At 40.0% G+C, this 142477-nt stretch overlaps 10 protein-coding genes, 3 long non-coding RNA genes, 5 other non-coding genes and 2 pseudogenes across 25 annotated transcripts; 13 read left to right on the top strand and 7 right to left on the bottom strand.

Annotated features, from left to right (window-relative positions):
- The first annotated feature begins 1767 nt into the window (after positions 1-1767).
- Positions 1768-7181, top strand: LOC121805221 (protein STRUBBELIG-RECEPTOR FAMILY 3-like). Of its 2 annotated transcripts, none has more exons than XM_042205016.1 (17): positions 1768-1934; positions 2360-2556; positions 3135-3273; positions 3347-3418; positions 3510-3572; positions 3674-3745; positions 3845-3916; positions 4005-4076; positions 4145-4210; positions 4292-4357; positions 4501-4922; positions 5004-5443; positions 5520-5791; positions 5872-6010; positions 6230-6366; positions 6452-6608; positions 6768-7181. In XM_042205016.1, the coding sequence occupies exons 2-17, from the start codon at positions 2445-2447 to the stop codon at positions 6885-6887; spliced, it is 2421 nt and encodes an 806-aa protein (XP_042060950.1). In that variant the 5' UTR covers positions 1768-1934; positions 2360-2444; the 3' UTR covers positions 6888-7181. The 2 variants fall into 2 exon arrangements, with proteins under 2 accessions (XP_042060950.1, XP_042060951.1); XM_042205017.1 differs by having other exon boundaries at positions 1768-2028.
- Positions 7182-11876: 4695 nt separating this feature from the next.
- On the top strand, positions 11877-14536 carry LOC121803722 (annotated as a pseudogene).
- A 2201-nt stretch (positions 14537-16737) lies between these two features.
- LOC121803139 (proteasome subunit beta type-5-B-like) lies at positions 16738-20106 on the top strand. The gene is made up of 8 exons (XM_042202840.1): positions 16738-16860; positions 17115-17242; positions 17339-17468; positions 18011-18117; positions 19039-19173; positions 19245-19348; positions 19622-19722; positions 19809-20106. The coding sequence occupies exons 2-8, from the start codon at positions 17126-17128 to the stop codon at positions 19934-19936; spliced, it is 822 nt and encodes a 273-aa protein (XP_042058774.1). The 5' UTR covers positions 16738-16860; positions 17115-17125; the 3' UTR covers positions 19937-20106.
- Positions 20107-38273: 18167 nt separating this feature from the next.
- Positions 38274-38346, bottom strand: TRNAA-UGC. Its single transcript has one exon. It is a non-coding gene; the product is annotated as a tRNA-Ala (tRNA).
- A 369-nt stretch (positions 38347-38715) lies between these two features.
- On the bottom strand, positions 38716-41279 carry LOC121805999. Of its 4 annotated transcripts, none has more exons than XR_006051565.1 (7): positions 40999-41279; positions 40742-40860; positions 40526-40629; positions 39568-39648; positions 39361-39460; positions 39123-39201; positions 38716-39032 (listed from the first exon to the last, which is right to left on the bottom strand). It is a non-coding gene; the product is annotated as an uncharacterized LOC121805999 (long non-coding RNA). The 4 variants fall into 4 exon arrangements; XR_006051566.1 differs by having other exon boundaries at positions 40742-40820; XR_006051564.1 differs by having other exon boundaries at positions 40742-40778; positions 40999-41278.
- A 20183-nt stretch (positions 41280-61462) lies between these two features.
- On the top strand, positions 61463-64942 carry LOC121805041 (H/ACA ribonucleoprotein complex non-core subunit NAF1-like). 4 transcript variants are annotated; one of them, XM_042204787.1, is made up of 4 exons: positions 61463-61549; positions 62000-62889; positions 63468-63545; positions 63634-64942. In XM_042204787.1, the coding sequence occupies exons 2-4, from the start codon at positions 62143-62145 to the stop codon at positions 64798-64800; spliced, it is 1992 nt and encodes a 663-aa protein (XP_042060721.1). In that variant the 5' UTR covers positions 61463-61549; positions 62000-62142; the 3' UTR covers positions 64801-64942. The 4 variants fall into 4 exon arrangements, with proteins under 4 accessions (XP_042060721.1, XP_042060723.1, XP_042060720.1 ...); XM_042204789.1 differs by lacking the exon at positions 61463-61549 and adding an exon at positions 61568-61703; XM_042204786.1 differs by lacking the exon at positions 61463-61549 and adding an exon at positions 61596-61741.
- Positions 64943-68328: 3386 nt separating this feature from the next.
- On the top strand, positions 68329-69598 carry LOC121803201 (syntaxin-125-like). The gene has a single exon (XM_042202899.1). The coding sequence runs from the start codon at positions 68482-68484 to the stop codon at positions 69385-69387; it is 906 nt and encodes a 301-aa protein (XP_042058833.1). The 5' UTR covers positions 68329-68481; the 3' UTR covers positions 69388-69598.
- Positions 69599-78033: 8435 nt separating this feature from the next.
- LOC121805114 (protein LAZ1-like) lies at positions 78034-82440 on the bottom strand. The gene is made up of 8 exons (XM_042204902.1): positions 82105-82440; positions 81976-82032; positions 80731-80839; positions 80377-80564; positions 80183-80271; positions 79448-79709; positions 78998-79249; positions 78034-78770 (listed from the first exon to the last, which is right to left on the bottom strand). The coding sequence occupies exons 1-8, from the start codon at positions 82273-82275 to the stop codon at positions 78429-78431; spliced, it is 1470 nt and encodes a 489-aa protein (XP_042060836.1). The 5' UTR covers positions 82276-82440; the 3' UTR covers positions 78034-78428.
- Positions 82441-86227: 3787 nt separating this feature from the next.
- On the top strand, positions 86228-86373 carry LOC121806064. The gene has a single exon (XR_006051601.1). It is a non-coding gene; the product is annotated as a small nucleolar RNA snoR134 (small nucleolar RNA).
- Positions 86374-86585: 212 nt separating this feature from the next.
- LOC121806057 lies at positions 86586-86675 on the top strand. Its single transcript, XR_006051595.1, has one exon. It is a non-coding gene; the product is annotated as a small nucleolar RNA U36a (small nucleolar RNA).
- A 25-nt stretch (positions 86676-86700) lies between these two features.
- LOC121806032 lies at positions 86701-86791 on the top strand. Its single transcript, XR_006051572.1, has one exon. It is a non-coding gene; the product is annotated as a small nucleolar RNA Z223 (small nucleolar RNA).
- A 422-nt stretch (positions 86792-87213) lies between these two features.
- Positions 87214-87322, top strand: LOC121806051. Its single transcript, XR_006051589.1, has one exon. It is a non-coding gene; the product is annotated as a small nucleolar RNA snoR97 (small nucleolar RNA).
- Positions 87323-90597: 3275 nt separating this feature from the next.
- LOC121803721 lies at positions 90598-91914 on the bottom strand. Its single transcript, XM_042203347.1, has one exon. It carries the CDS (start codon positions 91912-91914, stop codon positions 90598-90600), a length of 1317 nt encoding a protein of 438 aa, XP_042059281.1.
- Positions 91915-95243: 3329 nt separating this feature from the next.
- LOC121805972 (protein THYLAKOID FORMATION1, chloroplastic-like) lies at positions 95244-98065 on the top strand. Its single transcript, XM_042206030.1, has 5 exons — positions 95244-95510; positions 96387-96654; positions 96949-97165; positions 97531-97646; positions 97731-98065. The coding sequence occupies exons 1-5, from the start codon at positions 95327-95329 to the stop codon at positions 97795-97797; spliced, it is 852 nt and encodes a 283-aa protein (XP_042061964.1). The 5' UTR covers positions 95244-95326; the 3' UTR covers positions 97798-98065.
- Positions 98066-98175: 110 nt separating this feature from the next.
- Positions 98176-101224, bottom strand: LOC121805973 (diacylglycerol kinase 5-like). The gene is made up of 13 exons (XM_042206031.1): positions 101121-101224; positions 100567-100776; positions 100287-100409; positions 100046-100174; positions 99785-99870; positions 99593-99716; positions 99474-99522; positions 99322-99404; positions 99168-99235; positions 99008-99082; positions 98849-98936; positions 98653-98769; positions 98176-98518 (listed from the first exon to the last, which is right to left on the bottom strand). The coding sequence occupies exons 2-13, from the start codon at positions 100774-100776 to the stop codon at positions 98183-98185; spliced, it is 1488 nt and encodes a 495-aa protein (XP_042061965.1). The 5' UTR covers positions 101121-101224; the 3' UTR covers positions 98176-98182.
- LOC121805974 lies at positions 98328-99797 on the top strand. The gene is made up of 2 exons (XR_006051562.1): positions 98328-98467; positions 98576-99797. It is a non-coding gene; the product is annotated as an uncharacterized LOC121805974 (long non-coding RNA).
- A 1411-nt stretch (positions 101225-102635) lies between the features above and the next one.
- Positions 102636-105520, top strand: LOC121803720 (annotated as a pseudogene).
- Positions 105521-107082: 1562 nt separating this feature from the next.
- Positions 107083-107813, bottom strand: LOC121804444. The gene is made up of 3 exons (XR_006051143.1): positions 107770-107813; positions 107603-107672; positions 107083-107138 (listed from the first exon to the last, which is right to left on the bottom strand). It is a non-coding gene; the product is annotated as an uncharacterized LOC121804444 (long non-coding RNA).
- A 16656-nt stretch (positions 107814-124469) lies between these two features.
- LOC121802934 (anthocyanidin 3-O-glucoside 6''-O-acyltransferase-like) lies at positions 124470-132207 on the bottom strand. The gene is made up of 2 exons (XM_042202630.1): positions 131063-132207; positions 124470-124958 (listed from the first exon to the last, which is right to left on the bottom strand). The coding sequence occupies exons 1-2, from the start codon at positions 132132-132134 to the stop codon at positions 124666-124668; spliced, it is 1365 nt and encodes a 454-aa protein (XP_042058564.1). The 5' UTR covers positions 132135-132207; the 3' UTR covers positions 124470-124665.
- Positions 132208-135462: 3255 nt separating this feature from the next.
- LOC121803719 lies at positions 135463-141947 on the top strand. The gene is made up of 4 exons (XM_042203346.1): positions 135463-136272; positions 136361-136725; positions 141660-141816; positions 141900-141947. Exons 1-4 carry the CDS (start codon positions 135463-135465, stop codon positions 141945-141947), a joined length of 1380 nt encoding a protein of 459 aa, XP_042059280.1.
- Positions 141948-142477: the final 530 nt, after the last annotated feature.

Here is a 142477-nt window from a genome sequence, read left to right as displayed (position 1 = left end):
GTTTACGAGTTAAATAGGTTGGAGTTGTGAATATTGTCATTTATTAGGTGCGGCCCGGGCCGCAACCTGCAAGGTTACAACAATTGGGGCCTGGGCCGCAATTGTAGAGGAATGATGACGTGGAGGGGACTTGGGGCCGGAAATGAGGACGGGTTAATGATGCCCTTATGCCAATTATACAACTAATACAAACTTTATTAAAATTAAACATTTACAATCAGCAATTCAGGGTCAGTAATGTCAAATTAATATGATTATGGGCCGCCAAAATTGAACTCACAATTTATTTTGAAAAATTGAAATCATATTCATAGAGAAGGAATAATAAAACAAATTATAGTAGTACGAAATTTCGTCCAATAAAGCAACAATAAAAGGAATATTTTAATATAAAAAACCTGCACACACGGAAACTCACTACATATGGGTGTTAGCGTAGGCTATAGGCAGGATAACTATTTCTCGTCTGAAATCCCCTTTTACCCCTAATTATTACAATGGCGGCTATTTTATACTCATTTTTCTCCACAATTTCAACCACGCGCCGTATCACCGCGTGAGCTCCACTATCCTCTCAATTAGCCGCTAAGAGCATCCGCAATGGCGCCTAGCCGAGCCCCGGCGCTAGGCGGTGCACTCGGCGAACCATTGCAACCGCTTAGCGGTTTTCTGAAAAAAAATCGTCTAGCGCTAGGTGATATACGGGCGCTCGGCGATGCGTTGGGCGATCCGCTCGGCTCCATTGCAGGGTCCGGATCAACGAGCTCATCGTCCAGCAGATTTTTTAATTTTTTTTATTTAATATTTTTTTATGAAACTTATTTTTGGTTGTTTCTCTTTTATAGAGACATCCACTTTTGATGTGGGACATACTCATTCTTGGTTGTTTCTCTTTTATAGAGACATCCTTGAATGTTTTATGTTCCACTTTTGATATGAGACAAACTCATTCTTGGTTGTTTCTCTTTTATAGAGACATCCTTGAATGTTTTATGTTCCACTTTCGATGTGGGACAAACTCATTCCACTTTCGATGTGGGACAAACTCATTCTTGGTTGTTTCTCTTTTATAAAGACATCCTTGAATGTTTTATTTTCCACTTTTGATGTGGGACAAACTCATTCTTGGTTGTTTCTCTTTTATAGAGACATCCTTGAATGTTTTATGTTCCACTTTCGATGTGGGACAAACTCATTCCACTTTCGATGTGGGACAAACTCATTCTTGGTTGTTTCTCTTTTATAAAGACATCCTTGAATGTTTTATTTTCCACTTTCGATGTGCGACAAAATCATTATTGGTTGTTTCTCTTGTATAAAGACATCCTTGAATGTTTTATATTCCACTTTCGATGTGAGACAAACTCATTAATGAGGATGTTGTAATGTTATTTTAATTTTAATGAATTGTGTTTTTTTAATTGATGTACTTTTTAAATTTTAATATTATTATTGAATTTTCTCTATATCGTAAATTTAATTCCGTATTTTGTGTGATTGTCAATTATTATTTATTTTATATAATTAGAAGTGATGTGGCTAGCCTATTGCCAGGCTATTTGCTTGTCCTGATGATGTGGCAGGAGGAGTTTATGGCTGGGCTATGGCGGCTTGAAAACCACTGTAGAGGCTCTAATGCATCAAACAATCATGTCAACTGTCAGTGTAATAACACACGTACTTCATGCGCTTCAAAGCGCGCGTGGTGGTAGATGTGCATAATTATATGTGTCTCACGACTTCACTGACTGACCTCCAGCCCTCGCTCTCTCTCTCTCCTCATCTTGCAGCTGGTTCTTCTTCTGCTACTCCACTTTATTTTTCTAGAGAGAGAGAAAAAAAGTGAGGAGATTTGATGCGTTTCTATCTCTCCATCTCTCTCACTTTTTATGCATTTTTAGCTCTTTTCTCCCACATTTCCAGCAATTGTAAAGGTCCGGCCTTTCTTTCTCTCTTCATTTGCTCACGCCCAATTCGTCCCATTTCTTTTTGGTGACGAACGAGCTTTGCAGAATTCTTGAATTAGTGGTACTTGAGTTTTCCTTAATGCCCACATGCAGTAAAAAAAAATTAAAACATTTTTCAGTCATAGAAATGATTTTTTTTTCATTGGGAGTTAATTCGGTCATCATATTCGCATGGTTCCAGCTGATGTTTTGGTATCAGCTTAAGCATAATCAATTAATCACATCTCTCTCACTTTTCTAGAATGCTGTGGAAAATGCTTGCTCTTTTTTGAGAGATTTCGTTTTTTTGGACGTTTTCTGTTTGATTTCATGGGCTTTTGGTGGTGGTTTGTGCGAGCTGCATTTTTTTTGCTCTGATTCTTTTTTGAATTGGGTTTTGGTTGTCGTTGCAGATTCGGAGGTGTTTTATGTATTGGCTATGCAGAGTAATAATCTTGAGGAAGAGTAGATTGAAGAAGAGGGTGGTTTTTTGGATCAATGGTTGGGAAAAACAGATCTGTTGTGAGTTGTTTCAGTTTGGAGATCGTGGTGGGATTTGCTCTCGTTTTCGCGATCTGGACTTCTCAGGGGTACACCAATCCTAGTGATGGTGAGTCGGAAAATCAATGTTTTTCTGCGTTTATGGAATGCTTTTGTTTGTGTGAGAATGTTGGATTGGGGGAATTGATTGTTGTGTTTACCTTTTTTTGATGACTAAAGATTTGATTACATTTGGTTTTAATGAGAGATGCTGCTCGAAAGTGTTGCAATTCTAGTAAATTTGGTTTTGGCTGTGGGAAGCTTTTATTGGAAACTTAGATTTGAAGTGTTTAATCACCTTTTTTTGTAACTGAAAGATTCAATTGCAGTTGGTTTTAATGAGAGATGCTTTCTTGAAAGTGCATTTTCTTGAGGTTGGATAAATGAGCTGGTGTTCTCTTGTCACTAGAGTTGCAGTTTTTTGTCTCATTTTACTGTGAGTGGGAGATGTTTAATGTTTTGTAATCTACTTTAACAGTTTTGCCTTGAGGTTGGATGAATAAGCTGCTATTGTCTTATCTTTGCTAGTTTTTTTTTATGGTATGAAGTGTTGTTTCTTCCATCTCTTGATTGCTAAGGCTGCGTTGTTTTCTTCTCGTTTTAGTGTGAGTTGGAGATGATTAATGTGCTTGTGATATACTGTTACAGTTGCTGCTATCAATGGCTTCTACGTTGCATTGGGATCACCCCCTCTCCCAGGATGGGTTGCTAGTGGCGGAGACCCTTGCGGTGGTGGCTTACAGTGGCAAGGTGTCACCTGTGACGACACATCCTCCATAAGCTCAATGTATGGACATTTTCTTGAAATTTAATGGTTGCGTTGTTTTCGTTGAACTAAATACGTATACCATCTTTTGTAGAACACTGACCGGGGCTGGCTTGAGCGGAGAGTTGGGGGATACCCTTGGAGGATTTACATCTCTAAAATCTATGTAAGTTTATCACTCAAAAACTATCAAATGTAGAATCTATACCTCGGTCTCTCTCGACTTTTGGAATAACACTGGCTTTATGTTATGGCAGAACACTGAGCAACAACCTTATTGGTGGTAGCATTCCTGAATTACCCCCTACACTGGTTACGATGTATGAATTAGTCGAACTTAATTTACAATAACGTGTCTTGTGTGGTTTATTCAAGGAGCATATTTAACCGAGACATGATGCTCTCTCTTTGCCTTTGGCAGTTTTCTTTCAGATAATAAACTAACAGGAAGCATACCGAGTTCTTTGTCGTCCCTGAGTCAATTGTCAGCTATGTACGCATTTCTCTCCAGTCTCCAGTACCTTGTTTTGTAAATTGACTCTTGATTCATAAATAAGCTTTTTAGTGCTTGATTATTCGCTATCTATTTCAGGTCCCTTAATAACAACCAACTAAGCGGAGAAATCCCCGATGCATTTGCAGGCCTTTCAGTTTTGGTTAATTTGTATGGATCCTATTGCCATGATTTTGTGCCGATGTTATAGTAGTATCATGATGTTGATAGCTCATGCTAACATTTGTCGTTTGTGCAGAGACATGTCCTCTAACAGTTTGAGCGGGGAGCTGCCGCCTTCAATGAGTAATTTGTCACTTCTGACTACTCTGTAAGTTGCCTCAGTTGAATGCCTGTCTTTTTTATTTCAAGTGAAAGAAGCTGACATTGCATTGACAGTCATTTGCAGCAAAATCAGCTCACCGGAACTCTTGATGTTTTGCAGGATCTTCCCCTTAGAGATTTGTACTATCCTCAATCTTGTCATTTTTACTAGTTTGTGTTTTTAATCAATTTCACCTTCTGATTTCTCTCTCTCACTCTCAGAAATGTACAAAACAATTCTTTTTCTGGACCTATACCTCCAAAGCTGTTGAACTTACCCACTTTCAGGTAGGTTTAAATTTTCTAGTTTTGTTTCAGTCTTATCTCTATTACTCACGAGTGTTTCTTTCGAGCTTTATTGATGCATATGACTATGCTTTGGTATAGTTTGATTGATACATAAGCTTGCGAATTTTCTTTTTGACATGCAGGGGTGATGGGAATCCATTCAATACAAGTACCGCCCCGTTGTCTCCTCCTCCGACAACCTCAGGGACACCATCGCCGTCGTCACTTCCATTTTTCCCCGGCCCAGATGCTGACCAGAAGCCGCCTCCCTCATCTGGGCGACGACCAACGAAGCAGGCTGATGGCCCGTCTTCGAGAGATTTAAACTCGGGAGGCTCCAAAAAGTCTTCGAGCACAAAGCGAATCGTATGGCTATCCATTGCAGCCGTGCTCTCATTCATAATATTGCTATTAGCAGTCCTGCTTCTCATGCCGAGGTGCATCAGGGAAAGACGAGAAACGTACCGATCACGGAAGAGGCACGAAATAGCTCCGTACTCGGGCGCCCGGGAGAATCCGAGAGACAGTGGTCCGTTGATCCTACCGAGCCACGACGTGGAGAAAGGTGGGGTCTTTCGCACTCTTTTCTGATCTCCCGAATTGCCTTTTTTGTGATGACAAATGACAGTTTTTTAATTATAAACAGCTCCCCCGGTCGCTCCATTGATTGCTCCTGTGAGGAAAAAGGAGGAAAATCAGCCGCAACGAGCAGTCAGTGCGATACCCAAACCACGAGCTGAAAAAGAGGTGAATAAGAAACCAATGAGTAGCGAACCACCGGCAAGGAATCCTTATGATATAGACTTGAGCAGATTCGACATTGACATGATTCCTCCACCGCCACCGCCACCACCACCACCACCACCTCCGCCTCCTGCACCTCCCTCAGAGAAAGTTATTGTTAATCCAAATACAGCACCTCAAGCAAACGAAATCAGGCCTTCGACTGGGCTGTTTCCCACAACATCTGTCAGGGTTTATTCAATAGCAGTTCTTCAGCAGTACACAAGTAGCTTTTCACAAGAAAATCTTATCGGGAGCGGAACGCTGGGAAATGTTTACAGGGCAGAACTACCCGATGGAAGGGTATGATTTCGGATAACTCATTTATACATTCTTGTCCGTTACTCCGCTAATGCTTCGTGTGTTTGTGTTTCTGTAGTTGCTTGCAATAAAAAAACTGGACAAGAGAGTGGCGAACCAACTGAAGGATGAGCAATTTATTGAGCTGGTTAACAGTCTTGACAGGATCCGCCATGCTAATGTGGTCGAGCTCATGGGTTACTGCTCCGAGCACGGACAACGACTGCTCATTTACGAGTATTGTGCTAGTGGAACTCTGCATGACGCTTTGCACTCAGAAGACGAATTCAAGAGTAAACTCTCGTGGAACACTCGCATCAGGATGGCTCTCGGGGCTGCTCGAGCATTAGAGTATGTGATTTAAATGCAGATTTTGTTATTATTTTAAAGGATAAAATGTGAACTCGGAACTTTGTGACTTATGTTTGTAGGTATCTGCACGAGGTCTGTGAACCACCCATAATTCACAGAAATTTCAAGTCTGCTAATGTACTCCTGGATGACGAACTTGCTGTCCTCGTCTCTGATTGTGGTTTGGCTCCGTTGATTCTATCCGGAGCTGTAAGTCAGGTAATAACAACTCGTGGTGTTTGATTGCCTTACCAAGTGAATTTTCCTTTGTTTCCCTTCTCCATCTTTTGACAAATGATGACGTGGCCGGACTAATTTGTCAACTGCCAATTATGCTTGTCCAATCTTGTTTTGCTTTCCTTGTAGGATCGGATTCCTTTATCGTCTTAAAATTCAGTTTACCTTGCTTACTAATGACCTTTTCTCTTTACTGTTCAGTTGTCGGGACAGCTTCTCACTACCTACGGCTATGGTGCCCCTGAGTTTGAATCGGGTACATACACTACAAAGAGTGACGTATACAGCTTTGGAGTGGTGATGCTAGAACTCTTGACCGGAAGAATGTCGTATGACAGGTAAATTATTGGGGAATGAAGTTGATTTTTGGTGTTGTGTCGGTGTCTGGTCTTGTTGCTTTCTTATTCTCAGAATAATGTTCAGGTCACGTGCTCGAGGAGAACAATTTCTTGTTAGATGGGCGATTCCTCAGCTTCATGACATTGATGCCTTGTCGAATATGGTTGATCCTGCTCTGGCCGGTAGTTATCCTGTGAAGTCAATTTCGCACTTTGCCGACATAATTTCCCGTTGTGTTCTGGTGAGTTTGTGTTTTTCTCGTCGACGTGTTTAGCCATTTTATTTAGAATTTATGCCGTTATTGCAGCATCTCCTATAACTATAAGTCTTGTTGTTCTATCGATAACATGTCTCTTACTAATCTATGTCGCGTCCATAACACGTTTCTTCCGGTCTGCAGGTGGAGCCGGAGTTCCGGCCACCAATGTCAGAAGTTGTGCAAGACATAATGCAGCTGATTCGGAGGGAATCGCCACAGAGATCAGAAGACAACTATCTTAAAACACAAGCCTCTGTCTAGGGAACAAGGATCGTGGATCAATCATCGGATAATGGCTTGAAGGTGGAAATGTACAATGAACTCCTTAAAACACAGCCGGTCTTCGCCTCTTGCATCGGCCGAGAAGACGTGCCCTTTTGAGTCCCAAGTGTCGCTTGTCCTCTGCAATCTTGACTGAAATTGGTCGAGAAATGCTAACCCTAATTTATTATTGGATTGTGACTGGTGGTCATTGTTAGTGTTGAAATTTGTATAATTCTTTTGTTTTGGAGGAGTTTCTGATTGTATTGTGCAAAGTTACATAATATTTTTTTATCTTGCGGTTGGCTCTGTTTCTAGCAAAATTTTATGGTTATATATATGTGATGTCTTAATCAATTTAATTTTTGAATGTCTTGGAAAAGTTTCCAGATATTTTGTAGAACCCTTGTTTGGAGGTTGTTTCCAATTCGTCTCTTGTTTCCATTTGATGGGGTATTATGTGAAAAGACAAAAATGCCCCCTCACAAAAATTTGTTTATTCAAAATGTAGTCGATTATTTTCGATGAAAAGGACCCTCATTCAATTTTTCTTTCTTATTTTGAAAAGAACCACATTTTATCTGCATTTCTCTCCATATTCTATCTCTACTCCCATTCTCTCTAAAAGACAGAACAAAGAGCTACGAGTTATGATTTTGTGTTCTACATTTAAAATTAGTTTTACATTGAACTCAGTATTATTTTTCCTATTGAGTATTATCATTTTGTATCGAACTATAAGTTTTTTACATTGAGCAGCATCATTGTTACTTGTACTCAATAATCTATATCATTCTTACTTGTATTAACATTAGTGTGTATTGAAGTTCTTATCATTTTCAATATTGAGCAATATTGATTCTTACTTTGTAGTATCATTTTGTATAGAATTCAGTATCATTTTCTCCATTGATCAATATTATTCTTACTTGCATTCAATATCATTTTGTATCAAACTTTATCATTTTCTTTATTGAGTAATATCATTCTGTATCGAATTAACTCGGTATCATTATGTTAAGAAACATAATATTATTATCACACCAAAAAAATATCATTGTTACTCTAGCAGTATCATTTTTTTACCTTTTGATATGATACCGTGCGATTAGGATTTCGTTAGAATCGACAAAAAATATATTTGATTTGATATATATTTTGTAAAAAATAATTTAAATTAAAAAAGTTGCACGAAATTTAAAAGGGGAGAGAAATTGAATTTGAGAGAACTATTGGGTATTTATATTCAAATGTCAAAACTGTACTAGAATACATTAGCATTAGGTCATTATAGCACAACAATAAACCTTATTATAACACAAGTTTACAGAGACACTTACATATTAACGTTTTAGTGCAACTTCTCTTCGTGTGAACATATGCAATTATGATTTCGTTACGTCCTTATAAAATTACATTTGATTTCATATATGTAGGAAAAAAGATGATGAATTGTGAGGGTGGTTTCCTAAGTAAGAAATGGAGTATGTAGGAGACGTGTTTTGTGAATGACCTTATGCTTTGGACAAGCCTTCGACAGGTATTTTAAGTTACATAAAATTATTAATTCATGAATCATAAGGTGCTAGGGTAAAACTCCTTGAATTCTTTCATGCTGTAAGAATAGAATTAAGATACTCAATAAACAGAAATAGTAACAGGAATTCACTAAACCAAAGATCTGAAAAATAGAAAAGAAAAGAAACAGTTTCTAATACTACTAATTCACTACACTTATTTTTCACTAAACAACTGTCGCATGTAAAGCGCGCGACTCAGCAAAAGAGCAAAAAATTCCTCTCTCGACGCTATCTCCATGCAACATTTTTTTTTACTTATTAAAATCAATTCTTTTTTGCACGCAATTTTCATAGCAATTGATTAGAATTTAGATAGCTCTGAATTTGGAAATCGGAATCGTCATTTTTATGTGCATTCTTCAGATCTGCGTGCATTCGTGAAATATTGGATTTACTATATAGAGCTTGAGAGCATCCGCAACGGTGGTGGGGAAGAAGGCCGCCGTCCGTGCCAGCGGCGAGGACGAGGCTCGCCGCCGCTGCGCTCGCGCCGCGCGATGCATCGAGCAGCGCCGTGCCAGCGAGCAGTCGCCGTGGCGGCACACGATTGGGCAACGGCATAGCCGTTGCCTTTGAATAATTTTTTTAAAAAAATTCGTTAATTAATTTTAAATAATGATAAAAAAATAAAAAAAAATTATTTTCCAAATCCCAAAAATATGGCCGTTTTTTTTGCCCGTTTTTCTGAATTTTTTGATTTTTTTTTCCCCCAAAATCATCTATAAATACACACATTCATCATCCATTTATCACATCAAATCATCTCTCATTCATCTCTCATTCATAATTCTCATTCATAATTCTCATACAAACTATCAACACATTCATCCCTCACTCAAAACCTCAAATGGATTTCACCCATATTATGGCGGAAGCGGAGCGCGAAGAACAAGAATACTACGAACAACATCGTGCCGCTTACGAAGCATATGTCGCGGCGAATACCCCCGCTCCTCCTCCTCAATGAACTAGATCAAATCGCCATCGTGACCGGGAGGGAGCCCACGAAAGGCTCGTTGCCGACTACTTTGCCGACCAGCCGCGGTTTCCGGCAGATTACTTCAGGCGCCGTTTTCGCATGTCAAAGCGCTTGTTCGTGCGAATTGTCAACACATTGTCCGCACGTGTTGAATTTTTCCAAACAGGTCCAGATGTAGCCGGCCGGCAAAGTATCACGCCGTTGCAGAAGTGTACGTGTGTCATCCGACAACTCGCTACTGGACAAACGGCCAACATCTTCGACGAGTATTTGCATATCGGTGAGTCCACTGGAATCCTTTGTCTAAAGAATTTTTGCGAGGGCGTTCGTTCAGCTTTCGGGGATGAATTCCTTCGGGCACCCAGCATCGATGATTGCCAACGGTTGCTTCGTCTTCACGAATCAGTCCATGGCTTTCCCGGAATGCTTGGCAGCATTGACTCCATGCATTGGAGGTGGAAGAATTGCCCGAATGCTTGGAGGGGGCAACACTTAAGCGGTCACAAAGGCGGCGGCCCAACACTTATCCTTGAGGCGGTCGCCGACTACCGCCTATGGACTTGACATGCAAATTTCGGCGTTGCCGGAGCCAACAACGACTTGAACGTGCTTTATTCTTCACCACTCTTCAATGATGTGATGAATGATGTAGCACCGGCGATCGACTTCACCATCAACGGAAATACATACCACATGGGTTACTATCTTGCCGATGGTATCTACTCAAGGTGGTCGACGTTCGTGAAGACGCTCCACAACCCGCACGACCCGAGACGGGTTCTTTTTGCGCAGCGTCAAGAGGGAAAGACGTCGAAAGAGCCTTCGGGGTCCTTCAAGCCCGATTTAACATTGTGAAGGCCCCGGCTCGGCTGTGGTACGTGAATAATATCGCCTACATCATGTTCACGTGTATTATCTTACACAACATGATTATAGCCGACGAAGGGCCGAGGGCGGCTAGCTTCTACGACGAGGATGAAGCCGGAAGCTCAACAGCGAGGTCTCCCCCACGCCGAGGTGAGCATACGACGGTTGGCCAGAGGATCGAGACAAGGCACACAATGCGCGATACCCGAACCCACATTCAGTTACAAGAAGACCTAATCAACCACATGTGGATAAAATTCGGCAACGAGTAGTGGTTTTTTTAATTTTTAGTATTTTAATTATGTAATTTTTTATTTTTAGGCTTTTAATTATGTCGTTTTTATTTTATTTGTCATTTGTAGTTTTATTTAGGTTTTTTTAATGAACTTTATTATTATGGAAATGTTATTGTTTAATTGAATTTTAAATTAATTGTGCTCGTCCTTGCAGAAGAGTACAGTTGTGGGTATTGTGCTCTTGCCAGAGAGCAGACAGAAAAAGTGGAGCCGGGCACACAAGCCGCTGGCAAGAGCACGGTTGTGGATGCTCTGAGAGGTGGAATGGCTGATGGAGAAGTGAATCATTTCGCAGTATAATTCGCATTTGTTTCAATGTTGTTGATTTCATTTTTCATGCATTGGGTGTTATTTGCCACAATTTATGGAATTTGATTTTGACTACCGTGAAATGAGATTGGGATCATACACAGTATCGGTCACTGTTTGCCGCTTATAATTAGAGATCTGCTTTTAACATGCTGCAATTCCATCGATTTTCTATTGCATTCTTTTTTGGGGATTTTGATGAGCACGTGAGTCGAAAACATTGTGGTGAGAAGAAAAGTCAATCTTCCAATCACTAAGTTTTCGAGAAACTACTTAGGATTCTTCTCTCTCTCTGGGGGGTAAATCCTCAACAATAATTTGCACACATTATATTCATAGTTCAAATTCAATATCTTAGAAGTTGATTTGTTAAGTAGAACTTTTATCAGACCAACTAGCTTGATTTTGAGAAAGTATGAGATCTAGACCAGTTTTCACCTTGTGTGAGATGACTCTGTGAAATGTTTCTTAGGAATAAGTAATGTTGAACCTTTTTTCGTATTAGTTCAGGATAATTTGTTGACTCCAAGAACCTCATCCATTACTGAATGCTAGGGAGATTGCTACCAATCTGAAATTGCACTGACAACAACTTTGTTGAGAATTTTGTTATTTCTTCACTCTACTCTTTCATTATTGCTTATGTCTTGGAAATTGGAATGATAGTAGGTAAAGCACATTTCAAAGGAAACATGTTTTGGTCGTAGAGTTTGCTTGTTAAGGAACAACGTGCAGTTTCTCAATTCCGTTTATCTTAGTTGCATTGTTGCCTACTTGCGTTTCCATGTATTGCTGAAGTTGCATGATTGAAAGAAACATTTCCTTGTTTCACATTGGATTATCGGTTATTGGAATAATGCATGTAAAACCTTTATGTGGCTTTCTTTAGCTAATGCAAAATTATATTTCTGAAATTATCAGAACTCATCGGCAAACTCAAAGATGTCTCCTCTTCCTCATGAACCTGCTGACTACGATCGTGGGGCTACAGTTGATATTCCTCTTGATGGTTCCATGGTATACCAATGCATTTCAAATCTGTTAATTTCTTTTAGAATTTATGAGGAGGTGTTAATGGAGGCTTTCTTTTCCATGCTCTAAACCTCCAAATGATTTAAGAAAGAGAGAACAGGAGCTTCAAGCCTGAGAAGCTGAACTGAAGAAGAAGGAACAGGTGATCTCTACTAGTGTTATTTTTGCCTCTTCTTTTAGCTCAAGTCGATATTGCGAATGCCCATAGTTTTTAGTTCTTGTTAAATTATTTTTCAGGTACTTCTCTGTGACATCCACAACACTTTGGTTTTGCAGAGGGTGAAACTGATTCTTAACTTCTTATGCTTTTTGGTATTTTGAGATATCTTGACCTGCCTAATATCACCTTGTTCACTATTTATGTCTTGCATACGTATAACAATGCCAATCTGCACTATGCTTGTCCGTTTTGGTTGCTTAGATTTACATTTTCTGCTCAATCTCAGTAATTGTATCCTTGTCATAGTAACCGATTCGCTATGTGTTGTGCTGTGTAGGAGCTGAAAAGAAGGGAAGATACCTTTGCACAAGGTGATTTTGTTGTCTTCGTGCAATCTACTTGTCATATCATTATTCCATAATGCAAAAACTGATTGTATCTTATTCATATTTTTCAGCTGGAATTGTCATTGAGGATATAAATTGGCCGCCAATTTTCCCCATAATTCACCATGACATCAGAAATGAAATCCCAGTCCATCTACAAAAGTTGCAATATGTTGCATTCACGACATTTTTGGGTATGACAAAATTTAGCTCCCTTAAAGATTTATTGTCCGTGGCTCAATAATCTGTTACTCTGTGTGGGTGGTTCTATATATTAGTAGTTATTTTTATAATGGCTTGATACACTACAAGTGTGTTGCAGGTATTATAATATGTCTTTTGTGGAATGTTTTAGCCACCACCTTAGCTTGGGCCAATGGGGAAGGTTGGTGGTGGACATAGTATTTTTACAGCCTTCTTGAGTTTGATGGTCTTTAAAATAAGTTATCAGGTTTCTGATGTTTCACGCATGTAGGTCCAACCATTTGGTTTCTTGCTATCATATATTTCATATTCGGTGTCCCAGGCTCCTATGTGTTATGGTATCGTCCTCTTTATCGTGCAATGAGGTACCCAAAAAAGCTCTCTTGTAGTCCTATCCTCTTTTCCATTAATTTATGCTTTTTGTATCTGTCACTTGGTTCAAGTCTTTATCATGAATATCTTTCTGATATTGTAGTAATGTACATCCTAACACTATTGTACTATTAGTATGTGAAGTATTAAACTTGGGCCTATTTTTTCTCAATCTAGTTGATTGAGAAATGCATATTTGTTGGTATCATAGGCATAGCTAATGTAGTCTAGATGCAATACCATTTATCATCTTATTAGCCTTACTTTATTTGCTGAACAAACAAATACTACGTGAAAACGTGTGTTATTATCTGCATATCACACATTCTTCTTTGTGCATTCCTTCGGGTACTTTTGCTGATTTAGCATTAGTAAACAGACTTTGTATTTTCCAGGACAGAGAGTGCTCATTCAGTGAGCTTATTATTTCTTCCATCCAATCATGTTCAAAGTTTAAGGTATTCAATAAATTTGTCTAAATCGTTCTGTTTGTGCAGTTCCATATTGGCTTCTGCGCGCATAGCTCCTCCAATAATTTTCAGAGGGAAATCCTAGACGTATGTTTCTCTTCAGCGAATATGTTCCTTCTTAAATTGCCATTAGATTTACTTTGAGCCACTAATAACGGCACTAGAAAATTAAAAGTGTGCACAAGGAAAGAACAGGAATCTTGTCGGTGTACTTTTTATGAAGAAACGTGATAATGATAAGATTTGATGATTTCCTTGACATTTTTGTTGCATTGTGGACTAATGTTAGCCCAATTTGTTTTTTTGGCAGTGGAATCTTGCCTGCAATTGACATTTTAACTTGGAATGCTCTGGTTGGGGTAAGACGACTTTACAGATTTTTGAGTTTTCTTGGACAGGCCATGATACCAATTGTTATCAATGGCTACATATATGAAGTTTGACTATATGGAGTATATGCATTATAAATAAGTGGTAAAAATAACTTCTGGTATATATTAGAAGCACATGTTACCTCAAGAGTAAACTACGATTACTATGACGAAAGTGTTGCTTTTGCTATAAAATGCTGTCTGCAAATCAAGGAAGATGTTAATTTTAGCATATTTTCTTCAGATATATTACCTCATTGGATTTGCATTCTTCTGCATCGAGACATTGATCAGCGTATGGGTGATTCAGGTCAGAAACTTGCTGACAAGTTTCGTTTTCAATCTATCGATCCTTGGCTGTCTGAGAACTGTGTTTACCCATGTCGAAATCATGTGCAGCAAGTTTACATGTACTTCAGAGGAACTGGCAAAACTGCAGAAATGAGGAAGGAGGCTATGATGGCGGCATTATAACATGAAAAAAATAGAGATTTGAATTCTTTGATTCATTGGCTGTTTCTATTATTACAGCTTTAGCTTTGCAATTGATAAGCAAAAGTTTACTCGTTCTTCCATTTGATTCCATTATCTGTTACCAAATGACTATAATAAACAGATTTGGCTACGTGTGGAGAGGAATGCATTCCCTTTGCCCTTTTGGCATCTTCTGTTCTTGTCATGCAGTATCATTTATTATCTTTGATTCTTTGTCAATGTTTTTTCACTTTATATTGGAGAGGTAGAATTAGAAAATCTTCGAATTGTAATTGGGTCGAACTTGCTAACGAAGAGAAAATCATGAGCATCAAAAAGTACTCTATTTTTATGTCCCACCTAATTTTCGCATTTATTATCATTTTTTCATTTTAGTTATATATTTCAATTGAATTGATTAGTTTAAAACAATTAAAAGTTACATAATTGGTTATAAACAAAATTACAAAATTGTAATAGAATTATAAAAACCATGGGGACCGAAGCATGCCAAATTTCTTCAATTAGATCATGTTGGAATCGATCATATTGTTTTTTAGTGTGTTGATTCAAGACAAACCGCATGTTTGAAAGTTGGTGGATTCATTTTAATTTACGGCATCATAAATTGCGGAAGGGATCACCTCATACATTTGCACACTACTAAATATTTGACAAGTGTATCCCATTTTATGATAAAAAAGTTATTACTAAAAATTATTTCCTTCACTTTCTTACTACCATATTTAATCAAAATAGTTTTGTTATTTCATGCACTTTTGCTTATTATATTTAATCAAATAAGTTACTTGTTAAAAATATTTAATAAGTCAAACTTTATTTACTTCAAAATATTTATATAAAAAGATTAAATTTTTATGTATTCCAAAAAATTTAAAAATTTATTTAGTACTATTTATTTTCTAATTTTATTGAGATTATATAATTTTTAATATCTGTAAAAGATGTCGATTTTATATAAAAATGTAATTAACTAGAATTTGACCAAATTTTATATTTTATATAGCTATTGTCGAAATACAAAATATAGTAGTCCATAAAAATAATTGTAAAATTTTAATTAATTAAAAAAAGTTTGACATAATTGGTTGATTCTAGTATAATGAGACCGGATTTTAAAAAATATAGTCACCTAATTATGTCAACTTTTTTAACTTGATAAAATTTTACAATTATTTTTAAAGAATATATATTTATATTAAGATAATAGCTATATAAAACATAAAATTTGGTCAAGCTTTAGTTTATTTTATATAAGAGAGACGTTCTTTTTATATAAATCTTTTTAAAAAGTAAATCATCATAATAAAAAAAATAAACAAAAGGAAATTTTGACATTTTTATATTTTTTAGAATACGTAAACATACACTCTTTTATATAAATATTTTTAAAAAAGTAAAATTTAACCTATAATATTATTTTAACAAGAGTTAACAAAATTATTTTGATTAAATATGGTAGCAAGAAAGTGAAGGAAATAATTTTTAGAAACAATATTTTTAAGCATTAAATAGGATCCACTTTTCAACTATTTAATGATGTATTATAAAATGTAGTATGTAAATTAGGGCTGGCAATTTTTGACACGACACGAACCGGCACGAAAATAATGGGTTTGGGTCAGAGCTTATTGGGTTCGTGTCCTTATCGGGTCGACCCGTTAATGACACGAAAATTTCGTGTCGTGTTCGTGTCGTGTTCGTGTCGGGTTCGTGTTATCCGTTAACAATACGTGTCTGTGTCGTGTTCGTGTCGTGTTCGTGTTATCCGTTAACAAATAATATTTTAATATTATTAATTCTTATTATTTTCATTTTTAATAGGTTTAACCGTTATCAGGTCGTGTTGTTATCGAGTCGTTATCGTGTCATCTCGTGTACGTGTTATTATCGTGTCGTGTTGACCAGAATTGGTTCGTGTCGTTAATGGGTTCGTGTCGTGTTCGTGTCTGAGGGTTTCGTGTCGTGTTCGTGTTCGTGTTTGAGGTTTTCTTAACGGGTCGTGTTCGTGTTTGTTGTTATCGTGTTCGTGTCGTTATCGTGTCGACACGATAACGACCCGACACGCACGATTTGCCACCCCTAAATTGTAAATGTATGAGGTAATCCCTTTCGAATAAACTATTAAAGAAATGTGATATTTATAGATGAAATAGAAAAAGAGTGAAAGGGAGTGGAGTTGGATTGTGCATCATCAGTTGCTCCAATTGGTTTATGTGTCTAAAAAAATTATGGTTTAAGTTGGAAAGTTGGGCCTAAACATGGGCCTCTAATTTACAATTGATTAATTAATGGCCCAATTCTTTTAATACATTCGTGTCTTGCACCACAAGAAATCTCCCAAGACGAAGAAGAAAAGCTCAATTTTCCTGAATTCGCAGCTGATTTCCTCATAACAATTTCTAGAATTATTTCTCTGCATCTGCAACTCAACTCTCCTTCGATAAATCAGGTAATTTGATGACTGAGCTGATGATATTGTTCCTTTAAACTGATTAATGTACCATTCATTGCGGTTAGGGTTTAACTTCATGTAGTATCGATCTGTTATATGTGGACATTTCCATTTCTGATCACGGATTATGTTTATTTTGTTCGACTAAATTGGAGAACTATGACGTGTTTACCTTGAAATGATTTGCTCTTGTGCAGTGTAGTTTTTTCCCTTTTGTGTAAAACTGGATTTGTTGATTATTTCTCTTTTAGTGAAGGGAACCATGATGAAGATCGATTTCAGTGGGCTTGATCCCTCCTTGCCGGTTAAGGGAAATGCGGAGGATTTGGAAGACGAGATTTTGGCTGTGCCATCGTTTAAACTTCCCGTCACTGTTGATGTAAGCTTCATTTTGTTATGTTTCCTTTTTTTGGTTAGTAATATCCTCTCGGAGTCTGCATAAATTAATTTTATTTTTTGTATTTGTTTTCTTTAGTTTGATGGATTTCAGAAAGCAGCAGTACAGATGGTGAAGCCGGCAAAGGGAACGACAACTCTGGCTTTTATATTCAAAGACGGTGTCATGGTTGCTGCTGATTCCCGTGCGAGCATGGGAGGATATATTTGTAAGGCCATGCTTATTATTTATTTGTAATATAGTATTAGGGCTTTTCACCATGATACCTGTGTTGAAGTAGGAGTTTATTTTTTGCATTTTGGATGCATAAAATCAGATTTCCTTCTTGATGTATGCTTATTGATTGCCAAAACTACTCTATTTGCTTGCATGTTAATTTCTCTCTCTGCTCATTCATGCTTTGTTAGTGTGTATTTTATATTGCATGTGTGTTTCTCAGGCATCAATTAGTAAATGGTTTTTGGTGTATAAGTAATGTTTAATACTTAGTCGAATCTCTTATGCTTTGAAAGGAAATGGGAGTATCCATGCTTCAGATTATATTCAACGACTGTCCCATAAATAATTGTTAAATATATTTTCTTTGTGGACTAATGTCAATTAGATTACTGAAATTTACCTGGGCAGAAGATATGGAACCCCTGCTTCATGAGTACTTACAACTCTTTTGGTTTCTTATTACTTTGTTTATTTTATCAGTGCTATATGAGCTATGGAATTGTCTATATAAGATTCTTCTGAACTTTGCAGCTTCACAATCTGTTAAGAAAATCATTGAAATCAATCCCTACATGCTTGGGACAATGGCTGGAGGAGCTGCTGACTGCCAGTTCTGGCACAGAAATCTCGGAATCAAGGTTAGTGTTGCATCTTTCCTTTGTATATGATGTATTATCCCTCTATGATTTTTCATTGAGAAGGAACACGGATTGTGTTGTTGATGTTTCATGGACTCGTCTCCTTTCAAAGACGAAATAAATTTGATATAACCTATGTGTAAAGCGAGGAAAGAATGGTGTAAAGTGAAAAGATACATAAATTTGGATGGTGTAATAACCTGTAATTTAGAGCTACACCTAATGACCTAATTTTATTACAAACATTGATAGTCACAATGAATCTATAAGATGAATGATGACAACTTGGTGACATTAGAAATATGGCGCATTCTCACTTTCTATTGTGACTAACTGTTTTATTGTTATTCTACACAATAAAATTTATTAAGTATGACTGTCATATGTTTTATTGACAGAATATTTTCCATTTTACGTTTGATTGATACATACAATAGTTCCATTTTATATTTGATTGATACATGCAATAGAGTATTCAAAGAATTATATGATCAAACAAGTTTTAGATTTATTCATTCTATCAAAATATATATTGATTGGTATGTATAAGCTTTATCTGTCAAAGCTATTACTTCAAAGTAAACACACTATCATACATAACAATGGAGCTCTACTTCCAAACTATGAGGTTAGTTTCCAGCTATATTACTTACCAGAAATTAACAACTCATTCTAAGAAATACAATGGTACTATTATTCAAAACTATTTGGCGGTTGAGAAATGAATTTGATATGTTATAAACTGCTTATCCTTTCAAAGACTGCTTCGTATCTGGCTTATCGATTCTATACGGCACTGACAGATGATTGCATGCTCATGTGTGTGTCAGTGTGTTTCTTCTATGGAGGAAAGCCCCTTATTTTTTCAGTAGTGTTTCCTAATAAATGCTTGAAAGTTAGTAATTCTCATTCATGTTTCAGTGCCGCTTACATGAACTGGCAAATAAGAGAAGAATCTCTGTTGCTGGAGCTTCAAAATTGTTGGCGAATATCTTGTATTCCTATCGAGGAATGGGTTTGTCTGTTGGAACTATGATAGCTGGATGGGATGAAAACGTAATATTGCATTTTCCCAATCTGTTTTGGCATTGTAGATAGTATCACCAAATACTTCTGCTTTTTGGTAGGGCCCTGGCCTCTATTATGTTGACAGTGAAGGTGGTCGGCTTAAAGGCACCAGATTTTCGGTTGGTTCTGGTTCTCCATATGCTTATGGTGTTTTGGACAGTGGGTGAGTTAGCATTCACATTCTCTTATTGACTTCTCATATTTACTTCCATTTTTCATTGTTACTGGGTGATGCCAAAGAAAACATCTTGTTGCAGCTGCTTGAAATTCATTGGATGTTGGTTACATAATATTTTGCGAACTTTTAGATGTTTCTTGGATGTATATGTGCTATCTTGACAAACTAAATTTCAAAAACTTTGAATTTGGAGGTCATGTCATCACTTAATGATTGCCCTTTAGTTTTAGCTAGATAACTTCCTGGCTCGTGATGCAGTTACTGCTTTGATTTGTCTGTTGAGGAGGCTGCAGAGCTGGCTAGAAGAGCAATCTATCATGCTACGTTCCGTGACGGAGCCAGTGGTGGTGTTGCCAGTGGTAAATTCCCTTCTGTGTGTCCTACCCCCTCTTGGCATTGTAATATTCATATCTCTTTCCTGTCGTAACTTGGATTTTGTTCTCAGTATACCATGTTGGCCCAAGTGGATGGAAAAAGCTCTCTGGTGATGATGTCGGGGAGATGCACTATTCATACTATCCCGTTGAGCCCACCACGGTGGAGCAGGAGATGGCTGATGTACCAATTGCATGAGGGAGAGACAGGAGGAGTTAGTATCTTTAGCTGGCATTCCTCATTTTCTTCTATAACTCCTGTGTTAACTTACAAAAATTCTCTGCATATGAAACTTAAATCTGTTTGTTATGCTTGTTGCGCTTAATTTTGGAAATTGATCATGTTATTCTTCATTTTTCGAATGACTATACCCTAGCCCTCTAGCTCTTCTATTCACTGAAAACTTGCTCTTTATTCCCTGAAATCTCCAATTCCAGACCTTTGAATTAGTGTAAACTCTGATTCATTTTTGTGTATCAAGAATTGAGAAGGGTGTTTGACGCGGGAGGAATAGGATCCCCTACCCTTGCTCTGTGCTATAAAACGCACACATTTGTTCTTCAAACGACATGCCATTACTTAGTGGAGTAGTACAATTTTATTTAATCCATTTACTTCACTTCTCTTGTTATATTAATAATACTATAAAAATGTAATTATTAAATGACTTAAAAATTAAGATGAATAACGAAACAGATACTGAAAATAAAATATACGTAATATTAATCATGATAAAATAATCCAATAGAAATGTTATACAGTGCTCTTTCCATCTCAGATAATTCGTCTCACTTTGACCGAACACGAGTTTTAAGAAATGTAATGAAAAGTGACTTGAAAAAGTTAGTGGAATGTGAGTCATACTTTTAAATATTAGTTTTATAATAAAATGGAGTATGAATGAGTTAGTGGAATATTAGATCTATTAACAAAAATGGTAAAAAGTGAAATGAGACAAATTATGTGGGACGGAGGGAGTAGCAATTAACGATGTAAAAATCAAATACTATGAATATAACCATAAAAAAACATACCCCTTCCAACCATTTCTCCACTTTAACTATTTATTACTTCATTCATCCCCAATTAGGAGTTACTCTTTGACCGGACACGAGTTTTAAGGAAGTGTTTGAATGTATGGTGTAATAAATGGAGTTAGGTAGTGGAATGTGGGACCTCTTTGACTTTTAGGGTATTTTTGATATTCAAATATAGTAAGTAGGAAGAGTGACTCTTAATCGGGGACGGACCGAAATGGAAAAGAGTGACTCTTAATCGGGGACGGAGGGAGTATTATATTAATAAAACGAGTGCACAAAAGTAACCGAGACTCATAATGGCGGACGGAGGGAGTATTAACATTATAAAATAATCCTACAAAAATATTTAATCATCAATGTTAAAATATCAAATACATATAACCAAAATAATGGCCGACAAAAAAGATTCAATAGCATTTTTTAGTAAATCAAAGAAATAAATATTAATATGCTTCTTATCATTATTTTGGTTATAGTTCATAATTGACTTTTATATTGTTAATTAACATTTCTATTGGACTATTTTGTCATGATTAATACTTAATACTAAATATATTACTCCATCCGTCCCATAGTAGATGTCACACTTGAGGATTGACACAAGATTTTAGAAGGTGTTGTTTTGTGTGTTAAGTGGAAAAAGAAAATAATATATTTATATTAATGTGAGAGATAACTTTTTTCAAAAAAGGAAATATGACATCTTTTGTGGGACAAATTAAAAAATAAAGTGTGACATCTACTATGGGACGGATGGAGTACTTAATATAACATGAAAAGTGAAGTAAATGGATTAAATGAAATTATAGTACTCCACTAAGTAATTGCATGTCGTTTGAGGAATAAATGTGTGCGTTTTATAGCACAGCACCTTGTGCTGTGTTTTCCCCCACACTAGGGGATCCTCCCCCGTGTTTGACTGAGCTTGCAATCTCTTTAAAAACAACTTATAAGAGCATTAGCAATGGGGCGCCCTAAGGCGCGCCCTATGGCGCGCCACGTTAGCAGTTTTATCCTCCTACCTCCCCACCTGCAGTGGGGCGCCCTAAGGCGCGCCACATCATCATTTTATTGTTTTGTTTAATTAATTTAACTGTTTTCAAATAACAAGTAACGAGTAAATAAAAAACGGTCTAAATAACAAACGGCGAAGTTTTAATAAAAAAAAGTTACATCATTGAACTAATAAAAAAAAACTAAGTAGGACCAATTCCCAACTTCCGACGCAGCTCATCGAGTAACGCCCGGAGATATTCGGCTTCGTCGGGGAGGGTACACTTCTTGAGGGCCCTGTGCGTCTGCAACATCGTCCTTGCCATCGACGTTGTTGCTAACGACTCAAACGCGGTGGCCGTCTGGGTCGGGAGCTCTACCGGGACCGGAGCTTGGGTTGCAGCGTCGACGATGAGGTCGCGGTCGCCTTCCCCTTGGCCTTCGTAGCCTTGACGCCGGGAGGACGCCGGAAGGACACCGGTGTGCCGGAACTCCCTTCATCCACGTACGTCCGGTTGAGTCAACCGGGTGGTTGCCGCTGCCGCTGCTCGTGTAATCACCAGCTTCAGTGGTCTTCGTCCTCTTCGGCGCACCAGTGTGCAGAATTCCACCTTGGAACTTCTGCTTGTCCCTCAAGAGCGCCCATATGGCCTCGTGCTTGAAGTCGCCGTACATCGACCGGTACGACAACAGCGCTTTAGCGCGCACGTCGCCCGCGCTCTCGCCGCTCCCCTGTGACCGCGTGAACTTCTCGAACTCCGCCGCGTATAAGTTCACTTGCTTCTTGACTTGATCCCATTGCTTGCGGAGTTGCTCACGCTTGCGCTTGTACGCGGTCGACGGCTTCACCGAATTGTAGAGGTCCGCGATGCGTTCCCAGTACGCGATCTGTCACTGGTTGTTCGCGAATATCGGATCTTCCGATATATCTACCCAACACCGGGCCAAGGTGAGAGTTTCGTCGTCGTTGTAGTTCGTACGGCCGGGGGCGTACTCATCGCAATCACCGGGAGGCGGCAACTTCTGCGCACGCTGCCGGTTCCGCTTCTTTCTGGCTGGGGCGGAAGCGGTCGCGGCGGGTCGGGATCGGCCGCTGCGGTTGGGCGGTGCGGAGACGGCTCCATGTCAGACAAGCCATACGATTCCGTACTGAAATCGGGATCGTAATGGGCGTTGGTATCGAACGAACGATAATCGCCGGGTTCTGTACCCGGCCAATGCACCCCTGCGCTAAACGTAGGACTATTGGGGCTTGAATCCATTTCGTAGTAATTATGTAATTGTAAGTTTCGAAAATAAAATCGAGTGAAATGAAATGTTACAAATGAACGGTATTTATAAAAAAACGAAACCGCGTGCCATCGTCCGCGACCTTCACAATGGGGCGGACGATGGCCATCGTCCGCGCTATCCTCCGCGACCGAAGTATAGGGCGCGACTATCGTCCACGCCCTATGGCGCGCACCCGCAATGGGTGCGGACGATGGATGGCGCGGACGATGCGCGCCATTGGGCGTGCTATCGTCCGCCCATTGCGGATGCCCTAAGTTGTTTAGTCCCTTGAAATGTGTGCAAAATAAGCACCTAAATATCTTACTGTAGATAATAAAATAAGATCCAAGGGTTTATAAGTTTATTGAAAATAAGCTTCTCAACCCCTAGTTATTTATTCATAATCTTATATGTACAGTGTAACCAATTTATAAAATTAATTATACTTTGGTTTATATTATTGTAGACTTGTTTCATTCCAAATTAATCTTTCTTAGATTATCTCTAAATATGATATTTTTTAATCTCTCTCTGCAATTCTCTTCCAGTCTTCCTAGCTTATAAGTCTGATGATCCAAACGTTTTGACAAATTGCAAGTGTCTTGTATAAGCTCTGGACTCTTTGAATAAACGTAGCCAAACACCCATCAATCAATTGATTAAATGGCTAAGAGTCTTTACAATCCATTTCGTTAATCATCAGTTATCTTAACTGTTCAAATACTCGCAAGTATTTGCGTCACTTTTTACCTCATATCTTATTTTGAAAAATAGAGGGAACTGCAAATTAGGTCCATTGGAAATGGTGTTTGTATAAGGTCTCTAAATTTGAAAGAATATCATCACATGTTTTTAAAAAATAAAACATTAATCGCATTTCAGGGCTTCTCAATTTGCCTTAGAATCACTTTGATACTACATAGTTGACCTAAATGAATTTGTACTAATAGTAAATACTAGTATAATATTTAACGTTTATATGTACTAATTAATTTAGAATAATTATGCCTTTAAAAGGTTCAGAGGTAAAATGAGAAATTTTTTTCCTAAAATGTGATTATTGATTAATGATTTTCCAGAACTGTGTCGTAATATTCTTTCGTGTTCAGGGATGTAAAAGGTACAATTCTTATTTTTGAAGGACTTAATTTGAAGTTAACACTGAAAAATACTCCTACTATATCATTCACAACCCACCATCCATTTTACTACTTAACAATTCATAGATTTCACTTTTTTTCATTTTATCTACTATTATATTTTCTAACTAAATATATATACAATTTTATTTAAATACAAAGTTTATTCAATTCTAAATGTTTACATAATACGAAATTCATTAAAGTTCAAATTCATATCCAAATTAAATTTAGTTAAAATGAAAAAATAGGAAAAATTGGAATAAAACAAAAAATATATATATAAAATGGCCCTAACAGGGTTTGATTCACGTCAATTGGGATGTAGAACCGCAATATTTCACATCGAAGTAACAAATAATGTTGTAATGCAATATTCACTTCTAAAATGCACTCATTCGTCCATCATTAGGAGTCCCATTTAAATTTGGTATGAGTTTTACTTTAAGAAATGTAAATGAAAGTGGGTGAAAAAAGATAGTGGAATGTGAGATCCATTTTTATATATTAGTTTTATAATAGAATGTGAGTAAAATGAGTTAGTGGGAAATGGAGTCTACCTACCTTTATACTAAAAGTGAACCGAGACTCTTAATAGTGGATGGACTAAAATGGTAAACTGAGACTCCTAATGACGGACAGACTAATAATTGTAAACAAGATCTCCTAATGGCGAACGGAGGGAGTAAATGATTATAACCATAATCAATATCATCAACTACATATATAGACGTTGATTCTATAGCATAAACAAGTAGTAAGAGATAAACACACAATAAGCAGTATTGGAAAGGGAAACACTCAACTAGTCAAGATAGGGTTGGCATTGGCAATTGTGATGATATCTGATGGGGTGCGTACCAAACAAGCCCAACAGCAATGACGGCCCATCAGCCCAAAGCCCAAGGAAGAGTATGAGTTCGGCATTACCAAGGAGTTCGGCCTCAGCCTACAGCTCGGTAAAAGCCAACCAATCAAGCTCTGCTCTCAGGTCGGCATCAAGCTAGAGTTCGGCCTCAGCCTACTGCTCGGTAAAAGCCAACCAATCAAGCTCCGCTCTCAGGTCGGCATCAAGCTCTACTCTCAGATCGGCAACCAAAGCAGTTCGGTCTCAGCATTCGACCGAACAAGGAGTTATTGGACCCATACTGGATTTCCACAACTTCCAACACACCCACTACCACGTGGTGTCAACTCAGGCCACGATCGTAGGCCATGACCTATACTACATCCACGATCTTAGGCCATGACCTACACGACATCCACGACTTAGTGGTGATGCAAGCCACGATCTTAGTTCAATGTATAAATAGAACTTAGATCAGATAGAAAAAGGTTAAGCTCTCTAGAGATAAAATACCATATAGCAAGTCTGTGTTGTAAGCTGTAATCCCAGATCAAGCAATACAATCTTGCCCTCCCTTCTTCCCGTGGACGTAGATTTACTTCAGTAAATCGAACCACGTAAATTCTCTGTGTCGTAGTCTTTATTCTCTACCAGCATTTACTAACATCAGAAATTCGCGGATTCATCACTGGCGCCGTCTGTGGGAACCCGAGAACAAAATTTGTGATAAAGCGAATTTTTGATCCATTTTTTCCACCCAAAAAATGCATACCAGATCGCAGAGTACCCGCATTCCTGCCCGTGAGAACCAGGAGGAAGCCAATCCATCCCATAGGTCTGGAAAACAGCCTAGGGATAAATCCACCACCAGTTCTCATGGCGAAGGAACAAGCCGCTCCAAAAATCGTCCCACTGAGTCTTCCCAGCAGCCTGATTTGAATGAGGCTGTCAAGCTGTTCTTGGCTGAGAAGCAGGATGAGTTCTTAGCCTTCCTGCAAAAGAGCCAAGAGCCGAAGACGAAAACGGAGGATTCTCCTTCCTCATCCAGACATGAAAGTCACTACCGCAGTAGTGCCGTGTCTTCCAGGAAGAAGAATCCTCAACCCCGACATATTCCTGTTCCTCCTCGGTACCGGAATCACAGGAGAACTCAATCTCCTCCATACCGACGAGATATCGGATTCGCCGTGTACGGAGCACTGAAGACTCCGTTCTCGGACGACATCACCCGAACTCCCCTACCACAGAACTACCGAACTCCGTCGATGACTTACGACGGGCTCGTGGACCCTCACGATTTCTTGGGGCGCTATCAATATAACATGGCGAACCAGGGTCTCAACGAGGTCCACATGTGCAAGCTGTTTCCCGAGCTGCTCATCGGGAACGCGAGAAGGTGGTTCGATAGCCTCCCCCAGGGCAGCATCAGATCTTACCGAGATCTAATGGATGCCTTCCACAGGAGGTTCTTTCAGAAAGCGGAAGCCCGAATCACTTCGGCTCAGCTGCTTTCCATTCGTCAAGGTCGCGACGAAAAAATCAGCGACTTTATGACAAGATTCCACAAGGAATGCTTGCAAGTAGACGATCTCAACGATCTGCTTGTCATCTCGGCATTCCAAAATGGAATCCTGCCCGGAGCTCTCTACAGGAAGCTCGTTGAGTGCGGTCCGCAGACAGCTCAGGAAATGTGGGACATTGCGGACCAGTACTCCCGGGCCGATGAGGCAGACCGTCGCAAACGGTCGTTAGACAGCTCATCGTCCCGAGGAGACAGGAGGAAGCCCGATCATAGCGATCAGGGACATCCTCGCCGAACTCCTTTTGGCGATCAGGGACATCCTCGCCGAACTCCTTTTGAAAGGATTCAAAGGACTCCGGTGCAAGACAGATTGGGACCCCGTCTCAATCCCGAGAAGCCGCCCGCTCAGTTCGTACCGCTGAACAAGCCGAGAGCGGAAATTTTCGAACTGCACTCTGACCTGTTCGAAAAGCCAAAGCGGATGACGAAATCAGCCGCGCGCCGACCCCAGGATAACTACTGCTCCTACCATCAAGACCACGGTCACGATACCGAGGAGTGCAGAAACTTGGCTGCAGGTATCGATGTTCTTGTGAGGGCAGGGACATTGAAGAAATACCAAAGCAAGCAGTCAAAGAAGAATAAGAAGCAGAGAGGTGCGAACTGCGCTCCTCAGGATCCGAAAAGGCAGCCGGATCCCGAAGACGATGACGAGCCGCAATATGATGGAGTAATCCTGACTATTGACGCTCTCCCTGCCGGGAAGACCAAGTCGTCCCTGAAGTCAGAGCGCAGAGGCTCCAATCGAGAGGAGCCAACGCATAAAAGGCTGAAGCAGGACGAAGTGATTACGTTCTCGGATGCTGATCCCGTCCCGGCCATCTCTCCTCACCAAGACGCCATTGTCATCCAAGCCGGAGTGGCAAACAAACTGATCCACAGGGTGTTTGTGGATACAGGAGCGTCAGTCAGCATTCTTTTTAAAGAGTGCTTCGACAAACTAGAAGTGGACCCAGCTCGGCTCAGTCCGGCTCCGCTTCCCCTGAAGAGCTTCGCCCAGGAGGACACCCGCCCTGAAGGTATTATCAGCCTTCCGATCACGGTGGGGAAAGCGCCTACTAGCTCCAGTACGATGATTGAGTTTTTCGTGGTGAAAGCTCGGTCCCCGTACAACGTCATCCTGGGAAGAGACTGGCTCAACACAGTTCGGGCCATTTGCTCCACTTATCACCTCACCATCAAGATCCCTACTAAAGGAGGGATAGCGGTCATCCGAGGTGACCAAAAGAGAGCAAAGGAATGTCTGCAAATTGCGCTTAGAAGTGCCGAGCAGTCAGATCGGCACCACCAAGCATAGCAATCACAGCAGCCGGAGTCAGAGGCAATGACCGAAGTCATACCGGAGCCGAATTCGATGACAGTTCAGCTGTACGAAGACGATCCATCCAGAACGGTTAAGATCGGTTTCGCGGGAACGCCTCTACTTCGGGAAAAAACCATCCAGCTCCTCAAGGAGTATAAAGACGTCTTTGCATGGTCTCCGTTGGACATGACCGGAGTGCCCCCCGAGGTAATCACTCATCGGTTAAATATTGATCCTTCGGTCCGGCCGATAAAACAGAAGCAAAGACTCTTTGCGGCAGAACGAAGTCAAGTCATCCATGACGAAGTCCGTCAATTATTGAAGGCGGATGTGTTATTCGAAGTGAAGTATCCTTCGTGGGTGGCCAATCCTGTCATGATCAAGAAAAAGGAAGGAGGATGGCGGATGTGCATAGATTTCACCGATCTAAATAAGCACTGTCCCAAAGATTGCTATCCCCTTCCGAACATAGATAAAAAAGTAGAAGCTCTGATAGGCTTTGAAATTTTTTGTTTTCTTGATCTATACAAAGGATACCATCAGGTTTTAATGGATGAGATTGACGCTTCAAAAACGGCCTTCATTACTGATTTCGGCATTTTCGCTTATAAAAAGATGCCATTCGGTTTAAAGAATGCCGGAGCCACTTATCAAAGGATGGTAGACAAGCTTTTTCGGCACCTGATTGGAAAGGAGGTCGAAGTGTATGTTGACGATATAGTCGTCAAGAGCAAAAGCACCTCGGAGTACGAGCACAACCTCAAGTCCACTCTCAACGTGCTCAAGAAAGCCAACCTCAAACTTAATCCCCAAAAGTGTACCTTTTTGGTAGATTCGGGAAAGTTTCTGGGTTGTTGGGTTTCAAAGGACGGACTCAAGGCAAACCCCTCAAAAGTTCAAGTCGTTCATAACATGGCAATGCCGAAGTCCATACATGACGTGCAAAGGCTAACCGGATGTCTAGCCGCACTGAATCGATTCCTTTCCCAAGCAGCCGAAAAGCAACTGCCGTTCTTCAAGGTGTTGAAAAAGGCACCAAAGTTCGAGTGGGGAGCCGAGCAGAAAAAGGCCTTTGACGAGCTCAAAAGTTATCTAGCCGAGCTTCCTATTCTCTCTGCTCCAACCGAAGCCGAAGTAATATTCTTATACTTAGCGGCATCGGATCAAACCATCAGCGCGGTGCTTGTACGAGAAGAAGGCCTAAAGCAGCTTCCCATCTATTTTACAAGCCGAGCATTAAGAGGTCCAGAAACCAGGTATCAACCTCTGGAAAAGATTGCTCTAGCATTAGTAAATGCAGCAAGGAGACTGCGGCCATACTTCTATGCTCACAAGGTATGCGTCTTAACTGATCTGCCACTTCGGCAAGTGTTGACCAAACCAGAAGCATCAGGCAGAATCGCCAAGTGGGCTATAGAGTTGGGAGAGCACACAATTGAATATCTACCTCGGAAAGCCATCAAGGGACAAGCCTTGGCAGATTTTCTTGCAGAAGCAAAGTTCGATCAAGCAATTCCTGTTATTGCCGAACAGAAGAATTCTGCCAATGCCGAACTAGCACAGCCCTTGGAATCCGAAGTAGAGCCGCCGGACTGCTGGAGCGGATTCGTAGATGGAGCTTCAAACAAGATGGGAAGTGGAGCTGGTATTTTACTTGTCGCTCCCGACGGACACGAGGTAACCTACTCACTTCGTTTCCTATTCCCCACTACTAATAATGAAGCCGAGTACGAAGCCCTCCTGGCCGGACTCCAGTTAGCGCAAAGTCTGCTCGTCAAATCTCTCAAAGTCCATTGTGATTCACAAGTCATAGTAAATCACATGTTGGGTACAAGTGAAGCTCGTGACGAGAGAATGAAGAAGTATTTGGACAAAGCGCAAAGCATCAGCCGAAGTTTCTCCTATTTTCGGATAATCCGCATTCCCAGAGCGGAAAATAGCCGAGCAGATGCCTTAAGTAAGTTGGCCTCAGATCCGAGCTCATAAGCGGAAGAATTAATGCATCGAAGCATTGATGAAGCCGAGGTACATTCAGTATCCAGCTCGCCGAACTGGATGACGCCGATCTTGCAGTATCTGGATCAAGGACAATTGCCCGAGGATAAGAGAGAAGCTCGGAAGATCACGTGCCGAGCACTTCGGTACGAACTTCATGAAGGAGTCCTCTTTAGAAAGTCTTACCTCCAGCCGTTATTGCGGTGCGTAGGACCAGAAGAGACGGACTACATCCTCAGAGAAGTTCATGAAGGATCGTGCGGTAGCCACATCGGAGCCAGAGCTTTAGCTAAAAAAGTTCTGAGATGGGGATATTATTGGCCAACCATGGTACAAGAGGCAGTGCAGCTCGTCAAGAAGTGTACGAAGTGCCAAATTCATGCAAATGTCCCAAGGATGCCGCAGACCGATCTATACACTATGCAAAGCCCTTGGCCTTTCATGCAATGGGGCATAGACATAGTGGGACCACTTCCTCAAGCTCCTCGGCAAATGAAATTCCTTATCGTTGCCGTGGACTACTTCACGAAGTGGGTGGAGGCTGAACCATTAGCTACGATAACGAGCTCAAAGGCATTGGACTTCGTCTGGAAGAACATAGTGTGCCGATTTGGCATACCCCACATCCTCATCTCGGATAATGGGACTCAGTTCACCGACAAGACGTTCAAGAATTGGTGCCAAGAGCTGAACATTCAACAGCGGTTCACTTCGGTCTCCCATCCCCAAGCAAACGGACAAACGGAAGTAACGAACCGGATTCTGGTGAAAGGGTTAAAAGCTCGGTTAGAACAAGCCAAAGGACAATGGGTAGAAAATCTCCCTCAAGTCCTATGGTCCTACCGAACTACACCCAAAACCTCCAACGGTGAAACTCCGTATAGTCTGGTGTACGGCACTGAAGCCGTAATTCCAGTGGAGATCGGCGTACCCAGTCCCCGAACTCTAAATTTCTCCTCAGAAATGAATGACGACGGACTGAGAGCAGAACTAGATCTCGCCGAAGAAAGAAGAGAATTGGTGTGCATAAAAGCAGCCAAGTATAAGGAGCAAGTAGCCCGGTATTATAACCAAAGGGTGAAAAAGCTTCAATTTCAAGTGGGAGATCTCGTCTTGAGAAACAACGAAGTAAGCCGAGCAGAAAAGCTGGGCAAACTCGAACCCACATGGGAGGGTCCATATCGGGTGTCAGAAGTCCTCGGCAAAGGGTCTTATAAATTGACTCACATGTCAGGAGAACAAGTACCCCGAACATGGCACGTCTCCAACCTCAAGAAGTTCCACTTGTAAGAGACAAAAGTCCGGTCAGTCCGTCTCGTGTCTAGTTCGGTCATAGGGGTATATGTTTTTATTTGTTTGTTTCTTGCTTGTACCTTTTACTTGTCGTTTTTTAAAAAAAAGGGTTTAAAGTTTTTTTCCTTCGTCTTTTTCATTTTTTCTCTATGTGTTTTGTCTCTATGTGCTTGTCGTCTCTTACAAATGGTACCAAGGTATATCGTTCTTTAAAGACTGACCCCCTTTTTAGATCGATTATTAAAGACTATTGTGAGTCCAAGCTTCTAAGGAGGATATAAGACCACAATTCAGCTTAACAAGCAGTCCGTCTGAAACGAACTGCAATAAGCCAACGATTGTGAGTCCAAGCTTCCAAGGAGGATACAAGACCGCAATTCAGCTTAACAAGCACTTCGTCTGAAACGAACTGCAATAAGCCAACGATTGTGAGTCCAAGCTTCTCAGGAAGATACAAGACCACAATTCGGCTTAAGAAATAAGCACTTCGTCTGAAACGAACTGCAATAAGGGAAAGTCCGATCCACGCGATAAACCTCGCCGAATTAGGACGACCAAGCTCGGTCAAAGAAGTTTACCTCATAAGACCGGGGACGACCATGTCTAGTCAAAGAGGTTTACTGCATAAGACCACTTCGGTTAACTGGGAAAGTCCGATCCACGCGATAAAACTCGCCGAATTAGGACAAGGGAAAGTTCGATCCCGGCGACAAAAATCGCCAAATTAGAACACAAACCAAGTCCGGTCAAAGATGTTTATTTCATCAGACCAAAGACGAGTCCGGTCAAAGATGTTTATTTCATCAGACCAAAGACGAGTCCGGTCAAAGATGTTTATTTCATCAGACCAAGGACCAAGTCCGGTCAAAGAAGTTTACTTCATAAGACCAAGGACCAAGTCCGGTCAAAGAAGTTTACTTCATAAGACCGAGGACAAGTACGATGAAATTTTTTCGCTAAGCTGTAAATACAGTGTTAGAAGCGAAAACAAAATTTCATTTTTCAAATCTTGTTCGGCATACAACTCAGCTACCCTACAAAATGGCGTTACGCTATTACAAAGGACTACTCTACTGTCCAGGGTTGCTGAAGTTAAGCCACCTATCTGCAAAATCCTCTGGAAGCCGAGTTCGGTTGTTCCGAGCAGATGAAGAATAAGCAGGTCGACGAGATGCTATCCTCGACCCAACACCTCTTCCGCGAGCCCCAGAAGCTCTAACCCCTCGGCGATGAAGAGTCTCTGCAATAAGCATCTGCTGATCTTGCTCGCTCATAGTCACAACTCCTCGGCGAATTTCAGTCCGTCCCTGTCTTGACGATTCCGGTCGCTCCTGAGCCCGTTCTCGTCTTGACGTTTCCGGCTGTTCCGGAGTTCGTTGTTGACTTGGAGTAGGATTTTGAACAAGGGAACCAGAGGCTTGATCTGGAGTGCGAGCATCTGTTGGCGGGAAATGCCTAAGGAATCTCTCGATTGCGGGACGCCGGGAAAGAATGATGTCGTACCGAGAAGCCCAGCGCCGTAATGATTTCACAACTTGTTGGCAAGCCGAGCTCTCCAGCGCATTGTTCCTCCGGAGTACATGATATTCCTCCCACAGTTCGTCAACTCGACTCTGAACATCTGATATGGTCACTCCCCCGCGCACACGGATGTAATCCTCGTACGCAGTCCTCTCAGCAATGGTCGTATTCAGCTCGGCCTCCAGATCCTTCTTATCGGACTCTAAGTCCTTATTATCGGCCTCCAGCTTCACTAAACGAGCCAGAAGCTCGTCATTCTTCGTCTGATCGGCTATAGCTCTTTTCTCAGCTTCGTCTAAAGCCGAAGAGTACAGCCGTTTCCAGTGAAGTATCTCCATCTCCTTGAGTACAAAGCAGCTATATTAGTTCGGCAGATGTACCGAGCAGATAGTAAAATACAACAGGAATAAAGGCGGGTACGAAAAGCTATACGAAGACAAGTGTAGAGAATTTTTCATTCACAAGGAAAATTTTTTACACTAGGAGGGCTTCAAGGCCATTTTACAAGGAAGAAACTAGACTAAGAAAAGGGAGACGAAATCATACTCCGCCAGCTTCGTCTCCGGATCCTCGGTCTGGTTCAGCTTCTTTCTCCTGAGCTACCTCAGCCTCGGCCTCGCATCCTGCCGGCCTCGCCTCCGCCTCCTGATCGGCTTCCTTCTCCGGATGCCCGGCCCGCTCGACTTCGGCCTCCTCCTCCAGCGGCTCGGCCTCACCCTCTCCGTTGTAAGTCGAAGCGGGTGAAACGGGTCCCACGGAGGCAAAGATAGCCTCTAGGTTCTCGTCCCGATCAGCTCGACAACTCCGGACTCGGTCTGCAGAAAGCAGGACCGAGGATGAAGCGAGCTCCTCAAGGAGCGGCAGATTCTGAAGCCGAGCTGCTATCTCTCGGCTGTACAGAGGCAGCACGACGTCGGCCCCCTGCTCGCCCTTATCGGTAATTAGCCTTACCAGACTACCGACAAAGGCCGAGAACTGGCTGCTCAAAAAGAGTTTCTCCGTGTAAACACGGAGAGCCTCCCCCTGGGCAGCCACGGCGGCAGCCTCCTTCTGAGCCTCCCGGTGCTTCGTCTGCTCTTGCAGGATGATGAGCTGGTTTTTGGCTGACCGGGCTTCATCCTGAGCCGAGATCCTAGCAGCTCGGGCCCTCTCAAATTTGGCCTCAGCCTGTTCGGCCAGACTACGAGCAAGATGCATCTTCTTCTGCATCTCCTCGTAGTCGTGGGATGCTTTGGAGAGCTCCACGGAGACGAGCTTGGCTCTCTGAAGATGAACAAGGAAAAAACTCAACAGAATGGCCATCAAAAAATGTGGAAAAGAAGCCAAGTCAGAAAGCTTACCTCCACAAAATTCGTCGGCCATTGAAAAGGCTCAGGGACGTGTTCCGGGATGTCTGCAACCACCTCGGAGATGACCAGGTCTTCCCCCGGCACTCTTGGGGACTCATGAAATTTCCCCTTCCCTTTAGCCGAACACGACTCCGGCACTTTCGGATCCGAAGAAGAGGTTTTTTGCCTCTTCGGATTCTTCTCGGCTTCAGACGCCGAGCGAGGGGCTCTCTGCCTCTCCGGCTCCACGAGCTCGGAGGACTTTCGGATAGCCTTATTCAGCATGTACACTGCCAAAAAGCAAGAAAGCAAGGTTAGTTTTCTTCGTTAAAGCAGTAGAGCATAAAGATAAAGAGAAATCCTCACCCTCGGCCTCTTCGTCCGAAGACGAGATGTCGAACACGACGTCGCCCTTGACGAGCTCAGACTCCGTGTATTGTTTCCTAACTATGGGAATCTTGTTGAGCTCGCCATCGAGCTCGTCCAACGGTTCAGGCCGAGGATGACGGATAACGGACTTCGGCCCTCTCCAGGGAAAACTAGGAGCCGCGGTCCTATCATAGTAGAAGAAGCGGTTTTGCCACTTCGGCCACTTCGTTTTACAAAAGGCCCTAAAGGGCTGTACAGGGATCAAGTAAAACCAAGACCCCTTCCTCTTAAATTGAAAGAATTTAAGGATCGCCTTCAAAGACAAATCCCTTCCTAACCTACGGAGTTCGGCAGCGAAGGCCGACAAGTGCCTCCAAGAGTTCGGAGTCACCTGGCCTAAAGGAAGCTGAAAAAAATCTAGTAAATCTATAAAGGCAGAAGGGAGGGGGAAACGAAGCCCGCATTCTAAGCAGGCCTCGTACACGGTGGCGTAGCCCTCCGGCGGGGAGTCAGCCCTATGATCACCGTCAGGTACCACCGCCTTCCCCCCAGGAAAAAAGTATTTTTCGGGTAGGGATATCACAGTATCCTTACTCAAAATACTATGGAAATACTCTACGGTCTTCTCCCCGGACTCTTTCCGGCCAGAAGACCCCTTACCGCCTCTCCTAACGCTACCCGACTCCGAAGAAGAAGAAGAAGACATTTTTCTTACTTTTTGAAGGTGAAGAAAGTCTGAAGAAATTCTTGAAAGCGGAGAGAGAATTTTCGCAAAAAAGAGAGAGTGCAGAAGAAGCAGTCGCAAAAGTGCTTCAATGATGAAGAAAGGAGGTATTTATCAGATTCGGCGAAGATTTCAAAATCGTCGCACCGTTTCGAATCCCACCTTTTCAGGATTCAACGGCCGGATTTTACTGTCGCATTTAATGCAAGGCACGTCCCCTGACATCAGCCTCCCCCTTGCCTTTATCCAGAATGCCGAAGTGACTCACTTTGCCGAAGTGATTCACTTCGCCCTTCGGGGGGGGTAGTGATGGGGTGCGTACCAAACAAGCCCAACAGCAATGACGGCCCATCAGCCCAAAGCCCAAGGAAGAGTATGAGTTCGGCATTACCAAGGAGTTCGGCCTCAGCCTACAGCTCGGTAAAAGCCAACCAATCAAGCTCTGCTCTCAGGTCGGCATCAAGCTAGAGTTCGGCCTCAGCCTACTGCTCGGTAAAAGCCAACCAATCAAGCTCCGCTCTCAGGTCGGCATCAAGCTCTACTCTCAGATCGGCAACCAAAGCAGTTCGGTCTCAGCATTCGACCGAACAAGGAGTTATTGGACCCATACTGGATTTCCACAACTTCCAACACACCCACTACCACGTGGTGTCAACTCAGGCCACGATCGTAGGCCATGACCTACACTACATCCACGATCTTAGGCCATGACCTACACGACATCCACGACTTAGTGGTGATGCAAGCCACGATCTTAGTTCAATGTATAAATAGAACTTAGATCAGATAGAAAAAGGTTAAGCTCTCTAGAGATAAAATACCATATAGCAAGTCTGTGTTGTAAGCTGTAATCCCAGATCAAGCAATACAATCTTGCCCTCCCTTCTTCCCGTGGACGTAGATTTACTTCAGTAAATCGAACCACGTAAATTCTCTGTGTCGTAGTCTTTATTCTCTACCAGCATTTACTAACATCAGAAATTCGCGGATTCATCAATATCAATGTTGTGTATATTGTGTAGCAGAGCAAGAAGTTATTGCCATAGTGCATTAGCAACTGCGCTCACCAAATTACAACCAGTGTTACAACGGTTGCACTCGAGGTTGTGTCTGCTTTCACAACCGCCACGTCTTCGTCCTCGTCCTCGTCCTCGTCCTATTGCAACCTCAGCTGCTCCATTCATAAATGTACCAATGTTGGCATTTGGCAATGGTTTGTTTTTTTTATCCACGTTCTTTATTTTCTAGAAAAGTTTGTTATTTGAAGAAATTATTTAGTTAATTTGTGACATGCGTGTTTAATTATGTGTAATGACTGATTTGGCAACATTTAATTTGTAGATGAAAAAAAGTTGGAGAGTTGCTTGGATGACTGTTCGAAGGTTCAATGCAAGGCATAAGCATTGGTGCCCGAAACGATGACAGAGAGATGAATAATAAGCACAAAATGTGGATTCAATTGATGATTTTATTTGACAATAATATTGACTTCATTGTTAAATTTGCCATGTTGTTTCTATATGAATGAAAAAAAAATCCTAACCTTAGTCTGATACGAGCCTATCTCCTAAAATATTCTCATATCTTATTATTTAGTTAGTTGTTGATTTATCATATCTTTTCATATTTATTAGGATTATTTTCTTGTTCTGTATCCGACATTGTTCTTCAGTTCGATCATTCAAGAAATAAAATATTTTCTCTCACTCTTCTTATTTTCAACGTGCACAGACGCACAAACCCTAATTTTCGACGCCGGATTGATCGACGAGCAAAAGTTCCCGCGACGTTCGACGCGGAGTCTACCGTTGAGGAAATTCATTGAAGCTCACATATGGCGGTTGTTAATATGCTGCTGGCGGTGGCTGATGGTGGTTGTAATGTTGATATCCGGGCTGCTCACGTTCGTCCATCGCGTCCAACTTCCTGTTTATTCTGTTGCAGGCAGCCATTATCTGGTCACATAGATAAGATATATAGATTTCTTCGTTGGTATGACAAGCCATGAGTACGAAGATGAAAACACCAATTGTTAAGGGATAATTTCCCTTAACAAGATTCCAGCGTCGCGATCAAACCTAGAACAATACCGAATTGATATAAAAACGTAAAAATAAAATAGGATGATTGTATTTCTGATTGGTTGAGAATGGATACAAATACTCTAAATAAGACTAGCCTAATTTAATGAGCAAGAAAATTGAGATCCTAATAATATATGAAAAAGATATGCTAAATCAATACTAAACTAAATAAAAGATATGTGGGGATATTCCTAGTGATATACTCATATCATAGTCCCTCACCGAATCTAATTTTTCCACATTGACTCCTCATAAATTAACCAACTTTATTTTTCCACTCTTAGATAAACCAAGTTGATCAAACACTAAACTCAGATATATTTTCATTAAAACTAATACTCCATCCATCCACTAAAGATGACCCACTTTCCTTTTTTATTTGTCTCATCCAAGATGACTCATTACTAAATTTGTAAATCTCTTTATCTCTCTTTTATTCTCTCTCTTACTTTACTCTCTTCACTTAACACACAAAATAAAGTAGCATAAAATCCCGTGTCACCCAAGGAGAGGTCATCTTCCTTGCGACAGAGGGAGTAAAACTTTTTATGAAAATAAAATATATTTTTTCACAATTTATAATTACGTTTTCGTATATTTTTTATAACACCAATGTAAACAGTATATAACAAATAAAACTTTTATTTAAAGATTCTTTTCTCAATTTATAAATATATTTTCTTAATATTTTTCATAAAATAAAAAACATGGTCCTGTTTTCACTAAAAACCATATTTGAGTAAGTTTTATTTACATTCAATTAAAGAATATTTTACGAATAAAATATCAGAATTTTATCTTCAAGATATTTTATTTTCAAGTAAATATTTCTATTCTCTTACTAAATCATTAGTTGATTAAATAAAAAAAGGAATTTGTATTTAAATAAAATGGACTTGGTATAATATTGAGCATAAGTAATCAGAAAATGACTTTAATCCATTCTTACGTAGCTCAGAATTTTCTTAACGCTACAAAATTCTTAAATGAATTGGACAAAATAAAAAATGTGAAAAAATTGGATAAAATAATGAATGATAAAAAGTGGAGATGCGGGGGATCGAACCCCGTGCCTCTCGCATGCAAAGCGAGCGCTCTACCATTTGAGCTACATCCCCGTTTTGGTTAATCCATATATTTCTATCTCTACTATATACGAATTACAATATACTACAAGAAAAAGAACGGCTAGAGACGCTTTTTTACTCAATTAGAGACAATTTTTTTATGTTTCTAAATATATCACCGACGCTTTAAAAAGCGTCTTTACTAGTGTTGTGCCAAATAAAAATAAAGACGCAAATAGTGAGCGTCGGTGAATTGATTTGGGATGCTTTTAATAAGCGTCCCTAAATGCAAATTAGGGACACTATCAAAAAGCGTCCCTAAATGTTTAGAGACAATGAGACAATTACCAAACTCTTTAAATGAAGAACAGCACAATACAATTTCATTGGCTCTATAAATTGTAACATACACATTTCAAATACAAATAAAGCTACATAACAAAATCTATCATTAAGTCTGCAAGTATTCAACTTTACAAACCAACCAAATATATTCATACATCGAAAACACAGAGCCCTATAACCAAGACTCGACCTTTGCCTCATACAGATCGCAAACTAACACTAAATTAACTAACATTAGTGTTAACAGATAGTTACAAAAAAAAAAAAATCTTTCATAGCAACAAAACTAACTGGGTAACAACCACCTGAGGTGATGATAACCACCAGATGGTCATCCAAGATGCCAATTAACATTCTTCTGTATTAGTGTGTACTCTTGCTCGATACCATACCTATCAAAAGGAGAAAGAAAACATTAGAATGAGCATGCTATACAAAAATGTACTTTGCACCAACATAGAATTGAACTGCTGATATGTTACCATGGTTCTTCAGCAGCAACAGCTTCAGAGTTGTTGTCTTGTATCTGTTATTTGTAGGGATTGGTGCATCGCACATGACCTACAATAAAAAAGAAGTCTCATTGTGAAAAAACTATAAGTGCATAATGCAGAATTTCATACTGCATGTTCGTAAGTAATGGGAAAAATTGATCATGTTTAGAGTTACAAGCTTGGATTGAGAAACAAGAGTCACGTCTGAAAAAGGAAAACGACCCACCTCGTCTATAACAAATGTTCTTTATTACTTGATCCTCTTCATCTTGGTCAAGCTCCAATCTCTTGTTTCATGCACATTGTAGTTTGTTGGAGAAAAAAGCCTACAAGAATACAATTCAAGATGAAGTAACCCAACAAGTCCAACAAGCAGCAGAATTGCTTCTGTTTTTCATACAAAACGATCTGTTCTAAGTGAGTGAAGTAGCACCTTGCTAGGCAGGAAAATAAGATGCTTGCTTTTCCACACACTGTTAATGATATCTTTGTCAGTCTTTTCCTCGAGAGTTTTCTGTAGCACACGAGAGAGAAAAAAAGAAAGATTTTCTTTATATTAATCAAGTCAATAAATATAGAGGTAATAGAGTCTGCTAAGTTCTTAAAATTAAGCAATCATTCATTTTATTAAGCTTGGAGATTCCAAAATAAAGGTCTGCTAAGTTATAGGAACAAGTAAAGCAAGCATTCATTTTGTTAAGCTTGGAGATTCCAAAATAAAAAAAATATTTAAACCCCCTTATAGAATCCACATCAACTTAATCACCTCGAAAAAAAACCTTGTACTTTCCGTAGGAATCTAATGACAATTCGGTACTTACTTTCTTAATGGATATGATTTTTTAATAAGAAATCATTTTACAGAGCCAACATTATCGATTTTCGCATTCAACTCAAATCACTTCAACAAAGCTTGCTCATTACCAACAGTACACTCGATCAAGCTCATCATAGACGGAATTTAACAATTAACAAGCTCATCGACAAATTAACAAGAGGAAACGAAAACTGAACTATGTATAATTCCAATTCAGAATCAGATTTATCCTATTTTTTTCTTCAACACTCTCAAACTGAGCAAGAGTCATTGCTCATAGCTTCAAGATTTCGGAAACCCTAACAATCCCCTCCAAAAACGCTAAATACTAATTAGTCCAACAAATTTCAGTTCTACAACACTTTCGCTCAGCAAGTTTAACTACACATTGTCATCCTAAATCCTTCGAAATCAATTTATTAATTTATTTTTTAAGCATGATTTAATTAATTCATAAATTATATCACAATTTATCAAGATGTTAGCATCTCCATCAACTAACATTCTCAAATCAACATCTAATAAGAAAAAAACCAGACTACGCGCTAAATATACAGTTTGGAAGGGAACGAACCATGCTATCTTCGACCTCATCCGGCGCGGCGGAGCTCGAGCCAAACCGAGATCTTTGCATCGCTTTGTAGGCTTGAATTTTCCCCATTTTCGTGATAGTAAATTCTGTTAGAATAAAGAAAAGATTTTATTAGAATAGGAAAGAATAAATTAAGGATCAATTCCCTACATCAAGGGATTGACCGAATTATATTGTATAGAATAGTGATCTCCTTACCATGATTGGGGACCTTCCTTGTACATGTTCTGTATCCCTATTTAAAGGGAACGATTACAGTAGTGAGAATCATTCAAGCCTTCACCAAATATCTCTTCTTCTTAGTCATTTAACAAATTCTACAATTTTATCCAGTAATAATCGAGAAATTTTTTGAAGCGAGAGGCATGAAACAAGAGAATCTCAATAATTAAATTTATTCCATTGATTTATGGAGAATTATTGAAGATAGCAAATAGGGAGAGTTATAGAATTACCGGCGAATCATTCCACAAAACGAAATTCCATGAAATTTCTATCGATTTCTCGGCGAAGCCAAGCAGAGGGAAATCGAGTGGATTGCTACCGAGAAAATCAGAGATTCTCCGATGAGAGCGGCGGAGGGGAGCCGCCGTGAGAGGGGACGTTCTCCAATTGGGCAGCCGGAGCAGAAAATACGAAAATTGAGTGGATTACGGTAATTGGAGATAAGCTGAAGAATTATTAGAGATGCGGTTTTGTTTAGTGATGAATGTTTAGTACATTTATTTTTGGCCTTTCTACTTAGAGGCGCATATAATGCGTCCTTAATCAAAAGGTTTAGAGACACATTAATTTAATGTCCTTAATTAAAATGTTTAGAGACGCATTTATTTAATATGTCTCTAATTTAAGTACGCATTTTTTCGTCCCAAATTTTGACTCTCCAACTAATTGCGTCTTTAATTTAGTGTCCTTATAGAAAATTTTGTTGTAGTGTCAAAAATAGCCTGCAACACCTTCTATTACGTGTGTGGCAAAAGGCCCCTCCAACACAATCCACATAGCTGTAATTTTTTTATTTTTTTATATGATCAATGATAGGAATGTAGACTGACATACTTCATTCGTCCCATTACAGTTATACTGTATTATATTAACTCACTATATTAGGGAACTAGCTACAATTTTAAAAATGACTCATTGTAATCTATTTTTAAAATTAGAAATAAATTTGGACAAATGAAATCAAAATTTTATGTACTCCTATTAATATAAGAAACAAAAAGAGTACTTCTATATATTCAAATTTTATGTACTCCCTATCCTATCGTGGCCAATCCGACATTAAGAAATTTAATCAGTTTGAGGGAATCTAGAACGCAATAATTGAAAAGTACAATTACAAATTCATAATTTTTAAAAATAAAATAAAATCTAAGGTAATTTTTAAAAAATCTCAAATTTGGAATCATAAATTACATAACCCTTCCTGAAATTAGATTTTAGGGTGGCCGGTACTGGTAGGGCAGTTGAACACGAATTTATTACAAACAATATATTATCTATACATTAAATTCTGAATATATATAAAAATATAATATGAGAAACATAAATTAGGAAATAAATCATTAAGGTCTAGGGAAAGGTTCCATTACTCCCCCTTAAAAATAACAGCAAATCATTGTACCACAAAATAATGAAGAGATATAAAAGGGCCTAGACGTCGGCAAATGCATACATGCATGCAAATCGACAAAAGTCACAAAACCATATTAATTGCAAAACACTTGCATGATAAAATTAATTAATTCGATCGACTCGTCAAATTCATTTAAGTAGTATCTTTTATTTTGATAAAGATTCAAATCTACTATCATATTGTACGATAATGATGATATTGATCGGTACCGGTAGTGTATATATCCGTGGAGTTTGTTTAATTGGGATATCAATTCGGTCTTTATAGGTAGTTGCTACTCCACATATTTATTGTTATATACTTAGATACTTTTCGTTTTACTTCACAATAAAATAAATATACGAATATCTATTAACTAATCATACTGATCTTTAATTAGTCACAAACTCAAATAAATAAGAGTGAATTACATAGATTATCTAGAAAGCTTGAGATTTATATATTTGCAATTTCGCAAATTATGAAAAGTCTCTGAACTTGATGAATTTATATGTTAGGGGGTTTTATACTATTTTTTTTTTCATTTTTTGGGGCTAAAATGTCCCTCAACATATATAAGAAGGACATTTTCACATTCCAAATAAGTCACATATCAGGTATCCAAGGTTGAACAAATATAACCTAGTGCAAAATCGAATAAATCACATATTATACTTTTTGTGTGTGTACGCATTTGTATGATTTTTTATATTAATTTTGTTTGTAAATTTGCTATTTAATTTTTTTATTATATCTTTTACATTTAAATATTTAAGTAGTAGGAGTATAATTTTTCAATGATGTCAAAGGATATATATACACAATCATAGTACTATGTGTTGAATCTCGATATTTCTATCGTGATACATATATCTCTTCAAGAAGTTGTATTTTGATATCACTGTAATTCAATATCCTGGCTTGGCAGCTGAAAGAGGACAATGTTTTACACCCCCGCATAAAACAAATTTTAATAAATCAAACAAAATAAAATTTGTGACTCTAATTCACAACCATATTTATCCTAATTTGACGACAATTGTCTCAAAACAAATCTTAATTCGCAATCACAAACTTCTAAACTTGTGAGTGAATTTAGTTTTAGACTCTGTATTTGTCAATTAGACAATTAAGAGCAAACCAAAACATTAAGCTATATGTGACTATTTTTAAACATTTTTAAAAATATATTAAATCTAAAATATACTACCTCTGTTCCTGAAAAATATGAACTATTTCTTTTTTAGTCCGTCCATGAAAAATATGAACTTTCTAATTTTGGAAACTCATTTCTTTATAATGAGGTGAGACTAATTCTCTACTAACAATACTTTAAAGGGGTGTTATATTACTAACTTCATCTTAAATTGCTAACTACAACTAAGTGATAGGCATTGGATCATTAAATCAAGGTATAAGATCATTCATCCGCGAATATCAATCCGATGCACAAAATGTCAATTAGGGGTATTAATGTCAATTAAAAAAAGTTAGTTATAACCAACTTTTAAAAATCATCTCAAAACTTTAAATGATTATAACTATCTCAATTTATATATTTTTTTTACACAAAATATATCAAATTAAAGATAATTTTCTAAGGATTGTAACGAGATATCACATGCATATGTTACGATTTCAAAATTTGAAAAAAAAATTTAATTTTCGTATTTTTGTTGTAGCAGGATGTCAACGTACCTATGATAATAGGTCAATACAATACATATACAATGTCAATGCTAAATTGTGTTGACATATTCAATTAATCTTTTTGATATGTTTAATACACTATATTCACGTTTTGATCTACCATCCTAATATTAGTAGTTTTCTTATTTTTTTAAATTTAAATAATAATAAAACAAAATTAAACATGGCAATTTGTAAACCACTTGATCTCTACAAATCTTATGGTTTTAAATTAATTATAGTTAGCAATTAGGAGTGAGTTTCCAACTGATCACTCTCCTACTTTAAAGACTTTTTATTTCTATTTCTCTTTTATTTTTTTAATTATACAGTAAAATTCGCATCGAACTAAATGTTCATACTCTTTAGAGACGGATGGAATAGTAGATGAGTACGGTTTAGCGGCACCGAGTACTTGGAAATAGTACTTTTGATCAAGGGATTTATTTTTATTAATTCTATTCTTGGAAATAGGTTGCAGCACTATTATTAAAATGAATTGTAGTATGTTGATAATAATTAAATGGTCAAATATTTCTGAACATGTTAACTGTCCCAGACCTCATTAAATAATCCAACCAGATGTATGTGAAAAATATAATCAAATGAATACGTGTCCTCAAATTATATATACCCTCGCATATCAAATAAATACAGTATGTAATTGATTTTTTTAATGTTTTGCACTGATTTTTTAATCATTTTACAATTGTCTTAACCATTAGTTGTGCATTCACATAAATGAAACTTTGCAACATTATCCATTTCAAAACATATTAGATTCGAGTAATATTGCCTCTACACGTGAAATGAAAGATTAAAAACTTGGGTATAAAGATTAAAAAAAACACACATTCTTAAAAAAAATAATAATAATAAAATAACAAGAGTAATAAATTATCGTTTTGACTTTATATTGTTGGGAACTCGGACCAACCATACAGGCCAGTAAAATTAATAACACAGCAGAAATAAATAAATGATTAAAACACTAAATTAATAATAATAAAAAAAAGAATCAACGTACAACCATGATTGCTAGCTGCACACCCCATACACCTCCGTCGCCTATAAATACTCGTCAAATCCTTTTACTACTAAATTCATCACTCAAAACTAACAGTATTGAAACAAATTTAGCCCCAAATTAAAATACAATGGTTTGCTTCTGCTTCCTGGTTGATCAGACGAGAAAGGTGCGGCAGCAGAAGCCGGCGGCCGGAATATGCTCTCGGTGCGGCGGCGGAGCGAGCGTGGCGGACATGAAGACGGCTACCAGATTCTGCTACGTGCCCTTCTACTGGAAGACGTGGAGAGCTATCGTCTGTACCTTTTGCGGCTCCATTCTCAAGTCATATAGGTAATTTCGCCACCGCCACCGCCACCGCCGTGGAAGAGTTCTTTTTAATAATAACTACTCCATTTATTTTTGAAATGGCTAATGCCCGTGAAATCGTTTAGCTAGGCGGTTTAACGATTTTATTTTTATTTTGTATACTTAATTATGTAGATTTGGATGATGTACAATGTACTAACTTCATTGTTGGTTGTATAAAAATGGAAGAAATTTGTAATTATAAGTAGTACTCCTATTATTTATTTTATTTTATTTTATTTGCTGAACTGTTTTCCTCTGAATCGCCGATCAACTCGTTCGTCTAAATTTTATTTACAATGTTTGTCTCTCTACAATTTTGTTGTCTACTACATCCGATCTAAAAAAAGGAGTACATACCAACTAATACTAGTAGTTCCTACTAACCAATGTTCTAAGAATCATATGAGTAAGCAAACTAACTTACGAACCGAACCTATCAGTTCATTGTTTAATCGGTCGAACTGATATGGTGCATGCTAATCAGGTTGAAATACTATGGATTAGCATACATATAACTAAATATAAATATTAGTACTAAAATTTAATGAATGATAAAATGTACTTATCCATAAGTAAATAGGAGTACTACATATTATACACAAATGATAAAATTAATTACGTATATAATAACATAAGTTATAGTTTTGATATACATACATATATATCAAAAGATAGAGAGCGACATGGTAATCAAGATTCTCACCTAAACCAGTGTACATGCCGAAAGAGAAGTATATTTTGCAAGTAACCAAGGATTGAATTTTGGGGGTAGAAATATCTAGGTGTATACATTAAATGCAATGCCACGTGTACGGATATGGAAATTGGAAACTAATAATCAAGTATATATCTATGCTGGAAATTGATTAATAGTGGAGTTGGCAGAAACATAGATGCATGGCAACATATTTCCGCCATTGATATGTGATAGTTGGCTTGGCTTGGCTGCATTTAAACTCTCCTCAGTTGACTGCCAAAATTAAGTTATGGGTCGCCATTCATTTTGGGTTTCCTTATTTCGCCTTCGAATATTCGTTTTGCATTTATCAAAACATCAAATAATTTAATGGTGTATGTTATGTGTAGTGTGGGGGCCATCTATAATATATGTATATACTTCTAGAATCACGGGCAGACATAAACGTCAATGATTGTGTTTTTAAAATCACGGGCACACATAATTTTCTTTTAAAATGTGGAAAGAATACCTTTCGTAGTATCATTTTTATCATTCTTTCATATGGTTATTTATGATAAGAACTTTTGTATAACAATTGACACAACATATTGTAAATTTTTCACGTTTATAAGATTTATTCTTGAGTTATAGAAACTTGACGACGAGCTCTTAGTGCATCCAATTGTGTCAACCATTGACTAGAATAAAAACTCATGAAAACTTTTTTTGCGTGGTGTTTACCTATATCCTTTCAAATTTGACTTCCATTGGAGACTATTAGTTTGATTTTATTTTTATGCATATGTATTTAATTTTGAGTAGGTTAAAAAAAGATGGTATGAATTAAATCATACTCCCTCTCTCCTAGATGGCATACTTGAAGATTGATACGAGATTTTAGGAGATGTTGTTTGTGAGTTAGGTGGAGAGAAAAAATAATATATTTATATTAATGTGAGAGAGAGTTTTTTCTAAAAAAATGAAATGTGATATCTTTATGTGACAAATTAAAAAAGAAAATGTGACCTTTATTATGAGACGGAGGGAGTATCTGACACGTAGGAATCGTAGCACTTGAATATCTTGAAAGAACATTTGTTATACTATTACGTTTATAAATATGCACATATTTGTAAGAAAGAGAAAAGTCTAGTAATGGTGTGTAAATTAAGAGAGAAAAAAAATAAAATCAATGCAATCATCAAGAAATATGTCATCTATTCGTTACTAGAATGATCAATGTATCATAAAAGAAATAATTGGAGATAAAAAAAACTCACACGCCATTTATAGTTTCAGGGGCCATACGCAAAATAGTCATCAGAGACATTTTATATGTAATTTTTCCTTTTCATGATCCTTAAACTTAATTTTCCTACATAAAAAACTTAAAAGGTGCAAATCCCAATTTTGGGATTAATCATGAAATTCACCCATGTTTTTAATAGGTCCAAAAATCAATATCAAAATAGAGAGGAATAGTTAAATAATGCTAGGTCGGAATCTTGAAATCTAAATCGGGCCGAAACTAGGGCCACGCCCCACGATGGATGGAGCCCAGACTAGGAAAAAGAAAATAAAAAATAAAACAAAAATATGGAAAAGGCAACTCAATATTGGGGAAAATTGCACCATACATACAAAATGTTTCATTATTGTTTCAAATTGATACAAAAAGTTCCAAGTTAACATATATCATATAAAATGTTTTGTTATTGTTACAAACTAATACATTTTCCTTAATTGATTAAAACCATTAACTATTCTGTTTATATCTTCACTTTAAATTCTTTATTCATAAGAAATACTTTGAATCCCTTCTTTAAAGACAAACACAATCTTTTTCAACCAAACATAAATTCTCACACTAAAACATCACTCATTATCTTGATAATATTCTCACAACCTTAAACTTGTGACAAAATACACATCTTCTACTACAATTTATTGCTCCAATCACTGCAGCACCTCAACTTGGTTTTGACAGCAAGTACTATTGCTTCACTTGTTGCAAGCATCCCAAATACTTTATTCACTATTACTAGAGCTTAAACTCATGAACATGAGCATCAAACAACTGATTAAAGTGAAAAAAATTCAAACACAAAATCAGGATTTGCTTCATATGAAGCATTTACAGCGGACTAAACTAACCATCTAAAAATAAGCAAAATAGACAACTTATGTTCTCAATGAAGCTCCTCTGTAGTCCCTCCACCTCCATGTTTTTAGATGCATAAGCAATTAAAACAACCAAGATATGTTTTCTAAACTAAATCACAGACAATAACAACCAAAACTTATAAAGTAAATAGCAACTAAAAAGCAAACAAGAAGTAAAATTTAAGCAACTACACTTAGATTTTAAGCCTGCAAAAGTGGCCAATTCAAAATTAAGATGAAGATATTTGTCCAAAAACATATGCAAAAATAGTCAAGTGAAAGCTAAGATGAAGACAACTGTCATTGAGATCATTAAAAAAAGGAACAAAAGTAGGCAAGACATTCACATTAAAGAAAGAGGCAAGTATCCTCTCAATTCTCAACATTGGGAATCTGACTTGTTATGTTTTGAGGCTCTTGTGAAATGCTAGTCACCCTTCTTCTCACTGTTAGTTTGCTTCTTCGCATAAGAGTGCTTACACTTGCTTCTCTATGTTCTTCTCTAGCACTAATACGCTCGGATTTTGCACGATTTTAAGGTCATTATTTGGTCCGTTTTGAATGTCAAAGTTGCATTACATGTCCATTATTTGCATATTTTTATCTATTTTGGTATTTTGACATGTTTTGTGAGAAATGTGCATATTTGAGACAAAAAAGGGAGTCAAAATGTAAAGTGGGAAATCTGGAGATTCTGGGAGCGTCCAGCGACTGCTGCAAGATCGCTGGCGACCGCCGGCGCTCAACGACTGCCAAGTCTGTAGCGGTCCGCTTCGGGAAAACTGTGCATGGAATGAAGACACGTCCAGCGACCGCTGGACAACATGTGGCGACCGCTACAAATGGTCCAGAAAGTTACGGGATGATAGCCGACGACCGCTGAAACAAGTGCAGCGACCGCCGCCAAAGAGTCAGAAGTCTCGGACCAACCCACAGCGACTGCTGGCCAAGGTGCAGCGGCCCGCTGGGAAAAAGCGGCGAGCAGAATTTGTCCTACTTTCTCTCTAAGATTTACCATATTTTGCAACCATTTTCCTTATTTGAGGAGCTCAATTTTTCCCCTATATATAGCCCCTCAAGGTTCATCATTAGGATCCTCTTTTTGTAACATATTTTCCAGAGTTTAAAAGTTAGAGTACTTCATTGTGCAAGGAGTTGAAGAAGGATTCAATATCATCAAAGCGACAAGGATTCAACCTTTGGGTTTTATTTGCTTTAGATTGATGTTTTCATCGTCTTCCCTTCAATCTATGTTTTTAGGTTATTCTATCATGTGTAACTAAATTCATAGGATTCTAGGGATGTGTTAGTAACGACTTTGGTTATACAATTCCTTTTTCTATTTAATATCCGTTTGTTCTTACTTTGTTTCTTCCTTAAGTTGTTGGATAATGCTTCACGTTTGAGTGACACATTCTGTGATGAATTAATATAACTTGCTACATAATCATGAGAGGAGGTTGGCGAGTTAGGTCCACTTAATAGATACTACAATTAGCTTCCTTTAAAACGACACTGTTAATTGAGAGTGAGGACTTTTCAAGGGTCTTAGGAGCTTTTAGGAGTTACGAATTTAGGATTGACAACCCTAATGTTTGTAACCAACGTTTGCATTGCATGAGCATAAACTAGGTGACTCGTTCTATCAAAGTAAGAACTGTGCTACGGTATTGTAGTTGGAATTTGTATAACCATAACTGTGAACGCACACCCCTGGAACTCCCCTTATCTCTATAATTTTATCTCTGTGATCTATTTGCAATTAGTTGTTTATTGCTTTCAAATCGTTCTTTGTTTTCAAAAATTCAAAAATCTTTCGGTTTTCCAAATAGTAATTGAGTTTTAGTATATGGTAGCCAGTCTGTGATTGTTTTTCCAGTGATCGATTGTCACGCCCGCATTTCCTAAGGATAGGAAGTACGGTGGACCGCGACTAGGGAAGGAGTAAAGAAGCGGGGAAGAAAGGGGGAACGAGAATATTTGACCCGAAAACATTTAATAAAAGGAAATTCAATTCAAAACAAAGTACTGTGACGACATTCTTGAGTTAAAGTATTCAGAGTTTTAAATGAAAACATCGTGACGGTTTACAAGCAGCGGAAAAGACCAAAAGACAGATGATGCCGGGTATGACGACACGACACCATCCAAAAGATAAAAACACACTTTGGCTTTAACTGCTCAACATCCGTCCTCCCCATCGCCGCTCAACCTGCACATTAAGAAAACAACATGCAGGGCTGAGTACTTATTGCACTCAGTGGACACACGCCAAAAACATAGTTTGTCATGCCATAACAGTGTAACATTGGGGTTTTGAGTGTAATGAAAATAACCCAAGTACACAAAAATATATTTTCATAAATTCGACTGCGCAGTCATTTTCCGATATTGCCACCCTTATTCCCTCAATCATACACTATCTGATCCAACCATGACAAGGGGCGTGGCCACACCCCAGGTCAACTAGACCGGCCCACTTGCTCTCAGATGGCTCCCGGTCTCGTGTACACTAGCCTGAGGGTTCGCAGCCCAACAGACCCGAATTCGATTAAACATATGTGGTAAACCACTTCAGATAGGTTTCAAAACAAAACAATTGGCAAGACAAACAGTTCACCTCCATAAACATTTCCGGAACAAAGTCCGTATTTAAAGATAACCCACATAAAAGTAGGGTAGAAAAGCCCACCTCGATTGCTTAGCTTTTAAAACAGTTCCCTTCAACCACACTTTCCTCGAAAAAGATCACCCTTTTGAAAGATAAATAATATCATGATTAGAGTCAGAAGAGACGAGACTTTAAACGACAATGCATGAATCCTACGTGGACGACTTCAACATCTAGCACGTTACACGTACATACACTTAACAACATATTACAAAACAAACACACAAAGTCACACGTTCGAAACACACCCCGCATGCAAACGACGTACCCAAAACGCGCACACGACACACGAACACAGCACTCCAAGTCCTGGCATACCCTTACTGTGCAAACGGCTCACTTGGCTCGGAAAAAGGATCGGCGTCTCGACATGGCTCGGTGTCTCGGCCGCCTGGCTCGGCACCTCGGCCGACCGTCTCGGCCGCCTGGCTCGGCACCTCGGCCGCCTGGCTCGGCACCTCGGCCGACCGTCTCGGCCGCCTGGCTCGGCACCTCGGCCGCCTGTCTCGGCACAGCTCGGCACCTGACTCGGCACAGCTCGGCACCTGTCTCGGCACAGCTCGGCACCTGTCTCGGCACAGCTCGGCACCTGTCTCGGCACAGCTCGGCACCTGTCTCGGCACAGCTCGGCGCCTCGGCCGACCATCTCGGCCGTCCGGCTCGGCACCTCGGCCGACCGTCTCGGCCGCCTGCTCGGTACCTCGGCCGACCGTCTCGGCCGCATGCTCGGCACCTCGGCCGACCACCTCGGCCGTCCGGCTCGGCACCTCGACCGACCGTCTCGGCCGTCTGCTCGGCACCTCGGCCGACCATCTCGGCCGCATGCTCGGCACCTCGGCCGACCACCTCGGCCGTCTGCTCGGCACCTAGTTTACACCCCTTTTCCTCTGACCCCCGATTCTCAAACCCTATACGACAAACACACCACGCATTCTACATCCCAAAACACACCCAGACACCTGGGATCATCCCTTCCAGACTCTCCACAAATCTGCCCTAGGCTGAACCCAACACTCTCGGCCAACACACACGAAAACTCTCGAACCAAACACTGATTCCTCCGAGCCATCTCTTGGCCAAACACACCCACATTCATCACAAAAACATATCACTCAGAATCACGCCAATTGCACATGAAAACATCTCCCAAAAACATACAACTCGCGAAACTGCGCAGTTTACTTGCAAAAATCATAATAAATTCATACGACATCCAAAGAGGCTGAAATTTACACACCACACAAAAGACACATTAACCTTTACACAGTTCAAAATTTCGTACCCAACGGAGATCGTTTGCTTAGTTAAAAAGGGGTCGGAACCCACTGCCAGTTACTATCAAAAACATGCTCAACCATATCACATAGCCACAAACCCTATTCAGCATCTAAACCAACCAAAACGTCCTATATGCATGAGTTTTCGAATTAAACAAGGGTTAGGGGTTACCTTCCCCGGATGGTTCAAACGAAACGCAAAAGCTTTACTTCCTTTTCCGACTCCGATTCACGACGAAGGAGGGTATCACCTTGAGGAATCCAAGAAGGTGATAAGAGGGGGTGAAAGGAAGAAGATAAAAACCGAGAGGGAGAAGGAGGGAGACTTACCAGTGAGAGAGAGCAACTTTGCGAGAGAGAGAGGGAGAGATTGAGAGAGTGACCGAAAAGAGAAAAGAAAAGGAAAGGGGAAGAAAAGGATCGGTTATGTGAGGGTGGAGGAAGTTGAGAACATCATGGGGTGATGGGGAAGGGATTTCGAAAATGGGGAGGGAGAGAGAGGTTTAAATCGATTAATTAGAATTTTAAAACATAGCTGAATTAATAAAACCAAATTTTAATTTGTCTAGGTAGAAAATCCCACATCCACAACAATCAAATAAACACAAAATATTTTCCACACCATATTTTAAACACAAAAACATAGAAAAAATTTCATCCTTAATTAAAAGAATAAAATTCCACAAATTTTCGGGTATTACATCGATATCTGGTACTAACCTTTAGCTATACTATTCCTACTCTGTATACTTGCAGGTATTTATAGTGCTAATAAAAAGTGCATCAAACACCTCCATGAGAAATTTGCCTGCCACAAGTCCTTTTATTATGTCCTTGGCCTCCACACTTAGAACAATTCCCCTTTATTTGTCCTGTATTGGCCACACTTTTTGTTCCATCTCTAGCTACCTTGCATATCTGCTCATCTATTGTTTTTCTCCTACGCTTTTGCATTCTTCCTTTCTTACGATTCACTGGGGGTGGTTGCACCGGGAGATAACCTGAAGGTTCATAAGCATCTATATCTCTGAGAGGATTTATGACATATTCATATGCAGCCTTGAATCTATCTACGGTGTAATATCCATGCACAAATTCCTCTGGATTTCTCCTTTCTTGTAAAATACAAGGAATGGTGTGCTGACAAGGAATCCTAGAAAGCTGCCATTGGCGACAACTACATCTCCAAGCCTCCAGATCAACCACATATATCTTTTCACAGACAACAACACTATATTTTCTAGCACCGACTTCTGTTGCCCAACAATTAGAAGACAATCCTTTATACTTCTCAAGCTTCTTGACAATCTTGAGACAAATGGATACAATGTACCTTTCAGCCACCTCTCTTCTCATACACATTCTTTTAGCCACCTCTCTTCTCATACACATTCTTTTCATTAACTTTATTCTTATCTCTTCTTACCTGTTGCTTCTAAAATATAAACAAAAGTAACATATTTGTAAATATGCACATGTAAGAAAGAGAAAAGTCTAGTAATGGTGTGTAAATTAAGAGACAAAAAAAATAAAATCAATGCAATCATCAAGAAATATGTCATCTATTCGTTACTAGAATGATCAATGTATTGGTGGTTTCTGGGATTACAAAGATAACTACCGGGCGTAATACAACCCAAAAGAAAGGAAAGGAAGAACTGAACTTAAAAATACAACGTATAATCGAAACTACTAAACCAGTGTGATTAGCCGAGTCGAGGAGGCCTCTTCCCGCAAGACGAGATACGCCCCGGTAGTGCTCTTCGGTTTGGCGTGTCGTCCCCAAAGGTAAAACGGCTACGTCTCTATTGATGCAGCACCGCAATCAACAGAGCTCCGGCGAACTGGATGGAGGAGAGGGCAGAGCTTCGACAGAAAAAACTATGCAGGGAGAGGGAGAGAGCTTATGATGCAGAATGCTTTTTGAATTGTGTAGTGATGCATGGAATGGCTGGCCTATTTATAGGCTCAGTCCACTGCAGGGGGTCAACAGCCATGATGGCTGTCATCATGGCAATTCGTAACCGACGTCGGTTACAGACGTGTGGCAGGAGTGTGCCATCCGTGTGTGGAGCGTGTGGATTTCTCACGTGGCAACCGTGACTGTGCCTCGCTTGACGACGTGTCAAGCCACTTGGATTGCTGACTCGGCGGTGGTCCAAAAAGAATAGTTTGGGCCAAGCACCAAGCCCAAAGACCACCCAAAGACCAATTGCCAAGATCCAAGTCCAAGATCAAGATCGAGATCGAGATCGAGATCGGGATCGGGATCGGGCTCGGGATCGGGCTCGGGCCCGGGCCCGAGGCCCGAGGCCCGAGGCCCGCGGCCCGCGCCCGCGACCACGAGCACGAGCACGAGCACGAGCACGTGCACGGGCACGGGCACGGGCTCGGGCTCGGGCGGGCGGGCGGCGGCGGCGCGCGCGTGTGCGCGCGTGTGGGCTCTTTCACCCATCTTGGTCCACTATAATTATTAAGTAACATAAAGTCACTTAATTTATACACATTAAAGATGTGTTAATCCTCCAATGTGGGATAATTAACACTAGTTAATTATTCCCTAAGCTCCATCTCCAAGCTTTAATTAAAAGCTAATTATGCCCAACTTTAATCCACTATTTCTCACTCACCGGAAATCGGATTTGAGAAAGTGAATATACTACATTTACCTACGTAAAATGTAGATCGACGCTATGTCATTTAATTTCACAAAATTAAATGTCTCGTCACATTTATTATTTGGTCAAAATCCATTGACCGGGCATATTTAATCCATGATTTTTTACAATCCCCCACATGAGTGGAAATAGCCGAATGCATATGCATGCAGACACAAGCTCAACCCTCGCGAGGTATATAAGCATAAGGATAGGTAGTTGTTGACTTTGAACCCTCCATAGTCGACACCATCGGATACACAGGCGGCTTAGTAGCGCGATGCTTTGAACTAATCCCCCACGGCGTGCACCGAGACAATGGTGTTAACACTTAAACACCTCAACCTCATCCGTTCTCACGTTTTGTGTCCATTGCGGTCTTGGACACCACTTTGGATTCATAAGTGCGTTTTTTATGAAGCGACCACACTTCGCACTTACGTAGGTGATTCTTAGTCAAGTACCTTGCCATACTTGGTCTCTTTGAGAATTCCATCTCTTTGAGATCCTTAAGAACCATTAAAAGTCATAGACTTAGCCTTTACCACGAGGCAAGTTCTCCAACACTCTATTGCTCTCTAGGGAATAGATATAGTTTGAGTGTTTTTCCATGAACTCTCATAGCTTAGTTGTCCCTTTGAACCAAGTTCTTGGGATCTCCAGTCATCATGGTTGGGTTACCACTATGACAATTCTTTAGTTTGTGGATTTCAAACCCATTCCCTCTAGCAACTTATTCATTTGATCACGGTTTAACCCTTTGGTTAGCGGATCCGCTAGATTATCTATTGACTTCACATAGTCAATTGTAATCACCCCTGTTGTGATCAAATGTCTCACGGTGTTATGTCGTCGACGTATATGTCGAGACTTACCGTTATAGAAACCATTGTTTGCCCTTCCAATAGCCGCTTGGCTATCGCAGTGAATCAGCACTGGTGGCACTGGCTTAGACCAACATGGAATGTCTTCAAGGAAGTTCTTAAGCCACTCGGCTTCCTCACCAGCCTTATCCAAGGCAATGAACTCCGATTCCATTGTTGATCGGGCTATACAGGTCTGTTTTGTGGATTTCCACGATACAGCACCACCCCCAATAGTAAAGACATATCCACTTGTTGAAAGTGAGTCTCTATTATCGGATATCCAATTGGCATCACAGTACCCTTCAAGCACCGGGGGGTATCTCGAGAAGTGTAGCCCAAGATTTTGAGTGTGTTTTAAATATCTCAAAACCCTCACAAGAGCTCTCCAATGCTCTTTGCTTGGATTGCTCGTGTAACGACTTAACTTGTTCACGGCACAAGCAATGTCAGGTCGAGTGCAATTAGTCAAGTACATAATGCACCCGATGACCCGTGCATACTCTTCTTGTGCAACGGGCTCGCCTTTGTTTTTGCTCAAGTGAACGTCGAGTTCAATTGGAGTCTTAACCGGCGCGCCATCATAGGCTTTGAATTTATTCAATATCTTCTCAACATAATGTGATTGTGTTAAGATGATTCCATCATTCGTTCTTAAAATCTTCATTCCAAGAATTACATCGGCTAGACCCATGTCTTTCATGTCAAAGTTTCTCTTTAACATGGCCTTTGTATCGTTAATTACTTGAGTGTTGCTACCCAAGATTAACATATCATCAACGTAGAGACACACTATAACATGACCGTTATTAGTGCTCTTGATGTAGACACATTTGTCGCACTCGTTGATTTTAAACCCATTTGATAACATCACATTATCAAACTTCAAGTGCCATTGCAATGGCGCTTGTTTCAATCCATATAGGGATTTCACGAGCTTGCATACCTTTTTCTCTTGTCCAGGTACTACAAACCCTTCGGGTTGTTCCATGTAGATTTCGTCTTCTAGTTCACCATTCAGAAACGCGGTCTTTACATCCATTTGATGAATCTCGAGATTGTGCAATGCAGCAATAGCGAGAAGCACCCGGATAGATGTAATCCTTGTTACAGGTGAATAGGTATCGAAGAAGTCATGTCCTTCTTTTTGTTTAAAACCCTTTACTACTAATCGGGCTTTATACTTATCAACTGTTCCATCGGCCTTAAACTTTCTTTTAAGAACCCATTTGCATCCTAAAGGTTTAGCACCTTCGGGCAAATCAACCAACACCCATGTGTGGTTTAGCAAAATTGAATCAATTTCGCTTTGAACAGCTTCTCTCCAATGCAGCCCGTCTGGGCCAGCAAAGGCTACTTTTATCGATGTTGGTTCTTCATCCAACATGAAAGCAATGTAGTCAGGACCAAAAGTTTTTGGTGTTCTGACTCTATTACCACGTCTTAGTACTGTATCTTTTGGATCGGGCCTTGCACGCTTGCGCGATTCAGGTTCCGCATCTGTTGATTTAGAACTAGTGGCTTCTTCTTCCACTTGTTTAGAACTAGTGGCTTCTTCAATTCTTGTCTCAGAATTGGTTGATACTTTTTCCTTATCTTTGCAAGGAAAGGTATTTTCGAGAAATACAGCATTCCTCGACTCAATTGTTGTTCCTACTGTGATAGTCGATATTTCAGACTTGTGAACAACAAATCGATATGCACTACTGTTAAGTGCATATCCAATGAAGATGCAATCAACCGTCTTAGGTCCGATTGTAACTTCTTTGGGCGGAGGAACCATCACCTTTGCCAAACACCCCCACACTTTGAGGTATTTGTAGGATGGCTTCCTTCCCTTCCACAGCTCATAAGGAGTAACATCTTTTCCTTTGAGAGGGATTTTATTCAAGATATAGTTTGCTGTCAAAACAGCTTCCCCCCACATGTTATGTGGTAATCCTGAACTGAGTAGCAGTGCATTCATCATCTCTTTTAGAGTTCGATTCTTGCGTTCTGCAACACCATTGGATTGTGGTGAATATGGAGCAGTTGTTTGATGAATTATACCACTTGCGTTGCATAACTCCTCAAACGGGGCTACATATTCGCCTCCTCTATCGCTTCGAATCATTTTGATTTTACAACCAAGTTGATTCTCAACTTCGTTCTTATAATTTTTGAACGCCTCTATTGCTTCATCTTTGCTTCTTAAAAGATAAATGTAGCAATATCTTGTGCAATCATCTATGAAAGTGATAAAGTACTTTTTACCACCTCTAGTTTGCAACATCTTTAAATCACATACATCCGTGTGAATTAATTCAAGGGGTTTTGTGCTTCGTTCAACCGAGTGAAACGGCAACTTAGTCATTTTTGCTTCAAGACAAATTTCACATTTATCTTGGATATCCAATTCATTAGCCTTTAGTAAATCTAAATTTACTAATCTTTTAATGGCTTTTGAATTTACATGTCCCAATCTACAATGCCACAAATTTGAAGACTCAATCAAATAAGAGGAAGTAGATGCTTTATTCTTATTGGCCAATGGCTTCGCAACACTTCGAGTTGTTACACTAAGCTTGAAAAGCCCATCGGTTACATAACCTTTTCCGATGGATTTTCCAAACTTATACAAGACAAACCTATCGGACTCAAATACAAGTTTAAACCCTTTATTAACTAGTATTGATCCTGACACTAGGTTCTTGCGGATGTCCGGGACATGCAGCACATCCTTCAAAGTGATAGTTAGGCCAGACGTCATCATGAGAATCACGTTGCCAACGCCGAGGACTTCTGACGATGCTTGATTCCCCATGTTGATCTTCCTCCCTTCAACAGCAGTGTAGGAGGCAAACTTGCTCCTGTCGGAGCAAACATGAGCAGTAGCGCCGGTGTCGATGTACCAGCCTCCCTTGTTATCAACAAGGTTAACCTCTTCAGTGACCACTGCAATGAGGTCGTTCTCATCCCAGTCCTTGAACTCCTTCTCAACGACGTGGGCTGCCGGCTTCTTCTTCTTGCTGCGGCAGTCTTTGGCAAAGTGGCCCGGTTTGCCACATTTGTAGCAGTCGCCTTCAAACTTCTTTGAAGGCTGCTTTCCCTTCCCTTTGTCGTTTGGACGGTTTGGGCGAGGGCGTTTGTTGGAGGGACCGCCCCGCTCCAACAGGTTGGCTTTGGCTTCATTTGGGGTGAAGCCCTTAGCCTTTTGATCACTTTTGCGCACGTCGGCCTCAATGCGCAACTTCACGATCAAGTCTTCAAGGGTCATCTGCTTTCGCTTGTGCTTGAGATAACTCTTGAAGTCCTTCCAACTTGGAGGGAGCTTGTCAATGATCGTGCACCTTAGGAACTTATCGGGCAAGGTCATCCCTTCAGCCACTAAGGAGTGGATGATCATTTGGAGCTCTTGGACTTGCTCCATGATGGGTCGAGAGTCGACCATCTTGTAGTCCATAAACTTGGATGCTACAACCTGTTCAGTCCCTGCAGCATTGTCTATGCTATATTTCTTCTCTAGGCTTTCCCACATTTGTTTAGATGTGGTTACATTGGAGTATACATTATAGAGGCTATCATCTAATGCACTTAAAATAAAGTTTTTACATAGATAATCCCCTTTTCTCCAAGCTTCATAGTCCGCCATGACTTCGAGCCTAGTCTCTTGGTCGCTTGGCGCGGGCGGCTCGTTCTCCGTGAGGAAGTTGGCGACGCCCAATGTTGTCAAGTAGAACAACATCTTCTGGTACCACCGCTTGAAGTCAGATCCTCCAAACTTTGGTGGCTTCTCGGCAGGTGGCATCATTCTTGGTGCCAAAGGTGCCGCAGTTGGTCCTTGGAAGGAACCAATTCCGTTGCCCCCGAAGGAGCCAACAACTTGGTTGGGCATAGAGCCCCCACCATTCATGTTGGGCATAGAGCCCGCCATGGTCGTACCAGCCCCGAAGGGACTAGCACCCGCATGAGACCCGAAGGCCCCAGCATTCGTGTTGATCCCGAAAGATCCAACACTAGTATTGAGCCCGAAGGCACCAACACTCGATCCATTAAAGGATCCGAAGGAACCACTAAAAGTGGAACCAACCGAACCACCAAAGGTGGAACCAGTGGACGCCCCGAAGGGGTTGTCCCAAACCCAAGGGACGGTGGATGAAGCGGCTGGGAAGCCAGGAGTTGGCATCATCGAGGGAATCGATGAAGTGTTGACCGGTCCAGTGGTCGCCATGGTGGAGGGAATGGCGGCGGCGGTGGTGGCAGCGGCGGTGTTGGAGTCGGTAGACATCTCCAGCAAAGGTGTTTAATATTTCGAAAGTTTTAGTTCAGTTTAGAAGTCCAAATTCCTTCAAAGGCAAGTTATCTCGTCTTGCGATTGGTGGTTTCTGGGATTACAAAGATAACTACCGGGCGTAATACAACCCAAAAGAAAGGAAAGGAAGAACTGAACTTAAAAATACAACGTATAATCGAAACTACTAAACCAGTGTGATTAGCCGAGTCGAGGAGGCCTCTTCCCGCAAGACGAGATACGCCCCGGTAGTGCTCTTCGGTTTGGCGTGTCGTCCCCAAAGGTAAAACGGCTACGTCTCTATTGATGCAGCACCGCAATCAACAGAGCTCCGGCGAACTGGATGGAGGAGAGGGCAGAGCTTCGACAGAAAAAACTATGCAGGGAGAGGGAGAGAGCTTATGATGCAGAATGCTTTTTGAATTGTGTAGTGATGCATGGAATGGCTGGCCTATTTATAGGCTCAGTCCACTGCAGGGGGTCAACAGCCATGATGGCTGTCATCATGGCAATTCGTAACCGACGTCGGTTACAGACGTGTGGCAGGAGTGTGCCATCCGTGTGTGGAGCGTGTGGATTTCTCACGTGGCAACCGTGACTGTGCCTCGCTTGACGACGTGTCAAGCCACTTGGATTGCTGACTCGGCGGTGGTCCAAAAAGAATAGTTTGGGCCAAGCACCAAGCCCAAAGACCAAGATCCAAGTCCAAGTCCAAGTCCAAGTCCAAGATCGAGATCGAGATCGAGATCGGGATCGGGATCGGGCTCGGGTTCGGGCTCGGGCCCGGGCCCGAGGCCCGAGGCCCGAGGCCCGCGGCCCGCGCCCGCGCCCACGAGCACGAGCACGAGCACGAGCACGTGCACGGGCACGGGCTCGGGCTCGGGCGGGCGGGCGGCGGCGGCGCGCGCGTGTGCGCGCGTGTGGGCTCTTTCACCCATCTTGGTCCACTATAATTATTAAGTAACATAAAGTCACTTAATTTATACACATTAAAGATGTGTTAATCCTCCAATGTGGGATAATTAACACTAGTTAATTATTCCCTAAGCTCCATCTCCAAGCTTTAATTAAAAGCTAATTATGCCCAACTTTAATCCACTATTTCTCACTCACCGGAAATCGGATTTGAGAAAGTGAATATACTACATTTACCTACGTAAAATGTAGATCGACGCTATGTCATTTAATTTCACAAAATTAAATGTCTCGTCACATTTATTATTTGGTCAAAATCCATTGACCGGGCATATTTAATCCATGATTTTTTACATGTATCATAAAAGAAATAATCGGAGATAAAAAAAACTCACACACCATTTATAGTTTCAGGGGCATACTCAAAATAGTCATTAGAGACATTTTGTATGTAATTTTTCCTTTTCGTGATCCTTAAACTTAATTTTTCTATTTCAAAAACTTAAAAAGTGCAACTCCCAATTTTAGCATTAATCAATTTACTCATGTTTTTAATAGGTCCAAAAATCAATATCAAAATAGAGAGAGGAATAGTTAAATAATGTTAGGTCGGAATCATGAAATCTAAACCGGGCCGAAACAAGGGCCACGATGGATGGAGCCCAGACTAGGAAAAAGAAAATAAAAAATAAAACAAAAATATGGAAAAGGCAACTCTATATTGGTACAAATACCGTGCAATAAACCCTAGGGTTTAAGGAATATTAGGTAAATTATTGCTGCAGATCCTTCTGCTACAATTCTGTGATTTTGAAGCAAGTTCCAGGTGAATATCACCGTTTGATTGTGTGAAAATTCCTCCCAAAAATCGCAATTTGATTGAAATTAGCGCCTAGTCGAGCTTCAGATGGGGATATAGGGGTTTAGGGCTAATTTGAGCAATAAGTGGGAATTCGACGGGAGAATGAATGATTTTTGAGGTCTGAGGCGCGATTTGAAGAAAATTTCCGTTGTCCAAGTACTCAATTATGTTTATGTATACCTGTCTTTTGTTTTATGCGAAAAATTTATTCTTTGTATAGATTGAACTCGGCTGCCTCCTTCACAATTTTGTGCAGTAAAAAAACATTGGTCTTTGTACTGGGCTTCTGTTAATTACTTATAATTAACCTCGCTGATTTTCTGTTTTCAAATATCCCCATATGTGTATATAACCTTGAAATTATCCACCTCAACAACCCTAGATTCTACGGCTAACATGGTTGGTTTCTTGCAGACTCCCGCTGTTGAAGGACCGAACCCGGAAGAGGACGAACACCTCACCAAGAAACCAACTGAACTCTTTGTTCCAGAGCTTGACGATTTCCCCTCATCGTTTTCTGATTCGTTCCTTGACTTTCAGCACCCGGCGGCTGGTTCATGGAAGGCGCCGGTGTGAATATGCCTGATTTAGGGGAAGAAGTGGTCGATTTTGAATCCATTAGAGGTCAATTAGTTGATGGTAGGAAGGAATTTGACGTTTTGGGGAAAGCTTTGGAGGGTTCGACTGTAAAGGCAGAACCTTTGTGTGGTTTAGAGCTGGAAGATGGAGAAATTGAGGGTGATGTTGAGGAATGTGTTGAAAAGTGTAGTGACAGAAACTTGGGGGATTTAGGGTGTTTGGTTGAGGAGCAGCTTGGAAAAGTGAGCTTAGATGGTGCAGCAGAAAAAAATCTATGTGTTCTTCAAGTTGTTGCTTCATTGAACCATGAGAATAGTGGTGTTGAAGAAGCTGTCACAGAAGACAGCTCCAAGAGTGTGGAAGTAGGAATTGGTACTTGTGATGGTATGAAGAGTGATGGTGATGTGGTTGTACTTGGTGACAATAAGAATAAGGTTGATGAGAGTGTGGATGATGGAGATGGGAGTGAGAATGAGAGTGAAGATGAAGACGAGAGCTCGTCGGATTCATCATCTTCTTCGTCTTCCTCTAGTTCTAGTGAGGACGATGACGATGGAGAAAATACAGGCAAGAATGGAGAGGGTAGTGGTGATGAGGAGACTGAGATGGAAGATGGTGAGATTATGTTGTCTGATTTAGAAGAAATGGTTTCGTGGAGTGATGTTGAAGATGAGGATGGTGGTGGTGCCGGAGGTGGCCCGATCGAATCTAAGAATGAGCTCAAGGTTTGTGATTGTGTCTCTGTAAATTTGGTGGATTTCTGTATATCATGCATGAATTTCCATCTAATGTATGTGTCTTGTTTATTGCAATTTGGTGTTGTAATGCTGCTTACTTATGAAACATTGAAAATTTGAGTACGAGGGAATTGTTGAATGTATTTTATTTATCTTCAAGTTTTAGAAAATGTCAAAAAAATTGAGTTAGATTTGAACTAAGAAAAGGATCTTTTGGTAATTAAGGTATTGTCCGTGCCCTTTGATGCTTGATATCTGTGTTATGTGAAATACCTTCATTTCGTGCAACGAAAGTTGCCATGCCCTATGTTCGAGCAAAAATGAGGAGGAATTATATAGCTACAAAGCTCTAATGGAAGTCTAAGTTCTGCAAGGACCATTACCATGCAACCTGTTGTTTTGGAACCAACAATTCATTCAATATCTGTCATTTGTCAACAGATGATTGCTCACAGTTATCTTATGATGGATGCATTTTCATGGTTTCGCTTTCTGTAATCTGTAGTCAGATTTGCTCATAATGTGAAACACTTATGTTGTTCTACTCTTTCTTTCCTATTATGCAGGATCTCCCTCCTGTTCCTTGTGTTGATGTGACCTTGGAACCACATCATCAAACCATTCCAGTTGGAACAGTTTTGTCGGTAAAACTTCTTTGCTATGTTGCATTCATTGATAATGTTTTCTTGATTTGGTTTTCTTGGATTGAGTAGTATTATTAACATTGGACAGATGATTGGCGCCCAAGTGATTGTGGAAGGTGTCGAGAAACACAATCCTCTCAATGAAGGCTCAATTCTTTGGATTACTGATAGCAGATCACCGCTGGGGATTGTTGATGAAATTTTTGGGCCTGTGAAGAACCCTTACTACATTGTGAGATACGACTCTGAGGAGGAAGTCCCAACTGGTATCCAACAAGGCACCTTGATCTCGTTCGTTGCCGAGTTTGCAGATCATGTACTAAATAACAAGAATCTCTACCAGAAAGGGTATGATGCATCTAATGAGAACGACGAAGAGCTATCTGAGGATGCTGAATTCTCGGATGACGAGAAAGAGGCCGAGTTCAAGAGAATGATGAAGATGAAGAAAAGGGGAACAAATGATTCCAAGCCTGGAAACAAGAGGAAGGAGAAACGTCAGCAGAATAATCAGAAAGGGAACGGGAGCTGGAACAATAAACGTGATTCTACTGCACAAACTCATCCAGGTGGCGAAAACCAACATTTTGCTCGTGTTGGAACACCATTAAATCAAGACAGTCATCACCAGGGTTCATCAGGCTATGAGCAGGGTTTTGGTGATCAAGGTGCCATTTCTCCTCTGTTCCAGCAAAGCCCTCAAGCACCGGCCTTTCCTGCTCCGACTGGAAGTTGGAACAATGGGTTTCCGCAACATCAGCAACTAAATGCAAACCTTCTTGCTGGATTGCCGCCAAACGGGATGCTGTGGATGCAGCAAAACTTACCCTACCTGTTCCCGGCGGGTGCACCATTTCAACAGCAAATTGGTATGATCACCGGGATGCCACCAAACTTTAATCCAATGGTTGGACTACAAAATATTGGTAGGATGATTCCACATTGGTGTATGGATCAGAATGCATCGCAGTTTGGAATGCAGGGCCAGCAAGGGCCACCGCCGCCTCAGTTTGGAGTGCAGGGCCAGCAAGGTCCACCACCGCCTCAGTTTGGAGTGCAAGGCCAGCAAGGTCCACCACAGCCTCTGAATGGTGGCGGAGATCAAGCAGTCCAGTCTCAGGGATCCCAAGATAGTTTAGGTTTGCAGCCACCGCCTCCGTCCATGAGTTTCAATGGAAGGCGTGGTGGTGGAAGAAGACATCACAGGGGCCGAGGGCGTAATGGTGGTGGCAGGGGCAGGGGCAGGCATTCGTGAGAAATACTTTATTCCAATTATTCTGTCAAATTTTTGTTCTTCCCTTTGCGAACCTTTTATTTATTGTAGTTACATGTTGTATAATATGTAATCATGTTTCATGTTCACCTTTTTGGTTCATGTGAGCTTTACTCTCCACAAATTTTCAAGTTTTGCTCCAACTAATCCATGTTTTATTTACACCTTTTGCCATGCAGCATAAATTTTCACAAGAATTCAGATCATGAACTTAAGGAGATAATTTGTTTTTTCTTTTAGTTGGGATGAACAAGCCGTAAAATGGAACTGCAAGTATTTACTTAATTGTCTGATTGTCTCAATTATTAATTTATTCGATGAAAACTCTTGGACAAATATGGAAGTAGAAATAGTGTCTGAAAGATATATTTCTAGGCATTTATTAATTTATTAGTACAAAGTTTCGAGATTTAGAGACAAATTACTGATTAAGTTTCACACTTGGTTTATCATTGTGCTTCTTAGAATTTCATGTTGCATTGTCTAATTTGTTTCAATAGTACAAGTCATGAACGTGTTATATATTATTACCATGCCAAAAATATTTTTCCTTAGGCTAAGATTAATTTAAAATCATCATCATAAGCCACTGAGTAATGCATAATTTGTTACTAATTTAGTCCATTTTGAATCGCCATTTTCCTGAATCTATGGTCGTATGATAGCAGAATACTTCCGGCATTCTGAAAGGCCAAGCACAACAATTTTTTCGAAGATATTATCCCTCAATTTAAAAAACTAAAGAGAAAAAAGGTCGAAGACTATTGTAAATAAAGATAGAGACAAAAATCAAGAGTTTCAGAATGCATGAAAAAAATCCAAACTTCAATCATTTTTAGAGAAAATTTTGACATGATAACATAAACAAGTTAGATGTCTAAAGATCATAAATCTCGAACCTGGTTTCACTTATCCAATTTCACACCTAAATTTGGAGTTAAAAAGGCAGTTCCAAAGTAGAACCAAAACATACAAAAGAGTGACAAACTAGCAATGGTAAAACAAAACAAAGATGTAGTTGGAACAAGAAAGCGACTAGGGAAAGAGAGGACGTCCATTCTTCCACCAAGAAAAGTACAGCGTCGAGAAATCAATCAGCTGAATATTCTTAATGATCATTACAGAAATCAGGTGGAGATGAACTTTCTTCACACAAACAATAAGTTGAAGCACATAATATTAGAAGAAAAAAATAACAGCAACTTGAACCGCTGTCCCCTATTGTGCTGTTTCTTCTACTTTCTGCAGAGTACATGAAAATCAATGTAATTGCAGGCAAGTCAGGAAACAAAATCAAAAATAGGGGAGCAACATGGGTTATATCCGTATTTATTTATGACTACGTAGATGCAGACGCGCACGCACATACACACATATATATAACATTCTACATAAACATGCTTTGTTCCTATTAATTGCTGCAATATCTAAAAAATTTAGAAGAAGAAACATACCTCTCCTTTGTCCGTGCCTCCACTAAAAGCCTTGTAAGCTCCGTAGAAAAGGGTAAACCACCCGGTTAAAGAGGCAATCACAAACTACAAATCAAAAGGACATGTAATTATAAATAAATAGCAAACGTTTAAGAAGCGATCTGAGAAGGTTACAGACCCTGCTTGCAAGTACCAAAAACTAATACACTTAACATGAGCAGACAGAGGTCAGAGACTCAATGAAACTTACTAGTAAACACACTTCATGTTCATGAGACAAGATACTTGTGAATTGTGATCTTGACATAAAGTCATAAGGCAAAAACTTGACAAGTTATCTGTGTGAAACAATAACATGCATTTTGTGTGGACTAGTCTGCATGATAACTGTTCAACTCCATATTTTTGTGAAAGAATCTATAAACTGAGGGGGTTAGCCAGCAAGCTGACCGTTGGAATGAGCTGAGAGTTCATAAGAATTTGGAATCAGGACATAACCACATCATAATTACAGGATCTTGGCCCATTATAAAGAGCCAGCATATGCATTCATGCTTATCCCTCTAAATTAATCCAAACTAAAATTAAGAACTTCCTAGTACAAACCTTCAATAAATCCCAAAAATCAATTATTATCCAGATAAGGACTTATATCACTGTTCAGGAATGCCTCATGTGCGTTTACTAACTTATAGTCTGATTCTCTTATCTTTTACCCTTTTCATGATAGCCTATATTTTTATCATTGTTCAGGAAATGCTTAATTTTTATGAGTGTAAGGCACCAATGCACTCCTACTTTTCACACTTCTAGTGATGAAGAATATCACTTAGTCCAGATGAAGAAATTCAACATTGTTCAATATTCAGTGTCTATAAGTACATGGCAGATCTTTGCTCCTATTTCCTATGGATCTGTCTTACAAAGAGTATCAAGAAATTGAAGCTTCCACAATAAAAACATTCTATGACTATGTCTATGGATATCAATCGATTCGTAAAACACAAGAACAACTCCAGATAGCAACAAGTAACTACAAAACTTGCATCATAAAATTCAGACATTAGCAAGCAACACTACCTAATTACTGATCCTCCATAACTCTTCTATAACATTTTTATTTCAAGCAATCGAAACACAACCTAAGGTTTCCAATCTCCATATATGCATTCATTTTATCATACAATCATCCATCTTAAATCAAAAAGAAAAACCCAGAACCCTAATTACATAATTGGTTGACAATTTTTGGCAAAAAAAACGTGTACCGAGTTTTTATTTACTCACATGTTCTTCCTTCCACTTGGACGGACTCATCGGGTCTTCCCAAATATTAACCTTCGGTGGCCCATGGAGGTCTGAAATTCGAAAACATTGTCAAGTAGTAAAAAAAAACTAATTTACACCAAGCAGATTCAAAATCAAAATTAATCAATCAGATACACAACAATCACCAATCGAAATACTAACACTAACGAACAAATCAGCATAAAGATTTCAGATCAGTACCAGCTGTGCCAGCGAGGCCGCGGCGGGAAACCAGAGAAGCGGCTCGAGTGGATGGTGAGAGCCGAGCAAGAGTAGCAGCTCTCCGAGCCGTCATGGCGGCAATTGAGGTGGCCATTGCTTGTTACCACGTCTAGTTTTTGGGGAGATCGAAGGTTTTGACAACTGAGAATGTTGGAAGGAGACAGATTTGTGATGCGACTCAGTATGGAAAAGGGTTTCAGAAGGAACGACGTCGTACGCGCATAAAGTGTGATTTATTACACTTTTGTGAATTTATTACTATAGTAATTTTTACAACACCTAATAATGCTATGCTATTTTTATACTCCCCATTTGAAATGCAAGAATTTCACCACACCTAATGCTATTTTTATACTCCCCATTTGAAATGCAAGAAACCAAATGAAAAAAAGGAAAACAATCACATCCTTCTCCTACAATATAGACCTAAACATTAGGGTGTCCATTACTATCTCAACACCTCTAAAATAAGTCTTCCCTAATTTATTACTGAAATAGTAAAAAAATACAAATCCACCTTTTTATAATTTCCACATGAAATCTTGGCTTTTCTCTTCTTTTCTTCTCCCTCCAACCCTACCATGCGACTCTTTTCCGGAGAGAGCAAGAAAAGTTGTTGACCAGCCGCCCCTTTTAATCTAAACACACACATATCTCACTCTGCCGCCAACCGCAACAAGCACTCCAATAGGCGGCCAAGATGAACGATCTCTTCTCAAATTCTTTCAAAAATGCCCAGGGCAACGACCTCGAGGCGGGTGGCGACAGCCGCGTCGAGGGCGTTAACCTCGATACATTCTTTGACGATGTCGAGAATGTCAAGAAAGACATGGGCGATGTCGAGAAGCTCTACAAGCGGCTGCAGGAATCCAATGAGGAGAGCAAAACGGTCCACAATGCCAAGACCATGAAGGACTTGCGGGCCCGCATGGATGCTGACGTGGCGCAGGTTTTGAAGCGGGTCAAACTCATTAAAGGCAAGTTGGAGGCATTGGAAAAGTCCAATGCCACCAACAGGCGGGTCCCAGGTTGTGGCCCAGGGTCTTCAGCTGACAGGACGCGGACTTCAGTGGTCAGCGGACTAGGGAAAAAGCTGAAGACCATGATGGACGACTTTCAGGGCCTTCGGGCCCGCATGAATGAGGAGTACAAGGAGACCGTTGGGCGGCGGTACTTCACCGTCACTGGCCAAAAGGCCGATGAAGATCTCATCGAGAACCTAATCTCAAGCGGCGAGAGCGAGTCATTCATGCAAAAGGCGATCCAAGAGCAAGGGCGCGGCCAAATAATGGACGCGATTTCCGAGATTCAGGAGCGGCACGATGCTGTGAAGGAGATCGAGAAAAATCTCATCGAACTCCACCAGATCTTCCTCGACATGGCAGCGCTTGTGGAGGCACAAGGGCAGCAACTGAACGACATCGAGAGCCACGTGGCACACGCAAGCTCGTTTGTGCGGCGGGGGACGGAGCAGCTGCAGGACGCACGTGAGATCCAAAAGGAGTCAAGAAAGTGGTATTACTACGCCGTTTTGCTTGTTATAATCCTCATTATTTTTGTCACATTCCCGCTATGGTCTAATCTTGTGATGGCGAAATTGATATAGAAATTCATTGTGATTTTTGTGTGTAATTTAATTAATCGTGTAATATATATTCATATAGGTTATGGTTTTTCCTTTCTTTTCTTTGGTAGCTTCAAAATGATCGAATTTTGATAGCGTTCCGAGATAGGAAATATTTGTTGTTTAGCAAGTAATTGTTGGATTTGGATTTTGTAACTTTGGTTGAGAATGAACGAATCTACATTCTATTGCCGGATTCCGATATAATTTGTGTTCGATTTTGTAGCTTTCGAATTTTACTTTATTTGAGAATTTGTATACTCCTGTTTCTAATACAAAATACAAATTCTCTAATACAAAATTTGATTACTTTTACAAATTTAACTAAATCGACTAGCTAGTGTGTGTAACAAGATGTTACGCCAACATCCCTAGCTGTTGCTGCTCCTTCAACCTTAATTGCATCATGCTACCCCTCAAATGCCTCTCCTCCAACTGCAATCAAATTCAAAAATAAAGTCGAACAAACAATTACTACTAGCTAGTTTTAACTTAAATTAATTATGTCTAGAAATTTTTTAATTACCTCCAATGCAGAAATGAATTTGAAAAGCTCCAAACATTCTTCCAACAGTCGCTTCTCTTGTATAGCCATTAGCCACCCTTGCTAATTCAGCTACAACTCCCACCGTTTTCTCAACCTAAAACAATAAAAAGTTCTTTTCTAAACATAAATTCACATACACACTCAATTTAGTAGAAACTTAATTAATTACCGTCGGTTGAAAAGTAGCAACCGTCATGTTGATTTTTGTTGCAATATTTGATGCATGGCACATAGCAACTGAAGTCATTTGTGGTTCGACCTGCAAATTGTTCATAGTTTTAATCTCATGTTTCATAGTATCATGTTTTAATTTTTGGAATAAAAAATAAATATTACCTTTGCTCCATCAATGAGGGGTAATTTGCATACAACAGAATGCGAATGTTGTCTTTCCATATTTGCCCAAGCTTCCAATGTTGAGATTCTTTTATTTCATAAATAGAGCAATTCTATAATTTCAAAATAGGTCACATATATAAAGTTATATATTAACGGTTATAATGAAATTATAAACACTATATAATTTACCTGAGAGTGTATTATGTAATCCAATTTCATCTCCAACTTCTCTTTTTGCAGCTGAAATTTCTTTTGTATAATTAATTGATTGTTGAAGCTTGTAAAGGGCAATTTGAAGATGTCCGGACTTTTCCTACAAAAAATAAGCTCACAAATTAACAATCAAGGACCATATATCAACAATTAAATTACCAATAAACAGTATCATGAAATAAAATACGAAATTGAAATATTGGTATACCTCACATGCTTTGACATAATTTTCATTAGCAACCTCACTTCTTGCATTGCTAAACCTCCATTGAGCCAACCCACTATGCAGCAACCTCAATTGATGCACATTCTCACCGACGAACTTAGGGTATATGTGATTTGGAGATTGGTTTGATTCGAGGGGTAGTTTAGGGAATCAATGTTTTTTTACTGGTTTGAAGTTTACTGAGTCAATTAGAATTTAGAAATAAGAGTACTACTGAAAATGACACTTTTGTGATTAATTTATTCAAATTTGATTACCTGTATGTATATGTGGAGAGAAGAGTGTTGTTTTAGCTTAGCCGGCATATTTTAAGTGATCTAGAGACTCAAATGCTTGTTAGTGAGAGTAACCCCTTAAGATTCTCAAGATTTTACTTTGAATTACTTTCCCGTTTCAATCTCTTGATTCGAATTCATATTATAATTTCAAAATTAAAGAATAAATTATTTTTTTAAAAGGGGAAATACAATATTGTTATTCCATATTCAACACATACAATGTCAATTGTCTTGATCAAGGATGGAAAATTCGACTTCCAAATCATCACATACTGAAAATTGAGAAATAACAACTTAAGAGCATCCACAACCGTGCTCTTGCCAGCGGCACGGTTGTGGGTCCGGCCCCACTTTTTCTGCCTGCTCTCTGGCAAGAGCACAACACCCACAGCTGTGCTCTTCCGCAAGGATGAGCACAATTAATTTAAAATTCAATTAAACAAAAACATTTCAATAATACTCAAATTCATTAAAAAAACCTAAATAATATTACAAATGACAAATAAAATAAAAACGACATAATTAAAATCCTAAAAATTAAAAATTACATAATTAAAATACTAAAAATTAAAAAAACCACTAAGCGTTGCCGAATTTCGCCCACATGTGTTTGATTAGGTCTTCTTGTAGTTGATTGTGGATTCGGGTATCGCGCATTGTGTGCCTTGTCTCAATTCTCTGGCCAACCGTCGTATGCTCGCCTCGGCGTGGGGGAGACCTCGCTGTTGAGCTTCCGGCTTCGTCCTCGTCGTAGAAGCTAGCCGCCCTCGGCCCTTCATCGGCTATAATCATGTTGTGTAAGATAATACACGTGAACATGATGTCGGCGATATTATTCACGTACCATAGCCGAGCCGGGGACTTAACAATGTTGAATCGGGCTTGAAGGACCCCGAAAGCTCTTTCGACGTCTTTCCGTGCGGACTCTTGACGCTACGCAAAAAGAACCCGTCTCGGGTCGTGCGGGTTGTTGAACGTCTTCACGAAAGTCGACCACCGTGGGTAGATACCATCGGCGAGATAGTAACCCATGTGGTATCTATTTCCGTTGATGGTGAAGTCGATCGCCGGTGCTACACCATTAATCACATCATTGAAGAGTGGTGAAGAATATAGCACATTCAAGTCTTTGTTGGATCCAGCAACGCCGAAATATGCATGTCAAATCCATAGGCGGTAGTCGGCGACCTCCTCAAGGATAAGCGTTGGGCCGCCGCCTTTGTGACCGCTCAAGTGTTGCCCCCTCCAAGCAGTCGGGCAATTCTTCCACCTCCAATGCATGCAGTCAATGCTGCCAAGCATTCCGGGAAAGCCATGGAATGATTCGTGAAGACGAAGCAACCGTTGGCAATCATCGGTGGTGGGTGCCCGAAGGAATTCATCCCTGAAAGCTCAACGAACGCCCTCGCAAAAATTCTTTAGACAAAGGATTCCAGTGGACTCACCGATATGCAAATACTCGTCGAAGATGTCGGCCGTTTGCCCAGTAGCGAGTTGTCGGATGGCACACGTACACTTCTACAACGGCGTGATACTTTGCCGGCCGGCTGCATCTGGACCTGTTTGGAAGAATTCAACACGTGCGGACAATGTGTTGACAATTCGCATGAACAAGCGCTTTGACATGCGAAAACGACGCCTAAAGTAATCTGCCGGAAACTGCGGCTGGTCGGCAAAGTAGTCGGCAACGAGCCTTTCGTGGGCTCCCTCCCGGTCATGATGGATGTAGCAGCGATTTGATCTGGTTCGTTGAGGAGGAGGAGAAGTGGGGGTATTCGCCGCGACGTATGCTTCGTAAGCGGCACGATGTTGTTCGTAGTATTCTTGTTCTTCGCGCTCCGCCTCCGCCATAATATAGGTGAAATCCATTTAAGGTTTTGAGTGAGGGATGAATGTGTTGATAGTTTGTATGAGAATTATGAATGAGAGATGAATGAGAGATGATTTGATGTGATAAATGGATGATGAATGTATGTATTTATAGATGATTTGGGGGGAAAAAATAAAAAAAAATCAATAAAATTAAAAAAAAACGGGAAAAAACGGCCATATTTTTGGGATTTAGAAAATATTTTTTTTATTTTATTATCATTTCATATAATTAAAAATCGAATTTTAAAATAAAAAAAATAATTCAAAGGCAACGGCTATGTCGTTGCCCAATCGTAAGCCGCCACGTCGCCTGCTCGCTGGCACGGACGGACGCGGGGCCGCCGTCCACCGTTGTGGATGCTCTAAGAGCATCCACAACGGTGGCGTCCGTCGCTACGGCCGTCTGCGCCGCTGGCACGGACGCTACCCGCCGCCGCTGCTCGATGCATCGAGCAGCTGACGTGGCGCGCTGGGATTCGTCAACGGCATAGCCATTGTGTTTAATTTTTTTTTAATTAAAAAATCGGTTTTTAATTAAAAAAACCGATAAAAAATAAAAAAATTCACTTCCCAAAAAAAATATATCCGTTTATAACTGTTTTTTTTCACTTTTTTATTTATTTTTATTTTTTTACCCCAAAAATACACACTTTCATCTATAAATACCCCCAATTTCACTCCCAAAAAATCACATCAAACTACACAATTCTCATCTTCATTCTCTCATATCCATTTTCTTCTTCAATCTCTCATATCCATTTTCATCTTCATTCTCTCATACCCTACAACATCACTATGTCCGGCCAAGACGATAACCCTACGGGCTCCCATGGTTGGAACCCCGAATGGTTCGGTTCACAACTGTTTCCTAGTCCGGAAACGGACTATTCGGCCCCTCCTCTCACCCAAGATTCGGGCGTTCCGGGTGGCTACCGGCCATACCCTGTCGACGAGCAAGGTGCCTCCGATGGGCGATACGGGTGGACACCGGAGCCTAGGCCTCCCGTCCCTTCCCAAACTCCGACTCCTCCATCTCGCGTCGGTGTCCGCACACCGTACTCACCAGCGGAGATGGATAGATTGTTCAAGGCGTACTTGGAAATCTCCGAAGATGCGGTGGTTGGCACGAACCAATCCGTCGATCACTTTTGGTGGCGCGTCTCTCGGCGATACAATGCAAACCAGCCGCCGGGAACGATCGAGCGCAACGAGAGTATGGTGCGCAACTGCATCGGCCAAGCCAACGATGAAATTGGCAAGTTCAATGGCTATTTCCTCCAGGAGTCGCGGAATGCCGGGAGCGGCCGGAGCGAGGTCGACATCATCACTGCGGCGCTGAGCACCTACCAATCCATGAACGGTAAGTCGTTCAAGTACCTAAATGTTTGGCAGGAAACGAGGACCCACCCAAAGTATCTGGGAGGCGTAACATCCTCCTCTAGCGGCTCCTCCAAACGGTCACGGTCGGCATCCCTATCCGACGCCGGCGAAGAAGTGGCTAGCCAACTCGCCGAAGCTAACTTGGGTAGCCCCGACGCCGGACCAAGCGGTTCCCGACGCCGACCGCAAGGAAGGAAGAAGGCGGCGGCCGAACGCCGTCGCGCCGCGACTCCATCTGCCCCCACCCCCGAACCCGCACCCTATGTTCCACCTCCACCCCCGAACAACTCGTTGTGGGCCCTTTTGGCCCAACTCAATATGGCCGATAGGTCAACTATGACCCCCATGCAACTTCAAACGCACGAGGACATGATATTGGGTCTCAAAAAACAATTGGGGTTGGTGCCGTCGGATGCGTAGTCTTCCTCGGGTAATATTAGCCAATAATCATGTAATTTTAAATTTTTAGGAGTTTAATTATGTAATTTTTAATTTTTAGTTTTTTAATTATGTAATTTTTAATTTTTATGATTTTAATTATGTAATTTTTAATTTTTAGGATTTTAATTATGTCTTTTTTATTTTATTTGTAATTTGTAATATTTATTGTGGTTTTTTAATGAATTTTAGTATTATGAAAATGTTTTTGTGTAATTGAATTTTAAATTAATTGTGCTCGTCCTTGCGGAAGAGCACATCTGTGGGTGTTGTGCTCTTGCCAGAGAGCAGACAGAAAAAGTGGGGTCTGGCCCACAACCGTGGCGCTGGCAAGAGCACGGTTGTGGATGCTCTAATCATCTTATTACACAGTGGGTTGTTCGATTATCGTGTCAACGTGACAAAAACTAAGGAACAACATAAAATAAATTATACTAGTACTTTAATAATTTTTTTTCTCTCTTTTTTAAGAATTGATTTTGATTTACCATACATTAACTTTGCTCTGTTTTTTATTCAGCGCGTAATTTTGAAATCTTATTTTCAAATACAGATTTTACATTGTGTGGAAATTGGATTACTCTCCTAGTTTCACTTTTTGGTGAAGCTGAAATTGTCTTGAAAAATAATTGAATGTCTTGAAATACAAAAACAAATTTGTTAATTCCATAAAATAAAACTAGTAGTACTACCATTTTGTATAGGGAGCCTTGTATGCAACTAACTAATTAAATTGTCGAGTCATTTGTGAACAACATTTAAAAGCTATTTGCAAAAACCAAAATTGGAACAATGTTCGTTTATTTTAAATCAATCAACTATCTTCCAATTTATAAAAGCGTATCCACAGCATGAAAATAATCTTGAACACTAAATGTCTACATTAATATGACTATATTTACTACTAGCAATCACGCATATGCAAAAACAGTTTATTTAATCACTTATATTTTTACATATATTAAAAACTAAATAATAATTAGTATTAAAAAGTTATTATAAATTTAAATTAAAAGAATTGTAGAGAAATTTTAGAGCATCCGCATCGCTGTCTCGATGCGGGCTCGAGCTCGTCTCGGCGAGACGAGCCAGCATCGAGACAGCGATGCGACCCTTCCGTCCTGTCCCACGGCCCTTCGCGTTGAGGAAGCCGGCGAGCTCTGGCGCGAGGCGTGACGCCCAATCGCCGGCCCGCAAGTGAGCATCGTCATGCTGACGCAATAAATATTTAAAAAAAAAAAACGATTTTCCGATAAAAAAAATTAAAAATTAAAAATTAAAATTTTGAAACGGTAATATTACCGTTTGAAACGGTAATATTTTTTTATTATTCTATAAATACTCCCATTACCTCTTTCATTTTACACACAAATACACATCTCTCATCTTTTTTTCTTCACATCACTATCATATCATCTCTCTTTCTTCTTCAATTTCTGCAAAAATGTCTAGTGACGGGAACTCCGGCGATGAGGGCAGCTTCGACTTGAACGCGTTTGTCGATTGGGGGGCATGTACAATGTTTTGGGTGCTTCTGGTTCCGGTTCGTCGCCGGGCACCCAAGGCTCGTCGACGCCGACGTACCAAACACCATCTTTTTCAGTTGATGCATACTATCGTCCCTCCGTCCCGAGGTATGAGCAAACGCAGGGATTATCCCAAATTAGGGAGAATATTCTGGAGGAACACACTCCGGAAAACCTTCTGACCGGAGCTAGAAGAGGAGGAGACGGAGGAGGACGAGCCAGTAGAGGAGGAGGATAAGGCGGTGGAAGCTCCGCCAATTGCGGATTCGAAAACGAGGAGGAAGAGGAGGAGGACGAGGACCTAGGCCGTCATCCATACAGCTCTGTGGAGACGATGGCTCTGTTCGACGCTTGGATCAACACGTCGTACGATCCCATCGTCGGGAATCAACAAACCCGCACGTGTTTTTGGGATAAGGTCACCGACGTATACAACAAGCAAAAGTCGAAGGGGGCCCGCCGCCGCAACTTGAAGATGCTTCACAGTCGTTTTGAGAGCGAGCCGACAGAGATATCAAACTATTTTGTGGGATCTACAAGAATGAAGCGGAGAATTACCAAAGCCGAGCCAGTGCAGCCGACATTCTGGGAGCGGCTTTGCGATTCTTTAAAGCCGACACCAAAAAAGATTTCAAACATGCCGATGTTTGGTAGTCGGTCAAAGAGTTTGATAGGTGGGCTGGCGGTGTCCAGTCCAGCACGGGCTCGAGCTTGAAACGCACGAAGCACACGACGGGTGGCCAATACTCGTCTAGTGAGGGCGGGAAAGGCAACGCCTCACAAGAGGTTAAGTTCCCGACATCCGATGTAGAGGCTCCTCCGGTACACGACGTCGGCCACAAGGGAACAAGGCGGCGAAGGCGGCTAGAGCTCGCGTAGGGAAGGGCCGAGGCGAATCAAGACATGCGGGCTCCCAAGGGTCGCCGACCTCCCTAATGTCCATGTACTTCACCGCCACGATGACTGACACTTCCCGCATGACGCCTGACCAATATCAAGCCCATCTTGCCGGCATTGCGTATCTGGCAAGACAACTTGGTATTCCGCCTCTATCTAGCTGGGTGCACCGCCACCGCCTTCGGGGGATGATTCGCCGGCGGAGTAGTTTTTATAATTTAAGTGTGCAATTTTTAATTTCTAGTATTTTAAATTATGTCTTTTTATTTTATTTTTAAGATTTTAATTATGTTTTTATTTTTTATTTTTTTAGGATTTTAAATTATAATTTTCTTTTATTTAATGAAGTGTGTTTTTATTAATTGAATTAGTTGAAAAATAAAAATAAAAAATAAAATTGAATGAATAGTTAAGGGATGAGATGATTAAGAGATGGAGGGTTGCAAGTGTTGTCTCTTAGTTAAGAGATGGGGTAAAAAGTGCACTGGGCCCATGAATAGTGAAAGGATGAGACGGTATTGAGACAGTGGATGTGGATGGCCTTAGAGCGACAATTTCTAAGTAAGATAATAAAAGAAAATTTAAATATCTCAATTACACTCAAGGTGTTTGTTTGGTAGCCTAGATAAGACCAAAATATATGAGTTATATTGGTTATTTGGTGTTTGGAAGATAAAATAAGATTCATGTTAGGCCATTAAAGATTTCCATTTTGGCCAGCTGAGGCCCGGAGCAAATTAATTCAAAATGGTGAATTATTTATCTTAAAGCCCATCTTAATTAATTATCCTGTGCTAATTTAATATGCCTACTAAACATGCTAAGGCCTTAATTTTCCTGAGTACCTCATGAAACGCATCGACAAAACTAACAAACATTCGAGTTTCGAATGTATGAAAAACAACAGACACGTTAGTAAATCATATTGAGTTGATTATAATACACTGATGATATGATCAAATTTACAAGTAGAACACATAACTTCCTCATGGAAAATAGGATCATTTCGTCACCCATATGTAATTACTTATTCTACTTATTGTACAAAGAAATAAAAATTTTCATGACCAAACAATGGTTTCTTCTCTATGTAGAGTGTGGCATATAGAAGAGGTTTTTCATTTTTTCTTCTCTATACAATAATTTCAAACAGAGGAGAAAATCTACAGCCTTTTTGCAATAGCTCGAATTCCTTGCTCTGATCATCAAGCACCAGATACAGAACAGCATAGTCCCAGCCATCAGAATTACGTTACGGCGATACGTAGCTGGCTCAACGAAAATTCAGTCGGTCTTATCCTCATTCACTAATCTTTGACAAGCCAGCGGCGGCCGTGAGTCTTGTAACCACCAAACGCAGAGTCGATGCTGCTTTCGTTGCCACTCTCTGCGCTGGTGTACCCGGTGTTGTTTCGGTGCTTCTTCTTCCTTGAGCTACTACTGCTGTCACTGAAGCTCCCATTTAGGAGGGGATCGTCGATTCCACGGATCACTGGCTGTGCCAACGAGGAAATGCAACTGTCGTCCTTGGTTGTCCTTTCCTTCTTTATGTTCTCGGAGATCTTATGCCACTTTTGGTTGATTTTAGTGATTCCTTTCTCTACTGGCTCTACTGCTTGAGTGACTGTGAACTTCACATCATTCACAATCTGCAGAGCAAAGGGGAAGCCTATTTTAATACATCCAGCAGGCGAAAGTAACGACACCTTATCAAGCCCTATCATTGACACAGAACTTGGGAGGAAGCATAGGTTTGTGAATATACTATATTATATATGTAATCTCCAACAATCCAACTAGATATACACATTTATGAATAATTTCGATATTGGGCAGGCGCAGGAGTTGTGTATTAAATAAAGAGGGAAGAACTTACATATTCACCACCACCGATAAAGACATCCTTAACGCTCTCTCTGATGGTCATTCCACTCCTGGCTTCATAGTCGGGTTGAGGAAGGCGCAGCTTTGTGGGACGTTGGCTATCCCTAACCTCATCAGGGTCCAGCTGACAATCCACGGATGCATAATCTCCTAGGACTGCAACACTTCCAGAAAAGAGATCTCCCATTAACTCATAAGGCTTTGCCGGGAAAACATAAAGGTGAACCGCAGAAGCAAGACCCATCTGTCCTGGATGAATATGCAAACATTTATAACACAATATATTATCTGCACAGAACACGTCAAACTAGAACACAATAAGAAATTGACTATTGAGCCAATTGTGTATCTATCAAAATCTAGATATCTGTAAGCAATGGAAGCCCCATCAAGATTCTTTTTTGCTGTCAAAACAAATATTAAGTCAACTTAAAACAATTACCTCTATGCAGATGATGAAGTCCTGAACACTTGATTTAAATTGCAATGACTCAGCTATCGGACTTTTAAATAAGCCAACAGTGTAGAATAGAGCAATTGCCACACCTTGCCACCAAGTTAAGAACACAATTGACTTGAATGTCAAAAACTTGTACAGTGGTTTAATGTGTGCCAATTCAATTTTTGTGATGGCATAAAAATGAACCAAGCAATACAAAGCCCACGATTGACTGAAATTTAAAACCACGGCCATATAAGGGTACCTATAAAACAAAGAAGTATTAAGAGTAATTAGGTTTCTCATACATCCATTTAAGCCACTCAAATAGTAGTTAAAGTCTCATTTTGAAATAAATCTTACAGAAAAAAACTTCAAATGAATCGAGATTAAACAGAAGTAGCATATTGTGTAATGTGTATGCAGATTATGAATGGAATATTTTCATTAAATAGGACACAAAGGAGTACAAAGTCATTAAAACAAGTTGAATCACCCCACTAGCTTGTAAGTATAATTTCACTTCAAAGAGTGGTTCACCAAAAGGTAGCATAAGTTTTTTGCTCTAGTGACTAGCATATTCCAAGAAAAACATGATTGCCTATTATTGCTATGTTCCATTTATTTCAGCTTCCCACCTTCCTGTTTGAAATCCCTCCTACATGTCCTGAAGAGTTACAGCTAATCTGAAACAAGTTCCAAAATAGCTACTAAAAATATTCAAAGGATGTAACGCACCCACAGTTCCATTTGAAGTCGCCTTCACAGTACACATCAAAAGCTTCAAGAATCACTGCTGAAATAGCGGTAAATGCTTTTATTATCATCTGCCATGGAAGTATACCAAACTTGGTCAGGCATAGCGAGATTAATGAGTATGAATAGTTGGTGACAGAACATACTAAAGGATTTCACATGAGGATGGAACTTACATACTGAACAATTCCAATCCTCATAACCTGATAAACCCACTGATCAAGTTTCCAAGGCTTCAAGATATAATTCATTGGAAAAGGATGTTTTACGATTCCCCTTTCATGACCATGATCATCTAGTAGGGGTGCTTTCATACCTGCACGTCCTTCCCTTCTCATAAACTCAATTGCCCCCTCCTCTCCGCCTAATCCACCATGTGAAAATAGGATGAATTTGTTCCGACAAACTAGTTAGTTAGTCTAGTTTAGCAAAAAAAACTGATGACCAGGGGTGACGAAAAGGATAAAGTGTGCAATAACGGACTCTAACTAAAGAACTTCGATATTAAAAGGGTAAGCTTGATGATATACCTAAACAAGCAATTAGATACCTCCAAAAGCAATACATGGCAAAGGACTCGTAGCAATCACGTGCAATCCCAACATCAACACTAATTGCTGGGTGTACCATCGAGACAAACTGCAAACAGAGGACCATGCTTGAGAAAAAGTAAAATGAGGAATTTTTTTACTAAACTTTTCATAGGCAACGTTCATCATCACAAAATCATAGTAGTAAAGAATGAAGCCAAGCAGATTTCTAATGTAATGTGATTCAAGCTATCAGTCAGGAAGATGTACTACTTTACATAGAAGTAACCAATAAAATTAATTGATATCATCAGTCATTAATCTGTCTACATGACTGTATGAGAAGTGATCCCATGAGAAATGTTGTCTTAAGGAAAGCAAATTAACAGAATCAGCATCATTCACACAAAAAAAAAGTACGAAACAAAAAAACTAAGAACATAAATAAGAAGAATCAATATGGGAAGTAGTTGAGAGAGCACAAGTGAAGAAAGAAGCTACATAAAACCTTCAAGAGTTGGATATTATAAGCATTACACGACAACCAATATGGAATCTACTGAATATTTGAATTATATGCTAAAAACACACCCTCATCTGGCCATTAAATCCCACAGTTTTTAAGTTTACATATGGATTTTAAGAAGTTTACAGAGTAACTTGAGTGCTGAAAACAATAAAGTACCTGCGCTCCCATATCAGTTCCACTTACAGAGATGTGATAATAAATGGTCAATGAAACCATCAAATTATAGGACACTCTACAAGCTTCCCAAACACCAAAAACTTGACAAAGGCGCCTCATACACACACATTTTGAGTCAATGGTGAATAAATTCCCAATGCTACTATTGGCATAAATACCGATACACTATAGCTTGTTGCAACATAGTGCTTCGATATGAGAATCATCCACTAATCTCAGGTTATTCACCAGTCAGCACACAGTAATTATAATATGGATAGAAACTTCTCAAAAGCAAACGTTTGAAATTTTCACTCAATGTGAACAATGAATTAAGAAATAACACTGCTACACCATCTCAACTTTCACCATATAAGTTCTCTTAGCTCATCGTTTCAACTAAAAACAAACTCAATTAAATATAAACATATTCCACTATACTAAATTTCCACTCCCGTAACACAACCACCAACCAAAATCAACAAAACAACTCACGGTCATTCTCCTCAATCAGCTCAACCATACAGAAATAGACAAAAAAAAAACATCAAAAGGCTTACTGATTCAACAGCATAGCATGGCACCATTAGTATCACTCCTAGCAAAAACTTTTGCTCCTGCAATCATCAAATCGCCAACAAAATTAACAACTGAAAGATAGGAAAAACTCTTAATCTTCTGAAATGGACCTCCGGATTCTTGTAGGCGGAAAGATGCTCGAACATGAGGTAGATGGAGAGGGTGAGAGTGACGACGACAAATGTTCCGGCGATCAAAACTGCCCATATAGGCGTCGGATATTCGCCGGTGAGCCAAATTAGGAGATGATAATAACCAGAATTGACGGTTCTCAGCAGCATCAATTCGAACTCAGCTGACTCCGATTGGGAATTTGGTTGATTTCGATCAGTGGAATTCGAAACTCATGTAGATTCGGTTTCGTCTTCGTATCGCGGTAAGACTGGAGGATGGATGCGATGATTTGATTAGTGACTGAGCCAATACAGCGACATAATTATGAACATGTGCTAATTTTTTTATCAATATAAACAAAATTATGACCATATTTCATTATGTCAACGATATAAACGAATTGCAAAAAAACATTATCAATGTCCCACCTCAAGTAATCTAATAATTAAAATTTTGAAAATAAAGTAGTTGAGATGTCAATAATTAGATAATTAAAATTTCAAATCTACATAATTTAAATACAAAAATTTATAGAATCGAAATATTGAAAATCAACTGAATAGAATCTCAAATTTAAAATATCTATATAATGAAATAACAAAACTACAAATAAAAATTAAATAAATAGTGAGTGGTGAGGGATGGGGGGAACGCCGCTACGGGTGAGGGGATGGTTTTCGAGGATGGGTTGGATTCACAATTATTTAAAATCAAATTCTATAAATACACTTCCTTCCCCTAAATTCTTAATTCAAACATATTTATCTCTTACGAAATTTATCTCTTTGAAAAATATGAATCTGATGCCGGATGAAAACATTCTTCTCGACTAGGCCATGAGATTGATCGTAGATTAGCAAATGGAGTATACTTTTTTGGTGAGTCTCTTTTTACTGCTTTTTAACTGCTTGCCTCATTGTGTGCAAATTGCATAGACCAAATAAGTTGAGTGTCCACCTAAAGAGATATGGTACTTTGAAAAATATAATTTGTTTTTCTAGAAAACCAAAGAATCAAAATTAAAAAATTATATAGAAAAGATAAATGTATATAAATTATGCATGTACATAATATTCTTAAATTTTTAAATTTAAGTGAATTTAATTAAAAATTAGTTTTGTTATTTACTGTATCTAGTGGCGGACACAGTAAGGAGTGGTGAGGGCTTAAGCCCTTTCCAAATTTATTTTTTATGTTTTTCTTCTTCAAAATTTTTTTAAAAAAACCAAAACTTATCAATAGCCCTTCCTAAGATTATACCACAAAAAGAGTAAATTGTCGAACGTTAATGATAAGGAGGGGCTGGAAAAATTTGAAAATTGGATGTTGCAGAAGATAAAAATGGTTGTCGTAAGAGCATCCACAATGGCGGCGAGCGGACCGGCTAGCCGATCTCCGGCGCTCGCCGAACCATTGTAACCGGTGAGCGCCATTTCGGCAAAAAAATCGGCGAGCGCACGCCGATCCGCGAGCGTTGGGCGATGCGCTCGCCGGTCCGCTCGCCGCCATTGTGGGCTCCGGACCGGCGAGTGATTTTTTTTTTAATGTACGCCTGTATTATCATGCACAACATGATTGTCGAAGATGAAGGTGTACAACTGACTAGTTGGGCCAATGACGATAATGAAGTCGGTCCAAGCCACGGCATGGCCATCCCCAACGTACGAATTGGGGTCTCGCACGATGAAGCCGACCTCCTCCTAGCACATGCCGACAGACGCCAAACGGATGCTCATATTCGACTCCAAAAGGATTTAAATGAAGAGTTGTGGGCGCGGAGGACTGCACGACGTTAGTTTTTTTATTATGTAATTTTTTTAAATGTACTTTTTTTAATTTAAATAAAATTATTGGATTTTCCCGTATCTGTGTCGTCAATTTAATTCCGTATTTTGTATGATTGTCAATTATTCAGCTTATATAATTTTGAGCGATGTGGCTAGGCTATTGCTGGGCTATTTGCTTGTCCTGATGATGTGACAGACAGATTTTTAGTGCTAATGATATGGCAGAAGGAGTTTGTGGCTGGGCTATGACTGAGCTATTGCTGGGCGAAAGTCATTGTGGATGCTCTGACTCTCCTAAAGAAGACAACTAAGAAGTTAAAGTAAGATAATAATAATAATAATAATAATAATAATAATAATAATATTATAAATAGTTGCATGCTCATAAATACTCTCTATTTAGTTTCTTTAAAATACTATTCCACTTTAAAATGTGACATGACACTTTAAGTAATTATACAATGGAGTGGATCCCCGGCTGTGCTCACACAAAAATAATTTTTAATAATAATAAAAAATTATTTTTTTATTCCCCTGTCTGTGCACAGCACTGCAGGGGATCCAAATCCATTATACAATACTCGGTATATTTTAAATTTATACTCCTTGTAGTAATTTTTGTTAACGTGCCAATATTTTTGTTAGAAATTACAACTAGTATTTTAATTTAGATAGTTTAAGAAATTGGAAATGTGCTTAAAAAACCATTTCTTCATTTTAACATACAATTTTTTGACGGTTCACTTTAATTGTATGTTTTCTTTTTTCAATTCTATTATTAAAAAATTAATTTTTAACGATTCTTTATATTTATTTTGTTATAAAAATTCACAATAAAAATTAGAGCTTGTTGTTTAAATTTATACTCCATCATCCCGTTCTAGTTGATTCATTATTAAAATGGTAACGTCGTTATCTCTATTTTATTTTTTCTCTACTCAATTTATGTAGAAAAATTATACTTCCTTCGTCCGCGAATAGGAGTCCCGTTTTTCCATTTTAGTCCGTCCGCGAATAGGAGTCCTGTTTTTCCCTTTTAGTCCGTTCGCGAATAGGAGTCTCGGTTCACTTTTTCCATAAATATTATTAGGGTTCCACCTTCCACTAACTCATTCCACTCACATTTCATTTAAAACTAATATATACTATATAAGTGAGACCTCCATTCCACTAACTTTTTTCCACTCACTTTTCTTAACATTTCTTAAAACTCGTGACGCCAAGAAATGTGACTCTTAATGGCGGACGGAGGGAGTATAAGATTAGTGATTTATTAAAATTGATTTTCGCCTATTTGATTTTTATCTTGTAGGTTCAATGAAGCTATTATTTAAACAAAATACTCACTCTATTCGTGAAATAATATCATACTTTGTCATTTTGATACGTCCGCAACTTAAAGTCTGATTCACTTTTTTTAGATAAGTGAACCCGTCACTTTACTAAATCATTACATTCATTTTTCATTATAAACTCTATACATAAAAGTAAGACAAATACTCCACTTACTTTATCCATTCATGAGACGAGACTTTAAATATGAATGAATAAAGTTTACTATGGAGCCCCTGCTACAAAAAGTTTCTGCGTCCACCACTGACTGTATCATATGTAGCAATAATAAATAAGTGATGTAGAACTTTTATGTTGAATCGTGACATGATTTCAAGCTTGATTTGAATTAATTATACAATATTCAGTAAGAAAAATATTTTTTTTGCTTAAATATGCAAATATTTACGTAAAAATTAAAAAAAATTTAAACTATTGCAAAATGATTAGTATGAAATTTATTTTAAATCAATTAATATTTATAAAATGATTTTGAATGTAAAAAATTTAAAAAGTCCGATTAAGTAAGTACAATATCACTACCCAAAATTATAATTGTGCTATATTAAAAAGAGACACTTCCTGTATTTATTAGTGTGAGGCATGTCCATTCATCTGATTTGAGGACATGGTCACGAAGATAGCATTAGCAAGAATGGACAAACAGTTGTGGATTCGTCGCTGCAATGTCTTTACAAATGTCATTAAAAAATCTGAAATCACACGTAATGAAAATATTTTCATAATACTATTTATTTGTAAATTGGTTCATAATTGGAGTATTGGGAAAATAGTTTACATCTCAAAATTCCTAATTCCACAAATTGTCCGGCCCTCTGAAATTTAGCCTCTACGGCCCACCCAATTGTGATTAGGGTTTCTCTATAAAACCATGGTCATCTCTACCCTTCCTCACCCAGATATCAATTTCAGAAATCCTCATGTACTTTCCTTCGTTCTTCATCTATTTGCTCGATTTCGAAAAAATCCTTTGCATTTTTCGCATGTAGCAACCCGGGCTCCTCTGAGATTCTCTAATGAAGAAACATGTCCCAAAGCTCGTGCCAGAACGATGCCGTTTAGTGTTGCAGATATGCCGCTGTACCTTCTTCACGGCTTATTTGTGTCAAAACAACGGCAACATTCTCATTATTTCATTTATTTTTTCAATTCCGATTGCCTCACCACACCTTTAGCTTGTTTTCCGATTTTCATTGAAAAATAGAGCTAGTCATAGGGGCAAAGATTCAGCGGCTTTCACGTGGGGGTTTACACTTTCCATTGTTGTACCTCTAAAAATGTCCGCTAAATTTTTTTAAAAAACCCAAATTTTAATTTTTTTTAAACAATTAGGGTTTTGGCTATGATTAAACAATTATCCGCGCTTCTGAGGTTTCCAATCGATGAAGTAGATTGATAATAATGGTTGAATTTCTTAATATGAGCCAAAATTTCTCATTTTTAGTGTTTAGTTTATGGTCGTGATGATTATTTATCAGCTTAACGCCAGTTCTGCTTCAGAAAATTCATGATCGATAGAGCTGTATAATTATCTGAATCTCGCCGTCTTACCATTTTATTTGTCATTTATCATAATTCGGTCTATTTTCACAATTCTTAGGTTTTTAATCAATGATGAAACTTCCATTTTTGAGGTGTAGTGATATTGAGACCCTGTAAAGGGAGAACCCCTTGATATTGCTACATCTTTCCATGAAAGTATGGAAATATCTGAGAATTTTCTAATATTCTTTTTAGATTAAATTTATTGCCTGTGATGATTGTTGGATAGTATATGAGGTTTAGTGAAGCCGAGTCCTGCTTATGCAGGGGAACCTCTCAGCGGATCTACGTTGCTATTGATTATAATTAACATGCTGAGGCTATTATTTTTTTTGCTAAAAATTGAATCTTTATGGATTTTTGAGTTGTTTTGATATTGAGCTTTAGTGTTTTACACTTCTGCTATACCTTTGCCATGTTTTTGAAACCTTTTTGGCTGAGGGTCTAAAAACTCATACATCAAATGTGTTGTTTATCAGCTTCTTCTTTTGATTTTTCTACGAGACTGGAGTTAAATCACAGCACAACAATCTTTTAATAATTCCTCTATTTTTCAATGTTAATTCTACTATGTTTAAGGAAATCATAATTTTTTCTCACTTGTTATCCCTGTACCTGTTTTGTATAGGATTGACGTGTTTGTTTTGTTGCACAGGCTTGTGGATATCTGCTGTGTGAAGTTAGTGGTTTGTTGAAGCTACTATTTTGAAGTTGTTCGAATTGTTGTAGATGGGATGATGTTGTAATTTTCCATTTTATGAATTTGTAAAATGAAAACATTGTTAATGAGAATCGTCGAGCTGTTTATTACACTCCTACTCCTAGAATTCCTGATTCCGCACCTTTATGTTTTCCTAATTTATATTTGCGGTGAAAGAGAATTTGTATTGCGAGAGTCACTCCTAGACAAATATGTTGTTTAATTCAAGTGGATTTGTTGAGAGTCGCAGCACAAGTAAATTAGTCACGAGCTCAATTCAGAGCCAGTTTTATTTCATAATCAAACTTCACTTCACCCTGTCCCTGTATATTGCTTGTAGTACTACCCCGTAATGTGTTTAATTTTCCACCAGCAACATTTCCTCTTTAGTAAGATAGGGGTTTATAAAGTTGTTAAAAGTTAATACTATGGACTGTGGTCGGCGTCCGGGCTAACATCGTTATTTAATTAACCTCATTTTATTGTTTGATTGCCATTTTTGTCCATTAGAGCATCCGCAGCGGTGAGCAGGGTGCTGTCCGTTCGTCCGTGCTAGCGGCACGGCATCGCTGTCCGTTGCTGCCCTCTTGCCGCTTGCGCGGCGCTGCTCGATGCATCGAGTACGTCCGTGCCAGTGAGCAGCTGACGTGGTGCGTTCTGATTGGCCAACGACATTTCGGTTGGAAATTCATTTTTTTAAATCGAAAATAATACCAAAAATAAAAAAAAATATTTTCAGAATCCCAAAAATCTTGCCGTTTTTTTACCCTTTTTCTGGAATTTTTTTAATTTTTTCATATTTTTATTATCCCCAAAATCATATATAAATACACATTCATCATCCATTTTTCACATCAAATCATCTCTCATTCATATTTTTTCATACAACTTATATCTACATCTTTCTCTCTCACTCAAACCCTCAAATGAATTTCACCCATCTCATTGCGGAAGCGGAGCGCGAAGAACAAGAATACTATGAACAACATCATGCCACATATGAAGCCTATGTCGTGGCGAATACCCCCACCCCTCCTCAACCAACTAGATCAACTCGACGATACATCCATCGTGACCGGAAGGGAGCCAACGAAAGGTTCGTTGCCGACTATTTTTCCGACCAGCCGCGGTTTCCGGAAGATTACTTTCGGCGCCGTTTTCGCATGTCAAAACTCTTGTTTATGCGTATTGTCAACACATTGTCCGCCCGTGTTGAATAATTTCAAACAATTAAAGACGCAGCCGGTCGGCAAAGTCTCTCGGCGTTGCAGAAGTGTACGTGTGCCATCCGACAACTTGATACTGGGCAAACGGCTGACCTCTTTGACGAGTATTTGCATGTCGGTGAGTCCACTGGAATCCTTTGCCTTAATAATTTTTGCGAAGGCGTTCGTTCAGCTTTCGGGGATGAATTCATTCGGGCACCCACCACCGACGATGATTGCCAATGGTTGGTTCGTCTTCAAGAAACAGTCCATGTTTTTCCCGGTATGCTCGACAACATTGACTGCATGCATTGGAGGTGGAAGAATTGTCCGACAGCTTGGAGGGAGCAACACTTAAGCGGCCACAAAGGCGGCGGCCCAACACTTATCCTTGAAGCGGTCGCCGACTACCGCCTATGGATTTGACATGCATATTTCGGTGTTGCCGGATACAACAACGACTTGAACGTGCTCTATTCTTCACCACTCTTCAATGATGTGTTGAATGGTGTAACACCGGCGACCGACTACACCGTCAACGGAAATAAATACCACATGGGTTACTATCTCGCCGATGGTATCTACCCAAGGTGATCGACTTTCGTGAAGACGCCCAGCAACCCGCAAGACCCGAGACGGGTTCTTTTTGTGCAGCGTCAAGAGTCCGCTCGTAAAGACGTCGAAAGAGCTTTTGGGGTCCTTCAAGTCCGATTAACATTGTGAAGGCCCCGTCTCGGCTGTGGTACGTGAAAAATATCGCCGACATCATGTACACATGTATTATCTTGCACAACATGATTATAGCCGACGAAGGACCGAGGGCGGCTAGCTTTTACGACGAGGATGAAGCCGGAAGCTCAACCGCGAGGTCTCCCCCACGCCGAGGTGTGCATACGACGGAGGGTGAGAGGATCGAAACAAGGCACACAATGCGTGATACCCGAACCCACGTTGAGCTACAAGAAGACCTAATCAAACACATTTGGGCGAAATTCGGCCAAGAGTAGTGGGTTTTTTTAATTTTATGAATTTATTTATGTAATTTTTAATTTGTAGGATTTAAATTATGTAATTTTTAAGACTTTAATTATGAAAATTTTAATTTTTAGGATTTTAATTATGTAATTTTAATTTTTTTTTGTAATTTGCAATATTATTCCGATTATTTTTAATGCATTTTAATATTGTGGAAATATTTTTATTTAAATTGAATGATAGAATGGCGGGATCCTTGAGCTTGTTTTTGCAGAAGATCTCGGATGTGAGTGTTGTGCTCTTGCCTAAGAGCAGAAAGTAAAAGTGGGTCCGAGTTCACATCCGTGCTCGTTGGCAAGGGCACAGACGTGGATGCTCTTAGTACTCCTGTTATTGGAAATATTCTTTATTCAACAATTTTGGATTTCTGAGCAATTATAAGTAGTTCACAAATATGCAATTTTACATACCACAAACTACAGTTCACAAAGTTCATATCAAAATTCTCAATTTTTATACAACTACAGTATGTTTTATGCTCTAAAGTCTTGAATACCGCCTTCAGTATAACAATTTCGAAAAACAAAGGTTGAGAATTGAAAGGTGCGTCTGCATGACTTGAATAATTTCGTGTAATTGGTTTGATTTTCGAATAAACTTTCCACTAGAATGGTTGTTTACGAAGGACATATTTTGTCTAATTTTTTTTTAAAAAAAGTATATGCTTTCATTCAAATTTAACAACATTTTAATCTCAATACTCAAATGATAGAAAAGCCGTCATTAATACACACATGACGTGCACTGACGAAGCCACATACAAGACCATGCACCACTCTAGTCAAGAAAAAGGCACAAGTATGCTTTACTCCTTATTCTCTATTTACCATAACAAGGCAAAAAACACAATCCAACCAAAACTCAACACTAATCATCTTCTTCTTCTTCCTCCTCTTCACAATAACTAAGAGCTTGACACACACCATCATCACTAGCAAAATATGACTTCCTCCCAACAAGCTCCGCCACCTTCTTTGCAGGCCCCGAGCCACGTGGACTCTCGTTGCAACGGGCAATCCTCAGCCTCGGAAGCAAGCAAGGCCCCACCACAGCACCCTCTGGTGACTTCTCTCCCTCCACACTGCTGCTGTGAACTACAATCTCACTCGGAATCTCCCACCTCTTCTTCACCCGCCCCTCGCCCTCATTAGCCCTCGTCTTCCCAATGGATAAAGACCGTTTCTTCTCAACCCTTTTCCCTGCATCACCATCATTCTCCGGCAGAGATCTCTTCCTCACCGCTGAAGCCTGAGACGCACCCTGATTATACCTACTCGCCACCACCCTCCCCGGCCTGATCGCCTTCTTGTTTGGGGCGGATTTCTCGCCATCTCTAAACAGCTTCTTTGGCTGAACCGAGCTCAAAACAGCCTCTTCTTTCTTTACAGTCTTTCTTGATCCAATGGTGGTCATAGCTTGCCTTGATTTTGCAGCAACTCTCCTCGATTTCGGGCTCAAACTGCAGCTCTTCACCTTCTCCTCATCAATCCCCTGCAACTTCAACATGCAAGATTGCCTCCTACTCTGCAGAGGGGTGTTGTTGATCATCATCTGCCTCGACTTCGCCGCCCCAAAAATCTCCGAAGGCCCCAAACTCATCCCTCTACGCCCTGCGGAGAGGATTTCTGCTGGACCTAAACTAATCCCTCTTCTGTTAGGCTTTGTTCTTGCGTTTAAATTCGAAATCTCATCATTCTTGACACTCTGTTTATGCTCCATGAACTTTGCCGCGATGACTCTCCCTTTCTTCTCCACAGCACTAACACTCGCCTTCTCCACCTTCAAAACCTCCAATCTTGAATTCAATCGCGCGATTTGTGTTTCGATTTCTTCAATCTCCTCGTCGATCTTGAAGACTCGATTTTTCTCGAAACCTCTGATTTTCGATTTTTGAACCGATTCGACAGCGTTGAGCTGCTTGAACGGCGTCGTTGTGGCCGATTGGGGAAAAGGGGAAGCAGAGGGAATTTGATTATGATTCTCCGAAGCTAAACCCTGATTTTCTTTACCCGAAACAGAATCGAAAGACGATTTAGGATTTCCAAAAATCGATTCCAGAGAGCCCCAAGACTGCTTGCTCGCCGCCAACTCTTCGGAAATCTCACAGTTGTCGAAGGTAGCGTTGTTCCATATCTGTACATCTTCGGAAGAATCCATGGCGTCTGGGAGCTGCGCAACGCTCATTTCGCTGTCTTTCTCAAATAGGCTTCTAATTGATCAGAGATGAAATTGGGATGAGAATCTTGAGTTTTGGGGGGTTTTTTTATCTCTTGAGAGGAATGGATGATTAGGAATTGGGGGAAATGTAGTACTGCATATACAATATGAGCGGAAAATTTTGTTATGTTTATTGTGGGATTTTCGACCGTTGGGGTTTGAAAAAAACGTTATTGATTAGTCCGCTCCATCGTGGCCGTGGGATGGGAAACGGCTACATCAGACGCTCCGCTCCGATTTGATTAAAGGTTAATTTTGGGTTGAAATTTAATTCAGATTTATTAGGAGAGTGTTCATATTTTTGCCATGTTTAAATGTCCAAAGTAAAAATTATTTGTAAGAATTGGTCAAGGATTTTATTTAATCACCCTATGAGCATGCACTCAATACATAAATTTTAAGTACTTAGTGATTATCTTCGTTTTTTTTGAAAAATATTTTTGTACTAAAATAATTCTTAAATCTTAATCATTTAACCTATTCACATTTGTTATTATTTTCATATTTTATCTAATATTAAAATTAAGATTTCGGAATAAAATAAAAATTAATAATTTAATTAAATAACTTAAATAAAAATACATAATTTAAAAACAAAATGAAAACAATACATAAACCTATTTAAATAGTAAAGTGTACATTTTAGGTCTTTGGACATATGGCATGATGATATTGAAGGGATTTTTGCATTATTCTTGGGCATTTTTGAATTTTAGAAATCCTATTTATCAATAAATTAGACACATAATTTTTGTACATCTGTGAGAAATGGAGAATCAAATTGATAGAGAAATCTGGAATAAGAAACTGCCATAGAATGGAAGAAACAATCGCCAGAGAGAAAGAAGAGAAAAGAAGAATTTTCATTAATGGACTACATTTTGGAAAGTTGTTCAAGCAAATTACAATAAGGAGCCTTATATATAAGCTAAGTAAAAGAACAAAAATCCAACTAATCAACCTAACTAATTACATTTTATTTTCAATTTTAACACTCCCCCTCAAGATGGAAGCACAAACAAATGCTACCATCTTAGAAAGAAGCATCAAACTAAGAAGGAAACTACAAACAACAACGATTTATTCTAACTCCAAGTCAAGAGAAAAACATCTTGAGCATTTGCAAACCATCACTTTGCTAGAATGGAGTTGCTGCAGGAGATGCTGCAGCATCTTCTACCCCTGCTGCTTCTACCCCTAGCTGAGTTCCTTGCTGTGCAATCCTTAGCTTAGCAGAAAAGGTTTACTAGATGAAGAACCAACATAAAAGTCTCCACTCCACCAAATACAGAAAAAACTAAAAATTGATCGCAATTCCCCCTTGGCAGAAGATCCATCTCGAGAAACCACCTTGAGCATCAAGACAATCACAACACCGGTCGACTGCGAACAGCACCGCATCAAAGCATAGGATAGAAAGTCTTTCTCCTCGGCAAAGACAACAACAAATTCGGCTGTGATTCAAACTTCTCAATGAACAACAAAATCACATCTCAAATAAGGCACGACATCATTTTAACCAATAATTTCCTCCCCTCTGATCCATTACTCATCAACAACAACTGACCTTTCCTCCTCACCCAAACAAACAACAAATCTGGCAAATTGACTTCTCAATGAAGATCAAAAACACATTTCAAACATTCACGAACCAGACTTGAAACAAATCCAACCGAACAATCGGTGAACAACAAAACAAACATCCGACATACAATCGGAAAACTAGAGATAAATCTGAAAACATATTCAAATTCAACAACAATTTTGAGAAAATATATTCTCAAACCGAAACACTCAACCGATTTTAATCGTAGAGATACAAACTTGGAAGGATTGAGAAAAATCGGAGCATACAACTCCATACTTCAACACACTACACCAAACATGAACTCTGAAGCAGAGAGAACCGATTACAATCGGAATTTAAAAAAAAAACAGATCGGAAACATAGAGATCGAAAAGAGGATTGAACCTGACAATTTTCATCGGTAAAACTGACAAAACCACTTGATGAACACTCTAGAAAGCAGAAACATTCTCACAAAACAAAAATCACAAACCCTAGCTGGAAATAAAAAAAAAAGAGAAGAGATAGAGGTAATCAGAGGCGCGCAACGGATTTGCGCTCTGATACCATGTGAGAAATGGAGAATCAAATTGATAGAGAAATCTGGAATAAGAAACTGCCATAGAGTGGAAGAAACCATCGCCAAAGAGAAAAGGAGAATTTTCATTAATGGACTACATTTTGGAAAGTTGTTCAAGCAAATTAAAATAAGGAACCTTATATATAAGCTAAGTAAAAAACAAAAATTCAACTTAATCAACCTAACTAATTACATTTTATTTTAAATTTTATCAACATCAATAAGCAATAAAAGCTTCTTTAACGTGCAAAACCAATATCTCATATCAAAGTCACAAACAATGTTAGAGAGAGAAAACTATTTATAAAATTCTCCCTCATTGCAATGCAAAATTCACTTGTAATCCCTAAAATAAATACTCCGTATTCTTTTCATTACATGACTTTGAGTATGAGTCATTATAAAATTTTAGCTTTAATTTATTTTAACTGGATTAAAACAGTATTAATCCGTACAATATATAATAGTATTACTTTAAAAATAGAAGAACAAATATTAATATATTCCCCAAGGCTTAAATTATAATCACGAAAATAGAATTCTTAACGTGATCTCCGATACGTAGAGTTGTAATCACAGACTTCTCTCTTCGCCCCATTCCTCTCTCCTTTATTGATCTATCTTTCTCCAACTCGTTTTCTCTCGGTAAAAAAGTTAAAAAAACACTGCAAATCTGTAATGAATTTGGACGAAAATTATCAGCCAAACTTTCGCGAGCGGCCATAAAGAGAGTAAATTAAGTTGATGATGAAATAAAGTAAGAATGATTAAATGATTGTTTTTTTTTAAAAATGAGTCAACTTAGCTTTGACATCCCATGAAATACGATCCAAAATAGCCGGGGACAGAAGAATAGTACTCCCTCCGTCCCGCACTACTTGCACTTATTTTCTTTCTGGGCGTCCCAAATTATTTGCACTCTTTCCATTTTTAGTAACAATTTATACCTACAGCCGTAATTGTTGACTTTGTCTATCACTCATTCCTTAATCTCCGTGCCCAAAAGGAAAGGTGCGAGTAGTGCGGGACGGAGGGAGTACTACTTTAGACATATTAATCAAATAAATAAAAGAATAACAGACGTGTCAGACATTCCTTGGCTGGCATATATAATTGTGAAAAAAACCGAACGGATAATCTCTTATTAAATCCACTCCTCTCGCATATATTAGCTGCTATTCTTCTCTTTTGAAATTCGATTCCATCGCAAAACATTTGATTTCGATTCTCCAATGGCGGCGGTTACTACAATTTCGTTCACTGCCGCAGTTCAATCTCCGGATCTGAACTCCTCAGCTAGGAGTTATTCGAATTTTGATGCTTTCAAACTCCGGAGCGCGGTGGCGTATGATGCGTGTAGTTTTCGCGCTTCGAGCTCCTCTCGCATGGTGGTTCATTGCATGTGCACTTCAGTAGGCGAGTTTTCTACTCTCTCTCCTCTTCTGAATCGGTTTTATTTTTGCTGCAGAACACGTTTCGATTTTGGTAGTGTGGTTCGTTTTTATTTAGCGTTTGGGATTTAAGAGCTTGGAGGATTTGATTAGTTGTTTTAGTGGTGTGGATTGGATGCATTTGGATGGAAATGCTTGGATAATGTATTTCTAGGATGTCATGGAATTTGAATGGAACGTATTGTTGGAGTGATTTAGTTAGAATGTGAATTTTTCTAATGTTAGCTCAATTTAGCAGACTTCTTTTATGCTGAAAAGTTCAATCCAAGGTCCATTCTGTGAAATTTTTATAAAATAGTGCTAAGAATATGAGTAATTATGATGTTAGGATGTGGTTGAATTGAATGGAACTTATTATTATAGTGATGTGATCTAATTAGAATGTAATTTTTTTAATGTTAACTAGGGCTAGCTGGCTTTTGATTAAGTTGTTTCTCCTAAAACCCCCATTTTTAAGGTATATATATGTGCAAACTTTATGAGATTGTGCTAAAAAATACGAATGATACTGTGCTGAATAATTTTCTTTCATAAGTTGTTTATTGGAGTATTTGGTTTATGTGTTTTGCCTTTGATAATATTGGTGTTTACTCAAACTTAGCATTTCCAGTATAGTTGGCGAAGTAGTGTATTTCACCTGTAGCACCTGATGTTTTAACAGAGATGTCATAATGTGTTACTTTATGTTACTATGTTTCACCCATGTCCCATGGAGCTTTGTAGACGAAATATGATTTCCTTAGGAGAACTTATGAATCTATTATCTTTGTGTTGAATCTAGTAATGTTCTCTTTTGTTAGACTGGATTCTCAAGTTATTTTATGGGTTTGAATTCCTCCAGATGTGCCTACTGTTTCTCAGACAAAATTGAATTTCTTGAAGGCATATAAGAGGCCAATTCCAAGTATATACAACACTGTGTTGCAAGAGCTTATTGTGCAGCAGCATCTCACGAAATACAAGAAGTCATTCCGGTATGATCCCGTGTTTGCTCTGGGTTTTGTTACCGTGTACGATCGACTAATGGAGGGTTACCCGAGTGATGAGGACCGGCAAGCCATTTTCGAGGCTTATGTCAGGGCTTTAAATGACGATCCTGCTCAATTTAGGTACATCTAACATTTTTCTAGATTTTGTCTTACTCCATTTTATTTTTGATGATACTAGGTTTGATATCACTGAATAATACTCCCCATAGTATCTTTAGGTATTTGAATTTATTCATAAACTAGGTTCCTTCTTGATTTTTATTTGTACCTTGTATGTTTATAGAAAAAAAAGTGCTTTGCTCTGAATTATATTGCATTTGCTGGCCAACCTCTTTCTGAGAGGAGTGGCAACTGAAAATACTCGGAGCTTTTCATGAAGTGTCATCTGTAATATATTACACTTTTATGTTGCAGGGCTGATGCACAGAAAGTAGAAGAATGGGCCAAAACTCAATCACCCAGTTCTTTAGTAGAATTTGTATCAAGGGATGGAGAAATTGAAGGGGTTTTAAAGAACATTGCAGAAAGAGCGGGAACCAAGGGGAGTTTCAGTTACAGTCGTTTCTTTGCAGTTGGCCTTTTCCGTCTGCTTGAGTTATCAAATGCCACAGAACCAAATATATTGGATAAGGTAAAAAATCCCATCTCCATCCAAAGGTTAATAGTGAAGTAGAGTTTTTCAACTCTGGAATGCTGAGTGCTCAATTGTTAATTGGGTTCAGGTTTTAAATATATGAGTTTTCGTATGCACCAAAGAGGTTAATCTAATAACTACTTTGCCAATGAATCATCATTTTTTAGAAGGTGACCTGATGAGGGCACACATCGCAGTTTCTGACTCTAGGCTATAGTCTGCATTGTTTTGGAATTGAATGTATATCGTGTAGTATACAGTTTTATGAAAATTGTGATAAAATGAGTCTCTCGATGGCTTCTCACATGATCTTTAGTATCTGATAGACATTTCATGTTTGTTTCTCCCTGATGGCTCGACAGCTTTGTGCTGCACTGAATGTCAACAAGAAAAGTGTTGATCGCGACTTAGATGTCTACCGTAATCTGCTTTCTAAGCTGGTTCAAGCGAAAGAATTGTTAAAGGAATATACAGAAAGGTAATGATGTTAAAGTATTGCTCCACGAAGTTCTGATACTCTCTGAACCTCCTACTGATCTTTCTTTCCATTCATCAATTTCAGAGAGAAGAAGAAAACAGAAGAAAGGGCTGCTGCATCCCAGAAAGCAAATGAGGCCGTCACTAAATAATCGACATAATCCAAGTACATACCACATATCAGAGTCCATTATTATGAGAAACGGCACAATTCCTCAACGTTCACGCAGGTGTTAATGAAAAAGAAAAAAAAAGACCACAGTTTAGTGGCAGCTGCTACAAATTCCAAAAATTGAGGGGCAGCTTGATGTTTAAGTTAGATATGTAATTCTATGATACGCTTCATATTAATACAAGCATTTTGTATACTGAGGCATCATGAACATCCAATTTGATGCTTATATATATTCTGATTTTCTACATCGTGTAAAGTTATGTGTTGTCTCTCTTTGGGTATTTCATTTCAGGCAGTAACTGTGACAGTTGTAGGAGGTTGAGTTCAGCTATGATGTTCGAAGCAAACGATGCACTAAAGAGTTAACTGACGTGAGATATGTCAACATCATCTGGAATCCTGAAGGTGTCTGCAGCCCCAAATTTCCTCAGCTCGTCTCCACTGGCCTCCTCTTCCTTATCGCTGTCCTTGTCATCGTCATGTGCCATCGGAGACGAAGGGAGGGATGAAGGATCAAGAATACTTTTGGATTTACATTCATTTGTGGCAAGCATCTTGACGTGGCCAAGATGAGAGATCTCCACTACGACTATGTCGTCTTCGTCAACAGGAAGAGGTTGTCTCCATGGCTCCCCATCAATCCTCATGTAAGTATCTCCAGCTTCTCCTCTTTGGAACTCAAATCTTATACGGTTTGTCTGCATCAGATAACAAGAATTAGGCTTCTGAATTTAACTTTCATCAACTCCTTCTAGGTGTCGTTGCATAGGGCACGTTTAGTGTGTAGTTTGAAGACTACTGTACAGGAAAGGAAAGGAAAAAGATAAGTAACCTGTGCAAGGCGTGTCCCATGTCCATTCGGGGCGAGTAAAACTAACCCATGCCAAGCATCTTTGAACCCTACTATCTCGAGTAACCCGTCGTCCACATAAGGCGAAGTGAACTCCCTCTGTCCATTAGTTTGAGGATGATAAAACTAGTCGTTTTCAAGTAAACAAACAAGGAAAAAATTGAAGGACTCTGCTCACATCACGTCGCCTTCTTGGGTTAGGAATCCCCCACGGGTTCAGTCCTCCAGAGAAGCTTGGTAGATTAAGGCACACAATAGAACGGATGCTGCAGAGCAAGCACTTGGCGTCTCAATGCAAAAACAACAACATTCAAGAATGGGCGAGTTCGATCATTACCTTGTAGGAATCGGGAGGTCTATCCACTCGCCGTGCTTTCTCATGATCTTAGCTCTGCAGATCTGACCAATATTCCTGCGCGAGAGGTGCCTGGGTTAGCAAACTGTGACGCAGTACGAGCTCCCAATTAGAATGGAGTGAAACACGAGATGAAAAGAACCTCGAGGATGGGTGAATTAGAGGAGCACAAAACCACCCTTGCGTGCACCCGAGCTTTGCATATGTGCTCTAAGATGCAAGAAAGCAACCCACCCCTCTTATTTGTGTTGGACAAAAAAACAAATTTTCATTTCGAAAGTTGGAATCACCATTACCTGATTAACCAGCTGGTTCTTGAACTTGTCTGGGTTGAGTTTGCGCTCCGAGTGAAACGCATAAGAGACTTGCGCATCCATTCCTACAGAGACAGATGAAATGGAGTCAGACTGTATTATGGAAGCAAACTGAAACAAATGAGAGCACTAACCCATGCTGAAATAGTTCCAAAACCCTCCTTGGAATGTGTCGCCGCCTTCCTGAAACAAATACTATGATGAGGTGCTGCTGCAGTTTATGACGAGTTTCCTGATGAATGAAGAGGCTTACTAGATTGAGGTCGTCTGTTGGGAGCACGCGCTGGATCGCGTGCAACGAGTGGGGCAGCTCAAGAGGTGTGATGGGCTCGCATTCGTGCTCTTGTTGTGTCTTCATCCGCAGCATTATGTGCCAACTGGAAACAGACCTTGTGAATTTTCAAGAATTATGAGATGTTAAAACCGAGTTTGAATTCATACTCACCTGTCCATTGCCATTTCTCTTGCTTTCCTCACTTGATCAAAGAATGCGAGTACCGAATCACGGTCTGTTTCGGGATTCCTCTTTCCCTGAAAAATGGAATTCTGAGCTTCAAAGAAAATAAACGAATCCATATATGCAAATGCATGTCAAGGGCAGACGTACAAAAAAAAAATTTCTTAGATAGGGGTGTGCTTTCTAAATATTTGAGTTCTAGAGAGAAATTTTCGTGACATACAGGAAAAATAACCATTGTATTCTCACCCAACCGAAAGCGAAGGGAAGATTGTTTCCGGTTCCAAGAGGTACAGTGGCGATGGGAGGTGGCTGAGACAGTTTTAGATCGGAAACCACCCCGAAAAGCCAGGCGGCTGTGCCATCTCCTCCGGCAACCTGCAAATCATCAACAATGAGATGTTTCACTACATAAGCCCAGCTTCATAAAATTTTATAACTAGAAATGGTAAAGGGAAAAACCATATTTTTTACAAAGCTTATTACTTACAATTATCCTCAACCTCTTCTCAAGTTTAGGAGCAAATTGATCACCATTTTGCTTGAGCCTCTCCAGATTGAGGAAAATCCTATGCAGCACTTTATCAGGAGCTTCTTCTCCCAATTCAAAAACCTAAAAAAGCTGGCATTATGAGACCATGTAACGAACCAAATATATGGACCTTCTAATCTAATATTCACAACATCAATGCAAAATTGCATGGATCACAATATGAATGTACATAATTATTTAGGAAATGTAATGTTTTCCTGAAGGATGATAGTTTCACCTGGTTTTTATTGAGTAGGGAGCGATATGTGAGGAGAAGTTGAGCACCTAATTGACCACCACTTTTGGAGTTGATGAATACTAACACGGGGTTTTCAGGCACGTCGGGCAAGCGCTCTGCCCTCCCGTCAGGAACGAGGATGTAGGTAGGGATGTAAAATTTTGCGATAAAGTTCTCAAATTCGTCCGGTAACGCCAATCCTACCTCCATCTGTAATCAAAGTTTATATACTCTTTTATTCATTTCGCCAAGAATCTTTGGTTCGTTTTGAAACGATTCCCTTCCTTTATATGAAGAGATAAAAGCATAAGAATTAATGTCTACCATGTCACACATGGTTTAATTACCTTCAAATTTTGCTCTATGATCTAAGATCACGTGTGTAAATCCAGAAAATATCTGATGATAGAGTTATTCAGATCACATGCTAACCATAACTAATCTCAAAAGATATAACAACAATTCGTAAACAGATCCGTGATGAAATATTCATATAGAAAAAAAACCATTTTCTCTAAAAAAACAAAACAACAATTCAAAAATAGGAATCTCACTGGAAATTTTGCTGAAGATAATATCGAATCTGTTTAAAACTAACAAGCCTGAAAGAGACGTGCTCGACATCAAATCAAGAAAGTTTGCAAATTAATGATTGTTCGATTTGTCGTAGGTTGTTTGTGCAATGAAGATTGAGTTATATTATAGGAAATATAATTACCATGATTGTAAATTAAGGAAAATGCCTAAAATTTGAGTGGTAGTTATTTCAGTTAACTGTTTTTGTTTTCAATGTCTTAGAGCCGAGGTGAGTAAAAATAAAAATTTATGTGAGAATACTTTTATTCTATGTTAAACTAACTGTATTCCATGAGAAAATTACTTGCATTAAAAAAAACAAACCCCTCTACTGCATTAAAAAGGAATTCAACCCCTTTAGAGCATTTCCAATGGCGGCGAGCGGGTCGGCTAGCCGATTTCCGGCGCTCGCCGGTCCGCTGGCCGAACCATTGGAACCGGCGAGCGCCATTTCGGCGAAAAAATCGGCTAGCGCCGGCCGATGCGCTCACCGGTCTACTCGCCGCCATTGCAGGCTTAGGACCGGCGAGAGTTCGGCGAGCGAATTTAATTTTTTTTTTAATTTTCGAAACACTATACATACGCGATTTGTACGTCATTTTCATTCACACCACTTGTTTTAACGAGTACTCCCTCTATCTTAAATTTTTTTAAAATTAATGTATTTTTTTTTGTACTTTTTTTAATTTAAATAATATTATTGAATTTTCCCGTATTTGTGTCGTACATTTAATTCCGTATTTTGTGTGATTGTCAATTATTTATTTTATATAATTAGTGGTGATGTGGCTAGGTTATTGCTGGGCTATTTGCTTGTCCTGATGATGTGGCAGGAGGATTTTTAGTGCTGATGATGTGACAGGAGGAGTTTGTGGCTGGGCTATTGCCGGACGAAAGCCACTGGAGATGCCTTAGGATTTAAACTCCGGTCTATATCAATATTGTCAAATATCGGCAATAGCGCTATGCTCCATCGCCACACCAGTTTTTTGCATTTTTCGTAGCTACTTTTGACTTTCCATTTACCTACATTTTAACCATATAACTTGGCCCATTTCATGATTTTTATCCTTTTTTTTAATTCGATAAGAGTCCTGCATCATTTCTCAGATATGGTTGCACGACCCTAAGAAGTTTCCTCTGAATTCTTCCACTATGATTAAATTAAAATGGGGTTAGGTGGATTATGAAGTCACTGCAATTGATTAAACAATGCACCATACCAAATCCACTAGCAAGATTCCACCACCAGCTGCGAATGATGCATAAATTTCAGATTCATACTAGTAGTAGTTTTTTAAGTGCATCCCATGTTATATCAAGTAGCCAACTTAAAATAGAATTAATACCCTTGAGAACTTCAAAGATATGTATATAGTACGTACTAGTAAATCATAATTTAATATTCACCAACCCACTCACTTTCTAATATTACTACTACTTTCTTAATTGAATACTGCCAAATTAATATAGCAAATTTCAACTTAATATAACCCCCAACTCCCACTGCCATCCCACCACCACCTTCCCCCACCGTGCTCGAGCGCTGCACCATCCAGCCGCCGCCGCACACACCGGAGCTAACCCTCTCCCTCCTCCACTTCGACATCACTTGGCTCTACTTCAACCCCGTCCACCGCCTCCTCTTCTTCAACCACCTTTGCTCCAAATCCCATTTCCTCCAATCCATTCTCCCCCAAATCAAACACTCCCTAACCCAAGCCCTATTCCACTTCCCCCTCTCGCCGCCAAAATCGTCCTCCCCTCACCTCCGCCACCCCCTTCGCCCGCTGCGACTCCGTCTCCCTCACCGTCGCCGAATCCGACCACGACTTCTCCCACCTCACCGCCAACCATCCCCGCAACGCCGACGACTTCTACGCCTGCGTTGTTGGGGATAATGTTGGAATTACAAGAGATAAACAATACCGGGCGTAATACAACCCAAGAAGGAAGGAAGAACTAAAACTGAAAATTACAATGAAATCGAAACTGTAAAACCGTAAAATTAGCCGAGTCGAGGAGTCCTCTTTCCGCAAGACGAGATACGTCCCGGTAGTGCTCTCGGTTTGGCGTGTCGTCCCCAAAGATAAAACGATTACGTCTCTGGTGAAGCAGCACCGCAATCAACAGAGCTCCGACGAACTGGATGGAGGAGAGGGCAGAGCTTCGGAAAGAAAGACTATGCAAAGAGTATGATGTTTGTTCTGATTGTGCTCTATCCCTAATCCAAGGAATGACTAGCCTATTTATAGGTTTGGTCCACTGCAGAGGTAAACTCAGCCTTGATGGCTGTCATCATGGCTCATTATGGCGGGGCTATAACCGCCGGCCGTTACAAGTTTGAAAGCTGGAGTGGTCGACTTTGAATCTAGACGCTGTACACGTCCTAGTTCAACCGTCACATGTGGACTTCGACTTGATCAAGACGCTGATCAAGCCATCGCTCAAGGCGCAGCAGCATGTCAAGTTGATCAGGCTGCTGCCCAAAAATTAGGTGGTCCAAAACATTAAGTCTGGATCCATGGACAAGCCCAAGAACCAAGCCCCCAGACCACCCAAAGACCAATTGCCAAGATCCAAGTCCAAGGGCGCGGGCACGGGCGCGCGGGCGCGGGCACGGGCTCGGCTCGGCTCGGCTCGGCGCGCGTGTGCGCGCCTGTGGGCTCTTTCACCATCTTAGTCCACGATAATTACTAAGTGTAATAAGTCACTTAATAAATACACATTCAAAGATGTGTCTCATCTCCTATGTGAGATAATTAACACTAGTTAATTACTCCCTACACTTTCAACTCCTAGCTTTATCAAAAGCTACAATGTGACCAACTTTAATCCACTATTTTTTACTCACCGGGAATCGGATTTAAGAAAGTGAATATACTACGGTCATCTACGCGGAACGTAGATCGACACTATATCATTTAATTCTCCAAAATTAAATATCTCGTCACATTTATTATTGGTCAAACTTCATTGACCGGACATCTTAAAACGAGATTCCAACATGCTTCACCCACCTTTCGTCGCCGGTGCAATCCTCCGACTACGTCGTTTTCTCCGTTCTTTCTAGCTCTTCAAATCACACTTTTTCCCGATCAAGGCATTTGCTTAGGCTTCACCAACCACCACGCCATCGGTGGCGCCAGCTCTGTCGTCCAATTCATCAAAGCATGGGCCGCCGTCAACAAAAACTCCAGCGAAATCGAGAATAACTCGTTGCTGCCGTCCTTCGATAGATCCGCCTTGGCCGAGCCCGGCGGCCTCGATTCATACTAATGGAATTTGATGAAAAAATCACGCGCAGTCGAGTCGCCGCCGGTCACTTTCCCTCTAAATAAGCACCGTGCAACTTTTATCCTCACCGCCGATGACATCCGCCGCCTGAAAATCCACGTGCAAGGCCGTCGGCCGGATCTTCGGCCGACAACGTTCGCCGCCGGCTGCGTCTTCGTGCGGAGCTGCCTCGCAGCGGCGGAGGCGGCCCAGCCGCCGGCCGAAGAGGCGGAGTACTTCTGCTTCGCGGCGGACTGCAGGGGGAGGCTGCGGCCGCCGCTGCCGGCGGGGTACTTTGGGAACTGCCTGGCATTCGTGAAGGCGGAGGCGGGGAGCGGGGAGCTGAGGGGTGGCGGCGACGGCGGCGGCGGAGAGCATTGCGGGGGCGATAGAGAGGAGGGTTTACAATGAGAAGGGGATATTGGAGGGGGCGGAGGAGTGGCCGAGGGAGTTCAGGGAATTGATCGGGAAGCAGCTGTTTGGGGTGGCGGGGTCGCCGAGGTTTGATCTTTATGAAGTGGACTACGTGTGGGGGAGGCCGAAGAAGTTCGAGCCGCCGTCGATGTCGTTGTGCAAGTCGAGGGATTTTGAAGGAGGTTTGGAGATTGGGTTGTCCAGACCTTGCCAAGTATTGGATGCATTTGCCGCCGTTTTTGATCAATCACTAAGAGTATCCGCAATGGCGGTGAGCCCACCGGCTAGCCGATCCCTAGCGCTCGCCGAACCATTGCAGTCGGCGAGCGCCAAATCAGTGAGAAAAACGGCAAGCGCACGCCGATCGGCTGGACGCCATTGCAGGCTCCCGATCGGCGAGCGATCGGTAAGCGGAATTTTTTTTAGTTTGATTTTCGAAACACTATATATACGCGACTTGCACGTCATTTTCATTTGCACCACTTGTTATAACGAGTACTCTCTCTATCTTAATTTCTATACATTAGCAACAACGCGAAATGGAGCACAACAACGAGCCTACTCCAAGGACGAGGGGGTCTCAAACCCCCACGGTACCCGGGGAGGTGGATGGGGTCCGATGGCCGGGTACTACAACATGTACCCTTGACAGCAGATGATGCCCGGGGGTGGTGTGTCAGGATGGTAGGGGATGCCGGGGGGCGACGATGCAGGGCGGGCCAGCGATGCCGTGCGGGCAAGGGGTACCGGGGATGCAACCCGGGATGCAGATGATGCCGGGGTGGGCACCCGGGATGCAGATGATGCCGGGGTACCTGGGGATGCAGGGGACGCCGGGGGGGCAACGTCTATCGCCCCAGTTTTGATTTTGTGACTGCTTCTTCGCACACATCGACCCCAGCGGAGACGCAGTACACTGCGTGTGATACTTTCTCCTTAGAGGAGTTGGGGATAGATCTCGGGGATGCGGACACTCCCGTTCAAACAGAGGGAGTAGGGCGGGGTCGGGGCGCGCCAAAGAAGAAGAAGGAGAAGAGGGTGGTCGGCGAGTCGTCGCAGCCGGTTGGTGACGACAGCCCGGCACGGAAGAAGTGGACGGATGCGGAGAACGTCGCACTGTCCAAGGCGTGGGTGAGTGTTTGCGATGATCCCCTCGCCTCGAACAATCAGAGGATCGTCAACTTGTGGGCTAAAATAGCAGCAGCCTTTAAGGCATTTTGCTCGGAGGGGAGGCCATGCAGCGGGGAGGAGTGCCGGAAGGGGTGGGACCGAATACGGGCTGGGGTCTCCTGATTTTGGAGCTTGTACACCAACGCCCTCCGAATGCAGACCAGTGGCCAAACTGACGAGGTTGGCGGAGAAAGAGTTTCCCGTGCCCGGGCTTTACAAGGAGTTCACCTACTGGAATTGCTACGAGGAGTTGATGGACTCCGAGATGTTTCGGGCAGGTGTCGACGCTGGCTGGCCGAAGAAGCAATGCCTGAACTATACCGGTGATTACAGCGGCGGCAGCAGCGGCGGTTCCCCCGACATTCCCGAGGATGCACAGGAGTTCCCGTCCCATCCCGCGTTTGCTAGTCGCACTCGCCCGATTGGTCAAAGGCGGGCGCAACAGGCTCGCCAGGCCTCCCAGGAGGTCTAGTCGGTATCCCCCCCTGTTGGCCAGTCGACAGCCGACCTCGCCTTCTTCACGCGTCAACAAACGCGCTCTCAGATGTGGAAGGTCGCTGAATGGAGGGCGGTAACCTACCCCGAGGAGAAGAGTTTTCTCCACGCGATGCTCGTGAGTGTGTGGACCGATTTAACCTCCGTCACGACACAGGTGGGGGCTTCAGATGCGGGCTCAGATGCCTCAGATTTGGGGTCCCGGATAGCGGCGACGATGGCGAGGAGTGAGGCGGAGGCAGGGGGCTCGTGTGTGGAGGAGGATTTTTTTTATTTATGTAATTTTTTTAAAATTTATGTATTTTTTTGTCACGTCCGCATTTTCTAAGGATAGAAAACACGGTTGATTGCGACTAGGGGAGAATTAAAGAAGCGGGGAAGAAAGGGGAAAATCAACACAAATCGACAATAGCTTGAAACAAATGGGAATAGCTCGAATAAAATCAGAGTATCATTTCAACAATCAACAACTCCAAATGAAAAAAAAAATTCAACAATACACGAACTCAAAAGAACAACATTTAGCGGAAGCATTTCGAGAGTAGAATAATGCTATGTATGAAGACACAACATATTCTAGACATTTGATAGACATTCTTCACTTTTATGCTCAACACCCACCGCGCTCGTCACCGCTCAACCTGCATATAGGGAAAACACATGCAGGGCTGAGTAGTTGATGCACTCACTGGACTAATGCCGAAAACATTTTCAATAAAAATATTTATCATGCCATTAACGAGTGACCTCAGGGTTTTAACTTTGAAAGGGCCCGAGTCACTAAAACATTTCACCAACATCATCATCAACATCAACCTCAACATCATCAACATCACCATACCATATCTGAACATACATGACAAGGAATGTGGCCACATTCCAAGCCACTAGACCGGCCAACTCAGAGAGATAGCGCACGATCTACGGGGTGTACACTAGCCTGAGTAGGGACTCACTCCCTAGCCAGACCCGAATTCGATTAACCATGCATGGCAAAAGCCACTTCAGATAGGTCCCATAGCAACACAAAAATATGGCATGAGAAACATATTTCACAAAAATAAATATACTTAGGACATAGTCCTTATTTAAAAATAAAGCCCACCTCGTTCTCTTAAATCCTCAACTCGTCTTTCCGCCGTTTTGTTTTCAAATAGCTTGCCAAAGAATTCACCCTTTTTATGGAAGAACATAATATGCAAAAATTAGACTTTAGAGAACAAAACATTTAATTAAAAATAATGCATGTATCCTTGTGATATTAAATCTTACCCTTCGACATTACTTAGAAATTTCTGAAATCCTCGTACGTTAATTCATAAGGTCAGCCGACTCGATCACCACAATGTGATTCTTTAATTCAATCTGTGAAGCTCCTAGCTACTGGCCCAAATTCCATACTCTATCTTATTTATTTCTTTGGCCCAATTCCTAATATTTTAAAGTTGGCCCAACAAGAAATAAAAGGAGCTAAAATTCCCAAATGCTTTCTTCTCCAAAACTCACGCTCATCTCTCTCCCCTCAATTTCTGCCCATTTGAAATTTCCAATTCAGAGTCCAATCCCCATCTTCTCTCAATTCACATGTAACACCCCGACTTTTTCTACTCTTTTTATTGTGTTCTTGAAAGGACCGTCGTTTGTACACTTGAAAATTTTTTTCGACCTTGTTTCTTTTGTCGAGAGAATAATTTTACAATTTGGCTTTGGGCTATTAATTTTAAGAGTGTTGGGTCATCCAAATTTTCTTATTCTTTAACCAACTTAGCCAAACTCTACAATTTACATGTTGGGCCCAATTTCATCAAAGAACTTTAAGTTTCCAAGCCAATTCATTTTATTTGGAAACCACACTTTGAAGCCCAAGTTTTTTTTTCTTCTTCTTTCGTTCTTTCTTCTTCTTTCTTCTTCTTTCTTCCCATGACCGACGGTTTTCTTCATCCCCCCATGATCGACGGTTTTCTTCCACTCCCCACTTCCTCATCATTACCTACACCCTCCCCAAGCCCTCTAGCACCACTCACTACTTTCACTTGGCAAAAAAAAAAAAGAAAAAAAAGAAAAAAAAAGAGAGAAGAGTGAGGCTGCGGCGATGAGGAAGAGAAATGGCGACGTTAGAAGCGTGAGGGCTCCGGTTCAATCGAACGCAGCAACGTCAGTTCAGCGGCAACGATCCAGCAGTGGCGACGAACAGTGGCCCCCTTGCTGCGTTTTGAAAACTGAAACGAAAGAACATATTTTTGAAGGAGAACTTATCTTTCGGGGCGGTTCGGAGTTGGTTCGGGGCTGTTCGGAGATGTTTCAGGGGCTGCCGTGTCGTTTCGAGGTTGAATCGGTGAGGAACGATGGCTGTCCGAACAGCAAACAGACAATGCAGTGGCTAATGGCGAATGACGGCGACGCTGCGAGACCTTCGACTGCACAGCAGCGACGACGCAGCAGCGCCGAGCGTCTGTGGTGGACACGGGTGACGAATCGGAGTCAGCAGCGGCGACGTCGGCGGCGAACAGGCTGACCAACGGGCAGTAGCCGACGACGACCGATCTGGACCGTGAGTTGCAGAGTTTACAGTGATGGAACAAAACGAATTGATAGAGAGATGAGTGATGGTGGTCGAAAGAGGAAAGGGAGCGACGGCGGAGCAGCAACGTTCGTACAGCAGCGTCTCCCGGCTCTGTGCAGCAGCCAACAACAGCAACAACGTGCAGCAACGGGCCGAACAGCGATGGCACCGCTCGTCTGCTCGACGAATTCCGAACAGTAAGTTCCGACACGTTTTTGACCGACCAAATGAACTCCGATTTGACCAATTCTTTTTCCTGAGTAAACTTCATGATGTCTTCTATGTTGTGTGTAAATTTCAACCCTTTTGGATTAAAGATGAATTTTTGGTGAATTTTTGAATTTAACTGCGCAACTCTGCCGAAAATGTTTTCTCGACCAGTAGGTTACGTGGTTGTTTTAACTGACCTAAAAGGGTATTTGGACATGAAATTTTAACTGGAAGTCCTTTGATGAGTCTTCTGTATTGTGGTAAAGTTTTAGCCCCAACGGAAGTCGGATGAGTTTTAAATGATTTTTATAAAATCGTTGCGCAGTGCTGCCAGTTTTCAAATGAAATTATATATGTGATGAAGTGATAGGATATGCAAAGATGTATGTTATGATGTGATTTATGTGATTGGAAAATATGTTGATATATGTGCTATGTAAATTTTTAAAGGTGAAACATCGCAAGTGAATCGTGATCGCAAGGGAAAGAAATTGTTTTCGGTTTAAGCACTCGAGGTGGGCTTTTCTACCCTACTATTTTGTGGGTTATCTTTAATACGGACTCTGTTCCGGAAATGTTTATGGAGATGAACTGTTTGTCTTGCCAACTGTTTTGTTTTGAAACCTATCTGAAGTGGTTTACCACATATGTTTAATCGAATTCGGGTCTGTTGGGCTGCGAACCCTCAGGCTAGTGTACACGAGATCCGGAGCCATCTGAGAGCAAGTTGGCCGGTCTAGTTGACCTGGGGTGTGGCCACGCCCCTTGTCACCCGTTGGATCAGATAGTGTATGATGGTGGGAATAAGGGTGGCAATATCTGAAAATGACTGCGCAGTCGAATTTATGAAATATGTTTTAGTGTACTTGGGTTATTTTCTTACACTTAAAACCCCAAGGTTACACTGATATGGCATGACAAACTATGTTTTTGGCGTGTGTCCACTGAGTGCAATAAGTACTCAGCCCTGCATATTGTTTTTCTTAATGTGCAGATTGAGCGGTGACGAGCGCGGTGGCTGTTGAGCATAAAAGTGAAGAATGTCTATCAAATGTCTAGAATATGTTGTGACTTCATACATAGCATTATTCTACTCTCGAAATGCTTCCGCTAAATATTGTTTCTTTTGAGTTCGGGTATTATTGAGATATTTCCATTTGGAGTTGTTGATTGTTGAAATAATACTCTGATTTTATTCGAGCTATTCCCATTTGTCTCAAGCTATGGTCGATTTGTGTTGTTTTCCCCTTTCTTTCCCGCTTCTTTAACCCTCCCCTAGTCGCGATCAACCGTGTTTTCTATCCTTAGAAAATGCGGGCGTGACATCACAAGCACAACAACAAGTCGTCTCCCTCTATACTCCCAGAAGCTGAAAATCCTCAAAATCATTAGAGAACTCCAATTCCCCCTCGTTTCTCTCACGCGATTTGCCTCGCCATCTAATTCTCTCCCAATTTTGGCAACAAACTCCCTCTCTGCTCTTCCTCAGTTCGCATCTCTCACATCGGTTCATGCTCGTAGCTATCCAACCCGGCCCTCGCTCTCCGTCCCTGTTCGATCCGTCAACCCCAGGTTGCTCGCCAGTGAGCTCGTCGTCGAGCAACTCCTTCAAATAACTAAACTCATTGAAAAATGAGAGTAACTCATTTTAAAAGATCAAAACAGCAAAAGGCATTCTTCTTTTCTCCTCCACCAACGCTCTTGTCCCTTTCTGAATCTGCCATCTTCATGTCTCTTTCTTCTCAAGTTATGGAACAACAATGTCTCCCTCTCATCTCAGAATCAGAAAAAAATCCAAATTTCTTTCTCTCTATCCCTCTATCTTTCCTAAAATCAGCACGATGCATCTGCATCTCCGTCGCTGCTCTGATCCGCTTGAAACCACGCCGCCATCGCCATCCACCGAAGTCGCTGATCATCCAGCGCTGCCGCGGCTGTCCGGTAGATGCATCGCCGTCTCTGTATCTTTTTTTTTTCATTGTTGTTCGGTGTTCACCGCCGCAGAGAAGCCGCAGTTCTAAACCGCTGTTAATCTCCATCTTTTCCGTTTGAGAGCTCAGCAACCTGCTGAGGAGTAAGCTTGGCTGAAAAACCACTCGCAACATGATCACTTCCAAGAACAGAAGCGGGGGTTCTGATGTGATACTGCTCCGGCTCCACGCATTCGGGTCTCTCGGTGTAAATTATGTGGACTTTGGCATCGGAAGATGATGAATCGGCCGTCATTGAAGAGCGAAAGGAGTAGAGTATGTGATAGCAAGATTGTTGGGAGTGATGAACGTGGGATCATGGGAACCGATTTCATGGATTGGGGGAGTAAGACCGATTTGTTCTCTTCTTCCGGATTTTGTGGAACAGATTTGTGAAACAAACACACAAAAAAATAGGGAATTAATTGGGTTGATTTGCAGGAAATAATGAAGTTGAATTAGGGCTCAAAAGAATAAATGGGCTTCCTCAAGAAAATCAATTGGACTTGTAAAAGAATAAATTTAATAGGTCCAAATAAGTATTTTTTTTTTCAATAAGGAAACAAAGACGAAAAATTTTCAGGTGTACAAACGGCTTCCTTTCAAGAATAAATAAAACGGTAGAAAAAGTCGGGGTATTACAATCTACCCATCTTAACAAAAATTTCGTCCCGAAATTTGCTTACATCCTTCGAATAAAATATTTCTCCATTAACTTGTAATCCAATTTCCAAGCAGCTTCCTCGTATCGCTTAAAAAAACTATAGCTGAAATATTATCATCCCCTAAATTCCTTTTGTCATCCAATTCTCAAACGACTTCCAAGTATTCACGATGTTTCCACATACATCACTTTCACGGTTTCAACGAATTTATTTCTCAGCTCTTGCACAATCCAATCTATGATAGCCTCGATTTTTTTTTTCATAATTCAAAATATGAGTACGGGCTCTATTGCTCTCGATCGTAGGGCTCCATTTCATTTCTCTTACGGTAGTTATCAAAGTTTTCTCTATAATGTTATTGTATACCACTATTCGTAAATACTTCGTCTCTCTTTTGTTAATCTCGTATCAATCAACCACTTATATCGATATTCCGTATAGCACTAAAAGGTTATTGGTCATAAAAGCATTTTCACCACATATTGTTTCTCAAGATCTAATATCTAGATGTATAGCATAATATTCGATCCCTTAGCAGCTCGCTATAAGCGGTACGTAAAAGCTGAAAATTTAACACCTCGTGTTCTTGGTTATATCGATGCCTCTAGTTAGTGTATCACTTTTACGCATGTGTGATTATAGAAACTTATTCCACGTGTGCATTCGAAAAGCTCAACCTCACTCTTTCCTCCAAGTCTAGTATCAAGAACTCGAAAATTGATCAAGCAGTCTTACTTGGATATGAACGGATTTCAAAATTGTAGCAACACTGCTGAAAGTGTCTTAATCAGAAAGGCTGCATAATTAATCAAGAAAACAAGAACAACATTTCTAGCTCTACTATTCTTAATCTCACCACCAACTTGAGAAAATTGGTTTGTAAACAAAGCAAGGACGAAACCCATTGAACTTGACACATCCATCCTGAGAATTAGATGGTTTAAACGGTATCAAATAAAATCCATATAGCTTGGGAATTTACTTCTGATGAGAGCTCGAAAGAATATGAGATAGGTCATGAAAACATAATGAAACTGAATTAAGTCTCAAGTTCCATAGTAGGCTGCCAAGTAAGATATTTCAATTGTCAAATCAAATTTGCAAAATTTCGGCATCAATGAATGATGACTCAAACATGTCATGACATGAGATGATCAATCGCGGGAGGGTTTAGAAACATAGACAAATGTCATGAAATAGCACTGATCATAGTTCGACGACATCATGCTATTGAATAATGAAATCACATCAATGGATTCACAGGTTTGCAACCGACGTGAAGTGAACTTTTTAGGAAAATCAGCTAGATCAAACACGTTAAGGAAAAAGAGAACACGATAGCCTTAACTTGGTGTTGCAAGAAAGAAAAATCATTGCATGAACAATATATGTAGTGAAATTGAGCTAAAAAGAATTTCACTTCAGCAAGAAAGAACTTGCCACATGCATAGTTACGAAATAAAAAGGTGTACAAAAGTTCCAAGAAGAATATTTCATCCTTTGAAGAAACATGTATGGGGATGTGATCATACTGAAGGTCATAACTGCAAACAACTTTAGGAATGAAGTTCAACGACGGCAGCTCATACGGTCAAAATATTGTCCTCACGAAAGATGAATCAAAGAAGAATACTAATCAAGATGTCCAAAGTTACAAAGGCAAGCACCGATTTTCAAGAACTGAAAGTGAGTCATGACTCTATATAAGAAAAGAAATAATGGGCATTACTTGCGAGTTGTGAGTCAAACAAGGTCTTAAATAGACAAGGGCTCAACGTTAATTGAAAGGTTCCAAAAAATATTTCTTAGAATCCAAGTAAGTACTGTTGATTAAAATCATTCATTCTAGCTACGAAAGTCACACTCCCTTGCTCGTCTTTCTGAGGCCGAACATGGTAACATCGTTCTAAGAAACCGTGGATTCCAAGTTGATATTCATCACGTCATTACAACAAAATAATTGTAATCAGTCAAAAGCCATATCTTCATAATATTCTTGCATATTATAACAATCATTCTCTTAAAACTTTTTAATCATCCTTGTGCTTCTCTGCCTGCTATAAAGGTCGTCTCCATTGTGTCGCCACTTTTAGCAAAATTACGTGAGATAATGCTATATTGATTTGCATCGCGAGTATGATCTCTTGTCATTGCATAGCTACATCACTTAGCATCAACTCTTCTTGTCTCGCATATTTTTTCATGTTTGAAGCTTCATTTCGTCTTCTCTGTCCTCATCTTCTTGAAATCTTCCTCGTATTCTTTTTTTCTTATCGTTCACGAAAAACGATAGAAAATAGTAAAATGGTTCACACACTAAGCTTGCTCTAACGTTTCGCGCCATTCCAAAGAAATAGCAAAAGTTCCATGGTCCACCGGCAAACATTCTACTCTCGATCTCCTTGTCTCGTATCTTGATAATCTAGGAATTTCACCCCACTTTCCCTTTCTCGTTCATTTTCATCGCTCGGGAAAGCGATAGATAAATTGTCAACTTACAACTATGGTTCGCGCACGTACCATCTAGCTTAGTCTTAGGCACTCTACGTTCACAACACATTTCACCACCTCATAGATCAACAAATATCACATTTAAAGTCATTCATACTTCAAATAACAAGTATAATACATAACATTTCGCTTCCCAAAACACAACGCTTTCACATTTCACATCTACCTTCAACACAAACATTTTCTTCAAAACTCACACTTTTCTCAAAAAAAAAAAAATTCAACATCACACTTTCAACTTTGAAGTACGAGTTTTGACTCAAAACTTAAAACATACTTGAACATCAACTTTCATCTTTCATGTAAAAACAAACAATCCATCGTCCTTCATCAAAACTCGTTCTTTTCTCAAACATCAGCAAATACTCTTCTCAACTCGAAATCAATCCAAAAAGATTCTACTTCCTCATTCTTATAAAAATTTTCTCCTCTTTCTTTCTCAAAAATTTTCTCGTCGTCCTTTCTCCGAAACTTTCTCATAAAAATTTTCACATAAATATATATTACCTCTTTCTTGGTTGAGCGTGGCGAAGCGGGATGTTGAGCCTTCAATACACAATTATCATTATCATCATTATTATTATCATTATTATTTTAGTCTAGCGAAACAAGTCTAGACTAAGACAAAAAAAGACTCTCGGGTCCAGAGCGGAAAGAAAAATTGCTCTGATACCACTCTGTCACGTCCGCATTTTCTAAGGATAGAAAACACGGTTGATCGCGACTAGGGGAGGATTAAAGAAGCGGGGAAGAAAGGGGAAAATCAACACAAATCGACAATAGCTTGAAACAAATGGGAATAGCTCGAATAAAATCAGAGTATCATTTCAACAATCAACAACTCCAAATGAAAAAAAAATCTCAACAATACACGAACTCAAAAGAACAACATTTAGCGGAAGCATTTCGAGAGTAGAATAATGCTATGTATGAAGACACAACATATTCTAGACATTTGATAGACATTCTTCACTTTTATGCTCAACACCCACCGCGCTCGTCACCGCTCAACCTGCATATAGGGAAAATACATGCAAGGCTGAGTACTTGATGCACTCAGTGGACTAATGCCGAAAACATTTTCAATAAAAATATTTATCATGCCATTAACGAGTGACCTCAGGGTTTTAACTTTGAAAGGGCCCGAGTCACTAAAACATTTCACCAACATCATCATCAACATCAACCTCAACATCATCAACATCACCATACCATATCTGAACATACATGACAAGGAATGTGGCCACATTCCAAGCCACTAGACCGGCCAACTCAGAGAGATAGCGCATGATCTACGGGGTGTACACTAGCCTGAGTAGGGACTCACTCCCTAGTCAGACCCGAATTCGATTAACCATACATGGCAAAAGCCACTTCAGATAGGTCCCATAGCAACACAAAAATATCGCATGAGAAACATATTTCACAAAAATAAATATACTTAGGACATAGTCCTTATTTAAAAATAAAGCCCACCTCGTTCTCTTAAATCCTCAACTCGTCTTTCCGCCGTTTTGTTTTCAAATAGCTTGCCAAAGAATTCACCCTTTTTATGGAAGAACATAATATGCAAAAATTAGACTTTAGAGAACAAAACATATAATTAAAAATAATGCATGTATCCTTGTGATATTAAATCTTACCCTTCGACATTACATAGAAATTTCTGAAATCCTCGTACGTTAATTCATAAGGTCAGCCGACTCGATCACCACAATGTGATTCTTTAATTCAATCTGTGAAGCTCCTAGCTACTGGCCCAAATTCCATACTCTATCTCATTTATTTCTTTGGCCCAATTCCTAATATTTTAAAGTTGGCCCAACAAGAAATAAAAGGAGCTAAAATTCCCAAATGCTTTCTTCTCCAAAACTCACGCTCATCTCTCTCCCCTCAATTTCTGCCCATTTGAAATTTCCAATTCAGAGTCCAATCCCCAACTTCTCTCAATTCACAAGCACAACAACAAGTCGTCTCCCTCTATACTCCCAGAAGCTGAAAATCCTCAAAATCATTAGAGAACTCCAATTCCCCCTCGTTTCTCTCACGCGATTTGCCTCGCCATCTAATTCTCTCCCAATTTTGGCAACAAACTCCCTCTCTGCTCTTCCTCAGTTCGCATCTCTCCCATCGGTTCATGCTCGTAGCTATCCAGCCCGGCCCTCGCTCTCCGTCCCTGTTCGATCCGTCAACCCCAGGTTGCTCGCCAGTGAGCTCGTCGTCGAGCAACTCCTTCAAATAACTAAACTCATTGAAAAATAAGAGTAACTCATTTTAAAAGATCAAAACAGCAAAAGGCATTCTTCTTTTCTCCTCCACCAATGCTCTTGTCCCTTTCTGAATCTGCCATCTTCATGTCTCTTTCTTCTCAAGTTATGGAACAACAATGTCTCCCTCTCATCTCAGAATCAGAAAAAAATCCAAATTGCGAATTCCAAATTTCTTTCTCTCTATCCCTCTATCTTTCCCAAAATCAGCACGATGCCTCTGCATCTCCGTCGCTGCTCTGATCCGCTCGAAACCACGCCGCCATCGCCATCCACCGAAGTCGCTGATCATCCAGCGCTGCCGCGGCTGTCCGGTAGATGCATCGCCGTCTCTGTATCTTTTTTTTTTCATTGTTGTTCGGTGTTCACCGCCGCAGAGAAGCCGCAGTTCTAAACCGCCGTTAATCTCCATCTTTTCCGTTTGAGAGCTCAGCAACCTGCTGAGGAGTAAGCTTGGATGAAAAACCACTCGCAACATGCTCACTTCCAAGAACAGAAGCGAGGGTTCTGATGTGATACTGCTCCGGCTCCACGCCTTCGGGTCTCTCGGTGTAAATTATGTGGACTTTGGCATCGGAAGATGATGAATCGGCCGTCATTGATGAAATTAAGAAGAGTGAAAGGAGTAGAGTATGTGATAGCAAGATTGTTGGGAGTGATGAACGTGGGATCATGGGAACCGATTTCATGGATTGGGGGAGTAAGACCGATTTGTTCTCTTCTTCCGGATTTTGTGGAACAGATTTGTGAAACAAACACAAAAAAAATAGGGAATTAATTGGGTTGATTTGCAGGAAATAATGAAGTTGAATTAGGGCTCAAAAGAATAAATGGGCTTCCTCAAGAAAATCAATTGGACTTGTAAAAGAATAAATTTAATAGGTCCAAATATGTATTTTTTTTTCAATAAGGAAACAAAGACGAAAAATTTTCAGGTGTACAAACGACGTCCTTTCAAGAATAAATAAAACGGTAGAAAAAGTCGGGGTATTACATTTTTTTAATTAATGTACTTTTTAAAATTTTAATATTATTATTGAGTATTCTTGTATTTGTATCAAAAATTTAATTCCGTATTTTGTGTGATTGTTAATTATTTGTTTTTATAATTTTGTTTATTGTGGCTAGGCTATGGCTGGGCTATTGCTTGTCCATTTGCTTGTCCTGATGATGTGGCAGGAGGAGTTTTTAGGGCTGCTAATGTGGCAGGAGGAGTTTGTGGCTAAGCTATGATTGGGCTATTGCTTGTCCAAAACCATTGTGGATGCTCTAAAGAATTTATAGGTTTTTTTTTATAATTTTCGATCAATGTAATTTCTTTTTCGTTGCATGTGATCTTAATCATTTTCTTTTGTATTCCATTAAACCTTATTTCTCTTTTTTCCTCTCTTTTTCATCATTTAAAACTTTTTTGTATTATTAAGAATTGAGTTACACTTTATATATCTAAAATAATAATACTATTGTTGAAAGATATAATTATACTTAAGGAGTGTGTTATATAGCTAACTCATCCCTAAATTGTTAATTACAATTAAATAGTAGACATTGGATCATAAAATCCATAAGTATCATTAGAGCATAGGCAATGGAGGATGTCCTGCCGGACGTCGGACCGGCGTGCCGAATGTCCGCGCGGGACGTCCGCCATTAGGCGAGGGTGGGGCGGATGCGGATGTGAGGTATCCGTGGCCTTCCGGCGACGTTCGTCGGGACGTCCGTCGTGACGTCCGTCATTGCGGTGCCACGACGGACGTCCCGATTTTTGAATAAAAAAACTCTATATATACGGCTCGTTGAACTTCATATCATTCGCACCACTTGTTTTAACGAGTTTTTCTCTGTCTACGTTTCTATCAGTATATCCAAAATGGCTAGTGGTAGTGGTAGTAGTGCGGGTGGTAGTGGCGGGGGTGCTGATGACATACGCCGGCGAATTAACGAAGAGGTGCGGGCCGTTACGTCTCGAGAGATAAATCATCTGATACAAGCGGCCTTGCACTAGCAGCAGCAGCCGGCGGTACCTCGCCCCATCCATCGTCGAGCTATGGTACCCAGGGACCACATCGCTGCACACCGTCAGTTGTATGAGGACTACTTCACTCCGGAGCCGCGGTTTGGGGAGAACATATTCCGGCGACGTTTTAGGATGCATCGTCCGCTATTTATAAGTATCGTGAGCGCTTTAGAGCGTTGATACGAGTATTTCAGGTTCAGGGAGGATGCGGTTGGTGAACCGGGTCACACGTCCATACAGAAGTGCACTGCCGCAATCAGGCAGCTGGCATACGGAGGCGTGGCCGACATGTTCGACGAGTACCTCCACATCGGCGAATCGACTGCCCGCGATTGTCTGCAGTATTTTTGTGAGGGCGTTAGGGAGATATTCGGGGATAGGTATCTTCGGAAGCCTACCCCCAAGGATTGCCAGACTCTGATGGATATACACGGGAGTCAGCGCGAGTTTCTGGGAATGTTGGGCAGCATAGATGTATGCATTGGAGTGGAAGAACCGCCCCTCCGCCCGGAAAGGGGTGTACACTACCGGCTTCAAAGGAAAGAATCCTACAATGATCCTCGAAACCGTAGCTGACTATCGGCTATGGATTTGGCATGTGTATTTTGGAGTAGCCGGGTCGAACAACGACATCAACGTCCTCCAGTCGTCGCCCCTTTTCAACGAGCAGTGCATGGGGGTTGGTCCGGCCGTCATTTTCATCGCCAACGGCAACCAACACAATATGGGCTACTATTTGGCGGATGGGATATACCCTATGTGGCTTGTCTTTGTGAAGACGATCAAATGCCCAACAGACGAAAAAAAGGTCTATTTTGTGGGACGTCAGGAGGCAGTGCGCAAGGATGTGGAGCTGGCATTTGGTGTGCTACAGGCTCGATGGGCGGCAATGAAGGGTCCATCACGTATGTGGTATATTGACAACATCGCTGATGTCATGTACGCATGTATTATCATGCACAACATGATTGTCGAAAATGAAGGTCCAGCACTGACTGATTGGGCAAATAATGATGTTGATGCTGCCGGGCCAAGCCACGGCGTGGCCACTGCCAATGTACGTATGGGTATACCCATGGAGAGGCTGATCGGGTACGTGCATTTGCCGACATGCGCTAACAACAAGCACCAGAACAATATAATTGAAGAGCTATGGACACAGAAGAGTACACGTTGATATTTATAATGTAATTTGTTTAATTTTTTTAGTTGAACTGTACTTTTTTTATTTAATGAAATTATCATTGCACTTTCTCCGTCCGTATTAGTGTCGAAATTTTAATTCCGTAAATTATTTAATTTGGCGAATTTGTGAATTTTTATTATTGTGGATGTCCTTGGGATGTCCGCTATTGTGCAGTGGGATGTCCTTATGACGTGGCAGCGCATTGGGAGGTCCTTATGCGTGGCAGGAGGTGTTTTTGGAAAGTCCGCCGGGAAGTCCACACCATTGCGGATGCTCTTACCATGCACAACAAATGTCAATTAGGGGTATTAATATCAATTAACCAAAATTTAGTTATAACTAACTTTCAATAATTATCTAAATTTTTTAAATAATTATAACTATCTCAATTTAAATTATATTTTTACACAACTTATATCAAATTAAAGATAATTTTATAAGGATTCTAACGAAATCTCACTTGCATATATTCCGATGTCAAAATTTGAAAAATAAACTTTAATTTTCACATTTTTCAAGAATAGCTTAATGTCAATGTAGCTATTATAATATTTCAATATAATAAATATACAATGTCAATCTTAAATTGTGTTGACATATTCAATGAATCATATTGATATGTTTAATACTCTATATTCACATTTTGATCCAAAACCTTAATTTTGGTAGTTTTATTATTTTTTAAAATTTAAATGAATAATAAAACAAAATTATACATGACAATTTATAGATCACTAGATCTCTACAAATCGTATGATTTTCAATTAGTTGTAGTTAGCAGTTGATTACTAATATAACTAGAATGTTGAAAGATATAATTATACTAATATAACTAGAGGTGTGATTAATTACTAACTTTCTAAAGTTGATACTCTCCTAACTCATCAACGTAGTGTATTAAAAATGTCAACACATAATTTTGTTGACATTTCAATATACTGTGTTGACATTTTAATGTCATCGTGTTGACATTTTTAATACACTGCCTTGATGAGTTGGCAATAGTTAGCAACTTTAAAAGTTAGCAATATAATGCATCCCACCTTTTGTTATGATATAAGTGCATAAATATTTATTCAATACTTTTTAATCACTCCACGACTAATAATCATACTCCCTCCGTCCACAAAATGAATCATGTTTGGTGTGGGCGCGGATTTTTAGAAATGTAAAGAATAGTTGGTTGGAAAAGTTGGTGGAATATGAGATCCACTTTTTTATATTAGTTTTATAATAAAATGTGAATGAAGTGAGTTAGTGGAATGTGAGACCTACTTACCATTTATGGTAAAAGTGAAATGTAACTTTTATTGTGGGATAGACCAAAATGACAAAATGTGACTCTTATTGTGAGACGAATGTATTAGTATTTTTTTCATTTGAGATTGTCCATAATAATTATTCGTATGAACTAGGTAACTCACACTTGATGGACAATATTAAGGAAAATAGTAGTACTAATAAATTGGGCTATTTTTTTTATACACCTTTTTGTCTGCATTGCATGCATTGTATGATAGTACTATTAACTTACATAGGAAGAATATTAAACTTCTTTTTTTTATATAAAGAAAGTAGAAAAAGGCAGACTACGGATAAATTAATGAAAATAAGAAATACCTAATCTATCATGTGATCTGTTACAGAAATTTAGCGAGAAATTCTCCGCATTACTTTTTTTTGTAAAGAAAGTAGACAAAGGCCGACTACGGATAAATTAATGAAAATAAGAAATACCTAATCTATCATGTGACGTCCTGTTACAGAAATCTAGCGGAAAATTCTCTGCATATGAATGTCTTTCGAGAAAGAATATGCATAATGCGATAAAAAAAATCAACTATGAAATTTTCCTCTCTATACATGTGCTTGGTCACCACAAACTCAAAATCTTGGCAAAGACTTTGTACCCTCTTCACATGGACCAACAATTAAGTGGAATATTAAAGCGCCGGTGATCATTGAAAGCTCAACAAACTATCACTTTCTAACTCAAATATTCGAATCCATAAACCTCAGTGTTTTAAAATCGGACCAGACTGACCGATCGGACCGGTTCGGCTGCGAACCGATGCTCAGTCCGGTCCGGTTCACCACTTAAAATCGCCGAGATGGTGAGCCGTTTAGAACCGGATGAACCGACTGGTTCGACCGGAAACCGGGAACCGGTTGAATCGGTTTTTTGAAATTTTCAGTTTTTTTTTAAAAATATTTTGTATCCAATGAGATTCGAACCATAGACCTCATGTATGTAAGTCCAACTCCGTTACCACTACACCACTTCAATTATTGCGGCATAATAATAACTTTAATTATTGTTATAATCAATGAGTAAATTTTCATTCATTCTATGATTAATTATTATTTTATAAATTGATTAATTCATTATAATTAATTATAATAAAATATGTTAATTAAATTTGTTATTTAATAAACTTTAATATTACTTTATTACACTAAATCAATATTGTCATATACATATATATAGGGATGTATTCATTTCCTTTTTGTATCTTTTGTTCTTTTTAACCTCAGTCCCACGATTTTGTCATCCGACGGTTAGATTGATGCCACGTGTCATTTAATAATGCAGATTTTCAGTTGAATAATGCACACCAACTAATAATGCATCATTATAGTGTAATAATGCAGATTTTCAGTTGAATAATGCACACCGACTAATAATGCACCATTATAGTGTAATAATGCAGATCATCACAACCATCCAATTCAAGGATCCAAGGGCTGTGATTAAAAAGAACATTGGACTGAAAAGCTGTGAAGGATCTTAACACACCCCTATATATATATAATTATATATAAGTTTTAATATATTAGGTATATATTTATATAATTTATATTTATATTTCTCCAAAATTTAATTATACTTATCCTTAAGTTTATAATATTTTATTTTCACTAAATTATATAAAAATATATATGAATTTGATCAAAATTACATTTTATTATATAATAAATTTGATATATTTATATAATATATATTTAATTACATATGTCAGTGGTTGGACCGATCTGACCAGTTGAACCGTGAACCAGTAGCTTCGTCGTTCGCTTGCCGATCCGATTTTTAAAACATGGTTAAACCCTATGCCAATTGTCGACCATAAATAAACTTCGTACCGCGACAGTCAAATTAGAGCAAACACCATAATTTTAGCAACATGACCACCCCTCTAATTTCCCCAACATCTAGAATCAGGCGTATGCCAAATGCACATAATCCTCCATCCAATGAGACATCCGCATTTAACTTTACTCTTCTTGCAAAAAAGGTCAAAACCTCAATCCTAAGGGCCCCTCACATCACACATCTCGGCCAGACAGTATTGTGAAGGGTGTCTAATCAGGATACGCAGTGGCCTACTAAGGGGGAGGGCCGTAACCCACAGTCCTGGCAGATGGACACCTCCCAATGCCTCACACTTATGTCCCAAAGATATTGCAGCTACACGACAGTAGTGAGAATCGATCCTTGCCCATTCTTGCAACTTTATCCCTCTAGAACCAACTGCCCTGCATCTTACAGACAACATCTATATTTTATTTTAGGTTATACGAATATAGGAGGCCTCCTACCCACAAGAGTAGGTGGCCTATCCACTCCACTACCCACTTCATCAACTAAACTAGCCATCTCCACATTCTTAACCATAGTAATGGTTCTTGCAATAAGTCCTTCCAAACTTACACGCTTGCACCATCTTATCCCACAGCCTAGAGTCACTTTCTTTGATGATTATTAAAGATGTAATAAAGGATCGTTGATAGAAGTTATTGTTTCTCCTTGCATAAAAGTCAAATTGCATTTGATGTTATTTGAAAAATGTAAATCATACTTAATTATTCTACGGATCAAATTTTAAAAGTGGACTATATGTATTTTAAACATATAAAAAAGTACTCCACTACTAGTAGGTATGAATTTTGTGGGACAAATTGAATAATTAAATAGAGAGTTTGCACGTTAGATCATTTAACGTTTTTTGCATAGTAAAAATACATGCATTAACACTATGGTACGATTTGAAGGAAATATTAGAGCGGTGGTGAGGATATCCCGGCGGACATCCCAAAAACACCTTCTGCCATGTCATACGGACATCCCACTGCGGATGCCACGTCATACGGACATCCCACTGCACAGTGGCGGACATCCCGACGGACTTCCCACAATAAAAATTCACAAATTAAACAATTTACGGAATTAAAATTTCGACACAAATATGAAAAAATGAAACCACTTTATTTAAAAAAATAAATAATTATTAAAAAAATTACATTGTTAAAAAAAAGAATCGCTATCGTGGTGATCCATTGTTCTTCGAAAAAAAAAGTATTTTAGAGAGAGATACTCGTTAATACAAGTGGTGTGAATGAAATGAAGTTCAACGATACGTATTTATAGAACTATTAAAAAAAAGAAATTAATGCAATACTCGGGACGTCCGCGCGGACGTCCGTGGGAGTCAACGCAATGGCGGACGTCCGCACGGACGTCGCGACGGATATCCGTGAAACGCCGCGGAACTCCGGTGTCCGCAGCGGATGTCCGTATCCGTGCCTCCCTTGCACAATGGCGGACGTCCCGATCGGACTTCCGGCGCGCCGGTCGGAATTCCGCCGGGACGGACGTCATTGCTAATGCTCTTAGCTAGCGATATACTACTATACGACTACGAGACTCAAAGAAGTAGAAATTCAGTTGAACAGAGACTCAACTAAAATTTTTATCATAAAACTCACAAAAGAGTTGAAAATTCAGAAATTCTTGATTCCATGATCAAAACAGGTAGCAAAAGCATCCATCCTCATCTTCGGCAAAGACATTCCAATCTCCAACCCTCCCTCCAAATCTCTAGCCTTACACAGCGACATTGCATACTTCTCCCCATCAATCGACAACACTTCCACCTTCCTCGCCCTCCCGAATCCAAAATCCATTCCATAGAGGTCCACTCTTGCCGATCCAGACACTCCCAACTTCATCTCAGCCACCTCCGCCGTTTCACTAATCCAATTCTCCGCATCTTCCAGAATCTTCTCCTTCTCACTTGATGGAGTACGTACTAAACAAGCCCAACAGCAGTAAAGCCCATCAGCCTAAAGCCCAAGAAAGAGTATCAGTTCGGCATGACTAAAGAGTATCAGTCCGGCATGACTAAAGAGTTCAGTTCGGCACAACCAAAGAGTTCGGCCCTAGCCTACAGCTCGGTAAAAGCCAACCAATCAAACTCTGCTCTCAGGTCGGCATCAAGCTCTACTCTCAGATCGGCAAAAGCTGCTCGGCAATAATTCAGCAGTTCGGTCTCAGTATTCGACCGAACTAGGAGATAGTGGACTCATGCAGGATTTCCACCTCCACTACACCCACGATCTATTTAGTGGTGTCAAGCAGTCATTAACTCATGCAGGATAGTGGACCCATGCAAGATCGCCACGATCTCCACGACATCCACTACCTAGTAAATGGTGCTGCATGCCACGATCTTGGTCCTTTGTATAAATAGAACCTAGATCAGATAGATAGGGTTAGACTCTCTCGCTCTCTAGAGATTAAATATAAAATAGCAAGTCTGTATTGTAAGCTGTAGAAAACAGATCAAGCAATACAACTCTGCCCTCTTTTCTTCCCGTGGACGTAGATTTACCTCAGTAAATCGAACCACGTAAATTCATTGTGTCGTGATCTTTATTCTCTACCAGCATTTACTAACATCAGAAATTCGCGGATTCATCACTGGCGCCGTCTGTGGGAAACAGAGAACCAAATTTGTGATAAAGCGAATTTTTGACCCTTTTTCCACCCCAAAAAAATGCATACCAGATCACACACTACCCGTAATACCGTTCGTAATAACCGTGAGGAAGCTAGTCCAGCTCGCAGGTCTGAAAAACGGCCTCGGGAGACATCTACCTCCGGTTCTCACGAAGAAGGAACAAGCCACTCCAGGAGAGATCGCACCGAGTCTTCCCAGCAGCCCGATTTAAATGAAGCTGTCAAGCTGTTCTTGGCCGAGAAGCAGGAGGAGTTCTTAACCTTCCTGCAGAAGAGCCAACAGCCGGAGAAGACAACGGCGGATTCTCCCTCCTCATCCAGACATGAAAGTCACTACCGCAGTAGTGACGTGTCTTCCAGGAGAAAGAATCCTCAACCCCGACATGTTCCTGTTCCTCCTCGGTACCGGAACCACAGGAGAACTCCATCTCCTCCGTACCGAAGAAATATCGGGTTCGCCATGTACGGAGCATTAAAGACTCCGTTCTCGGACGATATCACCCGAACTCCTTTGCCGCGGAACTACCGGACACCGTCAATGACTTATGACGGGCTAGTGGATCCTCATGACTTCTTAGGACGCTATCAATATAATATGGCGAACCAGGGTCTCAATGAGGTCCATATGTGCAAGCTGTTCCCCGAGCTGCTCATCGGGAACGCCAGAAGGTGGTTCGACAGCCTTCCTCAAGGCAGCATTAGATCCTACCGAGATCTAATGGATGCTTTCCACAGGAGGTTCTTTCAGAAAGCGGAAGCCCGAAGTACTTCGGCTCAGCTGCTTTCTATACGTCAAGGTTGCGACGAAAAGATCAGCGACTTCATGACGAGATTCCACAAGGAATGCCTACAAGTAGATGATCTCAACGATCTACTTGTCATTTCGGCATTCCAAAATGGAATCCTGCCCGGAGCTCTCTACAGAAAGCTCGTAGAATGCAGTCCGCAAACAGCTCAAGAGATGTGGGACATTGCGGACCAGTTCTCCCGTGCCGATGAGGCAGACCGTCGCAAACGGTCTTTAGACAGCTCATCCCGAGGAGACAGGAAGAAGCCCGATCATAGCGATCAGGGACATCCTCGCCGAACTCCTTTTGGCGATCAGGGACATCCTCGCCGAACTCCTTTCGAAAGGATTCAAAGGACTCCGGTGCAAGACCGATTGGGGCCACGTCTCAATCCTGAGAAGCCGCCCGCTCAGTTCGTACCATTGAACAAGTCAAGAGCGGAAATCTTCGAACTGCATTCCGATATGTTCGAAAAGCCAAGGCGGACGACGAAATCGGCCGCGCGCCGACCTCAGGATCAATATTGCTCCTTCCATCAAGACTACGGTCACGATACCGAGGAGTGCCGACATTTGGCTGCAGGTATTGATGCCCTTGTGAAAGCAGGGACGTTAAAAAAATACCAAAGCAAGCAGCCGAAAAAGAACAAAAAGCAGGGAGGTGCGAACTGCGCTCCTCAGGATCCGAAAAGGCAACAGGATCCCGAAGACGACAACGAGCCGCAATATGATGGAGTAATCCTAACTATTGACGCTCTCCCTGCCGGGAAGACTAAATCGTCTCTGAAGTCATAAAGCAGAAAAAGGCTTTTGACGAGCTCAAAAGTTATTTAGCCGAGCTTCCAATTCTCTCTGCTCCAACAGATGCCGAAGTGATTTTCTTATACTTAGCGGCATCCGATCAAACCATTAGCGCGGTGCTTGTACGAGAAGAAGGCCTAAAGCAGTTTCCCATCTACTTTACAAGCCGAGCATTAAGAGGTCCAGAAACAAGGTATCAACCTCTGGAAAAAATTGCTCTGGCGTTAGTAAATGCAGCAAGGAGACTGCGGCCATACTTCTATGCTCACAAGGTATGCGTCTTAACCGATCTGCCTCTTCGGCAAGTTTTGACCAAGCCAGAAGCATCAGGCAGAATCGCCAAATGGACCATAGAGCTGGGAGAACACTCAATCGAGTACCTACCTCGAAAAGCCATCAAGGGACAAGCCTTGGCAGATTTTCTTGCAGAGGCCAAGTTCGATAAAGCAATCCCTGTCATTGCCGAACAGAAAAATTCTGCCAATGCCGAACTAGCTCAGCCCTTGGAATCCGAAGAAGAGCCGCCGGACTGCTGGAGCGGATTCGTAGATGGAGCTTCGAATAAAACGGGAAGTGGAGCTGGTATTCTGCTTATCGCTCCCGATGGACACGAGGTAACCTATTCACTTCGGTTCTCATTCCCAACCACTAATAACGAAGCCGAATACGAAGCCCTCCTTGCCGGACTCCAGTTAGCGCAAAGTCTGCTCGTCAAATCTCTCAAAGTCCATTGTGATTCACAAGTCATAGTAAATCACATGTTGGGTACAAGTGAAGCTCGTGACGAGAGAATGAAGAAGTATTTGGACAAAGCGCAAAGCATCAGCCGAAGTTTCTCTTATTTTCGGATAATCCGCATTCCCAGAGCGGAAAATAGCCGAGCAGATACCTTAAGTAAGTTGGCCTCAGATCCGAGCTCAAAGGCGGAAGAATTAATGCATCGAAGCATTGATGAAGCCGAGGTACATTCAGTATCCAGCTCGCCGAACTGGATGACGCCGATCTTGCAGTATCTGGATCAAGGACAATTGCCCGAGGATAAGAGAGAAGCTCGGAAGATCACGTGCCGAGCACTTCGGTACGAACTTCATGAAGGAGTCCTCTTTAGAAAGTCTTACCTCCAGCCGTTATTGCGGTGCGTAGGACCAGAAGAGACGGACTACATCCTCAGAGAAGTTCATGAAGGATCGTGCGGTAGCCACATCGGAGCCAGAGCTTTAGCTAAAAAAGTTCTGAGATGGGGATATTATTGGCCAACCATGGTACAAGAGGCAGTGCAGCTCGTCAAGAAGTGTACGAAGTGCCAAATTCATGCAAATGTCCCAAGGATGCCGCAGACCGATCTATACACTATGCAAAGCCCTTGGCCTTTCATGCAATGGGGCATAGACATAGTGGGACCACTTCCTCAAGCTCCTCGGCAAATGAAATTCCTTATCGTTGCCGTGGACTACTTCACGAAGTGGGTGGAGGCTGAACCATTAGCTGCGATAACGAGCTCAAAGGCATTGGATTTCGTCTGGAAGAACATAGTGTGCCGATTTGGCATACCCCACATCCTCATCTCGGATAACGGGACTCAGTTCACCGACAAGACGTTCAAGAATTGGTGCCAAGAGCTGAATATTCAACAGCGGTTCACTTCGGTCTCTCATCCACAAGCAAACGGACAAACGGAGGTAACAAATCGTATCCTGGTGAAAGGGTTAAAAGCTCGGTTAGAACAAGCCAAAGGACAATGGGTAGAAAATCTCCCTCAAGTCCTATGGTCCTACCGAACTACACCCACAACCTCCAACGGTGAAACTCCGTACAGTCTTGTGTACGGCACTGAAGCCGTGATTCCGGTGGAGATCGGCATACCCAGTCCCCGAACTCTAAATTTCTCAGCAGAAATGAATGACGACGGACTGAGAGCCGAGCTAGATCTTGCCGAAGAAAGAAGAGAATTGGCATGCATAAAAGCAGCCAAGTACAAGGAGCAAGTAGCCCGGTATTACAACCAAAAGGTGAAGAAGCTGCAATTTCAAGTGGGAGATCTCGTCTTGAGAAACAACGAAGTAAGCCGAGCAGAAAAGCTGGGCAAGCTCGAACCCACATGGGAAGGTCCGTATCGGGTGTCAGAAGTCCTCGGCAAAGGGTCTTACAGATTGGCTCACATGTCAGGAGAACAGGTACCCCGAACATGGCACATTTCCAACCTCAAGAAGTTCCATTTGTAAGAGACAGTCTGGTCAGTCAGTCTTGAGTCCTGTTCGGTCAATGTGCTTTCTTTGGTTTGCTTGGTCTTTGTTTGTCTATGTGCGTTTTGTCTATGTGCGTTTTGTCTGTCTATGTGCGTGTCGTCTCTTACAAATGTTACTGAGGTATCTTGTTCTTCGAAGGCTGATCCCCTTCTTAGAACATATACAAGCCAACGATTGTGAGTCAAAGCTTCTAAAGAGGATACAAGACCACAATTCAGCTTAAATAAGCAGTTCGTCTGAAACGAGCTGCAATAAGCCAACGATTGTGAAGTCCAAGCTTCTAAAGAGGATACAAGACCGCAATTCAGCTTAAGAATCAAGCACTTCGTCTGAAACGAACTGCAACGAAAGTCCGATTCTCGCGATAAAACTTGCCTGAATTAGGACAAGGGAAAGTCCGATCCACGCGATAAAACTCGCCGAATTAGGACAAGGGAAAGTCCGATCCCCAAATTAGGACAACGGAAAGTCCGATCCGAGCGATAAAACTCGCCAAATTAGGACACAAGCTTAGTCCGGTCAAAGATGTTTATTTCATCAGACCAAAGACGAGTCCGGTCAAAGATGTTTATTTCATCAACCCAAAGACGAGTCCGGTCAAAGATGTTTATTTCATCAGACCAAAGACGAGTCCGGTCAAAGATGTTTATTTCATCAGACCAAAGACGAGTCCGGTCAAAGATGTTTATTTCATCAGACCAAAGACGAGTCCGGTCAAAGATGTTTATTTCATCAGACCAAAGACGAGTCCGGTCAAAGAAGAGTTCACTTCATAAGACCGAGGACAAACATCAACTTACCCCGTACCTTTATCCAGAATGCCGAAGTAATTCACTTCGCTTTCCGGGGGGGGTAGTGATGGAGTACGTACTAAACAAGCCCAACAGCAGTAAAGCCCATCAGCCTAAAGCCCAAGAAAGAGTATCAGTTCGGCATGACTAAAGAGTATCAGTCCGGCATGACTAAAGAGTTCAGTTCGGCACAACCAAAGAGTTCGGCCCTAGCCTACAGCTCGGTAAAAGCCAACCAATCAAACTCTGCTCTCAGGTCGGCATCAAGCTCTACTCTCAGATCGGCAAAAGCTGCTCGGCAATAATTCAGCAGTTCGGTCTCAGTATTCGACCGAACTAGGAGATAGTGGACTCATGCAGGATTTCCACCTCCACTACACCCACGATCTATTTAGTGGTGTCAAGCAGTCATTAACTCATGCAGGATAGTGGACCCATGCAAGATCGCCACGATCTCCACGACATCCACTACCTAGTAAATGGTGCTGCATGCCACGATCTTGGTCCTTTGTATAAATAGAACCTAGATCAGATAGATAGGGTTAGACTCTCTCGCTCTCTAGAGATTAAATATAAAATAGCAAGTCTGTATTGTAAGCTGTAGAAAACAGATCAAGCAATACAACTCTGCCCTCTTTTCTTCCCGTGGACGTAGATTTACCTCAGTAAATCGAACCACGTAAATTCATTGTGTCGTGATCTTTATTCTCTACCAGCATTTACTAACATCAGAAATTCGCGGATTCATCATCACTCAACCTCTCCCTAATCGCCTTCGCCACCGCCCTCGCTGCCGCAAACACCCCATCCTCCGCACCCAGCTCCACACGCCGCTCTCTCCCCAGTCCGTACGTTAAACAGTTCCCAAAGTAATTCTCTGGAACCACCGGCTCGATACGAGCTCGTAAATCGATTGCCGCCAGAAAAAACTCCAGGCGATCCCCGTTTTCGTCTCCGTCCTCTTCGACTGAACTCGTTTTTACGAAACAAGACCACACATAAGCTGCCATAGCTACAAAGGAAGATACGCTGCCTAAATCTGGATTGGCTGATTGAATCGAGAGCTTGAGCTTCTCCAGATCCGATTTGCTCAGAACGTACGTAGCTCGGACGCGATTAGTCGGCAGAGGAAAGGACGGCTGCGTGAATGGAAATGGTTTGATTTGGTTCCAGTAAAGAGCGTCCAATTTTGGAGGATAATTGAATAGAGATCTGTCGAATAGTGGCGGAGATTCAATTTCAGAGTTGGAGACCAAGGCCTCGTCAATTTTACAGATCGAAGACCAGCGCCGTAAGAAGGCGGCGATGGAGGTGGCGTCGCCGGCGGAGTGGTGGTTCGCGACGCCTAAGCAGAGTCCGCGACCGGGAAACAGAGTGACCTGCAGAGCTAGGACTTTGAGCAATTTGAAATCGAATTCGACGATCATCGGCGGCAAATTAGGGATTAGGTCGTAGAATTTATCCGAATCACGACCGTGGTTCGCGACGAGATCGTCGAAATCGTGGCTCGATTCGCAAACGGTTAGCGAGACAGAGTCGCCGGGGGTGTATCGGAGTTGTGGCAAATCGGCGGAGTTGAGAGGGTAGAAGATGGCGCCGGCGAGAGGGAAGAAGTGTTTGAGAGTTAGTGAGAGGGATTGTTTGAGTTTGGGAATGATTGATTCTGAGAAATGAGGCTTTGAGCAAGGGAATTCGTAGAAGAGGAGGCGCCGGATGGGGTGGAAAATTATCCATAAGATGTCGATGAAGGTGAGGGGCAGCGACTGCGCCGCGGCCGCTTGCGGCGGCGGAGCGATTTGGGATGTTTGGAGCAGGGCGGTCGTCATGGGCGGAGCGGAGTGCTAAAGTGGAGTATTATTTGCCTTTTATATATCGAAAAGCAGATAAAAAGATGCGGGAGGATCCTGCTGTGGGATAATGATAATGTGGCATGAAATGACCTAGTTTTACTTTCATTAATAACGTCAGCAGTAATTTTATTCTCAATTGATTGGATTTATAATAATTAATTCATTTCCTTCCTCTTTTCTACGTACATAAGTATTATGTACTATACTGAATTACTGATCAACTTTTTGTTCAAACTTTTTCTGTTGCCACAACTTTAAATGAATATTAATCTCAACAGTAATATTAAGCAATAGAAAAAGTTTGAACAAAAAGTTGATCAGTATAATATTATGTACATATGAAAAAGGAAGAAAATAAATTAATTATTATACATCGAATCAATTGAGAACAAAATTGCTGCGGAGATTATTAATAAAAGTAAAACTACGCCCGTTTCGTGCCACAACATTTGGTGTTGTGTTTATCCCCACAGCAGGAGATCCTCCCCAAAAAAGATTCAATGGTGGAGATGCGTACTTCTTCTATTTTTGTCTTTTCTTCTTAGATTTCTGCATTTTAGATAAGCACAACAAAGTCACTATAGTTTTCCAAATTTACTTTCTCACCAATTATTTTATTTGACAAAACAAATAATTTTTTATTAAAATTTACTGTAATTCAATAGTATTTCAATTTCTTTTAAACTCACCTTCATAATTTTAAAATTCGTTAATATTTCCCCTTCGTTGCATAATTCAATTTAATTGGGCCTAACGAGGCAAATGTATGGTCTGCGCTATGGCCTAGTATTATACTCCCTCCGTCCCGCACTACTTGCACTTATTTCCTTTCTGGGCGTCCCAAGTTATTTGCACTCTTTCCATTTTTAGTAACAATTTATACCTACAGCCGTAATTGTTGACTTTGTCTATCACTCATTCCTTAATCTCTGTGCCCAAAAGGAAAGGTGCGAGTAGTACGGGACGGAGGGAGTAATACATAACAGTGTTATCTAAAGAAAAACCATTGGATTCTTGTTTTATATATTTACAAGGAAGTATACAATTTAAATAGAATGCGCATTGTGTTGTGCGGATTTAGTAATAAAAGTTGAAATGGCTGTAAATATTTTAATGTCATTATCGGTGCTCGTGCGTATGTTGACTTTTCCGTATAATATGAAGTAGACTAGTACATGGAGAGTAGCTAATTATTATCACAAACCAGATATCCAATTTCTTTATTCAATCATCTCACTTAATCTTCATCTTTTCTCATTTTATTTCTTCATTATTTACAGCAAAGAAGACTTGCAATATCTGCCTCTTTAAGTAGATACAAAGACGAGAGTGTGAGCTTGGTAAGTTTGGAACGACAAAAAAGTACATCAAATATTGTTGGCATATTAAATTATCACCCTTTATTTAAAAATGAGCACTCATGGAGTACTATGTTCCTACTTATATTTTTATTCTTCTTCTTCAGCTGTAATTTTTAATTAGATTTTCCGAATTTCTGCCATTTACAATTCTTTTCCTAAATTTGCATCTAGAGTTTTTCCAAAGGTACTTATATTTGATAATGCGAATAAGTATACAATGGCTGACAATTAGGAGAATGTGATATGAGGCCATTCAATCTTTAGTCGACCATATGTGCAGTCAAGTACGAGTTGAGTGACTTGGACAGACCCAAAAAATACACTTTAGGTTCGCGGCTAGCATTAGCCCAAGCTGAGTTAACATACATGTTAGGATCATCGACTAGAATTATATACACCTTCCAACTTCCCTTACTCATCCGATGTGGGATATGTTTGTAATCCAACAAACATCCCCTCAAACCGAGACCACATCGGGAATGACCCACGTTTGTGTCGACTGCGTTCCCGATGTGGTCTCGGTTTGAGGGGAGGTTTGTTGGGTTACAAACCTATCCCACATCGGATGAGTGAGGGAAGTTGTGAAGCGCTGTGCCATTTCCCCTACGCCGCGCTCCACTCCTCCGGCCTCTCCCACTCACCTTCTTCGACATTCCCTAGCTCTTCTTCTCCCCATCTCAGCCCATTTTCTTCTTCGCCTCCGCCTCTGCAGCCGCCGTGCCAAAGCTCAAGAACTCTCTCTCGCCCTCGCCCACTTCTTCCCCCTCGCCGGAAAATTGGTCGTCCCCGCCTCGAGTATAATGAGACCGACTCCGTTCTCCTGATCGTAGCCGCGGCGGCGTGTTCAAGAATCTCGCCGGGAACCAGGCGATTTCCGGCGCCTGGTGCCGGAAAAGGGCGGCGGAGACGGTCCGGATTTGGCTGTTCAAATCACTGTTTTCCCCGAAATGGGAATCAGCATTGGATGGGCGCTGCGAAATGGGAGACACGTGGCGTCCCACGATAGGTCAGTGATCCTTGACACTAGTGGGCTGAGGTCATTGTTCTTGACTGAGTTTTGGAAATTGAAAAATAAAAGAAAAGAATCAAATTATAAAAGTAGTAATGATATTGTAAGAGCTACATTTGTATTGGGCGCAAAAGAAATGGGAGAGATGAAGAAGTTGAATGTGGAGCGAGAAATTGGATATCCGAGTGGGAGGAGTTGCGGGAGTCGGAGCTCCATATTACGGTGAGAAATTGGACTTGAATGATCTGGATTTCGGGTGGGGAAGAAGAGCGAGCGCTCAACTTTCGATTCATAATCATAATGCTAATGCAATCTCTCTAACTGAAAGTAGACAGGTTATTGAAATTGGTGTCGCTTTCACCACATTCTTTAATAAGGAGGTATGAATCACATCTTTGTATAATTAAAGTCAAATTTGAAAAAAAATCAGATTTCTGTGTGGGAGGGTTCTATTAATTAGAATGTTCTCATTTTTAAAAGTGAAACGGACCCATTAAACATAAACATGTTATATTCGTTTTTAAATTTGGGATCCAATGTTGTACTCGATCGTTGATTTTCAAAATTTAATCATTTTCATTCATATTCCGAGATAGTATGTTGAAAAATTAATAAGTATACTTAATAAATAGTACTAAATGAACAAAAATACAAACAAATAAATATATTCCCGTGGCACTTTGTGAACCTGTTGCCTATTAATATTATATTTTGTCTTTTACTATTATCAGTATGTACATCATATTTATTTGATATTTTATCATTACAAGAAACATAATATACCAAAAAGTTGGCGGCTAATTATTAAAATTATGGCGCTGCAAACAATTTCCAAAATGCAGCCACATCAATAAACCAAAAGTCTATAAAATGAAGATCAAGCATTATGTCTTGAGTTTTTTTACTATCATTCTACAGCAACACAGAAAGTATAATGGTGGGAAAGAGAAATTTAACAACACCACAACGCAATGCAGTTGTGCAGTTCCTACTTCGAGCATCCGTCAACGGCAAACCAAAGAGGGGCATGTTCAAGGCCGCTGAAGAAAAATTCAACATATCTCGAACATCAATATATCGGTATTGGCAAGCTGCGAAGAAGCAACAAGAACAAGGAGAAACAATTAACTCAGTCAGCGGCAAAATAACAAAAGGATCAAGGTGCAAACGTGTTACTCTTGATTTAGCTTTGCTTTCTTCTCTACATTACACAAAAAGAGGGTCAATCAGATCATTTGCAGTGGGTTTGCAATGTAGTAAGACAACTGTAGGGAGATGGGTTGATGCCGGACTGATCAGAGCACACACATCAGCAATTAGGCCAGATTTAACAGCCCCGAATAAGCTTCTAAGGTTAAGATTCACATTAGATGCCTTAGAACTAGACAAGGTATGCAACCAAATCAAGTTTAGGAATATGAGTAACACTATACACATTGATGAGAAGTGGTTTTACATGTCCCAAGCATCACGCAGATTTTATTTAGCACCTGAAGAAGATGAGCCACATAGGAGTTGTCAAAACAAGAATTTCATACAAAAAATTATGTTTATGTGTGCTGTGGCAAGACCTTTATTCGCAGATAATGGTGATGTATTGTTTGATGGGAAAATTGGAATATTTCCCTTCACTGTTCAAGTACCAGCACAAAGAAAGAACAAGAATAGAGATGCGGGCACAATAGAAACTAAAGCTATTCAAAGCATCAACAAAAATGTGATCAAGGACTGCATGATTAATAAGGTAATAAAATGGGGGATGATAGGTTATGTTATGTATGCTTGATTATTTGAATATCCATTTTCTGAATGCATTTACTATATGCATGCAGATAATTCCAACCATTATATCTAAATGGCCAAAAGATGCATCCAAAGACATTTTTATACAGCAGGACAATGCAAGACCACATATCATGGATACAGATCCAGAATTCAGGGCAGCTGCATCACAATCTGGTTTCAACATCAGAATGGTCCAGCAACCCCCTAATTCCCCAGATACCAATGTCAATGATTTAGGGTGGTTCCGATCCATACAATCACTTCAAGTGCAGACTGCATGCAAGACAGTGGATGATCTAGTTAAGGCTGTTGAGAAATCATTTGAAGAGTTAAGCCCCACAACACTAAACAATGTATTCTTAAGTTTGCAGGGTTGTTTTATAGAGATAATGAAGAACAAAGGACATAACAGGTACAAGCTACCACATTTGGGGAAAGAAGCACTGATAAGAAGACAGGAACTACCGCAAAACCTGGTAGTCCCTTCTGAGTTGGCAATACAATGCATTTCACACCATAGTGAGATGGACTACTGTGAGGGAAATGGAAGGATAATGCATGCTCTGGGTATGACTCAGGGTGACAATACATAAGAAGCTAGAACTGAAGGGTGTGTGGCAGTGTGCACATTTTTTGTAAGTCTCACATGTCATTATGCATATTTTTGTAAGTCACACATGACATTATGCATATTTTTGTAAGCTACACATGACATTATGCACATTTTTTGTAAGCTACACATGACATTATGCACATTTTTTGTAAGTAACTTAATGGACGCTTCCTGGATATTCCTACCATCTGCTTGTTCAACTATGTTTCTTACTTGGAATCTCTTTATTGCTTTGTCTTAATGCAAAAATCAGCATAAATACAATTTCTCTGATAAGAGTACATACTAATCTTGTTTTTAATAAACCAAAAGATTGCAATCAGATGTGATCTGTAAAGGAGTAACAATTTCTGAATGAATTAGAAAATGAGAGACAAGAGATTATAAAGTTAAAGAACTAAAAAAAGTACCAAAATTTCATGTTTAGGTTTTTACTGAATTCTAATTTTGCATTTCGTCTACCAAACATGTTATATTTTCAATTGGGAATAAGCATTGACGAGAAGAAACATCAAACATAGAAACCAATATGCATCTGCCTATTTCGAGTCCTCACTAAAATTTCAAGGCGTAATCAAATCAATTTCACCAAAGTAATTTCGATCACCATTCTCAATTGCTCAATAAAAATGTAAACAAAACACAGAATTACAAACACAGATCAATAAGAGACGCATCCAGAAAACAGAGGTGCATCACGAAAATCAAGCATTAATTCAGAAATTTAAGTTAATAGAGAAATTAAGAGCAAATTAGGACTGACCTGTGGAAGACGATCGATGACTGAAATCCTGGAGGCGAACGGGGAAATCAAGCGGCGAGAAAGGTGAATCAGACATTGTGAAGTGTTCCCGTCTTCGGAGGAGCAGGGGAAAGCGGGAAGCTTTGTCATCGTCGGAGGCCTGGCGGCGCAGGGTCGTCGGAGGCTTGGCGGCGGAGAAATTAAGCCATCGTCTGGGAGAATCGAGGGTAGACGGAAAGTCATTGTAGAGTAGGTAGGGTAGGGTAGGGTATGCTAGGGTTTTTTTTATTTTTTAATGCTTAATGAACTTAATTAGTGAGCCTTAATTAGTAATTAAAATTCTCTGATTTTTTCCTTTTAAGGAAATGTTGCATTTTTAGTGGGACGTCCCAAAAAGGAAAACGTTGCATTTCTAATGGGATAGAGGGAGTATATAATTCAAGGAAGGAAGGGACCATGGGTATAATGATGAAAGCCTCATGGTAGGTTTTCTCCTTTATAACACATCTGAGTTATCACACACATTTCAGCCAACCAATCTACATATATATATATCAATAATTTTAATGCATTAATTTCCTGAATATCTCACATAACATTAAAACCAGAACATTTGAAAATAATTTGCACTAATTAAAATTTTATTTTTGAATTCACTCGTCGGCTGAATAAAGAAGAATATTCTAGAAATAAGTTAATATAGTCCCTTTATTCATTGGAGGGTCATAACGTTTTCCCTGAAAGAGACTTTGGCTGTATTGTACTGAATATTTGTACTATATCCCAATTCATCAGTGTTTTATTTCGAAAATTAATATATTCATTATTTCCAAGTTCAGGTAACACTGTTTATATAATTTATGTAAATTCATGAAAAGTCAAAAGAATTGTCATAGTCTTGCATTTGATAACAAAATGTTAACTAGTCATTTCTATCGAAATATAGTTTTTAAGTTGAAACTTCTATTTTTAACATATAAACTTATGCTTCGTGTTACACATTTACTACCAAACTATTACTATAAGACTAAATGCCAAAATTGGTCCTGAACATATAGCCATTTTACGATTTTGGTCCTAAACATTATCTTTTGGATTTTTTGGTCCTGCACATATGGACATTTGATCATTTTGGTCTTGCACATATGGAAATTTGATCATTTTGGTCCCCCGTCAACATTTTCGTTAAAAACTAACGGTCAACATTATCTTTTGGATTTTTTGGTCCTGCACATATGGATATTTGATCATTTTGGTCCTGAACATATGGAATTTTGATCATTTTGGTCCTCCGTCAACATTTTCGTTAAAAACTAACGGTCAACGGCCGATTTTTGACTAAAACAATGGGTTGGGTCGGGTCGTGTTTGGGTCGGGTTTGAGTTACACGTTAAGAAAAAAAATAATTATTTTTTATTAATTAAAAAAATTATAAAACTTTAATTTTTAGTTATTTTTGTTGATTAAAAATATTATAACGACTAAAACATGATGTTATTATACGATTTAAACATGATATTACACAATAAAATAAAAAATTACCAAATTAAAATAATCATTTTTTAATCAAAATATTAAAATTAAAGTATATTAATATTAAATCTATATAATAAAATTAAATAATTAAAAAATTATTTTTAATAAAATCTAAGCATAATATTTTCTTCAAATTCATGAAAAAATTAATTAAAAAATACTATACTTTAATTTTATTAATTAAAAAATATTAATTAATTTTTTAAGAATATTATGCTTAGATTTTAACGAAAATATTATGCTTAAATTTTAAGAAAATTTTATTTTTTTCTTAACGTATAACCCAAACCCGACCCAAACACGACCCGACCCAACCCATTGTTTTAGTCAAAAATCGGCCGTTGACCGTTAGTTTTTAACGAAAATGTTGACGGAGGACCAAAATGATCAAAATTCCATATGTGCAGGACCAAAATGATCAAATGTCCATATGTGCAGGACCAAAAAATCCAAAAGATAATGTTGACCGTTAGTTTTTAACGGAAATATTGACGGAGGACCAAAATGATCAAATGTCCATATGTACAGGACCAAAAAATCCAAAAGATAATGTTTATGACCAAAATCGTAAAATGGCTATATGTTCAGGACCATATTTGGCCTTTACTCTTACTATAATTTATAAGTATCTTAGATGATATCATCAATTACTGAATTTGGAGTTATGCCTAACTAAATCAGGATTTATATAAATAAAAACTAGAGTAATTAAGTTAACTATCCGATAAAATATACAACAACATACTCAAAATTTAAGTCCCGTTTGCATTTTATGCATTTTGAATCACATTAGAACAAACTACGTACTAAGTACTATGCAATTAGATAATTAATTTTCGACTTCCATGTAGGAATAATTGAGTGTTTGGCCTACTTTAGTATAGAGAATGCATAAAATATTTCAAGCGCTTTTATAATTCTGTAAGTTGTAAAAAAGTTTGAATAATTTAACTTATACACTGGAAAGAGAATTGTGAATTAGAGAAATAAAATGAAAGGTACATAAAATTGAAAGTATATAAATATTAAAAATAAATTATAATGGTACAATTATTGATGTACAAATTATAGATTAGGAAAAGAAAAATTGAACTGGTGACTTTACTAGCTGTTTAATCTTTCATATATAAGCTTATTTTGGTAAACAATTTTCAACAATTTATAAGTTATTTAGGAGGTTGCAATTTCAGCCAAACATCCTACTATTTGTGGGTCTGAATTCTGATTCGGGCTAAATTACAAATATCTAAAGTCGTACTATATTTTTAACCTATAAATAAGAGTTTCGGCATTATTCGTGCATTTGTAAAAAAATCGCTGAAATTTCCATTAATAAAAAAATCAAATATACAAGATAATAATTAAATAGAGATAAAAATACAAATTTAGAATTAATAATGTGTGGGTGGGCCGTTTCAGAAACTAAGCCCGAATAATACTCACTGGATCCACTATACCCGAAACCCATTTATCTCAAACAAATTCTCCTTTCTCAACCCTTTTCATTTCAATCGATCTCGCTAGTCTCTACTGTCATCCAATTTCGCCGTCTCTGATTTTCCAACATCTGCAATTCAGGTTGGGATCATTCTCTCTTTCGATTATTAATTATTTTTTTTTAATATCCGTGAAGCGAATTCGTTTTCAGTTAGGGTTTGTTACTTTGGTCTCGATTAATTTATGAGTTTTTTTAGCTTCCCGAATCTGGATTTCTAAACTTTCAATAATACTCCTGATTGTTGATCCGTTATCTGCTGTGTTAATGGAATGAATCCTTCCGTCTAGAAATAGATCTTTTATTGTCGTCGTCATTTCCCAGATCGATCCTTCACTAGAGATGCTGAGTTTGATTTTGACCTGGAATATCCGTTTTTCGTTTCTTTTCATTTTTGGTGATTTCTGTGTTTTGTGCTTTAGGCGAAATTGCGGAGACCTTGTTGGTTGTTTAGGTAATTTTGCCTAAATAGATGAACTTTTACACCCATTTCTGGTGTTGGACATGAACTAAAAAAGTTGCTTTAAAATACATTAACTTTCATGCTTGAACAAAAATGAGTGAAAATGTAGGTCTTTATGCACAGTTTACCCTTGTCTTTAATACATTTTCGTTGGCCTTCTTCAAGCATGAGTTCTTGAAGATTAGCACTTGTGTGGTTGTGATAATTGGTGTCAATTGCGATGAATATTTTAAAATGCACTTTGCAACAATTTTGAATCAAAGAGAGCATTTCATCTTTGTCTGCAGCTGAAAGCCTTTAGCATGAAGTTAATTTGGACATGTTAACTGATCATGCTACAGACTGTTTTCTGATTTAATATTTTGAGCTCTATTAATATGAGTCTTGATCCTACACTATATTTGAAAATAGGCAATTTTTTTGTGTTGCTTTGGTATTCTGCAATGAAAAAGTTATTTCCCTGTACAGCCATTAGTTACATAGTGATGATCATGCAGGATGTCTGAGGAACCATTTAGGCCGAGAGCGAAGCTCATTGAGAAGCAAAAACTTTTCCAGAGCATTCACAAACACATCCATTTGAAGCAGCCGACGGATAAGATCACATCGGTTGCCATTCCTTTGGCTTTGGCTAGCACCTCCTTGTTTCTTATTGTGAGTCCATCTCCCAGTTACCGTCTCCTCTCATTCCTTTATCATGCTTGTGTTTTAATGGGCAACTGTATCTGTGTTTTCAGGGAAGAGGGATATATAACATGTCTCATGGGATCGGGAAGAAGGAATGAGGAAATACCTTCTTTTCAGTGAGGATCCTGATGGAAGTTCTTTTTTTTTCTTTTTGCAAGTTTTTGATCTAGAAACATTTTTCTTGATCACTTTGCATCTGCATTCTTTCATTCTAATAATTTCTGAATGCAGACCATTTGACTATTGAATGTACCTTCTTATGCCATTTGTGGATAGCATTCCATTTCTGTTTGCTTGATTTGACAGAGGATCGAAAGTTCAAGAATATATTAAATTTAAGTATATGGCAAATTGTTTCAAATAATGATCAGACTTGTCATATTGCGGATTAATCATTAGTATGGCAAGTTGAAATGGCAAATCAATATCATTAAAGTGACAATTGTATAAAAAAATAGAATAATTAAAAATTTGTTGATTTAAAAGGCAACTGACAATCATATAAAAAGTTAAAAAAACTAAAAAGAAAACAATTTCTTTGGTTATGTGCAAAATAAAAAATGTAAGTGAAAATTCATTAGATGTAATGTAGTTAATCTTTAGCAACAATGTATGCCTCAATGAAACA

Source organism: Salvia splendens, chromosome 5, assembly GCF_004379255.2.
Source record: "Salvia splendens isolate huo1 chromosome 5, SspV2, whole genome shotgun sequence".
Taxonomy (NCBI): Eukaryota; Viridiplantae; Streptophyta; class Magnoliopsida; order Lamiales; family Lamiaceae; genus Salvia; species Salvia splendens.
Note: the sequence above shows the minus strand (reverse complement) of the source record. Positions and strands in the feature narration are given on the sequence as shown.

Bases quoted from the DNA above. Each gene is read 5' to 3' on its own strand.
- LOC121805221 (XM_042205016.1), top strand. From the start codon at position 2,445: ATGGTTGGGAAAAACAGATCTGTTGTGAGTTGTTTCAGTTTGGAGATC. The intron at 3,419-3,509 runs GTAAGTTTATCA...ATGTTATGGCAG, and splicing joins TTTACATCTCTAAAATCTAT to AACACTGAGCAACAACCTTA. The intron at 6,011-6,229 runs GTAATAACAACT...TTTACTGTTCAG, and splicing joins TATCCGGAGCTGTAAGTCAG to TTGTCGGGACAGCTTCTCAC.
- LOC121803139 (XM_042202840.1), top strand. From the start codon at position 17,126: ATGATGAAGATCGATTTCAGTGGGCTTGATCCCTCCTTGCCGGTTAAG. The intron at 17,243-17,338 runs GTAAGCTTCATT...TGTTTTCTTTAG, and splicing joins AACTTCCCGTCACTGTTGAT to TTTGATGGATTTCAGAAAGC. The intron at 18,118-19,038 runs GTTAGTGTTGCA...TTCATGTTTCAG, and splicing joins ACAGAAATCTCGGAATCAAG to TGCCGCTTACATGAACTGGC.
- LOC121805041 (XM_042204787.1), top strand. From the start codon at position 62,143: ATGGAAGGCGCCGGTGTGAATATGCCTGATTTAGGGGAAGAAGTGGTC. The intron at 62,890-63,467 runs GTTTGTGATTGT...CCTATTATGCAG, and splicing joins AATCTAAGAATGAGCTCAAG to GATCTCCCTCCTGTTCCTTG. The intron at 63,546-63,633 runs GTAAAACTTCTT...AACATTGGACAG, and splicing joins CAGTTGGAACAGTTTTGTCG to ATGATTGGCGCCCAAGTGAT.
- LOC121803201 (XM_042202899.1), top strand. From the start codon at position 68,482: ATGAACGATCTCTTCTCAAATTCTTTCAAAAATGCCCAGGGCAACGAC.
- LOC121805114 (XM_042204902.1), bottom strand. From the start codon at position 82,275: ATGCTGCTGAGAACCGTCAATTCTGGTTATTATCATCTCCTAATTTGG. The intron at 80,840-81,975 runs GTAAGCCTTTTG...CTCTGTTTGCAG, and splicing joins CATGCTATGCTGTTGAATCA to TTTGTCTCGATGGTACACCC. The intron at 79,710-80,182 runs GTGCGTTACATC...TTTGTTTTATAG, and splicing joins GACTTCAAATGGAACTGTGG to GTACCCTTATATGGCCGTGG.
- LOC121803721 (XM_042203347.1), bottom strand. From the start codon at position 91,914: ATGAGCGTTGCGCAGCTCCCAGACGCCATGGATTCTTCCGAAGATGTA.
- LOC121805972 (XM_042206030.1), top strand. From the start codon at position 95,327: ATGGCGGCGGTTACTACAATTTCGTTCACTGCCGCAGTTCAATCTCCG. The intron at 95,511-96,386 runs GCGAGTTTTCTA...GAATTCCTCCAG, and splicing joins TTGCATGTGCACTTCAGTAG to ATGTGCCTACTGTTTCTCAG. The intron at 97,166-97,530 runs GTAAAAAATCCC...ATGGCTCGACAG, and splicing joins AACCAAATATATTGGATAAG to CTTTGTGCTGCACTGAATGT.
- LOC121805973 (XM_042206031.1), bottom strand. From the start codon at position 100,776: ATGGAGGTAGGATTGGCGTTACCGGACGAATTTGAGAACTTTATCGCA. The intron at 100,410-100,566 runs GTGAAACTATCA...CAGCTTTTTTAG, and splicing joins CCCTACTCAATAAAAACCAG to GTTTTTGAATTGGGAGAAGA. The intron at 98,770-98,848 runs GTGAGCAGAGTC...ACTAATGGACAG, and splicing joins ACCCAAGAAGGCGACGTGAT to AGGGAGTTCACTTCGCCTTA.
- LOC121802934 (XM_042202630.1), bottom strand. From the start codon at position 132,134: ATGACGACCGCCCTGCTCCAAACATCCCAAATCGCTCCGCCGCCGCAA. The intron at 124,959-131,062 runs GTGATGATGAAT...GTACTCCATCAA, and splicing joins GGCGATTAGGGAGAGGTTGA to GTGAGAAGGAGAAGATTCTG.
- LOC121803719 (XM_042203346.1), top strand. From the start codon at position 135,463: ATGGTGGGAAAGAGAAATTTAACAACACCACAACGCAATGCAGTTGTG. The intron at 136,726-141,659 runs GTACAAGCTACC...ATGATCATGCAG, and splicing joins AAGAACAAAGGACATAACAG to GATGTCTGAGGAACCATTTA. The intron at 141,817-141,899 runs GTGAGTCCATCT...CTGTGTTTTCAG, and splicing joins GCACCTCCTTGTTTCTTATT to GGAAGAGGGATATATAACAT.